Source organism: Dromiciops gliroides, chromosome 4 (assembly GCF_019393635.1).
Source record: "Dromiciops gliroides isolate mDroGli1 chromosome 4, mDroGli1.pri, whole genome shotgun sequence".
Lineage (NCBI taxonomy): Eukaryota > Metazoa > Chordata > Mammalia > Microbiotheria > Microbiotheriidae > Dromiciops > Dromiciops gliroides.
The window spans coordinates 239,556,949-239,701,127 of record NC_057864.1 but is presented as its reverse complement, the minus strand read 5'-3'; the positions used below and the strand labels follow the sequence as shown (position 1 = coordinate 239,701,127).

Sequence of the window (144,179 nt, the reverse complement as noted above, 5' to 3'; positions counted from 1 at the left end):
AGTGCTCACCTGCAATTTCAAGGTCTGTGAATTCTGGAAGAAACCAAAGAGTAATTGAGTTTGATTGAAAAACTAAAATGTTGTTGGAATACTGCTAAGTTTTAAAGTCACTTTTAAATTCATACAGGTATGTGTGTTAAAATTATTGGAAACAAAGCAATTGATGGTCTTAACAAAAACACATACAGTTGTTTCCTCTAAGAGACAGAGGAAAGCACTGGTAAATTATTACACAGAAAAAGACCTTCTAGACTTCTTTTAATTTGCAAACTTGCCAAAAAATACCTTGCTACAAGGAATGGCTTTACTGAGGATTTATAAGGTTGTTTATTATATAGAAGTAATTGCTAAAGATTGATTTTTTACAACAAGATAAAGTTTAAACCTGAGAAGAAAAGAAAAACCAAGCAACATGTGTGTGTGTCCTGGTAAACTTTTTTTTTTCTCATGGTAACTTCATGAAAGTAGAGGTTTGCTATTTAAGATAAAACATTTGGGGACTGTAATTTATGATATTATTTTGAGTTTTGAATTCAGTTATAGTTGTTTGGATGGTTAAGCCAGTAATCCAAGTACCAGAGAAAATGCCACAAATTAATTCCACAAGAGGGAATGTGTTGCATACAAGTGGAGGTATCTGGGAAAAAACCCAAGAGGACGATCTGGGTAGGCTCCTTCTAACTCATTGTGTTCCTGCTGAACAGGAAAAGTTCCCCACCTGGCTCTCCCTGAATCTGGCTAGTACTGCATGACTGGTGGTCACTTGTAACTTTTCTCTGAAATCAAACAGAGCTAAGGATGTTTTATCTTGGCCTTATAATTACGACCCTAATTTTTCTTTTATAGCAGATTTTTATAATCAGAGCAAGTAGTCAGTAGAAGAAATGAACACAGCGCAAGTATGTAAAATTTTACTGTTTTCAGCTTAAATATGTGATCACTTGATATGCCAACCAACTACCATCTTCCTGCTAATGTTTATATGGCATTATGATAAGGTTAAATGAACTGAGTATCGGGTATCTTTTTGGTTTAGAAGAAAGTAAAATTCCTCCCCATTGAAAATACATTCTGATGAGAGGGAGGATGGTTACTATGAAACATAGTTATGCACTTCATGTTTTATCATAAATCTGCCCATTCAGATCTTCGTTATGTACTGCCAAGGGCACCAAGCTATCAACTCCATAGTACAAGGGAATCACAGGGTAGACCTTGCTGCTAGATTAATTGCCAGGTCCATTCACCTGTTCACCTTAGCCCTGGTTCCCTTGCACCCTATTGTGCTCCAAAGGTATCTCCCTTTCCTATAACAAAGAGGAGATTATAAATCTTTAGTGTTAACTACCAACTGCTTAAGCTCATATGTTACCTTGGGCTATTTGGATTCCAGAGTAAGAATCCTACTGTCCCTTCTCATAGTAGAGTTAGAAGAGGAACCTGAGATAATTTTCTTAGGTGCGTCTGGAAAATTGCTGCCCTCACTATTCTTTTTGTTGGGTAACTTGAAAATGTGGTTATGCTTACAAATTTAACATTGGTAATAGAATACATTTCTAATTCCACTGCATTAGGGTTACAAGAATTGGAAGAGTGCTCAAACTCTCTGGCAAATGTGGTCCTGGACCGAGGTGGAGTCTCCTGAAGGTTGAGCTGCCATACAGAGATTACCTGGATGGTTGAAACTCATTCACAACTGTTTGCTTCATCTAGTTTTTCATGGCACTCTTAGATTTATTCTGTATTAGGGTCCCTGTTGTCCCTTGGTCTGCTTGCTAATCATTTGTGTTATGGTCTTTACATTTGTAACTCTAGCTCCTAGATCTCTCTCAGTTCATAGACTCCCATGGACCCCTACTTCACCACCACTCATCAGGAAGCAGTTGCAGAAGAAATGATCTTCGTCCTTTTTCCTGGGGTATATGAAAAGGAGGGGATGATGTGGGAGGTGAAAAAGGGGTTAACAGAGAGGCCTGGGACCCAGGCTCTAATCTGGATATGAGCTTTAAAGGGGATTCAGACCCCAGTTAGTGGATAGCTTGAGACTTGAGTCTTCATTAGTGCAGGTCAGGGCCTGGGTTCTCCTCGCCCATATTGATCAGCACTCATGGCAAGAACATGGAAGGGCAGGTCATAGAGACCTTGACTATAACAATGATACACAGACGGGGCATGGAAATTCTACTGATAATGAGAGTGAGATTTTCCCCATCCTTTAGTTATAAGAGATTTACCATAGTTATAAGTACTTTGATTAAGATAATAATCAAACTGAAAACTTTTAACTGAAAACTTTTGTGATTTATTATATTTAGATATTATTTTGTTACAATTATATAAGGTCAAAAGATAAGTATCTCTTCTGTCTAACTTTCCAATGTCAAGCATTAAGCAATATCACAAGATACGGTAGTCAGCAGTGCTATATTTTAGTAACCACAAGTGACATACTTTTCTCAAGGAGTTCACACTGCTCACCAGTGGCCTGACAATGACCTACCCTATTGTCATCATAATGCTGACATTTATGGTCACTTAGGTAGTTCCTCATATTTCCTAAGAATATGTTTTAATTTTAGAAGCACAACAAATCAAGATTAATACTATGTTGAATAAGTGTAACTTCTGGAAGGGTATATAAACCCATGGATTTTGTGACTCTGGATCTTTCAGGTCCAACACATAGATGACCGGCTTTGTTGAGGTACTAACCCTCTCTTAATAAACCTATTTGCTTCAGCCTGGAAACTTTGTTGTTTGTGTTCTTCCGTTAGACTTAAAAATTTTCCCGACAATTTGGTGACCCCAATGTGATCCTGAAGTAACTCTGTTATTTGGGTTCTTCTTCTCCAACTTGGGACTTTACTTTAAGCTCAAGCAAAGGGCCTTTTTCCCTAAGTCCTTTCTTGAGGGATAGAAAACTGGGCACAGATTCTCACAGGTTCAACCTTCCAGGCTGGTGAGTATCCACAAGCTGCAGATTGTGATATTCATTTTATTATTATTATTTAATACCTTCTGATTCTAAATTAATTTTAAAAATTTTAATAGAAATTTTTAAAAGGCTGTAATTCATTCTCTGAGTCCCCACAATTTCACTTATAAGGGAACTTCTGCTTTTTACACTGTGCACTGGAAAGGAGGAAGTTCTCTGTGAAACCGCACGGCACTTAATTCAGAGTTAGGAAGAAGCTAATGTCTGAGAGAATTAATTACCTCTCAAGGTAGGCTTGGGTGGGAAAGGTAATAAATCTTGTGAATGTGTTTTGACAAGACTGTGTTTGAGAGGTGTGTGTGTGAGACATGCCCTAGGCACAGAGGAAGTGCAGAGTCTTGAGTACGCGGTTCCGATCTCCCGAGAGGGACTCTACTGGAAAAAGGACAAAGCGAAAGATGGTATACCTGAGCCAATAGTCTACCTGGTGATTACTGCATACCACCCAAGGGACTGGTTTGTTCCTGGACGACTACTCAGGGGTCCTTAAGCCAAGCAGAATCTGCAAGGTCCCCTCCAGGGATGTGAGTAGACTGGCATGTGTCTGTATATGTCTGTCTGTCTTCCCTGCCTTTGTGTGCATGTGTGGGGCTAAAATTATTAGGTTTAGGAGAATAGAAAAAGAGTGTTCAGGGGACCTTAGATCTGGATTGGCCTAGGCCAACCATAGTGATCAGGTCCATTAGAAAGGTGTCTAGGAGGGCTTTGGATCTGGGTTAGCCCAGGCTAACCATCATGCACATAACTGAGATCAAGCCAATCCACCAGAGTGTAGGAGGACTAGAATCTGGTTATGTTTGCCTAATTCAAGCCAGATCAGTCTTCTACCTCTGTGTGTACACCATGGTAACTAGGCTGAGTAAAATATCAATTCCTAAAGATTCTCCATTAGATAAATTTTTGGAAAAATGGGACAGAGAAATGATTACAGCCAAAGAAATTAATAGGGAAACTGCTATTAAATATTGTTATGATCGGAGCAAACATTTTAAGAATTTTTGGCCAAAATATGGGACTTTCAATCTCTATGGTTTTTGGTTTTTAGTTTTTTTTGGCGGGGCAATGGCAGTTAAGTGACTTGCCCAGGGTCACACAGCTAGTAAGTGTCAAGTGTCTGAGGCCGGATTTGAACTCCTGAATCCAGGGCCAGTGCTTTATCCACTGCGCCACCTAGCCGCCCCTCAATCTCTATATTTTAGATAAGATAGAAAAAGTCTTAGAAAAACAGGAAAAGTGGGATCAGCTAAAATACCTAGTTCATTGGACATTGTTCTCCACTATGATTTCTGAAGAGAGAAAGCAAAAAGAGAGTGAGCACACTGCACTCTATCCTGTAGTCAGTGCACCATCAGTTCCTCCTTCTTATTTTGACCCTGTAGAAGGAGTTAAGGATAGGATGAGTGAGGAGAAAAAGCATGTTCCAATACCCCAGCATGCCTCAGTCTCTGCTTTTCCCTTGATAGAAAAGCCTCAGTTAAATGCTCAGGGGAATTTGCTGTATATTAGAGAACATCACCCTTTCAGACCTTCTGATTTAGCTATGTGGAGGCAAACTACTCCTCATTTTGATGATGACCCCATAGCAGTTATAGATCAGTTTAATCTATTTTTCATGGGCATAATCCTACCTGGACTGATGTACAAGATATGATGGATGTCCTGTTGTCAGAGGGAGAAAAAAGAGGAATTATAGAAATTACCAATTGTGTTGTGGTAGGTCCAGGAGGAGGGGGAACATGGCCCATGCAAGATCCTGGGTGGGATCCTAATATTTTAGCAGATATGAACCAACTAAGAGATGCTAGAGATAATCTAATTAGAGGAATGGAACTTTTCTCAGAAAGACCAGAGAACTACAATAAGTTCCAAGAGACAGTTCAGGAGAAAGATGAGACTCCTATGAGGTTTTATGATAGGCTATGTAAGGATGCTAGAAGATTTGCTAGACTTGACCCTATAAATCCTAGGAATGCTAGAATGATAAATGCTGCTTTTGTGAATCAGTCTCTTCCAAATATTACTGAGTATTTTCTGAAATACTGTCCTGGATGGCATGAAAAGAATATTGGGGAACTAAAAGCAATTGCTCAATATGTATTTGAGGGAAAAGACAAGAGAGATGAGGGACAAGAAAAAAGAGAAAAATCTAGTCAAAAATCTAAAGCTGTTCTTGCCACCATCCAGCAGGTGCCTATAGGAAAACAGAATAGAAGAAGAATTTGTTGTTTCTATTGTGGAAAGATAGGACATATGCACAAAGATTGCTTTGAAAGGAAAAGGAATTATCAAGAAAGGAAGAAATTTGAAAATGATCAGGGAGTGAGTCAAGAAGTAAGACAAGGAGTAAATCAGGTTATTAAAGGAAACTGGAACCCTGAAAACAATGCTTCAGCATGACAGTATGAGGGGGAGGTAGAGGATGTGGATAATGCAGATTCCACTAAGATCATAGCCCCTGCTTTGACCATTCATGCCTCTCCCTTACCTAAAATTGATTTGTATGTTGAAGGTGTAAAATGTTCTCATTTAATTGATACTCGTGCCTCTATTTCTGTGTTGAAATTTGTTCCCAAAGATAAAGGAACTATTATTAAAAAGATGCCTGTGGTGTGAGTCAAGGGGCATAGCCAACTAGCTCCTCTTCTGTCTCCCCTTGAGTTCTATTTCAGTGATGCATTCTTTTTTGTGGATACCCCAATCTCCTATTAATCTTTTGGGTAGAGATTTATTGTGTAAATTGCAAGTTATTATTCATTGTATGCCAGATAATACATTGACTGTTGATATGCCTGATGAAAATGTGTTAACCCCTGTGTTTATTGATGTATTAAGTGAATGTTATGGTGAGGAATTGTCTGGTTTAATGTTGTCTCAATCTGAAGATGTCTCTACTCCAGACACCTTGCCTGAAAAGGTTTGGGCAAAATCTTCCACTGATGTAGGACTACTGAAATCAGCAGTTCCTATCTCTATTGATACAAAAGGAGGGAAACCACCATCTGTACCACAATATCCACTTTCAAAGGAGACAATTATTGGTATTACTCCCATAATTGACTCCCTTATTAAGCAAGGAATTGTTGTTCCATGTAGGTCAGAAGCAAATACTCCAATTCTTCCAGTGAAGAAGCCAAAGCCTGGTCCTGATGGTAAGCCTATGTCTCGATTTTCAGGATCTTAGAGCAATTAATGCTTATGTTGTTGCTCTTCACCCTGTTGTGCCTAACCCAGCCACTATTGTGACTGTTATTCCCTGTGATGCCACTTGTTTTTCAGTATTTGATTTATGTGCTGCCTTCCATTCGATTCCTATAAGCCCTGAATCCCAATATCTGTTTGCATTTACCTGGGTAAATCAACAATACACATGGACTAGGTTACCACAAGGTTTTATAAACTCTCCAACCATATTCTCTCAGTTTCTGCAGAAAGATTTATCAACTATAATCTTTAAAGGTTCCACTTTGATCCAGTATGTGGATGATTTACTTCTAGTTTCTCCTAATCAAGAAACTTGATACTATGACAGTTGCCATTTGGTTCAAAAACTCTTTCAGCGTGGACATAAGATCTCCAAGTCAAAGGTACAGTGGTGTAAGGAGCAAGTAGAGTATTTGGGGTTTATTTTATCACCAGGAAAAAGAACCATTTCTCCAAAGAGAATACAGGCCCTGCAAAACTTATCAGTCCCCAAGACCAAGAAGCAGGTACATGCTATATTGGGGGCTGCAGGTTATTGCCGTTCATGGATTCCTTCCTTTGGAGAGTTTGTGAAACCCCTCACTGCTCTTACAAAAGTTTCTGTTCCTGAGCCATTGCAATTGGAGGAACAACATCTAGTAGCTTTGAGGGAGCTTGCAAAAGCACTCATGACTGCCCCTGCTCTTGGATTGCTGGACTATTCAAAGCCCTTTACCCTCTATGTGTATGAAAGGAAGGGGGTAGCTTCAGGGGTACTGACCCCAACTTTTGCATTTTCCCAACGCCCAGTAGCCTACTTCTCTGCACAGTTAGACCCAGTTGGCGCAGGTGCTCCACCCTGTTTGAGGGCTGTAGCGGCTGCAGCTTTACTGGTGGAAAAATCTGCAGTTAGTTTTGGGAAATCCATTGGTTGTTCAGTGCTCTCATGAAGTGGAAGCTTTGCTTTTGCATCATCGAACACAGGCTTTCTCAAATCAGAGACTTGCCAGGTATGAAGTAACTTTATTAGGGAATGAAAACATCACTATCAAAAGATGTAACACCTTGAATCCTTCCACCCTGTTACCTGATCTTCCTTTATCAGGGGAACCCTTACATGACTGTGAAACTGTGGTTGAGATGGCAGAAAAACTTCACCAAGATCTCACAGATGTTCCTCTTGAAAATCCTGAGTTAGTCTTATATACTGACGGCTCTTCATTCATGCAGAAAGGACGGAGATTCACTGGGGCTGCTGTGGTTACTCACTATGGATGTTTTGTGGTTAGCTTCACTCTCACCAACTTTGAGTGCGCAAGCAGCTGAACTTATTGCTCTGACAAAAGCCTGTCACTTGGCAAGGGGAAAGAATGCTAAGATCTATTCTGATTCCCGCTATGCTATTGGAATATGTCATACAACAGATATGTTATGGAAGCAAAGAGGTTTCTTAACTTCATCAGGAAAAGAGATTGTCCACTCTGAATTGATCAGAGATTTGCTGGAAGCTATTCAACTACCTAAGACTCTAGCTATGATGACAAGGAAGTGGACATCTGGAAATAACGGTATAATGCTAAACAGATATCTGGAATTTGGGTAAGTGAGGAAGGAAAGCCTTTTCTTCCAAAGAAATGTTATCACCAGACCTATCTATCAGTTCATGCTGGAGGTCATTATGGTGCACAGGCAATCACAGACTCAATTAGGCAAGTATGGGTGGCTCCTGGGATTACATCAGTGGCTTCTCATATTACATTAAGATGTGTTGAATGTTGCATATGGTGGTCGCCCCCTAGCATATATTCCATTTGAATCTTTACAAATTGACTTTATAAATTTACCAAAGGTTGGGCATTTGAAATATTGTCTAGTACTTATTGATAAATTAACAAGGTGGGTGGAAGCTTTTCCTGCTTCCAAAGCTTATGCAGTTTTTGTGGCTAAAATAATTGTAAGGGAAATCGTTCCCAGATATGGCCCTCCTGCTAAAATTGATTCTGATAAAGGTTCTCATTTTATTGACACAGTTCTTTCTAGAGTTTATGCAAATTTGGGAATTGAACCAAAATTTCATAATCCTTACCATCCTCAATCTTCTGGACAGGTAGAGCATATGAATAAGGAAATCAAGCTCTTAATTGGAAAATTATGCCAAGAAACCCATTTGAAATGGCCTGATGTACTTCCTCTAGGTTTGTTTCATTTGAGGAGTAGGCCCAGAAGAGATTGTCATATTTCTCCTTATGAGATGTTGTTTGGACATCCTCCCTTGAAGGCAAGACCATTTGTGCCTGTATATACCTCTATGTTGGGAGGGGATTTATCAATAGCTAACTATATAAGAGAATTACAGAGTAGGCTTAAGGAGTTGCAATCAGTTGGAGCTGTGACTCAGTCTGGTCCTATTGATTTTTCTATACATGATTTTCAACCTGGTGACTATGTGTATATTAAGAATTTTACCCATTCTAGTCGACTTCAACCAGCTTGGGAAGGACCTTTTCAAGTTCTTCTAACTACTCCTACTGCAATCAAGGTTGATCAGAAGGACTCGTGGATTCATTGCTCTCACATTAAGCCTGCTCCTTTCTCCTCCTGAAAATGGCCACAAATTTCACTGATACTGCTACTTTTAAAGATCTTCTTGTCCTGTTAGATCAGGAATCAAGGTATTCTGTATATTTTTCTAAATATCTTTGGACTTATATACTTCTGACTGGATTGATTCTGTTAGTATGGTCCTCCATGTAGAAAGTGTTTTAGTCCTTCATTCTATGGAACTATTAATTATCCTTGTTGTTCTCTTTGTCATTCCCCAGATGCTGAATGAACTTTAGAATTATTTTTGATTAATTTTCTTGTAACTTTAGATTAACTGTAATCAATGTTTCCTTATTAACATAAGTTGTACCCATTTACATTATTATTTTTGTAAATTTTGCACCTCAGTAGGGGAGTGCCCCCTCTGGAATTTTACACCGCCCATAGAGGACTTCCCTCTATGCATTGAATTGTATCCATCTTTTAGATTGTTAATGATCCAAAGGACAAATTTTAGTATTTTTCTTTGGATCAAAGGAGAGATAATGTCAGTGAGATTTCCCCCATCCTTTAGTTATAAGAGATTTACCATAGTTAAAAGTGATTTGATTAAGATAATAATCAATATATTAACTGAAAACTTTTGTGATTTATTATATTTAGATATTATTTTGTTACAATTATGTAAGGTCAAAAGGTTAAGTCTCTCTTCTAACTTTCCAATTATCAAGCATTAAGTAATATCACAAGATACAGTAGTCAGCAATGCTATATTTTAATAACCACGAGTGACATACTTTTCTCAAGGAGTTCATGCTGCTCACCAGTGGCCTGACAATGACCTACCCTCTTGTCATCATAATGCTGACATTTATGATCACTTAGGTAGTTCCTCATATTTCCTAAGAATATATTTTAATTTTAGAAGCACAACTAATCAAGATTAATACTATGTTGTATAAGTGTAACTTTTGGAAGGGTATATAAACCCATGGATTTTGTAACTCTGGGTCTTTCAGGTCCAATGCTTTGTTGAGGGACTAACCCTCTCTCAGTAAACCTATTTGCTTCAGCCTGGAAACTTTGTTGTTTTTGCTCTTCCATTGGACTTAAAAATTTTCCTGACAATAGATGAAAATATTTTGAAACTAAGCATGGGAATCAAAAGGTGACATGCCAGAGAGGGCTGGGTTTGTCCCCAGATTCATCTTGTGATGTGTGGACCCCAGAAGCACACCTCTATGGAGGGGGTGCTCACCTCGGGGGTTGGCTTGGGACCCCAGGAACTTCTGGTTGGGGTGGGCCCTCCCCTGTGCGGGTGGAGATTATTGTAGTGGGACTGATAATCAATTTATCCATGCTATAAATGTGGCTATCTTTTCTTTCCCTATTCTAGAGATACCTTTCTACTTTTCTGGTTCTCTCCCTGTGATCACTCACAGTATTGTGGTAGAGCCTGGGAGGCTGAGTCGCTGAGTCTTGTGGTTCTTTTGGAATGACTCACAATCAATTTGATCTTAATTCTATCCCACATCACTACCATGGCCACAAGAGGCTACTGCCTGTTGGAAGCAGATGATGCCCCTTTTGAACCTAGGGAAGTTTTAAAGGGGCATCAAAGGGAGGAATGATGTGGAAAAATCATTCTTGCAATTGCTTCGTGAAACTGCTTAGTCTTACTCCAGATCTTGAAACCACTTCTCGTGATTCCTGAAATAAGGTTCCCAAAACTACTTAGTCAAGTCTGGTAGGTTTGCAGACCCTGCTCTAAACCCCAGAAAATTGCTTAGCCAAGTACAAACCCACAAATGTAAGCTATGCTAAGAAAACCCTGTCAAAGAGTATAAATTTGTAACACACCCATGATTTGGGACCCAGACTCTTTGAGAGACACTCTCCTCTGGGCCTGCATGTTAATAAACTACTCTTCCTTATTCCTGAGTGCCATTTGAGTTTCTCTACTGAATTTTTCCATAACAATCTGAGGTTGCAAAACAAATAATCTATTTGGGTCTGGTTTTCTTTGAAGGAAAACTTCAAATGCCTCTTTTTATTGAACACTCATCTCTTTTCATTGTTGATTAGGTTCAGGTTTTCAGTGTCAATCACTTTGGATTAAATCTTGAGCTCCTTTGCTTTTCAGAATGCGTTAATCTGTTACCTTGGTTTCTGGTGGGTGCAGAATAGTCTTGTGCTATCAGAATTTCCTTTATATTTAAAGATCTTTCTCCTGGTCACTTGCAAAATTTGATGTTTGTCATTGCGGTTGTTAAATTTAACTACTACATATCTTGGAATTTAAGGCATAGGCTTCGCTTTTGTTTTTTGGAAGTGATCTGTGGATTCTTTCCCACCCTATTCTCTGGTACCCTTAAGAGGTTAAGATGTCTCTTTTTTCCCATTTGCGCAAGTTCCCACTGGCTATGTACCTCCTGTTTTTGAGGGGCTCAGTGATTAGGAGCCCACTTCCATTTAATCATTTTACATTGAATTATATTTTTACAAAGGGATACTTACTTCAATGATAGAGCAAGAACAAACCATACATAACATTTCTTCCAATACCTTGGAAGAAATATTTCCCCAGTCTCTGGAGGAGTAGAGAAGAAGTGGGAAAATTAGGCTCACAGATTAGCACAGTTCCTACATATCATTAGTTCCACCAAGTTCCAGTCCAAAGCTGGCAATGCAGGGTTTTGCTGACCTGGCTGTTCCTGGACTATTACTCCTCATGGCATTTTTGCTGGGCTGGCCTTGATTCCTGGACTCTAAGATTCCTATGGTTCACCCTTTTGGGCTATATTCTTTGACCCTAGGCCAAAAAAAGAATGAGGGAAAAGACCAAAGACTTAATCCCCTTTCTTAGACACATATAGTCATATAAGGGGAAGGGGAGCAGGGAGTCAAGGCAGGGCGAAAAGAAATCTTATCCCTTACCATAAGTTGTGAGTGAATGAGTCATCTTTATCTTCAGATGTGAAAGCCACCAAAGCCATAGCTATTTCTGAGTCCAGGCAGTTTAAAGATTCCTACAGTTCCAGCCATGCAGCCAATGGCTGCTTCCAACCATGTGGTAGATCAGCACAGAATTCCCCATAAGCTCCAGTTTTTCATTCTTCTGAATTCAGTCCCTTGTTTTTCCCACATAAGTGACACCATCTTAAAAGTGGTCTAGGGATATGTCCAATCAAGATACAGAGGCCCAGAGAGGGAAAGTAATTTACCCAAGGTTATACAGGGTGAAAGAGCTGAGATCCTAACCAGGGTCTTTGGACTCCAAATCTAGCACTTTTTTCACTGCACCTGAGAACAGTCTATGATTCTATTTTCTTCTGTCATTCTATAATTCTATCCAAAGATTCTGTCCTATTTGGCTGCTTAGAGAAGGAGCCCGATGGCTTTCTCTTCTCCATAAACAAACACTGCCACACCCCTCACCAGGCAAAGTCCATTTCTTTGCCCTTAAGAGAAAAAAAAACATGATCATAACAGGCCTCAAAAGAAGTTTTACTTTCTTGGTGACTCAAAGTTTCCCAAAAAGAGTGGACGTCATCTCTAGTTTATGGTGTTTCCTTTCTTCTTGTTCCATAACCTTTTGAACCAACTGTCACTCCTTCAAGAGACCTTGCCACCTGGGCACCAACTTTCTGAGACTTGGAGCAAAAGAAAATCACCTGAATTTGTAGCAGGAGAGTTCAAGGTAGGATAATCATAGGTACTTCTAGAAGAGAAAAAATTGAGTGATGCTGAAATGGGTGAATGAGATTGACTGGGAAATTTTGAAGTCAAGGAAGGAACCCCCTTATCACATTAGCTAATACTTGTAAAATATTTAGTACAGTACTTGACACATAGTAGGCTCTTAATAGATGATCATTCCATTGCTCCCTTCCCCCATCTCTCATTAGTCCTTTGTAATCAAGGAATTGTACAAGTTGACTTTGCCAGGGTGATTCTAAACTGTGGAGAGTTGCCTCTTGCTTTGTCTGCATTGGGTTCTGTATCTTTTTCTCTCTTTCATAAAACAAGCCAAGTAGTTTGTCAGAAAGATAGCTTCTCTCTTCTCCTTCCTTTTAACTCTGGAAACCCATTCATCAACTAGAGAGAAAGGCTGACAAGGGAGTAAAGTTACGGGGGATAACAGTCAATAAATACACCACTTGCCGATGGTAGCTTCGGTTATCTATAAACAATCTAAACCAAAAAATAATAAAGTCATTTCTAATTGGCTTTAAAATTCAGTCTCAAATTATTATTTGAGGGAACATCTTAAATGACTGAAAAAGCACTTAAGTACTTACTATGTGCCAAGTGGGTGGGGTAAGGGAGAGATATAGGGGAATGAACACATAATACAAAGTTCAGTTGCAGGGTAGATGGAAAGTTCTGGAAATCAAAGGCTGTAACTATGGCAAAGTCCAGGATAGCTTAGGTTGCATCAGAAGGTCAGATTACAGTGCCAGAGGTTATTTAGTTTGGGCTAATGGTTATAGGAAGTGATATATATGTAAGTATAACATATGATGTGAGATCCTTAGCTGGAGGATGAGGGAGTACCAAGGGAGACTTGAAGTGCATAGCACAGTTCCTGGAACATAGTAGGTACTTCACACTATACTTTTGTTTCTTCTGTCATTCTATAATTCAACTGTCATTCTATAATTCAACTGTGTCTAGCTTCATGACCCCATTTAGGGTTTTCTTGGCAAAGATCCTGGAGTGGTTTACAATTTCCTTCTCCAGTGCATTTCACAGATGAGAAAACTGAGGTAAGCAGGGTTAAGTGACTTGTCCAAGGTCACACAATTAGTAACTGTCTGAGGCCAGATCTCAACTCACAAAAATGAGACTTCCTGACCCCAGGCCTGATACTCTATCCACTGTGCCACCTAGCTGCCCTCATGCAATGCTTTTTGACTGAATAAACACCGATGAGAGGGATAGAAAATCTATCAGGGAAGAGTAACAACAACAAAAGAAGTGCAGCAGTGAGGAAACAGGTGAAATTTTATAACAGATTTGTAGAGAAGCCAATCAGCATTTTTTCATTATTCCCTCCAGCTCTGTTCAGTAGTACATGAGCAGGAGCAAAGGAAGAAGATGGTGAAGCTAATCCAGGGGTGAGATTTGGCAAGATTTCAGAAGGACAAGGGGGAAATGGATTCAAAAAAAGAAGATATTGACAAGTTGAACTGGTTCAACAAGGATTAAGACTCGAAAGGGAGGAGAGTATAGTAAGAGCCTAAGAAAGAGCTGAGAGATGACAAGAATAGAGATTGTGGTGAGGAGAAAGAACAGCATTAGGCAAACATTGGAGGGGGAAATGGAATAATAAAAGACTACAATCAGATAAAGGAGTTTTGGTATTTATGAACATGGAATCAGATTTGTGGGTGATAGGAAGATCAAGGATATATCCATCTTTGGTGTAGCTAAGGTTGAGTGGAGGAGCTGGTCACCAGAGTTTAATAAATGTAGAAACTAGGAAGTTAGGGTATTTGAAGAACAAGTAGGCATGTTAAAGATCCCTAGTATGAGAGCAGGTAGAAAGAAAGATTGTGAGGCAGCTACCAAATTCACTGAAAGAGGAGAAATAATCCAAGAGTCAGTAAATAGGGGTCACAAGGATCTGGATTAGGTAATAATTCAATTCAATTATATAAACATTTATTAAGAACTTGTTATGTACCAGGCCCTCTGCGAAGCACTGGGAATACAAATAAGAAAAAGAAGGATAATATCTGTCCTCAATGAACTTACAGTCTAATGGAAGAAATAGGAAGCCGAAAGAGTGAGGGTGGGGGTAGGGGGAGCCACCAGCAGGAGAGGTGAATCTGGAAGTAGGAATGGAAAGACCAGAGTATTCCAATTCCCCAACCATGACCAGAGTCCAGGAGTATGAGAGAAAGTATAGCCAGTACTAGTGAGGGTGTCTAGGGGACCGATGTTTTCAGGAGGGTGGCTAGGGGACCAATGTTTTCAAGAAGTGAATTCTTAGTATGTGTCAGAAGATGGAACAAATGAGAAAGGAAGAGGCTTAAGATGAAGGGAAATTGTTAATTATGGAGTAAGCATTCCAGAGGACACAGTGGAAGTGGAGGGCAGATCTGGAGTGGGACATGTAGGGGGCACAGGCAATAGGCGTTGAGGTGGTTGGGAATTAGGGAACAAATAAGTGTGGTGAACAGGCAGCTAGGTGGCGCAGTGGATAGAGCACCAGCCCTGGATTCAGGAGGACCTGAGTTCAAATCCAGCCTCAGACACAACACTTACTAGCTGTGTGACCCTGGGCAAGTCACTTAACCCCCATTGCCCAGCAAAAAAAAAAAAAAAAAGTGTGGTGAAGAAAGAGGTTTGTTCATCCGTAGCCAGGGATCCTAATCACTGATATGAGAAGAGTATAGGGGAGGTGTGGGAATATGCTAACCACTGGTGAATAAGGTTGGGAAGGGTATCATTGGATAAGAAGAGGTCCATTGAAGGAGGCAAGTGAATAGATGGATCAAGACTGTGTCATCCCTTGAGGCCATTTTGTTATTGTGTCCAATGAGACAAGATTCAGGATAGGCAGCAATAGGAGGAGTATGGCCAAGGAATCTATAATCCCTGTTGGTGGTGTTGTTGTTGTTTGTCATTGGGAGGTGATGTCATGACTTGCAGTGAATTTGGATAAAGTCACCAGCCTCACTCTCTCCACCAGAGCCATTTGGGTCCAGTAGCAAGATATACATCAGGATGACTGGAGATAGCCCTGGATGTTTGAGTCAATTGGGGTTAAGTGACTTGCCCAGCCAGGGTCACACAGCTAGTCAGTGTCAAGTGTCTAAGGCCAGATTTGAACTCAGGTCCTCCTGACTCCAGGGCCAGTGCTCTATCCACTGTGCCACCCAGTTGCCTCGATATCCCAGTTAGAAGCTAAGAGATGGCAGTAGGAACTTAGTCCTGCACTGGAGTTGGAACTGAAATTGGAGGGGAGAGGAGGTACTGGAAGCCATGTCACTATATCTCCTTAGTCTGGTCACCTTAATCTGGTGTAGCAGAGACCTGGGTCCCTTACCCAGCAGTCATCAGCTGGGTCCAGACCTATACTTGGGAGGAGGAATGTGTCCACATTGTAGGGGCCTGGCCTCCAAGCTTTGTGGCAGCCATAAGCTGGCCTCTCCCTTCCCCATCTTCAACACTAACAAGCCCAACACCATTTGGAAGATGAATAAAGGAGCCCTAATCATAGGATGGATTCCAAAGCCAAACGGACATTTTTTTTTAAATATCTACTATTTTTAGATAATCTTTTCCACTGTTTCTTCCTGTCCATAGAGTTCTTATTGGCTCATATGGAGGACAGAACGGTATGATGTGGTGTCAGGGAAAGAGCAGTAGACTTGAAATCAAAAGACCTGGGTTTGGGTCTGAGCTGTAGCCATGTTTGACCTTTGGTTCTCAGAACCTCAATTTCCTCATCAATAAAACAGGTAAAGCACTTCTTACCACACAGGGTTGTTATAAGGAATGAATTTTGGAAACCTGAAAGCTCTCTACAAATGTTAAGTTTTAAAGCTTTCTCTACATGGATTCTAATATTATCCTTATTGATTGAGGTTGGGGAGCTGGATCTAATCCATTTTTGAGGAGAGTGGACTAAGGGCAGAGAGACCACAATAGAATTGCAGTCATGGATCCCCAGCTGTCAAGCAGTCCTGAGAAAGAACTCTGTCCCATCTGCCAAGAGCATCTGAGGAAGCCAGTGAGCACTGACTGCGGGCACTTCTTCTGCCAAGTTTGCCTTGTCCAACAAGCCAAAAAGGCCTCAGATGGGGATATCCTGAACTGTTCTGTTTGCCGAAAGCCCTGGTCTCCAAGAATTCTAGGAGCAGGCTACTCTTGTGAGGACCACCAAAAATTGGTGGGCTGGTTCTGTGAAGAAAAACAACTCTTTCTGTGTTCTCACTGCCGCACGTCTCCTGAACACCGAACCCACCATGAGATATCCATTGAGAGAGCCATTACCCACTATAAGGTAAGGCTATAAGAGTCGATCATCTGACTCTCTGGGTTAATACCCTCCCCTGTACCATTTTTAGAGCATGAGATATGCTGTAAGTCACTCCTGCTTCTAGGATACTAGTTTCTTCTTTCATCTTCTCTTAATTGGGATATTCTTCCTTGAGTCTAATTTAATTCCTTCATGTTGCTCTGTCCACAAAAGGGGAGAAAATGTTTGCCCTCCTTCCCTTGAGCTCTGGTCCGTTTTCACCCATATGTAAAGAAAGAGCTATGAGATAATAGTAGTTCAAATTTCTATAGTGTGTTTCAACACTCACAAAGAGCCTCAGAAGTTCCCTTCAGTTCCCAATATATGATAGTCATTCATTTATTTATTCAATTAACATTTTCTCAGTACCTACCACGGGCAAGACTCACATTTCTAAAGCACCTTAAGATCTGAAAGATGCTTTCTCCACTTAGAAATACCTGTGAGGGAAGTAGCAAAAAAATATTATTGTGCCCACTTTACAGATGAAGAAACTTAGCCCTGGGGAGGTTATGTGACTCGCCTGTCCTCACACAACTAAGTAGAGACAAGACTGGAGCTTAGGTTTCTAGGACAATAAATTTAGATCTGGAAGTGATCACTAATGCAAGTCTCTCATTTTCAGATGTAGAAAATGAGACATGAAAATATTAAATGTCTTGTCCAAGCACATCACACAAGTAATAAGGAAGAGAACTGGGGTTGGCATAAAGGGCCTCTGATTCACAATCCAGTATTCTTTCCCTCAAACCACACTATTCTCAAGGAGTTTAGGACCCTCCTGGGTCCTAAGACAGACACACAAATAACTATAACACAAGATAGAACTGTTAAATACATAGGAAAGATATATACAGTGCTTTTAAGGATTTAGAAGAGGGAGAGATCGCTTCAGAATGAAGCAATCAGGAAGCCTTCCTAGAAGATAGGGCATTTGAGCCAAGGAGGATGGGTAGGATTTCATTTGCTTTATTGTGTCTTGGTTTCTCATAAAGTCACTAGCTTCCATTTGTTCAATCCTAATTCTTAGGCAATTATTTTCGTCAGAGGGCTTTTGTACCTCTTTTTCCATTTGGCCAATTTGGCTTTTCAAGCTGTTGACTTTTTTCTCATGTATTTCCTGCATCACTCTCATTTCTCTTTCCATTTTTTCCTCTACCTCTCTAACTTTATCTTCAAAGTCCTTTTTGAGGGCCTCTATGGCCTGAGACCAATTCATATTTTTCTTGGAAGCTTTAGATATAGGGGCCCTGATGTTGACATCTTCCTCTGAGGGTGCCCCTTGGTCTTCCTTGTCACTGAAGAAACTTTCTATGGTCCTCACCTTTCTCTGTCTGCTCATCTTGCCTTTCTTTTACTTGACTTTTAACTCCTTAAAGTGGGGCACTGTTTCCAGGCTGCAGTATCCCAAGCTTCAGAAGTGCCAGGTGGTATGATTTAAGGAGGATCAGGTTCTTCACTCACCTGGCCTGTTTCCTGGTCCTAGATGACCCCAGACCAACTCGCTAATCAACCATCTTTGTGGTTGTCAGCTCTGATGAGCCTATGCCCCTCCCCAACCTGGGCCACTGCTACTCAAGCCTGCCTCCTGGTTCCCAGCAGGGGTGAAAAACCCAAGTTCTGCCTCAGCACCAGCATAGACCCCTGTAGTCTCCCCCCTGCCCAGGGCTCAGCCCACTCACCAGACTGTGAGTTTAGTTCCAGATGACACAGGTGCTTCAGCTGATTCGGAGGCTCTGGGGGTCTCCTTCTCTGGTGAGGCCTTCCTGGGACTGGATTGTGTCAGGGTGACTGTGGGGTTGGGCTCCACTCCTGTCTCAGCACAGCAGTTCCCTCCTTCCAACCTTCCAAGCCATTCTTGGTTAGAAGATGATTTCAGCACATTCTTCTATGGGTTTTGCTGCTCCAGGAATTTTCCTATGGCATTATTTCCATGTTTTTTGTAGTGATCATGTCATGAGTTTAAGAGCTCACTGCCTTAGGATGGGTAGGATTTCAACAATAGAGGTTAGGTTGGAGGAGAGGGCATTTCAGTCAGAATATTTGGGGATATATTTGCTGAAGGAAGAATATCGTCCTATCATCCCAGTGAGAGATAACCTGGAAAAAATAGATTAGGGCCAGATCATAAAGGGATCTGAGTTTGGGGCAAAAGTAGTTGAATCAGAAAGTCTAGGTTAAAACACCAACTTTGTCATTTATTATCTGTGTGACCTTGGTCACATCACTCTCTCCCTCCCCTCCAGGGACTCTATTTCCTCTTCTTAAAATGAAAGGGCTAGATTGGATGACCCTCAGGGTCTCTTCCAGATCTAATATTCTATATACAATGAGAATCCCACAAATGAAAAGTTAAGTATTTTCCTCTCCTTGAATGGAGACTGATTGGATGTTAAAGAGGTGACTGTTTGACTTAAAAATAGGGAGGTTAGGATTCAGAAAGTTGACACTGAACCCCATCTTTTGAGTGGATGTACCATTCCCCTAATAATTACAAAAGAAGTGCCTGTCTCCTCAGGAACGGATCCACCGAAAGGTCAGAAAGCACCGGAAGTTCTTAGGGGAACCTTGGCTCCATCCTGAGGAAAAGGAAAAACTCCATACTCTACTGGTAGGTCCCTAAGGCCTTAGCAAGAACCGTCTCTTGTGTACATGAGTTTGCTTCTTAGGACATGAGTCTGAGCACAAATATATTTGTTTGAGCATGAGGGTGTATTTTATTGTGAGGGGGTAGAGGAAATTCGTGCTTGGATTCATGTTTTATGATTTCTATGTGTCTATCTTCCATCAGTCAATAAGCATTTATTAAGCACCTACTATGTGCTGGGCACTGTGCTGTGCAGCCAGAATACAAAGAAAGGCAAAAGACAGTCTCTGCTCTCAGGGGTTCACAATCTAATAAAGAAACACAGAAATGCAATGAAAAAAAAAAAAAGGAGCTAAAAAGCAGCAGGGTGGAGGTGGGGGTGGGGGTGGGGGGAACCTTGTTAAGAGGCAAGTGCAACCAGGTAGGAAATGATGATAGGGGAGAGTAGGATGATGGGAACAGCCAGTGAAAATGCCCAGTACTGGGAGATAGAGTGTGTTGTATGTGGACGAGCAAGGAAGCCAGTGTCACAGAATTGTAGAGGATATGGTGGGGAGTAATCTTTAAGAGATGGGAAAGGTTTGTGGGGGCAGACCTGCCAAGAGTTACACAGCCAGGATGTGTGAGACAATGACTGACCTGTTTCTGAGGCTGGTTCTTCATACACAATGACATGTTGCATTGTCTGATGTTTCTGGAGCATTCTATTCAAATTGTCTCATTTAATTCTCACCACTGTGAGACTGGCAGGGCTGGTGTCCCCATTTTATACCAATGAGAAAGAAGCAAGTCTGAGAACTGAAGTGACAACACGAGGACATTCCCCTGATTCCCAAACCCATTATTTTTGCCAGTGAACAACAAGTGCCTGATGCAACTGTACCAGAGGAATGATGTTGAGGCTGAGGGAGGTTCTTTCCTCTTCCATGGCTTTCTCCGTTACCAGTTCAGAGTCCTGATAGTCACCTTGTCTCTTCTCCTCCAGGGATGAAAGATGAGCTCATTGGCTGGCCTCAAACTCCAGGATTTTCTTTTTCTGCAGAAACAGATAAACTCAGAAAAGCAGAGGCTAAAGACTGAATTGGAGAAACAACAACAAATTAGCTCTCCCCTTCAGCAGTGGCTGGACAGCCTGGATAGCATCTCAGAAGAGGTGACAGAACATCACAACAAAATTTCTGAGGCAGAAACCTATCTGAATGGCCAGATCACTAAATTGGAGGAGGCATCTAAGGAACTGAACATCACCTCTCTAAAGGTCAATAGCTCTCCACTCCCAAATTAGGAACCTCCAAAGCATACTTACTATGTATAGAGGTATAAATAAGCATAGATGTAGTCGTGTGTCTCCTTTTTGTTTCTAAGAGGTATGTGAATCTCCCCAGTTATATAGAGTGAAACTGGAATCCAGAAGTGGATCTGTCACTTGCCCAAGGTCACACAGCTCATCTGTAATGTAAGAGTAGAATGGGACAAGAAGGAAAGAAGAAAATAAGAGAACAGGCATTTATTAAGCACCTGCTGTATGCTAGGCACTGTGCTAAGTACTTTACAAATACTGTCTCTTCTGATCCTCACAACAACCCTGAGAAGTAGTTTATCATTATCCACATTTTACAGTTGAGGAAACTGAGGCAGAGGTTAAATGATTTGCCAAGCGGCACACAGTTAGTTGGTATCTGAGGTAAAATTTGAGCTCAGTTCTTCCTGATTCTAGGCCTAGTGTTCTCTGCACTACGCCATCTAGCTGCCCCTGCTCCTAATAGCCCAGTGAGGAGGCTAACTATGTCTTGTATCCCTCAGTCTGGAGAGGCAATCCCTGAACCAGATAGTGTGGGGATAGAAATGACTATACCCTATGTTCCTAAGGATATAGAGGAAATCCTTGTGTGGTATAGTAGAATGGAAATAATGTCTGGAACTGAATTCCTGTTGTGTTTCTCTTTTTTCTCTTAGAGTGTCAGTGATTTATTGAGCAGGTAAGGAACTACATCTTCTCTATGTTCCCCCTTTTTCCTTTGGACACATACATAATCATTCATTAAACACATACAGAAAAATGCACAAACATACAGATATATGGACAGACGCCCACAGGCATATAATAATATACATACAGACACACCATTCAAACAGAATTTGCATGTGGATCACCAAGACCTCACAAGAGTCAAAGGACATAGGGGCAGCTAGGTGGTGCAGTGGATAGAGCACTGGTCCTGGATTCAGGAGGACCTGAGTTCAAATCTAGCCTCAGACACTTAACAATTACTAGCTGTGTGACCCTAGGCAAGTCACTTAACCCCAATTGCCTCACACACACAAAAAAGGTATTTAAAAAAAAGTCAAAAAACACAAATAGTTTAAAGCAATGACATTTAATGAAATAGCATAGTAAAACAAGTAGCAATACAACATAAACCTGCAGCACATTCTCCCACAAATACATACACAATTAGTGGAAAAAGTGGACATTCACAAGGAACTTGCATAGAGGGGTATGTACTGAACATATTTGACTAAAATGCAAGTATGGGGGGGTGACTCATGACTCTCACCCATTAGGACCCCTCATGTCACTGTTGTCTTCTGGTGATGTCAGTAATCCTCTCCTAACATATCCTCTCTCCCCCAACCCCGCATTTTTCATTCAGGACATACTTTCTTCCAGATGCATAATTTCTGCCAGATATATAGTCTCCACTGGGCATTGCTTCCTGCTGGTCTCGCTTAGTGTTGCTCTGATAGTCCCATGGCTGCCATTGGTTGCTGCCAGGGACAACTCCATTGGGCATGAATGAGTTGGTGGAGTTTCTTTGCTCCTAGCTTCTAATGTCAGTTCGAGACCTTAGCTAAAAGTCTATCTCTTCCTTAAGAGGATGAGTGACCTCTGCCATTGCTTCTTTAATTTTAATTCCTTGGACTTTGCAAGGGATGGGGAGATGTGAAAGCTTGTTCAGAAATGCAAAAGTTCTCACCTACCTAGTCATTAGACAAGGGATGGAGGGTTGGGGGTGGGAATCTTCCCAGAATAAGGGGGAAAAAATTTTCCTGCTATTATTTTCTGAAGCAGTGGTTTGTATTTCTTAGAGACTTGTCTAAAAGAAGCTTTCCTCTCCAGGATTGTCCTTACACCAGGATCCAAAATCTCTGAAACATAGAGTAAGGCTTTACTCAACTCCCTAGTGATCTCAAGCTTAATTCCTTTTTTAAAAACTCCATTTCCTAATCACTGAGGTTTGAATCTCTGTCATAATATAAACTCCAGCTGAACATAACTGCATGTGTTTTTAATCCCAGCTACTGGGAAAATTGAGACTGACAGATCTCTTGAGCTCAGGAGTTCTGAGCTGCAATTGGCTATACTGATCAAGGGTCCACATTCAGTTCGGTATTAATATGGTGAGCCCCTGAGAGAAGTGGAGGGGGTATCAGGTTTCTCAAGGAGGGGCAAAAACAGAGCAGGTCAAATCTCCCATGCTGATCAGTAGTGGGATCAGGCCCATGAATACCACCTTCATTTCTAGTCTGGCAGAGATGGAGAGATCCAGTCTTTCATTTCTTTTTTTTTTGGGGGGGGGTGGAATGAGGGTTAAGGGATTTGCCCAAGGTCACACAGCTAGTAAGTATCAAGTGTCTGAGTCCGGATTTGAACTCAGATCCTCCTGAATCCAGGACCAGTGCTTTATCCACTGTACCACCTAGCTGCCCACAGAGATCCAGTCTTTCAAACAAAAAAGAAAATGCTCTCTACCTTAGAGCTAAAAAGTGTATATGACTCCCTGGTTAATTTTCTGTAGTTAAATTAAGCTAGTCATTATTCATATAAATCTAGACTCTTCTGGTGAACTGCTTAGGGATCTGGGCTTTAGGGTCCCCCCCCAATTTCTCAATTCTAAAATTTTTTCTATACCACAAAAATGAGTAGGAAGGGGGAAAGTATGAAAACAAAACCAAGCTGAGGGGGCAAGATCATCACTTATCCCTAACCTAACTGAATTTTCAGGCTCTAAGCTTCTCCTACATTCATGCACAATTTGCTTCCATGTGCTTCTGCTTCAACAGTGAAGTGTCATAGAACATGCAGTTTATTCTTTATCAGCACACTAAAGAAAAGATGGGGTTTGCTGTTGTTCAGTCATTTTAGTGGTGTCACTCTTTGTGACCCCATTTGGGGTTTTCTTGGCAAAGATACTGGAATGCTTTGCCATTTCCTTCTCCAGCTCATTTTATAGATGAAGCAAATCAGGATTAAGTGACTTGCCCAGGGTCATACAGCTAGTTAGTATCTGAGGCTAGTTTTGAATTCAGGTCTTCCTGACTCCAGGCTCAGCATTCTATCCACTCCACCACTTACCTGCCCCCAAAGGTGGGACAGACATCTGCAAATTATATAACTCAGCACCCAAAAAAAAACCCCAAAACAAGAATTTTCTCCTTTTCTAGGAATGTTCCAGAAAACCTACGATGCCCAGAGACCAACTCTTCTGTGTTAGAGAAGAAAGTAGAAAAGCTCCTTCAGCAGTCCTCCTTGGTACAAGTACCCGGCCCCTCTCTGAACACCCCTACCTCAAACTTGTGTGGCTCTCTTCTCTCTCTTTCACCCACCCCCTCCGCCCAGCTTCCAGGTTGGACTGATTCTTCCTTGGTACCAGCTCCTGGGCCTGCCCCTACTTCCCTCCCTGATTCCTGACCCACTTGGCCTACGGCAGTAAGTTCCTCCTTGGATTCCTTTCTCCTTACCCTGTGATTCCCACTTACAGAAACCAGGATCACGCACATCTTCAGGATGATTTTAACTACTTCTCCTGCTGCTAAGCAAATGATAGTGGCTACCAATTACTCCCTCCCCTGCCCCCAGCTTGGAAATGGGGAAGTCTTGACTGCAGACATTAGTGGGATTTAATGTAGAGAAAAGATCACTAAGTTTGTAGTTGGGAGCCTTAGTTATAAAAAGGGTGATGATCATGGAAACCCTTGATTGATTTAATGGCTCTCCCCCTGATTCCACCAAATGAAATTATGGCCCACATAGCCTTGTTTAATTAGACAGAAACACCTCCCATTGAGTGCAACATGCAGACTTGGCACCTTTCTGGGATGACATAGTAAATTCCTTATTAGTCCCCAGTGGCTGGAGCTCTCTCCTGAAGATTGACGGAGGCCCAGGAAAATAAATGTGTGTAGGAACAGCCCTTCTCACTGTCTGTAACCTGGGAAAGATTCAAGGAAAAATTGCTCCAACTCATCCTTAAGAAACTCTTTTCTAGCACTTTCTCTCCCTTCCACCGAGGAGGGAGAAAGGAATTTCTCTTCTCTACTTGAGTTGGCCTTGGCATCTTGCAGCATAAATACATGACTGACTAGTAACCCGCAAAGACCAACATTTCCAGCCTTGATGATTACCTTGTGAGTTAAAAGCTCTTGATTCGGGCTTCAGATAATCAGAAAGAGTCTCTACCAGCTCATTGTTCTGGGAAGAACATCATTTTTAGTATGAATCCTGCACCTGAAGGACAATCAGAATCCATGTCTGAGCCAACCAGAAATCTGCACCTTGACAACCCCACATGAAAATTGGTATGAGTTGCTAGGACAGTGAAGGTTTGTGATTAATGTGAAATATCTGTTCGGCAATCCCACAAAGGGCCTTTCCCTTCCAGGAATGGTATTATGAGCATAATGAGTTATTTGTTATGGTTCGGTTTGTTTGTTTGTTTGTTGTTTTTGTATTTATGTGTGCCTGTGAGTTCTTTGCATTTCATGTAGCTTCTATAGTAGAGGAAATAAACCACTGATACCTCCTATACTGTACCTTGAATGCCTTTGTGGAGAGGACCTTGTTACTAATGATTGGGGAAGCCTTATACGTGTTTTTTGAAATTTCTCTGGAGTTTTACTCTCTATTTTTTATTTATTTATTTATTTATTTATTTATTTATTTATTTATTTATTTATTTATTTATTCATTCATTCATTCATTCATTCATTCATTCATTCATTCATTTATTTATTTATTTATTTATTTATTTATTTATTTATTTTAGTGAGGCAATTGGGGTTAAGTGACTTGCCCAGGGTCACACAGCTAGTAAGTGTTAAGTGTCTGAAGTCAGATTTGAACTCAGGTAGTCCTGAATCCAGGGCCGGTGCTCTATCCACTGGGCCACCTAGCTGCCCCTACTCTCTATTTCTTATCAATAAATGGACATTTTTACCTTAGCTCACAGAATTGTGAAGATTCAATGAGAAGATATATGTATAAAGCTCTGTAAATGGTAAATTACTATGCAAATATAAGGTATGCTTATTAATTCATTTCAATTCAACAAAAATGTATGAACCTTATACTTAGCAGGAGGCACTGGCCTGAGCAATAATACAAAGACACTGGTCCTGCTCTCAAGGAGTGCCATTATAATTGGGGGAGGGTAGAAGGAGAGATTATACATCCAGGCAAACTACCATGAAAAATTGAGAAGAAAGAAATCACTTTTAAATAAAAAGGTAAATGATGACAGATATGATGACTGTGCTAGGCCTTGTTAGAACAGAGAGAATTCAATGGCCAGAACATAAAATATGCAGAATAGTATGAGATAAGATTAGAAAGATTCTCAGAATGTAAAATTCTTGAGGGCAGGAACTATTTCATTATTTTTTCCTATGTATCCCTAACACCTAACCCAGTGCTGGTACATAGTAGGCACCTAATAAATGCTTATCATTTGATTGATTTATTGAATCAACAAGTACCTACTGAACTCTCTATAACAGCAGTTCCTAAACTTTTTTACTTCAGGACCTCTTTATACTCTTAAAATTATTGAGGACTCCAAAGAGGATCCATATAAACAAAATTTTGTTTATATAGGTTATATCTATCAATATTTACCATAATAGAAATTGAAATATACATTTAAAATATGTGTGAATTTTAAGATAACAATTATTACATATTGACACAGATAACCATATATTTTAAACATTAATGAAAAGAGTGGCATCATTTTGCACATTTTTGCAAATCTTTTCAATGTTTAACTTAATAGAATACAGCTGTATTCCCATATCTCTTTCTGCATTAAATCTGTTGGTGACATATTGTTTTGGTTGAAGTATATGAAGAATACTGGGGAAAAGGAGTATTTTAATAGTCAATTGTTTTTAGTATTATTACTATAACCCTCATTCCAAAGCCCATTGGAAATTGATGGAGATGAATGCCTTGCTCGGTAGGCTGAGGTGGAGTGAGAGCCAAAGAGCTTCTCTGAGGGCTCTTTAAGCTTCAAGTTGCTTCAAGCACTTTTGACCTCCAGCTTTGAGGGAGAGTATGGAAAAGGCCAACCCCACTTCAAGTCACTGAAGAAAAAGACTTTGGGAAGATATGAAAGGAGCTGGACATCTCCATCCATGTCCCTATTCCCAGTTAACTACAGCAGACGCTTTGGGGTGGGAGGAGTTTCTCCTTAAGTGAAATCTAAGACTCTGCCTGCCTTTCTCACATACACACACACACACCCCATGCTACATGGGGGGTGGGGGAGAGCCACAGGCCCTCATAATATGTACAGCCTTCTCTCTACATTATGAAAATGGTTTTTACCTTGCAGACCTCCTGAAAAGGCTTCTGGTACCCCTAGTAGTCTGTGGACTATACTTTAAGAATCAAATTGCTTGCAATGGTCCAAAACAATTTCAAAGAATGTCATGATAGAAAATGTTCTCAACATCCAGAAAAAAGAACTGTGGTTTATGAATGCAGATTGAATAATACTGTTTCTACTTTGGGGCTGTTGTTTTTTTTCCCTGCTTTTTTGAGGGTTTTTTTCCCTTTTGCTCTGACTCTTCTTTCACAATATGACTAATGCAGAAATATGTTTAATGTAATTGCACATATATGACATATATTAGATTGCTTTCTGTCTTGGGGAGGAGGGAGGGAAAGGAGGGCAGTAGAAAAATTTGGAACTAAAAATCCTATGAAAACAAATGTTGAAAACTATCCTTATGGGTAACTGGAAAATAATAAAATACTGAACTATCAAAAAAAAAAAAAAAGAATCAAGTTGCTGCTCCATAACTTTTCCAGCACTGTGCTAGACCCTGGGGTGGTAGGGAGAAGGGTACAAATAAAGTAACACAACGCATAAGACTAGATAGGTTGAACTTTGTAGGACTTTGAACACAAGATGGGAATTTCAATTTGAGACAGCATAGCATAGTGGGAAATGAACTAAGTTGGGAACCAAGGAGTTCTAAGTTTCAACTCTGCCACAAGCTTACTGTGTGACCTTGGACAAGTATTTTTCTTTTCTAGGCTTCAGTTTCCTCACTTTAAAAAATTGATTGGAGTAGATAATCTATCAGGTTTTTTAAAATTCTAATAGTCTATACCCAAGGCTCAAGGTATTTCAGGGCCCACATTCCTAAAACTAGCTCGTGAACCTCCACTGATTCATTTATCTTTTTTTATTTGTTTTGTTTGGGTTTTTTATTTGGTTGGGGATTTTTTTGTTTGGTTGTTTGTTTGTTTGGGGTTTTTTTTTGGAGGGGGGGGTTGTTGGGCAATGAGGGTTAAGTGACTTGCCCAGAGTCACACAGCTAGTAAGTGTCAAGTGTCTGAGGCCGGATTTGAACTCAGGTCCTCCTGAATCCAGGGCCAGTGCTTTATCCACTGTGCCAACTAGCTGCTCTGATTCATTTATCTTTTTTTGTTTCTTTCTTTTTTTTGGTGAGGCAATTGGGGTTAAGTGACTTGCCCAGGGTCATACAGCTAGTAAGTGTTAAGTGTCTAAGACCACATTTGAACTCAGGTCCTCCTGAATCCAGGGCAGGTGCTCTATCCACTTCACCACCTAGCTGCCTCTGATTCATTTATCTTTAAGTCATCTAGCAACCACAATTAGCAAATGAATTTACTGAAAAGGCAAAGTAAGAAAAATAGCTACAAAATATCGCCATAAGTCTGAGGCGCACTCTCCCTCAAATATACAAAGTATTTGGTGGGAAGAGTGGACACAGACTTGAAATTCACAAACAGATAAGCACATATGTAGGAAACATACTTGACTAAGGCAACTCACACCTATGGGGAAAGGGACAAGGGAAAAGTAATTCCCTCTCAAGAGCTAGGTCCTTCCTCTAAAACTGACTCTCTTCTCAACTGCCAGGTATGATTTCATTCTAAATCTATTCTAAACTTGTAAGGCCAGCAGAGGTATGTCTGATCCTTTCTAGAATTCCAGAATTCCAGAAAGATTGACTGAAGAACTTCATGCTTCAAAAGGGAGTAAGGAAATATTAAAAAAATCTTCTATGTGCTTCCTTTACACTGCCCCATCAAAGGTGTGTGCCCTTACATTTCATTGTCTCTGCTACATACCATTGTCTCTTACATACCATAATTTCTTTCTTTTTTTTTTTTTTGGTGAGGTAATTGGGGTTAAGTGACTTGCCCAGGATCACACAGCTAGTAAGTGTTAAGTGTCTGAGGCTGGATTTGAACTCAGGTCCTCCTGAATCCAGGGCCAGTGCTCTATCCACTGTGCCTCTCATACCATAATTTCATTAAGTGGGTTGGGGGGGAATCAGTTCAAGGGTCCTATGATCATACTACTCCCACTACAAAAATAAATTTCTCCATAGTTGTGTTTGGTGTCCCCCTCTTGAATAACCCTTAGCATTTCCCCTTTCTGTACTTTGGTTTCTTCACCTATAAAATAAGGGAGTTGAACTAGATAATCCTTTAGGTCTTTCTAAGTTCTAACATTCTATAAAATAGGGGTTGGCTAACCAAGATTCAAGAGATTTCATGGGTCTATATTACTAAAATCAGAGACCTACCTAAAAGTGTGCCACCTTTGGCACTATTTTAAATTCTCTTTCTAAATAGTTGTAGTCAATATGTATACAGGGGGCAATTAGGTAGCATAGTAGATGGAGCGCTGGCCCTGGAGTCAGGAGGACCTGAGTTGAAATCTGGCCTCAGGCAGTTGACACTTTCTAGCTGTGTGACCCTGGGCAAGTCACTTAACCCTCATTGTCCTGCAAAAAATATATATATATATATATGTATACAGATCTGCTTTTGCTGATGTCAGTCTTGATGAGATCCCGTACAGTGATATGCAAGTTAACTGAGACAAATTTAAATAATTAAATTTATTGACATAAAACAATTTTTTACATTAAAAAATTTTTAATGTGTAATATGTCTTCTTTTGGCTAAAAATCACTTGCTTTCCATTATTTGGCATTGATTTCTAAGATTTTGACACATATTCTAGGTGACACAGAGGATAGTGTGCTGGGCCTGAAGTCAGGAAATCCTAAATTCAAATCCAGCCTCAGATATTTACTAGCTATGTGACCTTGGACAAGTCACTTAACCTTTGTTAGCCTCAGTTTCCTCAACTATAAAATGTGGATAATAATAGTACACACACCTCCCAGAGTTATTATAAGGATCAAATGAGATAATGTTTATAAAGTATTTAGCACAGTACCTGGCACATATTCATCACTATATAAATAATATTGTTATTATTAATTACATTCTTTCATTCTTCATTGTGAAATCACATTTTATCACATTGGGTTTTAAGCATCGTTTTGACAGTCTATTTTTCTGAGACTGGCCTAGATCAAAGTTTCTTAAACTATGGTGTCACGTAACTGAATGTGGGGGGAAGGTTGACAAAAAAAAAATCTGGCAGCAGTAAAAGATTATGTATACCTATTTTATATACTTATATACGCCTGGGGTCACATAAAAATTTCTCCAGCAAAAAGGGATCACAAGTAGAAAAAAATAAGAAGGCCTGGCCTGGCCTATATTTTAGCCTTGGTTTTCAACAAGATTTAAATCAAATGAGCTCCCAAACCATTGCAGCATATTTATCTCCACTTTCAGATAAATTTCTTAACCTTTCATGATGTGTGACATAATTAAGGTCATGTTGCAATATTCTAATCCACTTGGGAATTTCCATAATTCTGGAAGAATTGTATATCTCAGTATGTTAATATATTCTTCAGAGTTGATAAACTCCCTCAGTGGGAGATAAAGACTTCTGGGTCCACTGAAAGTAAAAAGGCCCCACAAAGATTTTGATGAGATTGTTTTACAGTCTGATAAAGATGTTCAGATCTTATAGACTCACCTCGATTTCTGACAGTGGTTTTGGCAAAGCCTTGAGTAAAAAAGTAAGTTTCATCAGCAAAAATGATCTTTTTGCAGTCTTCAATACTCCAGTCTGTATAGTCTTGCCCATGACAAGTGCTTTTTCTTCATAACAGAAGCTGGGGTATCGTTGCTGTTGTTGTTGTGGCTTTATGTTAATTTGGGGGGGCAGGGCAATGAGGGTTAAGTGACCTGCCCAAGGTCACACAGCTAGTAAGTGTCATGTGTCTGAGACTGGATTTGAACTCAGGTCCTCCTGAATCCAGGGCTGGTGCTTTATCCACTGTTCCACCTAGCTATCCCCATGTTAATTTATTTTTGTTGGCCTCCTCATTCTAATTCCAACTTCAAAAATCCATTGTCTCCCTGTAGAGAAATTAATAACCGGTTTGTCTACTTGTAGGTCCCTCCAGAGATCTTTGCTACTTTCTGAGGAATGATTGTACTATTGTACAGAAATGGTTTGTCAGTTTTTAACATTTTTTGGTTTCTACCATACTTCCCTTTTCTTTGTGCTTTGATGCAACTGATTCTGTTTCCTAGTGCAGCTGAATTGTTCTGATTGCTGCTATCTTTTACATCACTCAACCTCTCCTCGGTCTTTTTTATTTATCTGCTTCCCTTTGCTCCACTGGCTTTCTGAGCAATTCTTATGCCATTTCATGTTTATTTTGGTCTGATTATTTTTGGAACAGTGATTGCAATAGCACTTATAGGAGTGACAGAGAAAATGGATATTTTTTTTTTAATCTTGCATTACCATCAAAAATTATTTTTACCAAGACCCTCAGCTTTCTCATTCCAGTTTTTGGTGGTTTTTTGGTTTTTTTTAAGGTCATCACTAAGCTTTTGATAGAAGTGCCCCCAAAGAACCAAATTCTAAACTTCTCCAGCCACATAAAAACATTGCAGAGGGTGCTGATTGTTCCATAATAGGAGAGTTTGGCAATGTGGATAAATCAGATATGGACAAAAAAAAGAAACCTCAGATTTGTTGAGACTGGATAAAGAGGAGTCTACAGAGGTTTTATACATTTTGTTGTATGATTTCACTTTTACAGGTCTCAATTTCAGTTGTATCCAGATATTAAACCTTTTTGTTCAATTCCAATGAGTTTTCTTTTCTTTTTCTTTCTTTTTTTTTAAAACAGGGCAATGAGGGTTAAGTGACTTGCCCAGGGTCACACAGCTAGTAAGTGTCAAGTGTCTAAGGTCACATTTGAAATCAGGTCCTCCTGAATCTAGGGCCTGTGCTTTATCCACTTTACCATCTAGCTGCCGCCCCTCCTCCCCCAGAACAATTTGGAACTATGCCCAAAGAGTTATCAAACTCTGCATACCCTTTGATCAGCAATACCACTGCTAGGTTTATAGCCCAAAGACATCCCCCAAAAGAGAAAAAGGGCTATTTGTACAAAAATATTCATACTAGCTCTTTTTGTGGTGACTAAGAATTGGAAATCAAAGGAATGCCCATCAATTAAGGAATGGCTAAACAAGCTGTAATATTTGATTGTGATGGAATATTATTATACTATGAGAAATAACAAACAAGATGATTTCAGAAAGGCCTGGAAAGACTTATATGAAGAGATGTATAATGAAGTGATTAGAACCAGGAGAACATTGTGCACAATGACAGAATTAATGTTTGATGAATACTGAGAATAGTTAAATAATTCACTATTCTCAGCAATACAATGATCTAAAACAATCTGAAAGGACCAATGATAAAGCATAATATCCACCTCCAAAGAAAGAACTGATAATGATTGAACACAGACTGAAGCATGCTATTTTTTACTTTCTTTCATTTTTATTTTTTATTCAAGTTTTCTTATACAAAATGAATAATATGGTAATGTTTTACATAATTGCATATGTATAACCTATATCTGATTGCTTATCATCTTAAGGAGGGGATGGGGAAGGAGAGATAGAATTTGGAACTCAAAACTTTAAATTAAAATGTTTATTGTTATTTTAAAAACCTTCAGTAGTTCCCTATTGCCCAATGAATAAAATATAAACTCCTAACTCAAATACACATACACACACATACACAGAGCATTCAACTGACAAAGAACTAACAATATGGGAAAACCGGCTCAATCCAGTTTCATCTGATTAAAATCAATCTGAGTCAGCCTACTGTTAGTTTTTTGTTGTTGAGTCATTTAAAAAGCTTCCAATTTTTTGTGACCCCATTTGGGGTTTTCTTGGAAAAGATACTGGAATGGTTTGCCATTTCTTTCTCCAGCTTATTTTACAGATGAAGAAACTGAGGCAAACAGGGTTAATTAAGTGACACCCAGGATCACACAGCTAGGAAGTGTCTAAGGCTGGATTTGAAATTCCTAACTCCAGTCCTAGCACTCTATTCATGTTGCTGCCCTTACTGTCAGTAGAAGTACACACAAAAGAAATGCTATCACAAGATGAAACCACATCAAAATTATTGTTTATCTCAAGTAATTCATTTACCAGTCTATAGTTTAAACAAAATTATTGTTTATCTCAAGTAATTCATTTATCACTCTATAGTTTAAACTTATTTTTATTTTATAACATCAAATTATCCCATTCTATTAATGTATAATAATTTATTAAACTCTTAAATATGTTTCCTTTTTGCTATTACAAATAAAGCAACTCAATTTTTACAAGCATGGGTCCCTTTTTTTCCCATTTTAAAATGATTTTTTGAGATAGAATTGATGTAGGAGGCAAAAAGGGGTTAACAGAAAAACCTAAGATCCAAGCTCTAATTCAGATATTAGCTCCAAAAAGGAGTCAGACTCCAGTTAATGGATAGCTTACAAGTCAGGATGCTAGATTCTCTTACCCACAGAAATCAGTGCCCATAACAGAACAAAGGGAGAGAGGCCATGAAGACCTGAAACTATAACAATAAAGGAAATTACAGGCTATAGAGAAATAAATGAAAAATGAAGACGTTTTTGAAAGTTGCTATGGAAACCAGAAAGAGACATGCGCAGAAAAGGCCAAATTTGTCCCCAGATTCACCTTATTACGTGTAAACCCCCAAAACACACCTCCACAGAAAAAGGTACCCGCCTCAGGGGTTGGCTTAGGACCCCAGGAACTCCAAATTAAGATAGGCCCTCCCCTGTACCTCCCAAAGGTAGAGATTATTATAATGAGACTGATAATCAATTTATCCATACTATAAATATAACTGTCTTTTCTTTCACTATTTGAGAGATACCTTTCCATTTTTCTGGTTCTCTCCCTGTGGTAACCCACAGTATTGCAATAAAACTTGGTAAACTGAGTCATTGAGTCTTGTAATTCTTTTGGGATGACTCACAATCAATTTGACCCTAAATTCCATCCCACATCATTTGGCACCCAACGTGTGAGGACCAGACTCAGACTCTTTTTCTTTTTTTGAGATCTTGTTAAGGTAAGTTTTGGATCTGCCTTTGATTCCTGCACTTGGGTTTTGGCTCACTTGGGAGGCCAGCTCGACAAATGGAGCAGGGGTATTTCTCGTTGATCTGGGATCAAGTGATTTACCCTGAGGGATTTCTCCTTTTTTCTGGTGGGTCAAAAGGTGTGATCAGGGCAGCTAGGTGGCCCAGTAGATAGAGCACCAGCCCTGAATTCAGGAGGACCTGAGTTCAAATCCAGCCTCAGACACTTGGCATTTACTAGCTGTGTGACCTTGGGCAAGTCACTTAACCCTCATTGCCCCGCAAAAAAGAAAAGAAAAGAAAAGAAATAAAGAATTTGGGGCAGCTAGGTGGCACAGTGGATAGAGCACTGGCCCTGGATTCAGGAGGACCTGAGTTCAAATCTGACCTCAGACACTTAACACTTACCAGCTGTGTGACCCTGCACAAGTCACTTAATCCCAATTGCCTCACCAAAAAAAAAAAAAACAAGAAAGAAAGAAAAAGAAAAAAGAAAAAGGTGTGATTAGTTTTATGACTCATTGCATATTGCTCTTCAAAATGTTTGCATCAGCAATCCCAGGAACAATGTGTAGCCAAGGATTGAACAGGGCATTCCCTGAGTTGCCCTGCCAGTTTCTGACCAACCATATGTGTTAACTCAGAGCTTGGCTATAACAAACTCCCTGGCTACTTTTGACAATTCATGTGTAACTCAGCACTAGGACATCTTGGGAATGATGAAATCATGCCCCTATTGAACAGAAAGAGCCAATGTCTCAATGGACCTTTAAAAAGGTTCACCTTGTGGCAAGGAATTGGAAATTGAGGGGATGTCCATCAATTGGGGAATGGCTGAACAAGTTGTAGTATATGAATGTAATGGAATCCTATTGTGCTGTAAGAAATGATGAGCAGGAGGAGTTCAGAGAAACCTGAAAGGACTTGCATGAAATGATGATGAGTGAGATGAGCAGAACCAGAAGAACATTATACATAGTATCATCAACACTATGTGTTGATAAACTGTGATAGACTAGATTCTTCTCACCAATCCAATGGTACAAGAAAGTTCCAAAGGACTCATGATGGAAAATGCTCTCCAAATCCAGGGGGAAAAAAAAAAAGGAAACTGTGGAATTATGGATGCTGATTGGACCATGCTGTTTCTTTTGTTTTTGGTGCTGTTGGTTTTCTGTTTTGAGGTTTTTCCTTTTTTCTCTGATTCTTGTCTTATAACATGAGTAATGTAGAAATATGTTTAATGTTATTATGTATATGTAACCTATATCAGATTACTGCTGTCTTGGGGAGGGGGGAAGAAAAGGGAGGGAGGGAGAAAAATTTGAAATTGGAAATCTTATATAAACAAATGTTGAAAACTATTTCTACATGTAACTGGAAAATGATAAAATACTTTTATTTAAAAAAAAAAAAAAGGTTCACCTTGGCTCTCTCTTCTTTCCACCCTCCATGGAGCATCACATAACTATGGAACTTCCTTGAGGGTGAGGGAGTTCTGGTCTTTCTCCACTCCAACTGCAGGTTAACAGCTCCAACCTAACAGCTAGAGAAGGAAAGATCAGCTTGTCAAGATTGAGCATAGACCTTTGACTCCCTTTTTAGTTTGGGGTTTCTTTTCCTGATCCTAGATGAGTGAAAATCAAAGTTGAGATGAATTTGCCATTAGGCTTGGAGTTTGAAAAGATTCTGACTCCTCAATCTGTGCTGGCTGTACTTCAAAATGAGTCTCCAGCAATTATGTCAGTGGTCTAGGAAAGGACAGATGATGGTCAGTCAACAGATTAACCTAAACCCTGGCCTGACTTGCTAGAAAACAAAGGGCGCAGCATAGAGACAAGATAAAATATACAATGCTAAGTCAGCAATCCCGTCAAATGCTTGGTTTTGATGGCTTTAAGTGTCAACTTTCTCAGGGTATCAACAGTAGTTATTCCTATTACTTCTTTAGTTAAGTATTCTGTCAATGCTTGTTTGAGTTTTGTGTTAAGTATTTCTTTTGTGTGTAAATAATTGGATGAAAAGGTGATTAGGGTTACACACCCACAAGTAGTCTTTAAAAAACACTGAAGGACTCAATAACTGTGAAGAGTAGGGGAAAGTTTGCAGAGATTTGCCCTGTATGAAATGCTTGTATTTCTACCAAAACCTTTTTTCTGTCTTCCAAATGTGAATTATGGAAGATAGGTGGTGCAGTGGATAGGATGTCAGCCCTGGAATCAGGAAGACTCCTTTTACTGAATTCAAATGTAGCTTCAGACACTAGTAGTGTGATCCTGAGCAAGTCACTTAGTACTGGTTCACCTCAGTTTCCTCATCTGTAAAATTATTTGGAGAAGGAAATGGCAAACCACTCCAGCATCTTTGTCAAGAGAATCCCAAATTGGGAAGACTTGGACACAACTGAAAATGACTGAACAACAAGATGAGAATTGTTTCATCTGTTAACAGTTTCTCTTATCTGTTTTCTAAAAGAATACCTCTCCAAACTCCAAGTTGTTAGTGAGAATAAGAAGTGAGACTTCAATTGGGGTGGGAGTGGGGGGAATTGAGAGTGTTAACCTGTAAATTAAGAAAACAATCAATATAGGAGAATATAAGGTCTTTAATTGGGGACAGAGGAACTACAGCTCCTAGTATAGCAAAGCAAGAAGTTAGGAATACCCAAAGATAGGAACAGAAGACAGGGTTTTTATGGGGTAACATAACAAAGGGAACCGAAAGACTGCTCCAAGTCCTATGGAAACTACTTAACTACTTAATGTAAATGAACCTTTAACAAAAGAAACTATAGAACTGCTCCTTAGTTAAGTATAGATGCTACTTAACTCTAAATAGAAACCACTTAATGTAGGTGGATCCTTTTACATAATAACTTAAAGTCCAGAGAGTAAGGTGGGGAATCATTGGAAAGGGATAGTTTTCTTGGGGAAGATCCATAAGTCAATCGAGAGTCTGGAATTGACAAAGATTGGTTAGCCCCAGGCAATTCATTGACCTGGAAAGGGGATCAGTCAGTTCTCAGTAAATGTGTAGATATCAAGAGAGAGAAAAAGAAAAAGGGAGAGAGAGAGAGAAGGTTGAAGAGAGAAGATGATTCTTGCTTGTCAATGTTCAAAAGAATGGAAGAGCATTACACAGAAGAAAAGAAAGGACAATTGTACAATTAGAACTTAAAAAGAGTTGAGAGTCTTCCTGAAGAGAAAGAAGCTAGAAGCTCTTAGGAGAAAGAAGTTTCTTGTCCTCCAAAGGACAAGTGGAGCCACTGAAACTATCAGGTAAAAGATCATCCAGGTAAACATCCAAGGAGGAAGAGAAGAAGAAGTAGTCAATGATTCCCTGCTCAGGGTTACTGAGGCAGCTATTTATCCACACCAGCAAGTATAGAACAGCAGTAAGGAGGTTTGCTGTCTGCCCAAGGAATGTATCCAAGGCATAACAGGGAACCATCCAAGACATCAAATTAGACATTAACTACCCATTTCTAGTGATTTACATGGATACCAATGACACTTCCAGAAGGAACATAAAAAATATTGCCAACAATTAAGAAGTCTTAGACAAGAAACCAAAGACCATGAGGGCATAGGTTGTATGCACTATTTTCCAGTGAAGGCCAGGGATTCAAAAAAGGAAAATTAATCTGTCAGGTGAATAACTGGCTTAGTGGTGCCTAAAATTAGATTTGGATTTCTGTATCATAGTTTAAATAGATAGATAGATAGATAGATAGATAGATAGATAGATAGATAGATAGATAGATAGATTTCTTACCTGAAATAGAATGCATTTGACAATGTCTGATAAGAATGTGCTTTCCAGATGCCTTACAAAGCTAATCAAAAGAATTTTAAACTAAAAGAAATGAGGAAAGGAGAACACTACCTGTGTATGTCTTCCAAGTTATATACCATAGAAAGCAGCCACAAAGCAAAAGAGAAGTAGTTGAAATACTTCAAAATTTACAGAACACAAAATCTTAAAAAGTCAATAATAAAACACACAGTCTCAATTGTCTCTATATAAATACCCAAATCTAGGTAATAAACAAAAGAAATTAGAATTCCTAATGCAAGGAAGCAAATTAAACCCCACAGATACCACTGAGTTTTGGTTGGCTGAAATCCATGACTGGAATATGGCTCTAAATGTGTATACATGATTCAAAAGGAACAGGATAGGAAAAGGGGGGGGAAGATACTCTATATTAAGAAGGTCTAGTCATATGAGGAAATACAGGAGCCAGAGAGGGGAAGATCAATAAAGGGAGAAGCTGAGGGATTATTGTCATTAGAATTAGAAAGAAGGAACATATGGGAAGGTATCACAAATCTGACACAGAAGCATGATTTTGGTGTTAATGTAAGACTTCAATTATCCAAGCATCTGTTGGAGCCCTCTCTTCTCCCTTCCCCTCCTCCCTGTTATCTTTTCCCCTCCCTTCACGTTTTCCTCCATCTCCCAAAAGAGAAGCAGCTAATGATTTCTGGAATTGCCTTAGTAGTAATTTTATCCTTCAAAAGCTGGAGGAACCTGGGAGAATTCTCTTCTGAATCTGACTCTCGCTAAGAGGAGGAACTGGTTATTGTTGTTGTTATTAGTATTTATATAGCAGTTTAAGGTTTGCAAAACACTATGTATGTTATCTCATATCCCATATAGGGTAGAGATGATGGCAGACTTGGGTAGAAGTGAGAACCCCTTCCAAGAGTTTGCAACAAAGAAGAAGAAAAATCCAGGAGTAGTCTGACATGCCCCCCTAGAATTTGAGAAAGCATATTTCAAAGGATTCAGAGGAAAGATAAGTAGGACCTCATGAAGTAAAACACCTTAGAGGTCAGTCTAGAAGATATGGGAGCTGCTTAAGAATGATTCTGAAGACACAAAAAGAAATAGTTCTATTTAAGAAGTGAGTAAAGGAGTATTTTCCTGCAGAGACCTATGTGGATGTACTTGCTAACTAACTGAGATTTTTAAAAACATATACAAAAGATGGAAGCAAGACCAGGTAACAGAGGATGAACATAAATGTAATCCAGTCCTACGAAAAGAGTTTCAAGTATATTAAAGCTCACAATGATTTAGAATAAATTTTCCATTAATTCTTGTTTTTGTTTTCGGTGAGGCAATTGGGGTTAAGTGACTTACCCAGGGTCACACAGTTAGTAAGTGTCAAGTGTCTGAGGCCAGATTTGAACTCAGGTCCTCCTGACTCCAGGGCTGGTGCTCTATCCATTGTACCACCTAGCTGCCCCAAGTTTTCCATTAATTCTAACAACTTCTAGTCTTGTCTTGTCCTTCATAATCTATGCTAGATAAGTGTAAAATTGGGGCAGCATTCTTTTCAAAAAGAGTTTTGGCTTTTTCTTTGTAAGCTGCAGGGTTGGGATTTTTTAAAAGAATTTTTATGCCATATTGATAGAAAGTGGACCAAAGAAGGAAGAGCACCTTTGCATGATGAAGATGGCATCATAACTACCAACAGTATGGAAACAGCATTTTGCTTCTGTTTTTTCTACCGAGGAAAAATTACAATTTTTACAGGAGATGACAAAACAAAACAAAACAAAATAATAAGGAGTAGATACCTGAGCTAAGTAAAGAAATAGCTGCCCTTGGTGAATTCAAGTCTCCTGATCCCAATAAACTTCATTGTCAGGGACTGAAAGAAGGGGCAAATGTGATTTCTGAGTCATTGTCCATGATGTTTGAAAGATCAGGGAAAACAGGAGAGGTGCCACAAAATCAGAGAAGGGCAAATGGTGTCTCAGTTTTCAAAAAAGGAAAGAGAACAGTATCTGAAAACTGTAGGCCAATGAGGTTGACTTCAATTACTTGGACAATTCTAGAGGATCATTAAAGAGATAGTTGTTAAACAACTAGAAAGAGGAACAGTGATTACAAAGAGCTTCTATGTTTTCATTAAGACCAGATCAGGGACTTCCTGGGTGGAGTCAAGATGGAAAGGTAAGAAGGAAAGGCAGTGACTTCTCAGAGCTCTCCCCCAAATCCCTCCAAATCCCTTCAAATAAAGCCAAAAGACAATTTCTGGAGCAGCAGAACCCACAAAAGGACAGGGTGAGATCATTTTCCAGGCAGCTTAGAAGGTCGGCAGGAAAGGTATGTTATACTGGGGTGAGAGTGAACTGCAGATCTGGGCCACACTATGCAGACCCAGCCGCAGACCAGAGAATCAGGTCTCCAGGGCCTTGGAATCAGCTGAGGCAGTGGCTCACAGAGCAGTGAAGAGGTCCAGTGGTTGGCCAGGGGGAGATTGCAGTGGTCTCTGCTGGCACTGAGGCAGAACTCTGTTGTGTTGCCCATGCTCAGAACCAGGATGCAGTCTTGAGTGGTGGCCCAGGTTGGGGAGGGGAACAGGCACACCAGAGTTTCCAACCACAGTGAAACAGAATTCTGGCTGTGTGACCCTGGGCAAGTAACTTAACCCTCACTGCCCCACAAAAAAATAAATAAATAAACAGAATTCTCTTCCTGGGTTAAAGAGCAAGCAGGCCTGGGGTTACTTACAAACCAGAGCACAGGCCAGGGGAGTGTAGAACATGCCTCTCCTTAAATTGTACCACCTGGGGCCCTCTGAAGCTTGGGAGAGTGTGCCCTGGAAGCAGTGCCCCACTTTAAGAAGGCATTAAAAGTCAAGAAATAGATTGGTAAAATGAGCATACAGAAAAAAATGTGGATCATAGAAAGTTTCTTTGGTGACAAGGGAGATCAAAATACACCCACAGAAGAAGATAACAAAGTCAAAGCTCCTACATCTAAAGCTTCCAAGAAAAATATGAATTGGTCTCAGGCCATGGAAGTGCTCAAAAAGGACTTTGAAGATAAGGTAAGAGAGGCAAAGGAAAAAATGGAAAAAGATATGAGAGTGATGCAGGAGGGTCATGAAAAAAAAGTCAGCAGCTTGAAAAGCCAAATAGAAATGGAAATACAAAAGCTCTCTGAAGAAAATAATTGCTTAAGAATAAGGATTGAGTAAATGGAAATTAATTACTTTATGAGAAATCAAGACACAATAAAGTAAAACCAAAAGAATGAAAAAATACAGAGCAATGTGAAATATCTCCTTGGAAAAATAGCTGACCTGGAAAATAGATCCAGGAGAGATGATTTGAAAATGTTTGGATTACCTGAAAGCCATGATCAAAAAAAAAGAGCTTAGACATCATCTTCCAAGAGATTGTCAGGGAAAATTGCCCTGATATTCTAAAAGCAGAAAGTAAAATAGAAATTGAAAGAATTCACTGATCACCTCCTGAAAGAGATCCCAAAATAAAAACTTTCAGGAATGTTATAGCCAAATTCCAGAGCTCCTAGGTCAAGGAGAAAATATTGCAAGCAGCCAGAAAGAAACAATTCAAGGACTGTGGAGCCACAGTCAGGATAACACAAGATCTAGCAGTTTCTACATTAAAGTATTAGAGGGCATGGAAGATGATATTCCAGAGGGCAAAGGAATTGGGATTACAACCAAGAATCACCTACCCAGCAAAACTGAGTATAATCTTCCAGGGGGGAAAATGGGAATTCAATGAAAGAGAGGACTTTCTGGCATTCATGATGAAAAGACCTAAGATAAATAGAAAATTTGACTTTCAAATACAGGACCCTAGAGGAGCATAAAGTAAACAGGAAAAATAAATCAAGAGGGATATTAAAAGGTTAAATTCTGTTTACATTCCTACATGAAAAGATAATACTTGTAACTCATAAGAACTTTCTCATTATTAGGGCAGGTGGATGGAGGGCACAGATGTGAGTTGAATATGAAGGAATGATATCTTAAAGAAAATAAAATTAAGAGGTGAGAGAGGAATACACTGGGAGAAAGGGAAAGGGAGTAAAGTATCTCATATAAAAGAAGCAAGAAAAAGCTTATGGAGTGGAGGGGAAGATGGGGAAGGTACAGGGTAGTGAGTGAGCCTTACTCTCATCAGAATTGGCTCAAAGAGGGAATAACATACACACTCAATTGGGTAGAGTAATCTATCTAATCCTGCAGGAAAGTAGGAGGGGAAGAGATAAAAGGGAGAGGGGTGAAAGAAGGGAGGGGAGATTGGAGGAGGGGGCAGTTAAAAGCAAAACACATTTGAGGAGGGATAGGGTAGAAGAAGATAGAAAATAGAGTAAATATCATGGGGGGAAATAGGATGGAGGGAAACACAATTAGCAATAGTAACTGAAAAAATTTTGAAGCAGAGGCAAGAGCAATGTAAGATGATGATGATGGATGGATGAATTGGATAATGATTGGATGAAGATGAGGACTGGTTGATGAGGATTTATTGATGAACATGAGGATTGATTGGTGAGGAGGATTGATTGATTGAGGAGGAGGAGGATTTATTAATGATAATTGATTGATGATAAAATGTATGGTACTTTGCTGGGCTATTGTAAAGAAAATTTTTTGTCGGGTAAGAGGTACTATATAACTGTTATCTATTAATGTTGTTGGGATAATCAACCTCATGAGTTTATTGTAAGGAAATCTCTCTTTAAAGTACTATCTAAATGTAGTTTGCTATAAAAAAAATATGAGCAGGATGCTATCAGAAAAACCTGGAAAGAGCCACATGAGCTGATGCAAAGTGAAATGTACTGTATACAAAGTAACAGCAATATTGTAAGATGATCTGTTGTAAATGACTTAGTTATTTTCAGCAATACATTGATCCAAGACAACTCTGAAGAACTTATAAAAAATGCAATCCATCTATAGACAAACAACTGATAGTATCTGAATATAGATTGAAGAATAATTTTTTTTTTTTAGTTTCTTTGTCTGAAGGGTTTTTTTGGTCTGTTTTCTTTCACAACCTGGCTAATATGGAAATGTTTTGCATGACTACTCGTATAACTTCTATTGAATTGCTTGAGTTCGTAAGGGGGGGAAGGGAGAGAGGAAGAGAATTTGGAACACAAAGTTTTTTTAAATTGATGTTAAAATTTGTTTTTACATGTAATTTGGGAAAATAAAATTATAAATAAATAAATAACAATATTTTAAAAAATAAAAAATGAAATAGACCAGATCATGGCCAATTAGCCTCCTTTCCTTTTTTGATAGGAGAACCTAGTAAGTGAGGGGAATGCTATTGATATGTTTCTTCTAGATTTTAGCAGGGTTTGTTGTTGTTTTTTTACAAAATACTCTCATATTATTCTTGTAGAGATAATGGAAAGAGAGAAAGAGCTATTAGATTAAATAGAATGCAATTAGATACATTTCAGAACTGGTAGGATGGCTGGAATCAAAGAGTTAATGGCTCAATCTAAATGTCAAGTTCCAGGTATCCAATGGAGTACCCCAGGGATTTGTGCTTGAACTTGTGCTGTAAAATATTTTTTCTCAGTGACTTGGACAAAGGCATAGATGTCATGCTCATCAAATTCATAGATGACACAAAGCTGGGAGGCATAGCTAACACAATGGAAGACAATCAAGATCCAAAAAGATCCTGATAGGCTAGAACACTGAACTGAATCCAACAAGATGAAATTCAGTAGAGATAAATGTCATGTCCTATACTTAGATACAAAAATAAATTTCACAAGAACAAGATGGAAGTGGTATGATTAGACAGCAGTTAATCTGAAAAATATTTGGATTCAAGTTCAATAAGAATCTGCTGCGTGCTGTGGCTGCCAAGAAACCTAATGGAATCTTGGGCTGCATCTATGCCTTCTAGGACTTGGGAGATGATCGATTCACTGTACTCTGCTGTCATCAGACTTCATTTGGAGTATTTTTTTCAGTTCTGGCTGCCATCATTAAAAAGGATATAAACTGAAAAATGGCCAGAGGAGGGCAACCAGGATGGCCTTTAGACCATGTTGTATGAGGATCAGTTGAAGGGAACTAAGGATGTTTAACTTGGAGAAGAGAAAACCCAGGAGGAACATCATGGCTGTCTTCAGTATCTGTCATGTGAAAGAGAGATTAGGCTTGTTCTGTGTGGTCCCAGAGAGAAGAATCGAAAGCAGTGGGTGGACATTACAAAGAGAAGGAGAGGGACAGCTAGGTGGAGCAGTGGATAGAGCACTGGCCCTGGAGTCAGAAGGACCTGAGTTCAAATCCAGCCTCAGATACTTGACACTTACTAGCTGTGTGACCCTGGGCAAGTCACTTAACCCTTATTGTCCCACCAAAAAAAACAAAAGAAAGAAAGAAAGAAAAAGTTCTGGCCTGCAAGCTCAACATGAGTCAACTGTGTGATGTGGCTTCCAAAAAACCTAAAGGAATCTTGGGTTACATTGAGAAGTATGCCTGATGTTGCCAATGTAGAAATGCTGGGAGCCCACCATGGACATGATCACAGCATTTGAGAATTTGTGATAAAGATAGGAAGGAAAGTCAGGAACAACCTGGTGTGTACCCTAAATTTGGAGGAAGCAGATTAAAAAGGGTTCAGGAAAAAAAAAAAAGATAGGCTGCTCTCCTAGACTTAATGATCTGCAGAAACCCATCATCCTGCAAGAGGAAATGAACTCTCTAACTCTTACCTCCTCAGATCATTACCACAGCTGCAAGACTTCATCATACCCACATGCCAACTATCCTCCAGCTTTGTTTTAGTTGTTGTCTTCCCTCGTTAGATTATAAGCTTCTTGAAGGCAGAGATTGTATTATGCCTTTCTTTGTATCCCTAGTGCTTAGCACAGTTCCTGGCACATAATAGAACCATAATAAATGTTTGTTAATTCCTGATTTGTAAAAAGAGGGTGTTACTTTCGCTTTAAGTTTTTGTTGTCCTTACCAGAGGCCATCGTTGTGGTTTTCACGAATTCATTTACCAGGACTTGACCATGCCTAACTGAACTGATTCGAACAAGAAACTACACATCTAAGGATGGAACTATAAACAGTGGTTATTCTAGCAAGGTGTAGTACCTATAAAGGACCTGCCTGAAAGTCTGCCAATTTTATCCCTATTCTCTATAGAAAGCAATAATAATCTTAATGACCCAACTGAAAGCAATAAAACTCAAAAATGATGTAAACACAAAATGATGTAAACTCAAATTAATCTTTCTTTGATCATTGGATGTGTTTTTGGCTTTATTTATGAACTTTGGTATATTTGATGTCCTGGGTATATCCCACAAAGACAACATTTCATAATGGAATAAATACTGTTCTGGGAGACAGAAGACCTGAGTCTGAGTCCTGTCTTCAGCCTTTACTAGCTACATGACCCTAAGCAAGTCACTTTACCCTGTTTAGGGTTCTGTTTGCCTTATCTGTAAATTCGTTAAAATAATATTTGTCATATACCTATATATTATATATTTAGATTATATGTAGGTACTTTTATTATCTACTTCACAGGGGTGTTATCAGGAAAGTGCTTTACAAACCTCAAAATGAAGAAATGTGAGTTGTTTTTTTGTTTTGGTTTTTTGGGGTTTTTATAATGAGGCATTTGGGGTTAAGTGACTTGCCCAGGGTCACACAGCTAGTAAGTGTTAAGTGTCTGAGGTCAGATTTGAACTCAGGTATTCCTGACTCCAGGGCCGGTGCTTTATCCACTGCACCATCTAGCTGCCCCCGTGAGTTGTTTTTTAAAAAATTATCTCATTCTTTTCTTCAGTGAGGATTCATATAGAATGATGTCACTTTCTATTTTTCTTTTATATTTAGTGTTCCACATAGCTTGATACAGTTGGATAATCTTGCATCCACATATTCATTATTATCATTATTAATATTATCATTACACAAAGAAAACCCCCAAGGGAGAAATGATTCACAAAGACCTAGAAAGCTGCCAATTTCTCTATCTCGTCCCCTCTGACTTCACCTCTCTTTAATCAAGCTTGGGACGTACAGCATTCCCATAGATGGCGTCAAAGCCCCAGCCTGAACACAGCTTGCACATTAATTAACAGCTCACTTCTTCTCTGCGGGTTAGAGGAGGAAGAATTGGGATCTTTTTGTTTAGGTCTAGTCTGAAGGAAATAGTGTTATACCTGTATGTCATCTATGTCTCCACCCTCCTCCCACCTCCACCCTTGTGCTTATCCAGTTAGTTTTCAATTCAAGTCAATTCCATCTTCAACACTGGCCTCCTTTTCCATTTCCACCAACATCACCCTCATTGTTTAGTCTTGTTTCCTCCTTTCTAGACTAACAAAATGCAGTCTCTTAACTGATTGCTCTACCTCTATCCTCCACCAGGTCCCTCCCACCCCAATGCAAAGTAATTCAGTGGATTGAGCAATGGGCCTGGAGTCAGAGACACCTCAGTTTGAATCTGACCTCGGACGTTTACTGGGCAAGTCAGTTCAGTTTCTTCATCTGCATAACGGTGATAATAATAGCTTCTACCTTCCAGGGATGTTGGGAGAATATGATGAGAATATTTGTAAAGTAGTTTGCAAATCAAAAAAGCCGTGTAAACGCTAGCTGTTATTATGCTGCTCTGCTCCTAAATTAATTTTCCTTCTGCACGATTTTGATTGTCACTCCTCCACTCAAAAGACTTCAGTGCTTTCCCCTTACCTACTGAACACAGTCCAGATTTCTCGGCTTCATGTTCAAGGCCTTCCACAACCTATTTTGTATATCTCATGTGTACTTAGTTTCATTGTCTCCTCCCGCTAGACTGTGAACTCCTTGAAGGCAGGGGATGTTTTTAGTCTTCTTTTCATCCCCAGTGATTAGTACAGTGCCTGGTACATAGTAGGTGCTTAATAAATGCTTTTTATTTGAATGAATGATTGATTCCAACCTCTCTTCCTAGGTTTTTCTATCATTATTCCCCCTCATGGATGTTATGCTCTAGCAAAACTACACTATGCATCAGTTCCCAGACATGATCCATGTGACATCTGTGTGACTTTTCTAACATTAATTAATATTGGAATTGCCTCTGGACCAACTCCAGCTATTGACATTCTCCTGATTGCAGCTCAGATTTCTCTCTCTTTCATGAAGCTTTTCTTGATTTCCACAATCAGTAACAAAGCTTTCCTCCCCAATCCTGCCAAAACTTCACAAAGCACTCTGCACCTCTCCAATGTGCTTAAGTTAACATTCTCATTTGTATTCTAGTTCTTTGTGTACAGATGATTTCCCTTACTAGACTGAAAGTCCCACGAGGGTAGGGACTAAGCCCTGACTAAATTTGGCATCTCCCTGAGGGATTAGCATAGTGTCTTGTAGAGACAGCAACTCATAAAGGTTTGTGAAAGTATTTTATTGCTTTAATAAAGAAGGCAGTTAAATAAATAACAACGTCAATAAGACTTACTACAAATAAACCATGACTCTGGATAATTATGAACTAATCATAAACAGAAAGAAGGAACTGAGGAGACTGGTTACCTGTGGACTCCAGAGAGGCAACATTAATCAGAATCTATCTTTGCTATCAGTAAAGGTGGATTCTATTATTGGTGGGTCATTTCATCTAAATCCATCTCTAAGAGCCCAGAGAAATCATTGTAGATGGATATGGTTAAAGAAAAGATACCATTTAACTCCCTTATTCCCCTTCTCCAGTATCCCACATCCCTTCTAAATGGGAAGTTCTTTATGTTACAGAACTCAAGCCCCTCTTGCAATCAAGATGATGTTTTATTGTTTGCAGGATTTAAGATTTGACAATAGGTCAAACAAAGCTAATGTATCATTCTATTTCCTATAAACCCATGCAGTAAAATGTTAGCCCATATACTAAGTCCCAGCAACAGTGAAGCAGATTTCTGGGAGTCATAATTGCTCTACACACATCACACATGTAAGCTGTAGCCCCCTTTCCAGAATCCCACAAGGAAACCCATCTCTCAAAGACCTCATTCACCACTTCAACCCAATCCCATTCACACTGCTGATCTTCTAGTCTGAATTTTTCCATCTCCCTTCCTCCTTTCCCCTTGGATAACCTTTAATGTCCAGTGTTAGAAGAACATATTGTATTCATTTGCAATTCATTGGGCTAGAGACCATAGGTCATGAAACACAAATCTTGGCTGTATTCAGAAGCCCACAAATGGCTTCACTATCCTTATCCTACCACTTGGTCATCTTTTGTTCATTCCCCTCTTCTCACTATTTCCCTTCATTGGCATTAGATGGTTATGTGATCCTGGCAGAAGCAAAAGGATGGGTGAGACAAGAGCATTTGGTTTCATGATTCTCAGCTCATTAGTCTTGGGCAAGGCTCTTTTCTCTATGTTCTTCCCAGGATGAGCTGCTATCCAGAATGGCAGATAGTGGGGTCTGGAACATAAGACAGCACCACTGAACTCCTGACTTCCCTTTCCCCATGCATGGGTAGGCTTGGGGGAATCATTTGAGATTCTCTAGGGTGCTTTAGAAGGGAGAATAGCCATGACCTAAACCTCTCTGGGGAGGAGAGGGACAGTGGAAAATCTCTAGGAGTTACTAGTAGATTTGGAAGATAGAGAAAAGGGGTTCAAATTCCTCTTTTGCTTTTCACTGGTGTGTGACCTTGGACACAATCTCCCCTAGTTTCACAGGTGACTAGGATCGAGCTTATATGTGACACACTCTTGACCTACCTCACCCAGAAGAAGGTCTCTTCCCTTTCAAGGGCTCAAGGAGAAACTGGATCCTCTGCCCCAGAGTCCAAAGAAGGGAAAGATCCTCCCAGTGAAAGAGGCAGTGAAGGTATAGATGGGCTCTTGAGTGGTAGCATTGCTAAATGTCACCCAGCCCACTTCATAATCAAGGGAAATGCGGATTTGCTTGGGATTCTCTTCCAGGGACAGCCTGGTAGGGAAGGAGCCCAAGGCTGAAACAAAGCCCCAGGCCAGTCGCACTGCCCATATCCCTTCCTCTGGCCTAAGCCTGAGTTCCCCTTTCCGTCGGACATCTTGGTTCACCACACCCATGGTGCAGCTGCCCCCATGGGCCAGGTCCACAGCTACCACCCATGTGTGTCTCCCTCCCACAAAGCCAGCCTGGGCTAGGACGCAGATGGCTCGGTCAAAACGTTGTGGACTGTCTGGTGAGGTCTGCCATTTATAGGAGAACTGGGCTCGCTGGTGATCTTCTGATAGGAGAAGCTTGGGGTGGGATGTCTGGGGGTCTAAGAAGATATGGGCTGGGAGGAAGAAAAGAATTCATATGATTAACATCAATGTAACAACTATATGGGGGAAAGTATAAAAAATGCATTTGGCATCAATTTCTTGCCATAGCCTAGGCAGAAATCCCTTCCCCCTTATAGCACCCTAAATATACTACCAACTTGCAATACACCCTGTGGGACCAAGATGGCCCCTCCCTTTATTCAAGCAGTCTGCCCTTCTTGGAAAGAAAACTTCATCTGGAAATCAATGGACCTGAAGTCTAGTCTTAACTTTCACACTCACTTGTCCTGTGACATTGCACAGGCTACTTTACCCATGACAGTAGGCATCACAGGACTTAGTCCAACCCTCTTATTTTCCAAAAGAAAATGAATCCCAGGGGCAGCTAGGTGGCGCAGTGGATAGAGCACCGGCCCTGGAGTCAGGAGTACCTGGGTTCAAATCCGGCCTCAGACACTTAACAATTACTAGCTGTGTGACCCTGGGCAAGTCACTTAACCCCAATTGCCTCACTAAAAAAAAAAAGAAAAAGAAAAAGAAAATGAATCCCAGAGTGGCAAAGTGATTTGCCCAAGACACACATATAGTAAGTAGCAGAGCTGGCATCCAAACCCAGGTCTTTCGAATCTAAATCTAGCACTTTTCCATCTGGGAACAGGACTACCATCTCCTCATTTCCCATGCCACTGCACTCATTTTGGACTTGTTTCAGCTTTCTTTTGTGTATCTTCCCTCATTAGATTGTAAACTCTTTATGGGCAAAGTCAGTCTTTTTCATTTGTGTATACCCAGCACTTAGCACAATGTTTGGTACAGAGTAGGGACTTAATAAATGTTTATCAACTATTGATGATTAGTCTTTAGTTCTTTCTGTGAATTAAGGGTATTAGACCAGATAGTCAACAAAGTCCTTTCAAACCAGAGGTGAGATGGAGTCGGCTTATTCAGCTCTGGAGAGTCTACTGTCAGAATTTTCAGTATGAGCATTATCAGGCAGCAAGGTGGTACAGTGGATGGATAGAGTGCTAGGCCTGGAGTCAGGAAAACTCTTCTCTGTAAGTCCAAATCCAGCCTTATACACTTACTAACTGTGTGAACCTTGGCAAGTCACTTAACCCTGTTTGCCTGTAAAATGAGTGGGAGAAGGAAATAGTATCTTTCCCAAGAAAACCCCAAATGGGGTCATGAATTGTCAGAAATAACTGAAATGATTCAACAACAAAAATTTACAATTTGGAGGTGGCAAACACTACAGATCATGGCTTAATTTATTGTCCTATTGATTTTGTAGACTTAAGAAAGTGATAAAGTATGCCATGAATACATACATATATTTATATATGCGTGTGTGTGTGTGTGTATAATTTTTTTTTCTCCAGATAGCCAGCTGTTAAACACTTACTAGCACATTTCCATTTCAAGTCCTGCAATTCCATGATTCATTTACATAGATTCTACTCCTAGTGGACTGATGAGGATATGCTCTGAGCCCCAGTATGTCTTTTCTTACATCTATGATGCCCCCTCCCCTCTTGCCTTCGCAATTAAGGCCAGTTCCATCTTCCAAATTTGACTTAAAGCTCTCCTACAAGAAGCCTTCCCTAAGATATACCCATTCCACTTGGATTCACCATTCGGTTCAACAGTGTTGCTGTTCAGTTGTTTCAGTCACAGCAGATCCTCTGTTATCCCATTTGTAATTTTCTTGGCAAAGATACTGGAATAGTTTGACATTTCCTTCTCCAGCTCATTTTTACAGATAAGGAAACTGAGACAGGGAGTGATTAAGTGACTTGCCCAAGGTCACACAGCTAGCACCTAAGGCTGAATTTGAACTCAGGTCCTCCTGACTCCACGGCTATCACTCTTATCCACTGTGCCACCTAGTTGCCCTTCAACAAACAGTACTTGGAAATTTAGTAAAGAAGCAAACCTAGTCAAAAAAAATAAAAAAGAAGAAAACATAATAATAATAATAGCTAACATTTATATAGGGCTTATTATGTGCCAGGCACTGTACTAAGCACTTTACAATTATTATATCATTTGATCATCACAATAACCATGGGAGATAGGTGCTATTATTACCCCCATTTTATAGAAGAGGAAACTGAGACAAATAGAGGTTAAGTAACTTGCCCAGTGTCACACAGCTAGTTATATAGAGATAGAGAGATGATATAGACATAGATAGATAGATAGATGGATGGATAGATGGATAGATGGAGAGGGAGAGGGACAAAGAGAGGAGAGAGAGAGAGAGAGAGAGAGAGAGAGAGAGAGAGAGAGAGAGAGAGAGAGAGAGAAAATGTCCTCCCACGCAGCCGCACACTCCTCCCCCAGTCCCCCAGGGGACCGCTCTCCCTAGGCAACCGGGGCGCAGCGTGCAGCCCTAAGCCTATTTACTGCTCTTTCAGCAATCATGTTTTCACCTTGTGCTGTCACGGAGCCCATCGTCCCCGCAGCCTGGTCTCCTATTGGCTCGCTAAAAATGCTTCTCTAATCTGCAGGCTGATCTTTTACACTGCTTCCCCGCCCCCCCCCCCATCCCTTTTCCTCCTCCTCATCTGCGCTGACCTTCCTCTTTCCAACAGACCCAGCTGAAAGAGGAATAGAGGAATAGAGAGAGGGAGGGAGGGAGGGGAGAGGGGGAGGGGAGAAAGAGAGAGATGTGTGTTGTATGTGTATGCATGCATGTATGTATATATGTGTTGTGTGTATGCAAGCATGCTGTATATGTGTGTGCATTGTGTCATGTATGTATGTAGATGTCTATATGGGCATATATATATATATATATATAAGACTATTTCAAATATATAGTCTACCCATGAAGGTATGGAAGGGCAAGTGCTATTTTTTTCTCCTTTTGGATATGATCCATACAGAGCTTTTGCACAAGTCTCTCTCCTTGTTTGGGAAAACCGGAATACCCCTAACACACATGTCCACATTTTTCTTGGCCCCAAGAAACTCACCTGGTTCATAATCCAGTTCAAAGAGCAGTTTTTCTGTGACAAGGGGAAAAAAAGCAGATGGGATTTATGTCATATTTAGGTGAGAACTTAGAGTCTATTTCAACCTCATTCTTGATAGATGCTGAGAAGCAGAGAGTGGGGGAAAGAGGCTCATAGAGACCCATTCGGGGGTGTGCTGGAACAAACTCTAACTGATTTGCAAGTGCCAACTGTTAAATTTTCAGTGTGAGCATGTGCACCCCAGAAATCAATGATTGACACAAATAGGACTTGATTTATTTTGTTGATTGTCTAGACTTAAGAAAGTGATGGCAAAAATGTTAATAATGCAGATTAAACTTAAAAGTGCAAATGCATACATTTGTGCCACCCCCAACCTGGCTGTTATATATTTACCAGCACACACACGCTATAGGTTGATAGTAATAGTGTTTGGCATTTATATAGTGCTTTAAGGTTTGCAGAGTGTTTTACATTCATAATCTCATTTGAAGTTTATAAGACCCATGGGTCAATGTCAGAAACTTGGGGCAGATAGGAGGAAATACAGAAGAGATAGGTTAACATTACTGAAGGCAGTATGGTATAATAAAGACAGTCCTGTACTAGAAGTAAAGAAACTTACATCCAGGTCTTGGCTCTGTTATTTATTGGCTGTGCAACCTTGGGAAAATCATTTCCCTTCTTTGGCCTTGAGTTACCCCATCTGTAAAATGAGGCAGTTGGACTAGATGGTGTCTAAGGTCTGTTCTAGGCCTAGCATTCTTGATTTTTGGTTATGAATTTTCAATAGTTGTTATAAATGCTATTGATTTTTCCTATTGAAGATTACTTTTGTTAATCATTTTCATTGTTATTTTGCTACTGATAATGATATGAATCCATTTTTTCTAGGACTTTAAATACTTCCCCCCCCTCATAAATGTCAACTATCATTTTACATTCCTTTCACATCATCCCTGTGAAAGGGAGCAGATATTATCCTCCTTGGGGGAAACTCAGATACAAACTGGAAAAGCAATTTGCCAAAAATCACGTAGCAAATCAACAGGAGAGCAGCAGGAAGCGAATCCAGGTATTGTCTATCAAAATAAGAACTTTACATCACTTAGGATTTGGGACAACCTTTCAAACTCCCCAGGACCTGGACATATGGGAATCATCTTACCCAGAAATATCTTCATTTCCCTCTGCAGTTGAAGGGCCTGTTGAGGGAAGTCCCGGATTCTCTCACCCAGCTCAGGTGACACAGCCTCTGGTTTCCTGCACTTCCTGGTTTCACATCTAGAAACACACACACACACACACACACACACACACACACACACACACACACACGATGATGGGATCCTAGAGATTATCCTACTTGGAGATTCTTTGGGCACTCTGAGCTGATACTAGTTTCTTTTAGCTCTGGAGTCCCAAGTCCCAGTCCAGGGGCACTTCCTCTAGAAGGCTTTCCACAATTGAGCCCAACCTAATGTTCCCTTTGAGACTTTTTTTAAGTTGAGGATATATGTGGGTGTGTATACATATATATGCAATAAATACAGGAATCAGACTTATGATTTCACTGGTATATGATTTTACTCCCAAGTGAATAAAGTCTCTCTACCAAGGCAGGTTAACACCATTTTTGCAACTGAAAGTCTTAGAAAGTTGTCTAGACAGAAGTTAAGTGCCCAGGGAGGTACAGACAGTATATGTTAGAGGCAGAAATTGAACCCAGGTCTTCCTGGCTTCAAGGCCAGATTTCTATAACTCTATTTTAAATAGCACTTTAAGAATTAGAGCATACTTTCCCCACAACAACACTGTGCAAGTATTATTATTCTCATTTTCCATATGAGACAACTGAGCCTCAGAGGAAGGGAAGTGACTTACCTAAGGTGACACAGCTAATGAGGATCAGGGCTAGAACTCAAACCTCCAGGATTCTTTCCTCCACACTCAATTTTCTCTCTTTGTGACTGTGTGGATATTTGTATATGTCGTTTATATTTATACAGGTGTGATCTTACTTCTCTAGGGCATGTATATTCCCTCTTGGACATCACATAGCCCTTTCCTTGTAACCCCCTCATTGTTGTTGTTCAGTCATTTTCAGTTGTGTCTGATTCTTTGTAGCCCCATTTGGGGTTTTCTTAGCAAAGATACTGGACTGGTTTGATGTTTCTTTCTCCAGCTCATTTAATGGATTAAAAAACTGAGATAAACAAGATTAAATGACTTGTCCAGGGTCACACAGCTAGGAAAAGTCTGAGGCCAGATTTGAACTCAAAGGGTCAGGTTTAACACTCTATCTACTGTGCCACCTACCTGCCCCACCCCTCTCATGTTGTTCTCATATTTTATTTCATATGTTAGTTATTGTGTAGGTACTTTATCACATCTGTTAGATTATGAGTGGCTTGAGGGCAAGAACCTTGCCAATGCTCAGCACACAGTAGGCATTTACCCAAAGGTTTATTGGGGGGTTTTTTGGTTAGATGTACTGACTGTTGGGAAAGCGCACTTCACCACCCAGTGCCTCCACATACTCTTAAGTTACAGAACTCTAAGTTATAGAACAGTTCCACTGGTAAACAGTTTCCTCATTGGGAATTCCCTCCACCAATGAAATCACAGGTCTGAATCAGATGATGGTGATAAATTATTAAATTAAAGGTGAGTGTGTGTTTGTGTACATATGTGTAATGCATATGTATAATATATATGTATATACATAATACATTCTGTAATATATATGTATATGTATTTGTGTGAGAGGAAGAAGGATAGAGCAATAAAGAATCACTTACCTGATCAGAGTGCTCCTGATATCCTAAAAGAAAGAGAAATACTGAGCATTCAGTTCCCAGGTTTCCCAACTTTCCTGAAGGTCACTAGAAACTCTTGAGCACCACAGTCATGGGCGACTGCCCTGGGACACAATGATTCATCATTGGAAGAGACTCCAAAAGTCACATCTAATTCAGGGTTTATCTGAAGCATGAATCTCAGCCACAACATTTCAGGCGAGTGCTTAGTGGTTATCCAGCCTCTGATTGGCCATTTCCAAGAGGCCAGGTGCTCACTACATTATGAGACAGTCCATTCTACTTTAGGACAACTACTTATTAGGAAGTTGTTTTTCCTTATGTTGGGCAGAAATCTGTCTCCCTCTAATGATTTTTCCCATTTTTTTCTTTTTATTCTGAATTTAACAAATGAAAATAACATTTCCATATGCAATGTGAAACATCATATATCAAATGTGAATCTCCATCATATTGAGCTTGTTTTTCTTTTTAATATAAAAACTTAAATATGTAACTTTCAAAGCTGTCCTATTTGTGATTCTTTCTGGTCTTTCTTATGTTTCTTTCTCACTAGGGCAGGTGCCAGGGGCAGGGCTAGGGTGGGAAAACAGGAATTGGGGTTTCTGTCCCTAATTTCTCTTTGGATATAAATGTTTAACAACCAGTTCTCCAAAAGAAGAAAAAATGTATATGCAATGCACTAGGAAGTCTCTGAGGCTAGATTTGAACTCAAGTCCTCCCAACTCCAGGACCAGCCCCTTATCCATCGTGCCACTCAGCTATCTAAAATTATGCCCTAATTTGTAGTATTTGTTAATTTTTGAGGTTGTAAAATGCTCACACTGAAAATTTAACAGTTGGCTACTGCATACAACTAACTCTCTCCCTTTCACTTCCTTCTTCCATAGCTTACACCTGTTATTTTTGCCAGGTTTTTCTAGCCCTTGGGGAGACATGAATTGACCTCCATTGCTCCTGCTCCTGCTCCTGCTCCTGTTCCTGCTCCTGTTCCTGCTGCCTACTCATAAATCCAAAACATCTTCACTGCAGAAAGAGGGAGAAAGGTCTTTTTGAGCTCTGAAATCATGAATATCTACAAAGTGAATGAATACTTCACAAGGTAGACCATTTTGTTATTTTCCTCTAATTGTTACCAGACAGCTAGGTGGTGCAGTGGAGAATACTAGGCCTGGAGTCAGGAAGACATCTTCCTGAATTCAAATCTGGCCTTAGACACTTCCTAACTGTGTGACCCTGGGCAAGTCATTTAACCATGTTTGCTCCAGTTTCCTCATCTGTAAAATGAGCTGGAGAAGGAAATGGCAAATCATTCCAGTATCTTTGTCAAGAAAAATCTAGGGGGCAGCTAGGTGGCGCAGTGGATAAAGCACCAGCCCTGGATTCAGGAGTACCTGAGTTCAAATCCGGCCTCAGACACTTGACACTTACTAGCTGTGTGACCCTGGGCAAGTCACTTAACCCCCGTTGCCCCACCAAAAAAAAAAAATCTAAATGGGGCTGTGAAGAGTTGGACACTACTGAACAACAAATTGTTACTCAGTTCTTTATGATACCCAGCTGAAATTCGCCACCCTGAACTCATTGGTCCTAGCTCTGTCCTACAAAATAGAGAAGGAAGAGAGGAAGCACAGGCAGAACAGGGAAGAAGAGGTAATAACTCATATTTGTATAGTTCTTTACAAAGCACTTAGCCCAGTGCCTGGCACTTAATAAATGCATATTGATTGTGAGATAGGTGTATAATAAATGCTTGTTTATTGGTTAATTTATTACTTAGAGATTTCTAGAAAAGGGGATTCCATAGGCTCTCTCAATCATCTGTTCCCATTCACCTCAACAAATAGTATATTGTACCTATCTTACACAAGAGGAAACTGAAGCTCTAGATTAAGTGACTTGCCCTTGGTCACAAAGTAAATGTTGTGGTCTTGAAATGCCAGACACAATGCCCTTTGCAGTGTACCCCAGTGCCTGTCCATAGGGCTTACACAGAAAAAAAAAGTGGGTCTGTATCCACATTGCTCACCTTCAGCAGTTCTCTTGCTGGGCGCTCTAGTTTTTCCTCCAATTCTGATATCAAAGCATTAAAACGGCAGATCTCACTCTGAACAAGGGATTCAAACTCATTCTTCTGCTTCAAAATGTCTCCACCCAACTCTTCCAGCTGGGTCAAAAGTAAACACTGCTGCCTCTCCAAAAACCGGCACATATGCTCAAATTCCAAGATGACCTTCTCTTTCTTGGTGGCCACCTGAGTCTGGGAGAGCAGGGAAAGAGAACAGAGAGATGCTCAAGAAATGGCCCCTTCCTCCTCCTCCTCCTCCTCCTTGTCTTGCTCCTCCTTTTCCCCATTTCTCTCCTTCACTCCCATTTCCTAAATCTGTATCATCGGGGCAGCTAGGTGGTACAGTGGATAGAGCACCGGCTGTGGAGTCAGGAGGACCTGAGTTCAAATCCGGCCTCAGACACTTAACACTTACTAGCTGTGTGACCCTGGGCAAGTCACTTAACCCCAATTGCCTCGCCAAAAAAGAAAAAAAAAATTAAAAAACTAAATCTCTATCATCCCATCTCCCTCAACTTAATGATACTGATATTTCCCTGCACCAGACACACTCAAAAGTCCCAGAGAACCCATTTCCTTTCTCCCTCACCTACTGCAGTATCGTCTAGAGGTAGAAAAAAGACATAAAATGACCTCCTAGGCCCTGTCCAGATTGAGAAAGAATCTCTAGTAGATCACCAGAGGGAAGGAGAGGATGGTACATGAATGATTTACCAATAAGACCTGGATCCTTTGATCTTCCCGGAACTGGATTCCTTGGATGTCTTCTCTCTCATTCTTCAGAGATTCTAGACACCTATGGATTTGTTCCTGAGAAGAAGGGAGAAGGAGTCCTTAGTATGGAAAATCAGAGGGATCCTTTGAGGGTCAAGGGAGTTATCTGTTCAAGTCACTTGCCTTTAGGCAGGCCCCGCCAATTATACTCTACTCTCTCTCTCTCTCTCTCTTCTCTTACTGGGGGCAGCTAGGTGATTCAGTGGCTGAGTTCCAGTCCTGCCTCAGACAGTTGCCAACTATGTGACCCTGGACACAAGTCACTTAATCACTCTCTGCCCCAGTTTCCTCATCTATAAAGTGGAGATAATAATAGCACCTACACTCCCAAGGTTGTTGTGAGAATCAAATGAGACAACATATGGAAAGTGCTTTGCAAACCTTAAAGTGTTATCTAGCTAATTCTATGTTCTTAAGCTCCTTTGATGGACACAACATGACCTATAACTGGGGGTGTTCCCCAAGACTATGTTCTGGACCCTCCCTTCTCTACACTCTTACCCTTGGTGATCTCACCAGCTCATATGAGTTTAATTGTCATCTCTATGACGATAAATCCCCAATCTATATTTCTAGTCCTAGTCTCTCCTCTGAGCTACAGTCCCACATCACTAACTTCTTATAGGATATTATAAACAGAATGTCCCATAAGTGCCACAAACTCAATACACCCAAAACAGAACTCATTATATTTTCCCTAAACTCACTTGTCTTCTGAACTTCCCTATTTCTGTCAAGGGCACCACCATCCTGGCACAAGTTCACATTCTCAGTGTCATCCCTGATTCCTCATTAACACTAACCCACATGTACAATCAGTTGCCAAATCTTGTCATTTCAATCTCCACAACTCTCATGTTTGTCCCTTTCTTTCCACACATACACACAGTCACCACCCTACTTCAGGCTCTTAACTGAATATTATATTTGTTATGTTATGTTATGTTATATTGTATTATATCAAATTATAGAATATTATAATAGATGCCTAATTAGAAGTCCTGCTTTCAGTCTCCTCCCCAATCCAACCTCCACACAGTTGCCCAAGTGACATTCCTAAACTATGTTACTATGTTAAACTATGTTAGATATGTTACTCCCATATTTAATAGATTCCAATTTAATAGACTACCTCGGGCATCAAATAGAAATTTCTCTGACTGACATCTAAAGCCCTTGACAGCATAGTTCTAAACTACTTTTTCCACCAGTCAAACTGGTGTTTTTGCTGTTTCTCTCACATAGCTCTCCTCCATGCCTCAGCACTGGCTATTCTCCATGCCAAGGATGCTCTTCTCTTTGCCTCAATATCATAAAATACCTAGTGTCCTTCAAGGCTCCAATTAAGCACCAATTCCACATGATGCATTCCTGATGTTCCCAGTGGCTAGTGCCCTCTCCTCAAAATGATTTTGTATCTTTTTGTATATAACTATAACTATATATGTGTGTGTGTATTATATATAAAACTTTATATAGTTACATATGAATGATATACAGTCATATATAGTTTTATATATACATACACATATATACATTATATATATATATATATATATATATATATATATATATATATATATATATATATATATATATATATATATATATATGATATCTCACCTAGATTGTAAGTTAATTGAGGACAAATACTTTTTTTGTTTTTGCGTTTGTATTCCCAGGGCCTACCACAGTCATTTAGTCATGTCCAACTTTTCATGACACCAATACTGTCCATGGGGTTTTCTTGGCAAAGATACTGGAATGATTTGCCATTTCCTTCTTCAGTGGATTAAGGCAAACAGAGGTTAAGTGATTTGTCCAGGGTCACACAGATAATAAGTGTCTAATGCTGGATTTGAACTCAGGTCTCCCTGATTTCAGGCCTAGCACTCTATCTACTGAGTCACCTAGGTGCCCCTAGCACATAATAGGTACTTAATAAATGCTTATTGACTGATTGATCATTTATTTAAATATTTCCAGAAAAGGAGATTCCATCAATATTCTCAGTCATCTATTCCCATCCAACTCAATAAGCATTAAGCATCTGGGGAAACAAAGACAAAAATTAAATAGTTCCCAGCCTTAAAGGCCAAGATTCACATTCCACTGGATTCAAAATATGAAATTTCCAAAAATTTTATAGAGGACATTCAGATACTGGGCTTCTTTTCTCAAATCTCACTCCCTCAGACCCCCAAATCACTTGCCCAGTTTTCCTCAGACCCTTGCCACAATCTTCCCTTAGCTGCCCCTCATCAGATGACCATCTCCTCCCTTTTGGGTCCCACACCCCAGGTTCTGTCTGTTCTTTGCATCCTACCCTATTGGGGAGTCTGTCCTAAAGCCCAGCCTCAATCCATCACACTGAAGATTAGGCCTGTTTCCTCTGGCTTGGTCCTGGGTAGAGTATGGTCAACACATTTCCCATTTCTGTTCTCTCTTTAAAGGCAGTGTTTCCAGTCCAATGCAATGCTATATAACAAAAATTTGTTGAATTCCTACCACATGCAAGGCACTGTTGGATACACTGGGGATACAAAAACAAAGACAAAAGGAAAAACAGTCCCTACCTTCAAAGAACACACCTTTTATTAGGATAAAAAAGTATACTTGAATAAAATTAGAAGGGATCACTAACAACTATAGTGACCAGGAAAAGCTTCCCATAGGAGATAGCACATGAAATGAGTCTTGAATGAAGCTAGAGATTCTAAGAGGTGGAGGTAAGGAAAGAGGGAATTTTAGGCATAGGGCACAACCTATACAAAGACACAGAGGTGAGAGATGGAACAGATGGAGTCAAGAGGACCTGAGTTCAAATCTCACCTCAGACACCTACTAGCTATGTGACCCTGGACAAGACACTTAATCCCAGTTGCCTTAAACATCCAGAGCTATCTCCAGTTGTCCTGATATATATCTTGCCACTGAACCCACATGGCTCAGGAGGAGAAAGTGAGGTTGGTGACCTTGCACAGCCCTCCCTCACTTAAATCCAACTCAATGCAAGTTATGACATCACCCTGATGTCATGGTCCTCTTTGAGAATGAAGGATAAAGAACAATATCAACAATAACAAGGAGTATTGCAGAACACTTGCAACAGACTACTATTGAGAGAGGGTTTCGTACATCAATGATATCATAGGTCTTAATCCTTCCCTCTGCCCCACCAAAAAACTTAAAATGTTAGGTATTTTGGGGCAAAGACCATTTCTTGCCAATATCCATAATTAAATACTTAAAGATATGTAGCAGAGGGTTGAATTCATATTTAGCCTTTTAAAACTAAGATCAAATAACTTATACCATTAATGAATCATGCTTCTATCTTAGGGTTTAGTGATAAGGAATTGATAGTATAAACATTTAAAGACATGAAAAGATCTAAAACACACACACACACACACACACACAAAGACCCAAATCCCTCTCCCCTTCCATTCTGTTAATGTTCGTAATATTTACTATGATTGATAGTAATCTTATCATACCTATTCTGATCTTTCCTGAAAAATAAACATCTATTTTCTTTTTCTTTCCACCTTTTTTTATTTGATAGAACATACATCTCTACCTTTGGCTTATTTGTTTTGGTCTCATTAGGACTCACAAGCTTTCCATGTATTTCCCCGGTCTCTCTAGGACTGCCTGATATCCCTTATGGAAATCCAAAGGGAATAGACCCTAATAAAGCAAAAGAGTATAGTAAAAAGAGTACTAGAATGGGAGTCAAGAGAACATAGTCCCTTTCTTGATTCTACCCCCTACCTAGCTCTGTGACCATGAGCAAATCATATTGCCTCTCTGGGCCTCAATTTCGTCCTCTGTAGAATGAGGAGGCTGGACTCTCTAAATCCCTTTCCAGGAAATGGAAGGCTGACTCTCAAAAATCCATGATCAGGAACAGGAAAAATATTGATAATATTTTGAAAATAGATAATTTGGAGAAAAATTCTTTTGTCTTTAAAAGAGAGTCATAGTTAGACATAAGAGGTGATACCATAGGTAAATTAGGAGAGAAAGGAATAGTCTACCTATCAGATCTTTGGAAAGGAAAACAGTTTTTGACCAAACAAGAGATAAAATGCAAAGTGGATGATTTTGATTACATTAAATTAAAAAATTTTTGTATAAACAGAAGCAATGCATCCAAAATTAGAAGGGAGGCAGAAAGCTGGGAAACAATTTTTGAGGCCAGTACTTCTGATAAAAGCTTCATCTCTAAAATATATAGGGAACTAAATCAAATTTATAAGAACCCAAGTCATTCCCCAATTGAGAAATGGTCAAAGGATATGAACAGGCAGTTTTATGATGAAGAAACCAAAGCTATCTATTCCCATATGAAAAAATGCTCTAAATCTCTAATGATTAGAGAGATGCAAATTAAAACAACTCTGAGGTACCACCTGACACCTATCCGATTGGCTAAAATGACAAAAAAGGAAAATAATAAATGTTGGAGAAACTGTGGGAAAATTGGAACACTAATCCATTGTTGGTGGAGCTGTGAACTGATCCAACCATTCTGGAGAGCAATTTGGAATTATGCCCAAAGGGCGATAAAGCTGTGCATACCCTTTGACCCAGCAATACCACTTCTGGGTCTTTTTCCCAAAGAGATCATGGAAGGGGGAAAGGGACCCACATGTACAAAAATATTTATAGCTGCTCTTTACGTAGTGGCAAAGAATTGGAAGTTGAGGGGGTGTCCATCAATTGGGGAATGGTTGGACAAGTTGTGGTATATGAATACAATGGAATACTATTGTGCTGTAAGAAATGATGAGCAGGAGGAGTTCAGAGAAACCTGGAGGGTCTTGCATGGGCTGATGATGAGTGAGATGAGCAGAACTAGAACATTGTACACAGTAACATCAACATTGAGTGTTGATCTACTGTGATGGACTATATTCTTCTCACCAATGCAATGGCACAGAAGAGTTCCAGGGAACTCGTGATGGAAGAGGATCTCCAAATCCAGGAAAAAAAAAAAGAACTGCGGAGTATAGATGCTAAATGAACCATACTATTTCTTTTGTTTTTGATGCTGTTGGTTTTTTTTTCTATTCTGAGGTTTTTCATCATTGCTCTGATTTTTTTCTCTTATAACATGACTAATGCAGAAATAGGATTAATGTTATTATGTGAGTATATATATATATATATATAACCTATATCAGATTACCTGCTGTCTAGGGGAGGGGGGAGGGAGGGAGAAAAATCTGAAATTGTAAGGCTTGTATAAACAAAGGTTGAGAACTATCTTTACATGTAACGGAAAAAAAATTAAATACTTTATTAATTAAAAAAAAAAAGGGGGAGTCATAGTGGGGCAGCTAGGTGGCGCAGTGGATAGAGCACCGGCCCTGGAGTCAGGAGTATCTGAGTTCAAATCCAGCCTCAGACACTTAACACTTACTAGCTGTGTGACCCTGGGAAAGTCACTTAACCCCAATTGCCTCACTAAAAAAAAAAAAAAAGGAGAGAGAGAGTCATAGCAGGGGCAGCTAGGTGGCTCAGTGGATAGAGCACAGGACCTGGAGTCAGGAGGACCTGAGTTCAAATCCGGCCTTGGACACTTGACACTTACTAGCTGTGTGACCCTGAGCAAGTCACTTGACCCCAATTGCCTCACCAAAAAAAAAAGAGAGAGAGTCAAAGCTATAGGATGATGGAATTTTAGAATTAGAAAGGACCCCAGGGGTTTAGTCCAATTCTTCCCTGAGAAGAAATTCTCTTAACATTCCCGGAAAGGATTCTTTTAGTCCCTCAAAATATACAACCTTCCCACCCCCATTAATTAGGAAGTCACATCTGAGCACACACACACACACCAAGAAAAAAATCATTTGCAGTGGTAGAGTAGAAAGAAAAAGCAATGGATTTGAAGGCAGAGTACCTGGGTTCAATTACCAGTGTTTTTAACTTACAGTCTGTGTGACTTTTGGCAAGTCACTTGGGCCTCAATTTCTTCATCTGTAAAATGAGAGGATCTATGATCCTGTGCACATGATGTAATGAAAAAAAGCACTAAACTCAGAATCAAAAGACCTGGGTTGGGGCGGAGGGGTAGGCAGGTAGTGCAGTGGATAAAGCACTGGCCCTGGATTCAGGAGGACCTGAGTTCAAATGTGACCTTAGACACTTACTAGCTGCATGACCCTGGGCAAGTCACTTAACCCTTATTGCCCTGCAAAAACAAAAAACAAAAATCCCAAAAAGACCTGGGTTGGAATCTTGACTCAGCTGTGCTAGCTGTGTGAACTTGAGAGATTCACTCAGTCTGTCTGACCCTCAATTTCTTCATCCTTAAAATAGGGATAATAATCTTCAGCAGTCAGAAAAATCAAATGAGATCCCGGGACCATAGGCTGAGAATTGGAAAGCAGCCTTCGAGAGTATCTAATAGTCCAACTCTCTAATTTTACAGATGAAGAATCAAGGCCAAGAGGTCCAGTTACTTGCCAACCCACACAATAAGTAGCAGGCATGATATGACACCAGAACCCATATGCTTTCCAAATGTCTTCACTAAGACATTTGGGACCCTTCATGCTATGCTGCCTCCACATATAATAATAATAATAATGAATGTAAAATGTTTTGTAACTATTGAGGGTTGTATAAACCTCAAGTACTTATGAGTATTACTCGAAATATTTACTTCACCTCAGACTTAGACACTTACACTTCTATACTCAGCTGTACACTCAGATACATAGATACATTAACATGCGTGCTGAAATATACACCTCCCACTCATTCATGTAAACATTACACATATGATCGCCATGCTTCATGACCACTCCTGGGAGCACAGCATCCAAATTCGGGGAAAGGGGAGAGGAAGGAGGAGAAGGTAGGAAAAGTGGCCCTAGATCATTATAGATAATCCTCTTGTATCCACAGGCACTGGATATTGTCTATCTCTAGTCCCTGGATTATTTACTGGGAGCCCAGCAAAATGGTCCTGGGGAGTTTTGAACATGTTAATACCCCTCCCCCATCTTTCTTACCCTGTAGGGATCCGCTGCATCCTCCAGGAAACGTACAGTGTGAGTCCTGTGCTCCAGGGTTTCCCGGCACTTCACACACAACTGCTTTTCATCATCCTCACAGAAGAAGTAAATTTTTTCCTCATGTTCCTCACAGAGGCCCTCTCCCAGGCCTGGAGGTGCCAACTTTAGCCTCTCGATGTTTTCCACAACACTAGCCAGCTGCCAATTAGGCCGGAGTCCCTCAGGATGGAAGGGATCCTTGCAGAGTGGGCAGGTGGGTTGCTCACCTGGATCAGGAGCAGGGATTTCACAGTAGCGAGTAAGGCAACCCCGACAGAAGTTGTGGCCACAGTCAATGGTAACAGGCTCTCTCAGGATGCTTTGGCAGATGGGGCAATTGACTTCATCTTCCAAAGTGGTTAGGGAAGTAGCTGAGGCCATAGTGCTCTCAATAACCCCTTGGTGTCCTTAGGGCTAGTACTTTGTCTCACCTTTTTCTCTCTGACTTGGTGGGATAGTAACAAAGAGAGGCAAGGAGGGGACAAACACACAAATTCAGAAGTGCCCACAGTCAAAAACACATTCAGACAAACACACATTCAAGTATACATTTATGTGTGGACACTGATATGCACAATCACATTTACACACATAGTCACATATAAGTTTCAGCACAGTCATATATAACCTTATTTACCCCAGAATGTACACACAGTCATACACAGACGTGGCTGCCCGCCTCCTGTCTGGAGCCTCAGGACTCCAGATTTCTTTGTCACCTTCTCCTACCCAAGCCAACACACCATACCAGTCAACTGAGAAGGGGGAGTGATGGAGGAGAAACTTGTAGAGACTCCAGAGATGATCTTAACAGCTCTCTGCTTTGGGTTCCATGATCTGGTCCTCCCCACCAGATCATGTCTGGACAGTCAGTCAATCTGGACAACGATGACTGGAGAGGCTAAGCCCAAGTTCAACTCAGCAAAGGTAATTAGATTATCCACTGCAAAAATAGTGTTGCCTCTTCAGTATGTGGGGCAAGAGGAAAGGAGAGAGGACTGGGTCACACGGGGGTAATGACAAACCTGACCTCTCCCAATCCCAGTCCGCATCAAGAGGGCCAGATGTCTCCAGGGAGATTGGTTATATCAACTGCCTCATGCTGTTGACAGCTGTTTGGGAGGGGTGTGAAGGAGTTCTGATAAGGAAACTGGTCCCTGGTGTTTTCAAGGGATTATTTTTGTTCTGGTTTCCCTATATGCTCTGAGGTCAAGAAAATTAGGATGGGAAATGATGTGGGAAATGGGACCACATAGCACAAAGTGTTTGGAATAGGGGAAAGGAAAGGAAAGGGAGATGATTTAAAGACTCGTTCTTGAGAAGAGAGGAGACAGAGAGATGTTTACTGAAACCTTGGTCTTGGTCTTGAAGTTGGAAGACTTGGACACTTATTAGCTGAGAGACCATAGCCAATGTCTTTAACTTTGCTGAGCCTCAACTTCTTCATATGCAAAATGGGAATGAAAATCACTGTAATTACCTATTTTGCAATAGTAGCATGAGGCTCAAATAAGATAAATCAGGTATTCTTAATCTTTTTTTTTTTGTATCATGGGCCTTTTTGGCAATCTGGTGAAGCCAATAGACCCTTTCTCAGAATGATGTTCTTAAATCGATAAAATTAAATACATAGATTACAAAAGAACCATTAATATTCTAATACAGGTATCGAAATTGAAAAAAAGAAAGATTCACAGTCCCTAGGGTAAGATCCCCGGCTACAAGGTGCCATACAGACATAAATAATGCCCCTAAAATGAGATTTATTTGGGGGGAAATATAAGAGAAAGAAAAAAAAGAGAAGGATTTGCTGGGGAAAAAAATACCATTTTAGGCAACACTTAGATCCACCAGATTTAAGGGAGAATACAACCTGTATACAACACATTAAGGTTTACAGAGTGTTTTCCTCACAACCACCCCCTTTAAGGCAGGTAATATAAGTGTAAGGATAAAGTGTGATACTGTGGCAAGAGGGCTGTTTTGAGTCAAAGTACTTGAGTTCAAATGCTAATTCCACTATTTATTGTTGTTGTTTCCTTCCTTCTCAAAGAGGACCATGACATCACCACCTGGGAGGTGATGTCATGACTTGCACTGAATTGGATTTAAGTGAGGGAGGGCTGTGCAAGGTCACCAACCTCACTCTCTCCTCCAGAACCATCTGGGTCCAGTGGCAAGACATTTATCAGGACGACTGGAGATAGCTCTGGATGTCTTAAGGCAATTGGGGTTAAGTGACAACTAGTAAGTGTCTGAGGTAAGATTTGAACTCAGGTCCTCCTGACTCCAGGGCCAGTGCTCTATCCACTGTACCACCTAGCTGCCCAAACTATGCTATTTACTATCTTTGGTAAGAATGAGCCCCACATAGAGAGGGGCCTGAGTACAGCGAGACCTATCCTTGTGTGGTTGAAAGGGAGGCAGAATAGACAGTTATATCTTATACCCTTCTCCAAGGGAAACTCATTCCTGCAAGGAGGGGAAGCAGGAGCTTGTAGCTGGAGGCCATCACTCTGCTCTCCTCAAAGGAAGGGGATACTGGGCTAAAAGTATATTTGTCTGTTCCCTTCAATATTATTCATCTAAGCAATATGATCGAGTTTGAACTAATTTTTTGTTTTTGTTTTTGTTTTTGTTTTTGGCAGGGCAATTGGGGTTAAGTGACTTGCCCAGGGTCACACAGCTAGTAAGTGTCAAATGTCTGATGCCGGATTTGAACTCAAATCTTCCTGAATCCAGGGCTGGTGCTTTATCCACTGTGCCACCTAGCTGCCCCCTGAACTAACTTTTGATCACTTTGTCCTTTTTGGGTGAAAGGGAACCCCAAGCTTTATACCTAAGGCTTGGCCCCTTTGGTTCATTGGTTCTACAATGAACACATGTAACAAATAGTAAAGAAACCCATTTATCCAAATCATAACAACACAGAAATTCAGAGAAGGTACACATGGGAGGATCAATACAATATAGAGTGTGTAAGCGATATTTAGACAATATAGAGGGAAGGAGTGCTCCCACTGGAAGCAAGATTATTCAGCTCAACCAAGAGAGAGGGTCCTTAACTTCATCCAAGAGGAAACTCTCTGAAGTTTTTATTATAGCAAGCTAAAGATAGAGACATGGTGAAGACTGCCAGCTCCTTTCATGTCTTCCCAGAGTCTTTCCCTTCAGCAACCTGATGTGGGGTTGGCCTCTTTCATCTTCTTTCTTGAAGCCAGAAGTGCCTAAAGTGACTTGAAGTTTGATGAGTACCAAAGAGGGGCTGGCCTTGAATTGAACTCTCTTGACTTATGAACTTCATCCCACCATTCACACGAGGCAGAGAGAGGGTCCTGATGTGGGATAGAATTAGGGTCAAATTGATCGTGAGTCGTCCCAAAAGAATTATAGGACTCAGTGACTCAGTTTCCCAAGTTTTATTGCAATACTGTGAGTAATCACAGGGAGAGAACCAGAAAAGTGGAAAGGTATCTCTCGAATAAGAAAAGGAAAGACAGTTATATTTATAGTATGGATAAATTGGTTATCAGTCTCATTACAATAATCTCCACCTTAGGAAGGTACAGGGGAGGGCTTATTCTAATTTGGAATTCCTGGAGTCCTAAGCCAACCCCTGAGGTGGGTACATTTTTCCATGGAAGTGTGTTTTGGGGGTTTACACGTCATAAGGTGAATCTGGGAACAAATTTGGCCTTTTCTGTGCATGTCTCTTTCTGATTCCCATTCTTAGTTTCAAAACATCTTCATTTATCATTTATTTCTAGTCTAAGTTTCTATAATCTGTCATTTAGTCTAAGGTCTTCATGGCCTCTCTCCCTCTGTCCCCATTATGAGTACTCATTACTGTGGGTAAGAGAACTTAGCATCCAGACTTGTAAGTTATCCATTAACTGGGGTCTGAATCCCTCTTAGAGCTCAAATCTGAATAAGAGCTTGGGCAACTGTGGGTAAGAGAATTTAGCATTCTGACTTGTAAGTTATCCATTAACTGGGGTCTGAATCCCTCTTAGAGCTCAAATCTGAATAAGAGCTTGGGCCTTAGGTTTTTCTGTTAACCCCTTTTTTGCCTCCTACATTAGGTCCCACCATTGGGCTTTGGAACAGGGGTTATATACCTACAGAGAAGAAAGTGGCTTGACTTTTCTAAAGTTTATCTGTAAAATGAAGGGGTTGGACTAAATTACTTCTATTGTTTCTCTCAGCTCTTAATTTAAGACCTAGAATTTATACTTCACAAATGAGGAAGCTGAGGGTCAGAGAAGTAAGGTGACTTGCCATAAGTCCAATGATTATTAAGTGTTGGAGATAGGACTGAAACCAAGGTTGTTTGGGGGTTTTAGTTTGTTTTGGTTTGTTGGTTTGTTTTTTAATTTGAAAATACTAAAACTGGCCTCAGAATATGGTTCACATTCATCCATCCATCTCAGACATCTTGAGTTATCTTGCCATCTGCCCTGCTATACTCATCCTCTCTCTCTGATTTCTAGAAACAGAAATAGAATCAATATTACTATTGTTTCTGGAAAGAACACAAAAATGGGCTATCCTTCAGCTCCACTCATCATTCCTGTGCAACTCCTTTCCTTGGCTACCATTCCCTTATATGTGATATCTCCCCTATTACAATCAATAACTGATGATTTATATACCAACTTTCTTGCCTATATAAAAATGTTATAAGAATAACTTACATATGCTTTGAGATTTATCCTCAATGAGGAATTAGAAGGGAACAGACAAGCAATATTCCAGTGTGGAACCTTCTTCTGGGAGGAGACATCCTGCATTGGCCAACTGCTTGAGTGGGAGTAGCCTTGTTCCACTGACTACACAACAAGTCTATGACGGTCTCATTCTCTCTCTCTCTCTCTCACCATGTAGTAAGCTGGATAGAGGGAAAGGTCACCTCCCCCTTCTCTTAGACTCTGTGGTCTCAAGAAATGGCCTTTGGGTTTGGGTCTTGTTTCATTTGTCCTTTTTAGTTCGAGGTACAGGAAATGGAATCACAGTCCCAGGAGTTTAAGCCAGGGGACTTTGAAGTCCAGGATTTCAAGACAGATATTGCAACCAAACTAGGAGGGAAAGCTTGAGAAGCCAGGGTACAGAGAAGAAAGCCCAGGACTTTATACTTGGAACTTGGTGGGAACAAAGCTAAACTGTGAACATAATCCCTCTTCCCTCCTCAGAGGCTTCAGTCTCTCAGTGGTATAGAGCGGATTATATCCCTTTGAACCAGTCAGTCAATAAACATTTATTAAGCACCATGCTAAATACTGGAGAGACAAAGAAAGGTAAAAAATAGTCCCAATACTCTGAGTTGTTGGCAGGGGAGAACTTTTGAAATAAATACTACTTTGTAATGTAACAATTGGAATGACACCACCTGCTGGAGACTTACTGTAGGAAAGCTCCAACATGAGGAGAGGGCCTCTGAGGGCAGGACCATGCGGCTTTTCTTTGGCATCAGGAAGTGACGTTGGCTGGTGGGAGGAAGAAGGGGGAGGCTGGCGCTCTGACTCGCTCTCTTTCCTGAGGACTCTGGTGGAGAAGTGAGCTAGAAATGTACTCTCCCTTTAATGGATAGATGAATCTAGGCCTTTCTCTCTCTCTTTACCAAATTCTTATTCTCCTTAATAAATGCTTAAAAGTCTAACTCTTGCTAAAGCTTATAATTTATTGGCAACCACTCATTAGATATTTTAGACAGTATAGCTAGAATTTTATCCCTTACAATAAAAGCTAATCTAACTGTTAAATGGACCTGAGGAACTGGACCCCTAAAATTGGGGCAATACAACTGGTAAGGGCTTGAGCCCAATGGCCAAGACAAGAAATCCTTCAACTCCCTAAGGGTACTGGAGAGCCCTGGAGAGGGGCTGAAAATGTAATATACCTGGCATTTAGGCAGTGGAGTCAGAGTTGTCAGTGTTACATTTAAAACTAACAGTCCTCAATAAAGATCATATCCTCTTCTGAGCTCCCATTTCTCTGATCTATTAAGTATCTATTAAGTGCCTACTGTGTGCCAGGTACTGTGATACCTCATCTGATCCTCACCATGACCCTGTGAGATAGGTGCTATATTATCCTCATTTCTTAGTTGAAAAACTGGGGCTGAGTGAGGTTAAGTAACTTGCCCAGGGTCACAACAGTATATGTCTGAGGCAGGATTTGAATTCAGGTCTTTTAGTCTCTGAACCTACTGTGCTATCCAGCTGGATGCAAGCACAAAGGGCTAGTCTAAACCCTTTATTTGGTAAGGAAACCAAGGTCTAGAGAGTTTATGTGATTTGCTCAAGGTAACTCAACTTATAAATGTCAGAGAAAGGATTTGAACCGAGGCCAACCTAACTCCAAGTCTAGCACTCTCTCCAGTGGTTCTCAAAGTAATGTCTGACAATTGCTGATGGTCCCCAAGACCAAAGGAATCCTCAAGGTCAGAATTATTTTCATAATAATATTAAGACATAAAAAATAATACTAAGACATTATTTTCCTATTAAAATAATGTTCCCTTTCCCAACATATCTGTGAATAGGCTGGACTTTCTTCATATATTTCAACCAAAATGATGTATCGTGACAGACTGAGTATAGAAGCAGATATGAGAATCTAGCTATTTTCATTTAAGCCAGACATTAAAGAGATTTGCAAAAATATGCCACTTTATTCATTAATGCATTTTTGCATTGAAAAAATTTTAAATTAAAATATGTTATTTATTAACATGTTTATTATTGTTATTTTTATGGTTTTAAAATAAATAAATTTTTTAAATTATAAACTTTAATTTTTTAAAATATAGTAAATAGCCATAGATATAGCCCATATAAATAAATAAAAACCCTTTTGGGGTCCTTGGCAATTTTTAAAAGTACAAAGGAGTCCTGAGACCAAAATGTTTGAGAACTGCTGACCTAGGTATCATGGTGCCTCTCAACAACTTCCTTTTCACTCTTGATGAAACAGTCGGGTGTTGGTTTCTCAGGAATTAGAGCTCCAGGATGTGTCCTTGACAATGGTGCCCCTCTCCCTCCATATTTCTGTCACCTTTCCCCTTTGGAAATTTTACTAATGATGATTCATGCTCACATGAAGTTTTGTGGTCTCTAGGGTCATTTATTTCATTTGAGTTTCACACCTCCCATGGGAAAGAGGTAGTTAGTAGAAGAATTATCTCATTTTATAGATAAAGGGTTAGATAGGTAAATGGGGCAGAGCCAGGACTGGAATCCAAATCTGACATCCTTCTGTGTGGTTTTAAAATTTAAAAACATAGATGGAAGCCATGACCACTAGCACTCTTCCCAGTGCACCTTGCCATTTTCTATAAAGTATTGCAAAAACTATAGAGATTGGGGAAAGAGATATGGGATGCAGGGGAAAGTTTGGGGAAAGGGAAAATAGGAGATAAAGAAAGGGAGCTTAAGGCAGCAGTTGGGGGAAGAAAGGAGTACATTGGAAGGGGGTGATGATCTCTCCCCATATATTAGCAATTTATAATGAGCTACAGTGAGGCCCTCCCCCATATCGGAAGTAATTCACCACCTTTTGGACTTTGCAGTCCTGGGCACTCCCTGCTTCCTTAGGTTTATGGCCTCTCACCAGTTTATTTAACAAAAAGTCTCTCCTCCCCTTTCCTGTCCTCCCTTCAATCTCCTCGCCTGCCCCACCCCTCAAGCCCCCAACACACACGCCAGCCAGGGTGAGGCATTCCAGAAAACTACATCTCTCATCACCTTCCCCTCCCCATCCCTCAGGAAGACCTTGCAATAAAACCTTAATAAGAGCTTGACTCACTTGGCAAAGGCTTTCAGTTCTGGAACCTGGGGAATGCTGGGTAAATAAAGATTGATTCCCTGGAGTTTGAACTTTCTCAGCTGACTGTTGGAGGCTGGGGGTGGAAGGACAGAGTTAGTTTTCTTTCCAGATTTCTGTAAGATCATAGGACCATAGCTGGAAGGCACCTTAAATATCATCTCTAGACCAAGCCCGTCATTTTGCAGATGAAGAAACAGAGGCTCAGGCCTCATTCTATTCCTTTCCTTCACAGACTTATTGAAAGGTAATTCAACTGAGGAGACGGGGAGTTTGTAGAAAAGGTGGCAGAACCCGAGAGGAGCTCAAACTGGGATAAACGGTGATGCCCTCAACCCCATCCCTGCAGACAGCCCATGAGGGGGTGTACTGCCCCATTTGTACTGGCCTCCCTGAGGACCCAGTGAGTTCCCCCTGTGGACACATCTTCTGCAGATCCTGCTTCACATCACCCTCATCAATGGGTGCCCATCCCTCTAGGCTGTGTCCAATCTGCAAGGAGAAGAGGCAGCTAGAGGTCCTCCAGCCCCGGGGCTTAGCCACTGAGAACCTGAAGATCCTGGGCCAAGTAGGAAAGACTCACTGTGATGAGCATGGTGAGAAAATTTACTTCTTCTGTGAGAATGACGGGGAGTTCCTTTGCGTGTTCTGCCGGGAGGGTTCCAATCACCAGACTCATGCTGTGGTACTCCTGGATGAAGCCACTCGACCCTACAGGGTAGGAAGCTTTCTATTATTCCTGGTTGGGTAGGGGTGTTTTGATAGTCTTAGGTCTACCCTGGAGGCCCTCATCGTCATAGTCAGTGAGGCAGAGCAGATTGGGTACAGGTGACAGGAGAAATCCAGAGGAAAGGGATACTTTTCCCAGACTGAAAGAACTCCCAGTCAGATAAGAGAGACAAGATATAAGAGAGAAAACATGGAAAAACATTCCCCTCTCAAAGAAAACTCCCAGTCAAATAGAGGAACCACAATTGCTAACTTCTGGTTCCTTAGAGGAAGAATTTAGAGATTCTTCTTCAGAATAGAAATTTCCCAGAGGGAAAAGGTGTGAGATGGGGTGGGGGTGGGGGAGGGGGAGGAAGGAAAAGGACTGAGTGATTGGGGGGAAAAGCCCATATACATAAATGAATAAGTTATCTAATTTGATTGAGAGGACATCTCAAGGCCCCAGCTCTTTGACTGATGATTTTATAATACTGCCAGACTGTTCTGAGGATAACTTGAAATGGCTGCACTTATTTCAGGGAGAAGAGTTCATAGATTCATAAAAGTTAAATTTTGAAGGAATCTTAGAGATTAGTCTCTTTCCCATCTTTTTGCAGATGGGAAAACTGACGTTCAGAAAAGGTATCTCACCCAAAGTCACAATATAATAACAGGCAACAGAAGTCATACTTAACCCTAGCTAGGTCTTCTAAGAATGTTCACCATTGGCTTTGAGGAAAGCATCCCACCACATCTATGTCTCAGATATACAAGAATTATCATTAATTCAAGAACCCCTCTATTTACTTTCTTCTACCAGGAACGACTCCGGAGTCGGTTAGAGGCCCTGCGTATAGAAAAAGAAGAAACGGAGGGCATGAAAAGGCGGGAAGACCAAAAGATTCAGGTGCTATTGGTAAGGAAAGATTACCAGCCAACTGTTTCTCTTGAAGGTTGCCCTCACAATCTTCAGGCAGGCCTATTTTCTGGTGGTGTACTGGTCCTGAAATCAAAATAACCTTCATATCCCACTTCTGCCTCATATCAGCTGTAAAACTATGGGCAAATTACTTAATTTATTTAAACTTCTTTTTTCTCATTTGTAAAATGGGAATATCTACTTCATAGGGATGTTCTAGAGCTCAAATAACATGATGTATATTATGGGCTTTGCAAATTTTAAAATCATGATATAAATGCCAGCTATTATTATTATTATAAAAATACTAAGGGGAGGACCCGAAAATTTATTATCTCTATTGCCCTAACTTTCATGCTCATCATCAAAAAAATCACCTGGGGAGCAGCTAGGTGGCACGGTGGATAAATCACCAGCCCTGGATTCAGGAGGACCTGAGTTCAAATCTAGCCTCAGACACTTGACACTTACTAGGTGTGTGACCCTCATTGCCCAACAAAACAACAACAACAACAACTAAAAGCATCACCTGACTTTCCTACAAATTCTCTTTCCCTTTAAAATTGAGGATTTGAGATGGGAGGGGCATTTATGATCATCTTGTCTAACTCTCATTTTACAGAGAAGGAAAGTGATATCCTGAGAAATAGGATTTAGAGACAGGAAGAAACTAGAAGACCATCTGGTCTAAGCTCCTCATTTTATATATGAGGAAATCGAGGCCTAGAGAGGGAAAGTGACTTGTCCAAGACCACAAATCTAATAAGTAGCAGATTTGAGATTCAAACCCAGGTCTCCTGACTTTAAATCCAGTAATCTAACTAAACCAATTGATTTAGATGAGGGGCAAGAGGCCAGGGAAATGTCATCCTAAAAAAGATGGTCTAGTGAAAGGTCTTTGGGATGATATTCAGTGTGACATTTAAAATCTAATGTGTGGTCACCTTTTTTATACCCCCAGTGTGGGAGAAAAACTAGCTAGGGTTTACTTATAAGTTAGAAGCATCAGCACCAGTTTTTGGCATTAAGTACAGAGAGAACACGTGGACTGCAGAAAGTTAAGAAAGAAACCTATCTACCCTAGAGTTCAGCCTGACCTCCTTGCCCTTTCCTTTCTGCCACCATCAAGAGGTTGGGGAATGAAAAGAGACAGAGCCAGGAAGACAGAGCCAGGGAGATAGCCACCCTTCCTACTTCCTGTCTCCCTCCCCCAAAAGGACCATCCTTCAAGCTGATTGGTTGGTAACATTCAAGTCCATTGATTGACATGACTTGAAGGCGGTCCTTGAATTGTGAGGTAACTCCCGGATGCTGACTTGACCTCAGAAAGGCGCCTCATGCTTTCTCAGCAGGGGGCCCTCGTAATAATATTCTCACAGTAGGAAGTCTATTGTAAGTCCCATGGATTTGGAATCAAGGCACCTGGGTTCAGATCCCAGCTTTGATACTTGTTACTTGTTAACCATAGATAGGTTACACAATCTCTCTGAGATTCCTTTTCCTCATCTGTAAAATGAGAGTCATAGTTACGCTTCTTAGCTCTAAGTCTTTGGTCATTTGGGCCTCTGTTCTCTGCTAGCTATATATTAGGGTACTAGTATTCTAATAGGGAACTTTTGCGTGATGTGGTACAGTGGCTAGAAAGCTAACCTTACCATCAGCAAGTTTTTGATTCAAGTCCTGCTTCTGATACATAATAGCTATGTGACAATGGACAAATAACTTTTCTGTACTCCAAGCATCTCTGTGCATTTTTTTTACTCCATGAAGCTAAGTGGTGCTAGGCCTGGAGTCAGGAAGACCTGAGTTCAAATCCAGCCTCAGACTAGTTGTGTGACCCTGGGCAAATCAATTAACCTCTGTCTGTATTAGTTTTCTCGACTGAAAATGGGGATAATAGCACCTTACCTCCCAGGGTTGTTGTGAGGATCAAATAAGATAATAATTTTTAAGTGCTTACCACAGTACCTGGCACATAGTAAGTGCCATATAAATGTTAGCTATAGCCATTAAGATGACATGTAAGTAGTAAATGGAGTTGCTAATTTGCAGTCAGAAGAACTTTCCACAGAACTACTTCCATTCCTTAAGTCATGTCTAAACCCTGTGGGTTGTTCAAAGATAGAAAGGTTTTTTTTAAGATTTGAAGAGACTTTCATATTAAAAGAAATTATCCACTTACAGTAGAATATCAGGTACAAAAGTTTCTGTGGTTGGGAGAAAATCCTTTGGGACAAGAGATCCTGCCAAGAATTCTTCATATGGCAGGATGTAAGTAGCCACCTACTTCATCTATGTTTAAGGACACTTAGCCTACTCTGTCACTGTAACAGCAGAGTCAATTAAATCATACAACAGATAAAATGCTGAGCCCGAAGTCAAGAAGACTTGAGTTCAAATCTGGCCTCAGACATTTACTGGTTGTGTGACCTGGGCAAGTTGCTTAACCTCTGTCTTCCTCCATTTTCTCATTTGTAAAATGGTTAATAGTAGGACCTAGCTCACAGAGTTGTTGTGAGGATCAAATGAGGCACTGTAAGGCATTTAAAACAGTGCCTGGCCCATAGTAGGCTCTTTTTTTTCCCTTTTTTTTTTTTTTTTTTTAGTGAGGCAATTGGGGTTAAGTGACTTGCCTAGGGTCACACAGCTAGTAAGTGTTAAGTGTCTGAGGCCGGATTTGAACTCAGGTACTCCTGAATCCAGGGCCAGTGCTCTATCCACTGCGCCACCTAGCTGCCCCATAGTAGGCTCTTAATAAATGCTTGCTCCCTTTTCATTGTGACAGTTTGTATGTAACTATCTGTGATCTTGGGTAAATCATTTGACTTCAGTTTCCTCAACTGTAAAACAGAGAGAATCATCTCAGTATGCCACACAAAGATGTTATAAGGACATTAAAAGATTATACATATAAAAGTATTAAAAATTCAAAAGGACCATTAAAATTCCAAAGGTTTTGTTATTAATAACCTTTAAATATTTCTAGATGGAAAAGGCTCTCCAAATCCAGAAAGAGAAAAAAAAAAGAACTGTGGAATATGGATGTAGATTGAACCATACTATTTCTTTTGGTTTTGGTGCTGTTGTTTTTCTTTTTTGAGGTTTTTCCTTTTTGCTTTTATCCTTCTCTTATAACATGACTAATGCAGAAATATGTTTAATGTTATTGTACATATATAACCTATATCGGATTGCTTGCTGCCTTGGGGAGGGGGGAGGGAGGGAGAAAAATTTGAAGCTAGAAATCTTATAAAAACAAATGTTGAAAACTATCTCTACATGTAACTGGAAAATAATAAAATACTTTTATAATTAAAGATTTCTAGAGTAGATGAGCAGATGATGCCAAGCCCTGATTATTAACTAGTAAGTCTTTCCTAGGATCTAACTTAAGTATCTCCTACTACTATATAGTATGCATGCTTGGCTGTTGTTCATCCTCCATTTTACAAAGGGGACCAATGGCATTATGGGTGAAGTCTTGACTTGTGCATGAATTGGATTTAAGTGAGGAAAAGTTACACAAAGTCATCAGCCCCACTGTCTCTTTCAGAATCATCAAAATCCAGTGGCAAGACAAAAGTCAAGATGACTGGTGATGGCCTGGGGTTCTGTGGTTGACCTTGGCATCTTCTATGTCTGACCAAGCTCTAAGCACTCCACAGTGCCTGCTTCAGCCACCTTCACGGCCACTGGAACAAATTGTTCTCATCCTCCTATTCCACCAGGGGAAGTCTTCACATGCTTGGGGTAGATACCTCCCTACCTCACCAACAGGTTTGAGGCATGACAATTACCCTCATCCTGGTTTAGCCTTTCTGCTGAGACAGTTTTACCAGGGTGTGGCTGCTGTGCATGTTACAGCTTCTTGGAGCCACAGGTGAGTTAGTGCTTTGGACACTTGGTCTTGGAAAGACCATCAGTCTCATCCACTCCTAAAGATGAACCTTTCTGGGACATAGAGTGTGAGGATCTATGATTCCCCTCCATTCTTTTCCCGACTATATGTTTCCCTCCCCTATTCCCTGTCTTTCTACTGTAGACCCAGATTGAATCCAAGAAGCAGCAGGTAGAAGAGGCATTTGAATTGTTGCAGCAAGTACTTGAGGGGCAACAGCGCCTTCTCCTGGATCAGCTAGGGGAGCTAGAAAAGGAGATCTGGAAGGAGAGAGATCATTACATTGCCAAGGTCTCTGAAGAGATCACCCAGCTTGGTGCACACATAAAGGAGTTAGAGGAGAAGTGCCAACAGCCAGCAAATGAGCTCCTAAAGGTAAGGGATACTTATTCTCTTATCCACATGGATAAGAATGTGGATCAGAGGGGCAGCTAGGTGGCGCAGTGGATAGAGCACTGGGCCTGGATTCAAGAGGACCTGAGTTCAAATCTGACCTCAGACACTTTACACTTACTAGCTGTGTGACCCTAAGCAAGTCACTTAACCCCAAATGCCTCACACACAAAAACAAAAACCAGAATGTGGATCAGTAGGTCTATCAGCACTTTGGACAGAGCCTTACCTAGGTATATAGAATCTTGATGATTTTATTTTTATTTTTTCTATGATTTAAAAAAAATTTTTTTTTAGGTATATAGAATCTTGTACCTTTTCCTAGGAGAAGAAGGAATTGCTGGGAGGAAGGAAATAGTCATAGAATATCAGAAATGGAAGAGAACTCCTAGATCATTTAGTCTAGAGCTTTTGTTTTACAGAGAAGAAAATTGAGGCCTAAATTAAGGTCACACAATGAGTTAGTGGCAGATCCAGAAATTGCCTATGGATAGCGCACTGGGCCAGAGTCTAGAAGATCTGAATTTGAATTCTGCCCAGGCACTTATTAGCTATGTGATTCTGGGGAAGTCATTTTATGTCTCTGTGCCTCAGTTTCTTTGTCTATAAAAAGGAGTTGAACTCAATGGCCTTTCTGGTTCCTTCCAGCTGTGATTCTATGTTCTAATAACTTGTTCCTACATTCAAGGAGGTACCAGATTGATGAAGACATGACACACACCCAAGGAACATGTCTAAAGCACAGAAACCATGAAACAAATGCAAAAGGATAAATAGGCATACACTGAAGAAGGGCGGTATTAAATTAGAGAGAGGCAGTATAATATAGTGAAAAGGACCTGCTCACCAAGAAAAAAAAGGCTGCATGACACACTTTAAAATTTAATCTTCGTTATTAAAATTGTCTCCATCACTTTCTTAAGTCTAGACAATCAACAGAACAATAAATCAAGTTATGATATTTGGGGGGGGGTGAGGCAATTAGAGTTAAGTGACTTGCCCAGGGTCACACAGCTAGTAAGTGTTAAGTGTCTGAGGCTGGATTTGAACTCAGGTCCTCCTGAATCCAAGGCCGGTGCTTTATCCACTTCACTACCTAGCTGCCCTGTCTCCATTTCTTTTGTTATGATTTTTAATGTTTGACAATTTCCAAAGTGTAAATGCTTACACTGAAAATCTAACAATTGGCTCCCAGGGGCTGGTCCAAGCTAGCTCCAGAATACCCTTTACTAGACCAAATGCCAGCTTTCGTCCTATCTCTGCCATTTAATGTGACCTGAAAGTGAATTTTCCCTAATCTGGACTAAATGTCCTCTTTTGTAAAATGAGGAGATTGGATGATATGGCATCTGAGGCCCCTTTCAGTTCCCAGATCCTGTGATTTTATGTTTCTCTGAAGAAAAGGATTTGCAGGTAGATTTGGAAGGCAAAAACAAAGAGTATTTAAGGTGGATGGGAGCTCCCAAGGAGGAGAGACACTGAATACATGCTCTTATTTTTTCTAGGATGTAAAAATGACCCTGAACAGGTAAGTCCTCCTCCCTCAGTCCTACTTCCCTCATATCTAGCACTGAGCCTTGCATGAATACAAACCTACACTAGCATCCACACAGACACAGCATTTTACAGTTTAAAAAGAGGTTTCATCACAACAACCCTATGAGGAAGGTAACACAAGTATTGTTATTCCCATTTTATAAATGAGAAAAATATTTATAGTTAAGTTCAAAGCAGGTATGTGACTGCCTTACAATTGCAGGGAACTCTCTCAGACATTCTTCATGTTGCAGTATGTAGTGTTCAAGCTAAGATTAGGAACTAAATCTTCTGAATTCAAATCAAGCAGGGTCCCAAAACACACCTATTGTCTTCCACACATACACTCCTGCACTGAAACAAGCTCATAAAGTCTCAAGCCCATTAACATGCATATGCTGTCTTACACATTCTTTTCTACACACATACACCCCTACAGTGACAAAGACTGTGGAAAACTGATACACACACACACACACACACACACAGAATCTTCCTAATTAACCAATTAGTTTTATTCCAAAATCTGCTCTTTGGCATTCAAACACATTTCCCCACAGAAACAATGTTATCCATGATGGTTAGGTTTCCAAGACAACCTGAAAAAGTCATATGGTCATGGATTAAGAGTTGAAAGGAATCTTAGAAGACATTGAATCATCTAACTCCTTCATTTTAAAATTAAGGAAACTGAGACACAGAGAGGTAAAGTGACTTGCCTGGAGTCACATAGTAAATCTCTGAATCAGGATTTGAACCCAGGGATTACTGATTCCAAGTCTAGTATCCTATCTATTATACCAATAGTGTCAAACTCAAATAAAAATGGATCCCTGCAGGCCACATATTCATTAAAAAACCTTAAATTAACATTACATTGTATTTTTATTTATTTTATTAAGCAATTATATTTTACTCTAGCTGGGCAGGTATGTGGGCTGAGTTTGACAGTTCTGCACTACACCATATTATTACAAATACAATAATTAATCCACAAGAAAGAGTGGCAGTGAGGATAGAGCCAGCAATGAGTCAGGAAGACTTCATTTCAAATAAGTACTTCTTCTGGAACATACTGTCTGCATGATCCTGGCCAATTCACTTAATCTTTTAGCATACCAAGCTACTGTCACTAATTTGCAGAGCAGATGGTAATCTGCACTGGCAGGGGGTACTTCCACACCAGGCGTTCTCTATGCTATTAAAATCATAAATCTAATCAAGAAAAAATTTTAAGCTACAATAAGATTTCTGTGAACTTCCCCAAGAATAAGCCCCATGTTGTTTCTATGGGGGAAAGTCTTTTGTGGTAGACAAAAAGAAAGGAACTCTGGACCACCAGAATTTATCTCCCTTCCCCCTTTCTTTCCTTCATTGGTAAGTGGGGTGAATGTGACTTGCCCTTTAGCAATGTGAACCATTCATAACAGTGTATAACATATGTTGGTTCATTAGAGCCCCCAGACAACATGTGAAATAAGGAGACTGAGTCACAGAAAATTTGTGTGACATGCTCAAGCTCATCCAGAAGTAAGTAGTGATACCATGGTTTATCTCCATTCTTCATTCTGGTACAACATAGCTACTTTCAATCAACAAACATTTTTTAAGCATCTACTATGTGTCAGGCACTGTGCTAAGTGCTAGGGACACAAAAAGAGGTAAAAGAAAATTCCTGTTTTTAAGAACACACAAATCGTCTTCTACATAAACACCCCTGCCCTAACACAATGCCATAAAACCTCAAACCCATTGACATGCATATGCTGTCTCACATATTCTTTTGTACACATGCATACCCTTGGAATGGCAAACAGTTATAATGCCAAATACCTAAATTGATACACATACACACACACACACACACACACACACACACACACACTCACACTCACAAACACAGTCTTCTTAATTGACCAACCAGATGTATTTCAAATCTAATGGAGGAAGACAATATGCAAATAACTATGTACAAATAAGCTTAAATACAAACTAAATTAGAAATGAGTCCAATTCTTTCATTTTGGATCCTAAAGTACACAGAACTTAGTGACTATATAGTCTCTGAGGATCTGTGGGAAATCCACCTCAGTTTTCCAAGATACCATTTAAAAAGCCTTTCCTGACAATCCACCTTACTGGGAATTATACCAGTCACTCCAATTTCTCTCCAGCTCCCCACTTCTGCAATAGAGTAGGAAGTCTGGCTTTTCCTCCCTCTAGCTCTCCCTTGCTGTGGTTACCAAGCCCTATCCCCATATAAGGCACTCATTAAGATAGGATGGGGGCAGGTGACTAGCAGTTCACATATACAGGAGTCTTATAAATAGGCCTTTTGTAAGTTGGGATGTTTATCTCTATAGACTCTCATCCACATGCATGTTACCTCCCCACACCACCCCTAACCCATCCACATTCTTGAATAGAATACTTTTCAGTATTATTTAGGTCATCAAATAGTACTATATTCTCTCAGCCAATAGGAGGTAATGACAACAGAGGTGGGACAGGCCTAACCACCATCACTTAGACTACCCCATTCCACCCTTGATCCTGGGTAATAACACTGGTCTTAGAATCACAAGTCCTAAATTCAAGTACCTGTTTCATCACTTATTAGCTGTTGTGACCATGGGCAAATCACTTTACCTCTCTGACCTTCAGTTTCCTCATCTATAAAAGGGAGAAAATTATACATTCATAAGACTGTTGTAAGGAAAGTGCATTGCAAACTTAAACATGCTATCATCATCAGTAGGAGTGTCTAATTAGAATCATTCCTGCTTTAACAGTTATCTATTTTCGGGGGCAGCTAGATGGTGCAGTGGATAGAGCACTAGCCCTGGAGTCAGGAGGACCTGAGTTCAAATCCAGCCTCGGACACTTAACACTTACTGGCTGTGTGACCCTGGGCAAGTCACTTAACCCCAATTGCCTCACCCCCCCCCAAAAAAAAACCCAGCTTAAAAAAAAAGTTATCTATTTTCACAGAATCACAGAATTTTAGCATCTAGTCCAATCCATACATGAAAAAAAAAATCTCCACTACAACATGCTCAACAAGTGGTCATTCAATGCAGCCTTGAAGACCTCAATGAAGAGGAAGCTACTCCCTCCCAAGGCAGCCCATTCCAGTTTTGGATAGCTCTAACTGTTTGGGGTTTTTTTTCTTTTTTGAAATTTTTTTCTAATTACATGTAAAGATATTTTTGTACATGTGGGTCCTTTTCTGTTTTTTATGACCTCTTTGAGAGATAGACCTAGTAGTGGTACAGCTGGGTCAAAGGGAATGCATAGTTTTATAGCCTTTTGGGCATGGTTTCAAATTGCTCTCCAGAATGATTGGATCAGTTCACAGCTCTACCAATAGTGCACTAGTGTTCCAGTTTTCCCACAACTTCTCCATCATTTATCATTTTCCTTTTTTATCACATTAGCCAATTGGATAGGTGTGAGGTGGTATCTCGAGTAGTTTTAATTTGCAGTAATGATTGAGAACATTTTTTCATATGGCCGTAGATAGCTTTAATTTGTTCATCTGAAAACTCTTCATATCCTTTGACCATTTCTCAATTGGGGAATGAATTGTATTCTTATATATTTGATTCAGTTCTCTATTTTAGATATGAAGCCTTTATCAGAAATACTGGCTGTAAAAATTGTTTCCCAGCTTTTGGCTTTCTGTCTAATCTTGTTTGCATTGGTATTGTTTGTGCAAAAACTTTTAAATTTAATGTAGTCAAAATGATCCACTCTGCATTTCATAATTTTCTCTATCTCATTTTGGTGATAAATTCTTCCCCTCTCCATAGATCTGACAAGTAATTTTTTTCTAATCTGCCTATTGTATCACCCTTTATGTCATGTACCCATTTTGACTCTACTTTGTTGTATGGTGTAAGATGTTGATCTATGCATAGTTTCTGCCATAACTATTTTCGTTTTCCCAGCAGTTTTTGTCAAATAGCAAGTCTAATTATTAAGTTTTTCCTTAGAGCGAACCTAAATATCTGCTTTTTTTGCAAACCCCCCCCCCCATTGTCCCTACTTCTACCCTTGAGGACCAAGCTAAATTGAATTCTTCTGTGACAGCCCTCCAAACACTTAGAGTTATGTCTTCATAAATCCTTTCTCCTTTAGTCCAAGCACCCCCAGTTCCTTCAAAAGGTCCTATGACATGACCATGAGACTTTTCTAATGGCTCCCCTAAATGCATTCCTGTTTATCAATATCATTTCCAAAATACAGCATCTATAACTAAATACAGTACTACCAGTATGTTCTGACCAAAGCAGAAAAACTGTTCCTTCTTCCTTTAAAATTTTCTTTTAAAAATATTTTTTTCCATTTTACATTCTGAACTGTCTCCCTCCCTCCCCACCCCACACTAGAGAAGGCTCCTTCTTTATTTCTGGATATACATCTCTTAATTCAGCCTAAAACTACATCAACTTTCTTGCTTACTACTTAATGCTATTTATTGAGTTTGAAATACACTAAAAAAAAAAACAAACAGATATTTTTCAGATGAATTGCTGGCTAGCCATGCCTCCCTAATGTTTTACCAAAAAAAAAAAAAAAAACAACAAAAAAAACCCCAAAGCTGACTCTTTGATCCCAGGTGTAGAACTTTCCATCTATCTTTATTAAATCTTCCAATTATCTTTATTAAATTTCACTTTATTATATTCAGATCTTTTTTTAATATTGTCATCAAAACATGCTAATTATCCCTTCTAGCTTTGAGTCATCTAAAAATTTGTAAGTGTACAATTTGTGCCTTTATCCAAGTTCTGATAAAAATGTCCCATCCCTGGGGTACTCCACTGGAGACCTCATACTATTTTGACTTATTGATATGGTGATGGGTCTGTGATCTCACTGAATACTCACTAATGGTGCAGATATACCCTCTAATCCTATACAACTCTTGGAAATGGCATGACAATTTGCCTTGTGGCTCTACACTGACAATCTCTATGACTGCCCAGACCAAAGCTCCCTTCTTGGCTACCACTAGTGGGTATGTGTTTTATCCTCCTAATATGCTCCCTGAGGGCAAGAACTGCTTCATTTTGGGATTTATATTCCCAGTTCCTATAACAGTGCATGGAGTCAAATAGACTTAGTGATAAAAAATTTGATCCTGCTGTAAAATCTCTACATGGGATCCATCCAAGAGTCTCCTTCTAGTTCTCTTGACATTATGTGGATACTAATGGAACACTAGTGGTGTGTTAGTTAACACTTGCTCTTACCATATAGCTGACCTACCTTCTTTTCCAGTCATGCATATCTCTGATGAAAACAATTTTGAACTGGTAATATATTTCAGCCCACTCACACCCACCAAGTGTTTGTAATGAAGTGACTCTCAACTTTAATTCTTCAAAGACTGTAGTATTCCATGACTCACAGTAGTTATTTTTTCAAAGGCATGCCTTTATTACAGAGAGAAGTTTTAGGTCATTAAAGTCATTGCACAATTTCCTATAGGCAATCCAAGCTGCTCTCCTCCTCTTCCTATTCAGTGCTGGGTCCAGGGTCATTGTTCACATGTAGTGTCATTCTAAGATTGACATACTAGTGGATGAGTTGTTCGTCCAGTTTTATAACACAGAGTCTACACAATAGGCATTGTTCATCCACTTGGTTCTTTTAGTGTAGATAGTTATAAAGGACTCTTCTGAACATTTATATAGGAGATGCCTCACTTAAGAGACGTAGTCAGCATATCATATACAAATAGGAACATTGAGAGAAACTCACTATCTAATTTATATTATATTGTACATATACCACGACAGTGACAAAAACCTTTAGTAAGCATATGTATATCCACTTCATGCATCACTTGACAATGATAATAAGACACTATAAATAAAGTTATTTCTTATGTTAATATCTTTCAAGGCGTGCCATATTACAAACACGGAAAATGCTTATATTGGAGAAGTCTTCAAGGTGGCATTGTCCTCAGTAAAGTAAAAATATTTTAATAGTAAGTAAAGTGGGATCTTGTATTTGCAATGCCTTTCAATTATGTGACTGAAAATGTATGGTCTACTCTAGAGTGACAGTATGATATGCTGGAAAGGGTAATAGATCCAAATCTATCAAATTTTAAATCCCAGTTCTGCCACTTACTGCCTGGGTCACCTTTGGCAAGTTACTACTTTCTAGGATTCCGTTTCCTCATCTATAAATGAAAAGGTTAAGCTCAATGAGATCTCTAGGCCCCTTCCAGCTTTAAATCTATGATCCCATAAATTTCATTTCCAAAAGTTTGCTTGTTTCTCATACCTTCATCAAGGTATGATATTCTCATAAAATGCCTGTGTATGATATTCTCATAAAAATTTTGTAGAATTAAGAAAGTAGGTGAGTAGTTATTAATATAATCTAGTTCATCTTTTTGATAATAATCGGGTCTGAAATTTTGGGAATCTTTTTCCAAGCCTCCTCTCTTTCAGACATATTAGGAATTAATTTCCCAACATTCTCAAAACCATGTTGCCTCCAGTGCCTGCCTCTTCAGTCTGTGTATACTTGGTTTAGAACAGCTTCTCTTCATAGCTTTGTTTTCTTTATTGACATTTCTACTTCCTTTTGTAGGCTATGTTGACATCAAACCACTAATGACTACTTTTGGGTCTAGCCATTCAACCAGTTCCAAAACAATCTAATTATTTAGTTCACATTTTCCCATATTTACCACAATATTAATATAAGAGATTATCAAATGCTTTGCTACAATCTAAACTATATCTACAACACTCTCTTGACATAGTAGATTAATATTCCTGTCAAAAAAGGAAATAATGTTAGTCTAGTTTAATCTGGTTTTGGCAAATTCATGCAAACTCTGTGACCAGAAATTCCTTTTCTTGAAGTTCCACAATCATTTTGTCTGAAGTGAAACCTGAAGCCAAGCTTGCTTTATAGCCTATATAGACTCCATTCTCTTTGCTCTTTTGAAAACTGAGACATTTTCCTTTCTCCAATCCTGTGGGGCCTCTCCCATTTTCCACTTTCTATTTTATTTTATTTTTAATAAGTTTTTATTGATATATTTTGTTTTTAAATCATCATAGTTTTCCCCAGCATCCTTCCTCTCCTCCTTCTCAGGAGTGTCATTCCACATAACAAATATTCTTTTTAAACACAAGGAAAAAAAGAAAAAGAAGAGGAAAAAATCAGCAAAAATAATCAGGGGTTGTGTCACTCTGATCTTTCAGTGGACTTAAAAATAATTTATTAGTAAACTGTGTATGCAGGTATGAGAAGGGGACATATATCAGTCCAGAACCTATTTCTCCTGGCCTGGTGAGAAGGATCCGTGATCTCCACCAAAAAATATGTGTTCTTCCGGAAATGATGGCGAAATTCTCAGGTAACAAATAAGGGAACTATAATTTTTCCAGATCCCACCTGCACAAATCTGGGGGAAGGGAGAATTCAGGACTCTCTATTCTTCACCAAGGCCTTTCCCTCTCCGCCTTTAGAACCTGGTTCAAGACTCCATTCTTCCAAAAAGCCTGCCCTAATTAACTCCATTATATGCTAATCGTTCTATTAATTCAATAATCTCCCAACCTTCCAACCCTGCTCACTAAAAGCAAGGGCTAGATTTTCCCTTAATCTTTAGACTAGGGGTTTCCTAAAGAGAAGGACCATTTCTCTTCCATTAAACAGAGAGCTTTTCATCCCTCTTGATTTCCCCACAGTGCCTAGGACAGAAAGACCTCTGTCCACAATAGGCCTGCAGTACAGAGGGGGTACCTGACTGATGCATTAGACTGGATCCAATCTCATCTCTCTATTTCTGCTCTCCCCCAGAAAACTTGCTGCTTCATCTGGAGACCAATACAGGTAGACATATGGAGGTGATGGAGGGGAAGGGAAGAATTGGGTAAAGCTGGTTACTTCAAATTTACTTTCAATTCTTAATTATCTGAACTGGAGTCAACCCCCCCACCCCCACCCAATTTTGTCTTTACCCTCTGGTTGACATACCAACATGATGTAGTAAGCAAAACACTGGACTCAGAATCAGAAATTCTGGTTTTGTCAGAGTATTGGTTCTGCTATTGATGACCTTTGTGACCTTGGGCAAGTCCCTTATTATCATACAATCATAGATCTAGACCTACTGGCCGATCTTCAGAGGCCATCCAGTACAACCTTTCATTTTACAGATGAAGCATCTCAGGCCTTGGGATGTTAAAGAGCTTTGCCCAAGGTCACATAGGTAATGTCAGAAGCAGGATTTGAACCTAGGTCCTCTGACTTCAGAGCAAGTGCTTAACACATGGTAGACACTAAACAAATGCATTTTGATTGACTGACTGACTGAATGATTGATTTCCCCTGTAGTTCTTGGCCTCAGTTTCCTTGAAAACTGTACAATAAAAGAGGGAAGGGGACTGGTGCGCTGTATGATCTCGATCATCTCTTCCAACTATAAGTCCTATAATTCTATGCTGCCATTAACTTGCTGGGGGACCTTACGCAATCAACTTGCCTTCTCTGGGCTTCTGTGAATTCACCTGTAAGATAAGAAAGATAACAATGTCAATTCACATTTACATAGAACTTGAAGTTTGCCAAGTGCTTTCCTCCCAACAACCCTATGATTACCCACCTTATGGATGAAGACACTGAAACTCAGGGAGGTTAAGTGACTTAGCCATGAAAGTGCAAAGAGTCAGAGCCAGGATTTGAACCCAACCTCCTTATTCCTGACTTCTGTGCTCTTTTCTAAGGAGCATTCAGCTCCAGAATTGAATACTTATTGAATTCCTTTGTTGACAGCATCCCCACCTCTGTTGTCAAGTCAAATCATGTCAGGAAGCCTTTAGGAAGTGCCTTCTATGTGCCAGGCACCATGCTGAGGGCTAGGGATACAAGAAAAGGCAAAAATAGTTTCTACTCTCAAGGAGCTCCCAGTCCTTGGAGAGACATCATGCAAATGACTCCACACAAACCAGATATAGACAGGATACAGCGTGAAGACTAAGGAAGTTGGGGAAGATCTTCTCATAGAAGGTGGGACATTGGCTAAAACTAAAGGAAGTCAGAAAAGCCAAAAGATAGAGATGAGAAGGGAGAGAGTGCCGAGCATTAAGGACAGCCAGTGAGACTGGCCCAAGTCAGAAGATGCAAGTGTCCTGTGTGAGGAACAAGCTAAGAGGTGAGGGTTCCAGAGGACAGGGTAGGGTGGAGGGGTGTAAAAAGACTGGAAAGACAGGAATAGACCCAGTTAGGAAGAGCTTTAAAAGCCAAACCTGAATTTTAGAAGGATCAATTTGACAATGAGCAGAGGACTTGGGCAGAGAGACCCACCAGGAGGCTATTGCAGTAGTCCAAGCTTGAGGCAAGATAAGGCCATGCACCAGGTTGATAGCCATGTTGGAGGAGAGAAGAGAGCATATCTGAGAGATGTTGTGATGATAGAATGATCCTGGATCCATCAGGAGCTACAAGAAAATTCCTGGCCTAGATTAAGATCAGGTTTTAATACTCTGCTGCTCTCTCTGTAGGAGGTATCACTCTGGATCCCCAGACTGCTAGCTGGAACCTCATCCTCTCTGAAGACAGAAAGTCGGTGAGATACACCAGACAGAAGCAAAACCTGCCAGAGAATCCCCAGCGTTTTGATGGGCTACCTGCTGTATTGGGTGCTCAAGGTTTCTCTTCAGGAAACCACTCCTGGGAAATTGAAGTGATGCTGGGTGATGGAGGTGGTTGTACCGTAGGTGTGGCCCGAGAAGACATGAAGAGGAAAGGGGAGATGGGCCTGAGCACTGAGGAGGGCATCTGGGCTGTGATTTTCTCCTATCACCAATGCTGGGCCAGCACCTCCCCAGGTACTGATCTACCACTGAGTGAAATTCCCCGAAGGGTTCGGGTGACTCTAGACTACAATGGAGGACATGTGACTCTCTACAATGCTGAAACCCAAACCACAATCTTTGCATTTCCTGCCGCCTTCTCAGGCAAAATCTTTCCTTTCTTTGCTGTTTGGAAAAAGGGCTCCCGACTCATTCTGAAGCCCTGAAAGAGATGCTCTCCCCACTTCTGTTTCCCTGGGCCCCTGTATTCATTCACTGGGCTCTAGGATGGAGCAGACTTCAATTTTCTCCCTTTTCAGCTCATGTCTAGGTAGATCTCTAGATGTACAGAAATTGTTCCAAATGGGTTTCATTTGCAATGCTGAGACCAAATTAACCTTCCAACTTACAAATAATGTCAGTGATGGTAGAACTGAATGAAAGTCTATTGAATATCTATTGGATTCAATTGTTATTCCTAGTGGTACTGGGAAAGGGACACATCCTGAGTCATGTGATGTAGAAGGAGATAGAGAAGTCTTTTCTCCCACTCTGAGCTTCGGTTTCAAAAACTACAAAAGGAAGGGGTTCAGGGCAGCTAGATGGCGCAGTGGTAAAGCACCGGCCCTGGATTCAGGAGTACCTGAGTTCAAATCCAGCCTCAGACACTTGACACTTACTAGCTGTGTGACACTGGGCAAGTCACTTAACCCCCATTGCCCTGCAAGAACAACAAAAAACAACAAAACAAAAAAAAACAAAAAAAAGGAAGGGGTTCAACAAGCTGCTCTCTTAGAACTAGAACTATACCATCTTATATCCATTTTAGACCCTTTCCACAAAGTAAAACATGGCTCTGTCCTCCAGGGACACAGACCAGTACAATCTTTTAGACAATACCTCCAGAACCATAGCTATTTGGCTGGTGTTGCTCCCACCCAGGATTTCCTCTGCAAAATCTACAAATGTGGCTCACATCTAGGTCTCTACATATGGATCTAAAAAAAGGTCAAAATTCCACAGTTCCTATAGGAGCCCTCAAATAACAATGCTTCTACTGGGCTCAAGAAGTCTTTATTCCACCCCACAAAAATAGCAGAAAACACATAAAGCCCTCACAGTAGCCTATAAATAATCACTACAATTCTTCTGCCACTCTAGTGAGTCCTTGTTCTGACCCTAGAGAGGCACCTATCTTTATAATATCCTGAAACCTTGTGTTCCTTTTGTAAGGGAAACAAACCAGGGGTTACTAAAGGGACAACTCCCTTGACCTTCTGATAAGTCCTGCATTACTGTGGAGATATGTAGATATCTGGTTTTATGGTACAATGAGGCTCATTCTTGGAAACAAAACGAACTTGTGATTATTGGACAGGCAACCAACCCTCTTTCCCATCAGACCTGCACTGTTCAAACAAGTAGGAGTAATAACAGGGAGCAAAGTCCTGACCTTCTGCTCTCCTACCTCATAGATTTAGTACCCCGTTGCTCTCCAGCTCTGCAAACACTTTCAATAATATTGTTTTCTCTCCAAAAGGACAATGCTTCCCAGGTTCTCCCCTTAGCCTCACCACCCCGCCCCCTGCATAATGTTCCAGGTGCATTCAACTCTGATGGCCTCTGGTCCCATGGCTCAGCTCTCAGGCTCTTACAGACCCCGAAAATTAAACAAATAAAAAGGTCAACTGTGATTATTACTCTTTCTTAATAGACCCAGCACAAAGAGGTAGATCGTACCCTGAAACGGTTCAAGCCAGCCAATTCATCCCCTCTCAATGAAACCCAGCCTCCACAAGGTGCCAAAGGGCTAGTACATAAATAGGTACAAAGCTCTTGTAGCTCTTCTGGAAACTACTGATTATTTAGCCTCCTTCATTCCTGAGGACATGGGCATAACTAATAGGGTCATAAGATTTAGAATTAGAAGCTTAGAGGTCGTCTAGTCTGATCCCTTCTTTTTTCAGACAAGGAAAGTGAGACCAAAGTTCACCCAGATAGTGAGAGAACCAGGATTTTATCCTAGATCTCCTGATTCTCTGACCCCTTTCTGTAATATAACAGGTACGCTGGAAGTAGATTTTGGCTTTAGAAGGATCCTTATAGATCATTTAGTCCAACCTTTACCCAAATAATAGAATGGAAGATCCTTGAGGGGAAGAAACATTTCATTTTTGTCTCTGTAACCCCAGATACACATAGAAAGTGCTTACTATACCGACTATGTCTATTTTCTTGAACAACATTCCTACAAGTGATCACTCAGCCTCAGCTTGAAGCCCTCCAGAAATAGGAAAGTTGTGATCTAAAGCAGTATATTTTATTTCCAGACAGTTCTTCACTATGAACAGAGATCTATCTGCCTGTAATTTCTGCTCTATCCTGTAGAATGGGCCTACACAGAACCGTTCTAATTCTAATAAATATAACGATAATCATGATGCTGCTGCTGCTGCTGCTACTGGTAACTAGCATTTATATAGCACTCTAAGATTTGCAATTCATTTTACAAATATTATGTCGTTTTATCCTTACAACTACCCTGGGAAGTAGATGCTATCATTACCCCCATTTTAGAGATGAGGAAACTGGGGCTGAGTAAGCTTAAGTGACTTGCTCAGAATCAAATAGACAAGTGTCTAAAGTTGGATTTGAACTCCAGGTTGAGTCCTCTATCCACTGTTCAACCTAGTTGCATTGTTGGTAGACTACTACTATAATTCAGTTAAGTGTAACTATTCAAAAGATCAAGTGTTTCATAGATCTAAAGCTGGAACAAACCTTAGAAACCAGCTAGTGCAACCCCCCTCAATTCAAATGAAGAAAATGAGGCTAAGGGACGTCAAGAATTTTAGCTGTTGACACAGGAATAATAATTAGAGGCAGGATTTGAACCTGGGTCCTCTGACTTCAGAGCCAGTACTCATTCTACTGTACCATGCTCACCCCCTTATTCCTGTTTTATCATTTTCACATGGTAACAACTAAGACTAGCTTCATCTACTCTCCCTGTTCAGCCCTGAGGCTAAAGTTTGGTGCCAGCTTCCTGCCCTACCAATCTTAGAACACAGAAAAATATCCCAGGTATCATTTAATAAAAATAACTGACATTATTATAGAGTGTTTTGAGGTTTACAAAGAGCTTCACATGCATTATTCCAGTTGAACTTTACAACAATACTATGAGTAGAGTACTAAAAATTCCCTATTTTACAGTTGAGGAAACTGAGTCTCAAAGGGAATATTGCATAATTTGTACATAGTCATGCAACTTATAAATGCTAGAGTTGAACCTTCATCTTCCTGACTCCAAGTTCAACACTTATCTATCACAGTATAGTGATTACACCATGCTGCCTTGGGGGTGGCAGGGTGGGGTGGTAGTAATAGTAGTAGTATCAGCAACGGCAGTAGCACCTACATTATTAGGTAAAAATGCTAATATTTCTTTTTCTTTGTTTTTTTAAAATAATATTTTCCCAAGTACATATAAAAACTAGTTTTAACATTCTTTTTTTTAAAATTCTGAGTTCCAAATTCTCTACCCCCAAGACAGTAAGCAATTTGATATAGGCTGTACATGTGCAAACATGTAAAATGTATTTCCACATTAGACCCCCCCCTCAAAAAAAACACACCACAAAAAAAAAAAAGAGAAAAACAGTATGCTTTGATCTGCATTCAGCCTCTATCAGTTCTTTCTCTGGAGGTGGATAAAAATGCTAATACGTCAATACCTTAATAGAGTCGTAATCTTTGCATGGTGCATAGTGCCTGCCTGATATGGCTTAATAAAAAATTTTGATTGATGATCTTATTGCTGTAAGTACTTCCTCCAACAGTGCAAATCATAACACTTCCACATCTCATCTGGTGTGTCTCTCGTCCATATGCTCTCACATATTCTCCACAAGGTCGGGTCTACTCTTTCTCCAGTTTCCCCTGCTGGTGCCTGGTATCCATAGACACTTTAATATAATCTGCTGCTGTTAACCAAACCTTTCTGGCAACCTGAATCTTGCCTCAAACACAAAGAGGCCAGGGGTTAAATGGGGGTAGATAGAAATGTAAATTAAGGCAAAATGTCAAACTTCTGCCTAAATGTTAAGAATTTTTCTTACTGGGGTCTTGGAGTAATTATGATAACTTTCAGTCTAAAATAAGCTCCCTAAAGCTGCAGAGGGAGAATGAACATGGGTATTAGGGACTGTTATATTGCCCCTAGGCCTAAAACAAGCTAATTCTTGCAACAGGATATTACAAAGATAAAATATAGACTTTGTTTAATTTTTAAAGCCCTTCACAACCTGGCCCCAACCTGTCTTTCTAGGCTCATCATATGTTACTCCCCACTCCTGCAAACTTCAATCCAGCCAAACTTGCATTCTCTCTGCTCCTTACAGCACTGGGCAGCCAGGTGGTACAGTGGATAGGGCAATGACCCTGAAGTTGGGAGGACCTGAGTTCAAATTCAACCTCAGACACTTATTAACTGTCACTTAACCCTAAATGGCTTAAACATCTGGGGTCATCTCCAGTACCTATCTTGCTTCTGGACCCAGATGGCTCTGGAGGTTGACAAATACAATTCACCCCAATGTTATGGTCTTCTTTGATATCGAAGGACAAAAAACACCACCACCCAGCACTCCATCTCTTTCGTCCAGGATTTTCATTGGCCACCCCCATGGTAGTGCCCTCCCTGCCTAATTACCTTGTATTTAACTACTTTGCATTTCTTTATATTTATTATCTTTATAATTACTCCATATATACTTCAATGTATACCTCATCTACCCTGATAGAAGGCACCCCTAGAGAAGAGGAAGTATTCTTTCTTTTGTCTTTGTATCCCCAGAACCTAATATAGGGTCTGTCATTTAGACTTAATAGCTTAAGTAGAGCTTGTTGCTTCACTGGTTGTGTGACCTTAGCATAATAATTCCTGCCCTACTTATTTCATTATGTTGAGGGAAAACTGTTTTCATGCAGCTGCTGCCTCAGTTAGTTTTGCTTAACTCTTTTTCTGAGTTTTAAGAGAAGATTCTCTGAAGGGTATACATAGAGAAGTGACTGAACAAACATCAATAAACAAGCAAATAAAACAGCTCTGTAAACCATAAAGTACTATGTAAATATTCATTGTTATTACTACAGAAAAGTCGTGATCTCTCTTTGGTGAAGGAACATTCACATGAATGAAATCCCAGATCATTTAAACTATAAAAGTTTGAGTGATAAAACTTTAGAGGTCAAGTCCAATGTCCTCATTTTACAGTTCAGGAAACTGAGAAAGTGAAATGACTTACCTAAGGTCACATTGTGAGAAAGTAGGAGACTTATGACTATAACTAAGATCTCCTAGGCAACCAGGTGGATGAAGTGCTGGGCCTGGAGTCACGAAGACCCAAGTTCAAATGTGACCTCAGACATTTAGCTGGTTGTAGAACTCTGGATAAGTCATTTAACTTGTTTGCCTCAACTGTGAAGTGAGGGTAACAGCACCAACCTCCTAGGGTTATTGTGAGGATCAAATGAAATAATGCTTGTAAAGCACTTAGCACAGAGCCAGGCACACACTAGGTACTTAATAAATGCTTGTTCCCTTCCTTCCTGACTACCAGTCCAATCCAATGCTTCTTCAAGATAATGCTTTCATCATAGGAGAGGGCCTCTCAGGTCAAGGGCCAATGAGATGGCCCTTCGGTTTGTCCCAGCATACTCAGTTCACACATTATTATGCATGCTATGAAATATCTATGTGTATTATACATATATGTGTATGTATATAAATACACACGTATGTTTACAACACCCCACAGATGGGGTGTGGCAGTTAGCATTATACCCATTTCAAAAATGATAAAACTGAGAAACAGCACTTGGAAAAAAGTCTCCTAACTCCTACTCCAGCCATTTTCCCACTATTCTGGAGTATTCTAGGCAGGTATTTTCTAAGAGGATTTTAGCCATTTGATTAGATACATGTTGGAGGCTGGATTCATAATTCAACTCAATTCAATTCAAATTCCTCTACTGGGAGTGGAACAGATGAGTCTGAAGATCTCTTCAGAGAATATTAGGATCTTCCACTGACTATACTCCCTCCATTCATGAGGCCAGAGATTCATGGAAGTGGCTAAAGTTACTTCTTACTTTGTAGACAGTGGAGAAATCATAGCTAGCATTCATAAATATTATCTCATTTTATCCTCACAACAACCTTGGGAAGTAGGTGTTATTATTATTCTCACTTTACAGATAAAGAAACTGAGACAGGAAGAGGTTAATAAGCGTAGAAGGTAGGATCTAAACTCAGATCTTCCTGACTCCAGGTCCAATGCTCTACCCACTGTGCCACCTACCTGCCTCTAAGCAACCTCTACAGTCAGATTCTTATGGCTAAAATCAGTCCAAAGATAAGACAAGTCTAATAGCCTGAGAAACTAACCAGACTAATTTCCCTCTGTGCTAAACCATAGTGTGGAGACCTTATGGGAGGGAGATTTGGAAATCTTTGGCCCACAAAGTGGAGAGGCATTCTATTTCAGGGGGGTAACTATACATCTACTGCTTCTCCTTGCTCTCAGAAAAATCATAGGATTTCAGATTTAGAACCAGGAGGAACCTAAGAACTCTTCCTGGTTCTACATCTTCATCTTACAGAGAAGAGTAAGCCCAGAAAGGTTATATTAGTGCCTGGCATATAGTTAAGTGCTTTGGAAATAGCTGTTAGTTGATTAACTCTGTAGGGTTGGTTTTTGTATCCCTTTCATATACTTTGTTATAGTCGTTCTGTAAACATTTTCTGGCTCTGTTTTATTTGAATCAGTTCATATAAGTCTTTCCATACTTCTCTGAATTCTTCATATTTGTTGTTTTGTATGGTATAGTAATATTCTATTACATTTATGAATGAGTGCATGTATGTATGCAAAAGCATTGATTAAGTACCCAGTAAGTGCCAGGAAGGCAGTTTGATGGCACAGTGGATACAGCACCAGGACTGGAGTCAGAAAGACGAGTTCAAATCCAGCCTTAGACACTTACTAGCTGTGTGACCCTGGGTAACTCACTTAACCTTGTTTGCCTCAGTTGCCTCATCTATAAAATGAGCTAGAGAAGGAAATGACAAACCACCCCAAGATCCTTGCCAAGAAAACTCCAAATGGGGTCATGAAAAGTCAGGCATGACTGAAACAACTGACCAAGTAACTGCCAGACGCACTAGACAAAAAACAAAGCAGTACCTCCTCTGAAGTAAATTAACATTCTAATAAGGTAGGCAGTCTTAACGTGGAGTCTGTGAATTTATTTTGTTGATGGTGTTGCTTTTAACATGTTAATAGCTATTAACCAATATAATTGGTTTTCCTTTGCTCTGTATTTCACCATATTCATTTAAAAACACTATTCTGAGAAAGGTTTTATCAGACTGCCAAAGAGGTCCAGGACACAGAAAATCTCAAGAACCCATGTAATAGCAGGGAAGAAACCTACAGAGAGAGTGTTAGCCAAGGAAAGGAATTTGGGTGATTGCTATTATTGCCACCAAATTTATGGTCCAGGAGAGGGGGGCCAAACGTTAAAAAGACCTCACCAGAACAATCAGGAACTTATTCCAGGTTTAGTGACGGATCCACCAGCATTGCATTGAATCAAAGTGCTCTGAATGTGGAGGAGGGTTTGGGTGAAAGATACTAAATTCAGTTTGGGACAGGCTGAGTTTAAGAGATCTACTAGACATCCAGGTCAAGATGTCTGAAAGGCAGTTGAAGACGTGAGACTGGAGGTCAGTAGAGGTGAGGAAAGAATAGGTATATTTGAGAATCATCAGCACAGAGATGATAATTAAATCCATGTAGCTGATGCAATCACCAAGTGAAATAATATAGAGGGAGAAAAGAGTACAGTACAGAGCGCTGTGGGACACACTCAGTGGACATAACCTGGATAAGAATCCAGCAAAGGAGAATGAGGAGCAGTCAGAAATGTAGAACCAGGAGATAATGCTGTCCTAAAAATTTAGGGAGGGTTTTCTGGGGCAGAGCCAAGATAGCAGAAGAAAGGCAGTAAATTCTCAGAACTCACAACACAATCACTCCCCAAACCTCCAAATAATGCCGCAGGACAATTCCTGGAGCAGCAGAACCCACAAAAGAACATCTGAGATCATTTTCCAGCCAACGATGGCTTAGAACATCAGCAGGAGGGGGCTGCTGTGCCGGGCAGGAGTGGAGTCCAACCCTGAGGTCATGCTGGCACAGATCCAGTCCCAGGCAGGCCAAGTCAGAGAAAGAGACCCCCAGAGCCTCTGAATCAGCTGTAGCACCAGTGTCATCTGGAACTAAGCTCACGGTCTGGTGAGAGGGCTGAGCCCTTGGCAGGGAGGAGATTACAGGGGTCTCTGCTGGTGCTAAGGCAGAACTTGGGTATTTCACCCCTGCTGGGAACCAGGAAGTAGACTTGAGTGGTGGTGGCCCAGGTCGGGGAGGGGCACAGGCTCTTTGGAGCTAACAACCACAGCACACAAAGTGTTGCTACCTGGTTAATTAGCAAGTTAGCCTTGGGTTATCTACAGACCAGAGAACAGGCCAGGTTAGTGAAGAAGCTGCCCCTCCTTAAATTGTACCACATTAGACCCCCTGAAGTTTGGCATAGTACACCCTGGAAGCAGTGTCCCACTTTAAGAAGGTGTTAAAAGTCAAGTAAAAGACTGTAAAGATGAGCAGACTGAGAAAGATGAGGACCATAGAAAGTTTCTTTAGTGACAAGGAAGATCGAGGTACATCCTCAGAAGACAATAGCAACATCAGGGCTCCTACATCCAAAGCTTCCAAGAAAAGTATGAATTGATCACAGATCACAGAAGCACACAAAAATGACTTTGAAGATAATGTGAGAGGTAGAGGAAAAAAATGAAAAGGGAAATGAGAGTGATGCAGGAAAGTCATAAGAAAAAAGTCAACAGAATGAAAAGCCAAATTGGCCAAATAGAAAAAGAAGTACAAAAAGCTCTCTGAAGAAAATCATTACTTAAAAATTAGAATTGAGCAAATAGAAGCAAATGACTTTATGAGAAATCAAAACACAATAAAGCAAATCCAAATGAATAAAAAAATTAGAGGGCAATGTGAAATATCTCTTTGGAAAAATAGCTGACCTGGAAAATAGATCCAGAAGAGATTATTGGACTACCTGAAAACTATGATCAAGTACTCTGGAGCCTCAGTCAGAACAGCACAAGATCTAGCAGCTTCTACATTAAAAAGGATCAGAGGGCATGGAATATGATATTCCAGAGGACAAAGGAATTGAGATTATAATTCAACTATCCAGCAAAACTGAGTATAATCTTTCAGGGGGGGGAAAGGGATTTCAAGGAAAAAGAGGATTTTCAAGTATTTGTGATGAAAAGATCTGAACTGTAATAGAAAATTTGACTTTCAAATACAAGACCCTAGAAAATCATAAAAAAGTAAACAGGAAAAAGAAGTTAAAAGGTTAAACTGCTTATATTCCTACATGGGAAGATGATACATCTAACTCATAAGAAATTTCTGAGTATTAGGGCAGATGATAAAAATAAATTTAGACAGAGGGCACAGGTGGGAATTGATTATGAAGGGATGATATCTATAAAGCATTTATTTTTTATCTTTTTTTGTGTGGGGTGGTCAGAGTTGGGTGACAGTCCTGGGGTTGAGCAATGGTTGAATATCTTGTGTCTGGGGCTGGATTTGGGCTCAGGTTCTCCTGGGTCCAGGGTGGGTGCTTTGTCCACTGTGTCACCTAGCTGCCCCATGATGACATCTTTAGGGTGAAATTGAGGGGTGAGAGGATTGCACAGGGAAGAGGGAAGGGGAGAGGTAGAATGGAATGAAATCCCACATGAAAGAAACAGGAAAGGGCTTATGAGCCTAACACTCATCAGAATTGGCTCAAAGACCTCAATCTCATTAGAATTGGCTCAAGGAGGGAATAATGTACACACTCAATTGGGTGGAGTAATCTCTCTAACCCTGCAGGAAAATAGGAGGGGAAGGGGATAAAGAGAGAGGGGCAAAAGAAGGAAGGGCAGAGTGGAGGAGGGGACAGACAGAAGCAAATCCCTTTCAAAGAGGGATAGGATGAAAGAAGATGGATAATAGAATAAGTATCATGGGGAAGGGAATAGGATGGAAAGGAAACAGTTAACAATAGTAATCATAAAAAAGAGAAAAGGGGGAAAAATTGTACAAAAAATATCTATAGCAACTCTTGGTGGAGGCTAAGAATTGAGAATCAAGGGAATGTCCATCAATTGAGGAATGATGAAAAAAGCTGTGCTATATGATTGTAGTGGAATGGTCTTGTGCTACAGGAAATGACAAACAGGATGATCCCCGAAAAACCTGGAAAGACTAATAAACATCGATGTATAGTGAAGTGAGCAGAGCTGGGAGGACATTGTGCATAGTGACAGCAGTATTGTTCAATGAGCAATTGTGAATGACTTAACTACTCTCAGCAGTGCAATGATTCAAGACAATCCCAAGGAACTAATGAGGAAGCTTACTATGCACCCCTATAGAAAGAACTGATAAAAAGAACATTTGTGGATTGTACATATATAACCTGGTTGCAATCTTGTGGAGGGGGAAGGAAAGGGAGGGAGAAAAATTTGGAACTCTAAATCTTATGAAAATGAATGTTTAGGGCGGCTAGGTGGCACAGTGGATAGAGCACCGGCCCTGGATTCAGGAGGACCTGAGTTGAAATCCGACCTCAGACACTTAACACTTACTAGCTGTGTGACCCTGGGCAAGTCACTTAACCCCAATTGCCTCACACACACACACACACACAAATGAATGTTGAAAACTACCCTTGCATGTAACTGGAAGAATTGGCTCAAAGACCTTAATCTCATCAGAGTTGGCTCAACTAGGGAATAACACATTCAACTGGGTGGAGTAATCTATCTAAACCTGCAGGAAAGTAGGAGGAAAAGGGGATAAGGAGGGAGGGGTGAAAGAAGGGAAGACAGAAGCAAAACACTTTTGAGGAGGGATAGGGTGAAAGAAGATATCTCTTTGTGGAGGCTAAGAATTGGAAATCAAAGGAATGCCCATCAATTGGGGAATGACTAAACAAGCTGTAGTATATGATTGTAATGAAATATTATTGTGCTATAAGAAATTACAAGCAGGATGATTTCAGAGAAACCTGGAAAGACTTATATGAACTGATGTATAGTGAAGTGAGCAGAACCAAGAGAACATTGTGCAGTGACAGCATTAGTGTTCTATGAGCAATTGTGAATGACTTAACTACTCTCAGCAATACAACAATCCAAGACAATCCCAAAGCAGTAATGATGAAGCATACTATCCACCTCCAGAGAAAGAACTGATATTGATTGAATACAGACTGAAGCATGCTATTTTGTGCTTTTTTTTTTACTTGAGTCTTTTTATATAAAATTACTGATATAGTAATGTTTTACACAATTGCACATGTATAACCTATATCTGATTGCTTACCACCTCAGGGAGGGGGGAGGGTAGGAAGGGAGGGAATGAGAGAAGGATAGAATTTGGAACTCAAAACTTTAAATAAATAAATAAATGGAAGTATCCTATTTAAAAAAAACTTAGGGAGAAAAGAATGTCAAGAAGAGAATGATCAAAAGTATCAAAAACTGTAGAGCGGTCAAGAAACATGAGGATTGAGAAAAAGCCATTGGGTCTGACAATCAGATCACTGGTAACTTGGAAGAGAACAGTTTCAGTTGAATGAGGTGAGAAGCTGAATTGGTAATGGGTTGAGAAGTGAGTTGAGGAGTGAGAGAAGAGGAAGTGAAAGCGTCTATTCATAGGCCTTTTCAAGGAGTTTAGCTACAAAGGGCAGAAAGAATATTAGGATGATAGTGGGGATGGAGAGATCAAGTGAGGGTTTTTTGAGGATGTTCATATTTGCAGGCAGTGGGGAACGTGCCAGTAAACAGAAAAACTGAAAATAAGTGAGAATGATGATAACAGAGGGAGCAATCCATTGGAAGAGACAGGATATAAAGGGATCACTTTTGCAGGTATAGGGCTTTGCCACAACAAGGAGTAGGGCCACCTTTCCATGTAAGATGGGGTAGAGGAAATAGTGGCAGAAGGCATCTGAGTGATATAGAACGAGGAGGTGGGGAGAAGAGAGAGCTCTTGGTGAATGGCCTCAATATTCAAAAGATTTGAAACAGTACATACTTCTAAGTATTTGTACATCAATTTGTTTATAAATTATTTATATACATTACTGTAATAATAACTAACATATATAATGCCTTCTATGTGCTAAGCACTTTAAAAATATCTCTTTTGATCTTCACAGCAATCTTGGAAGGTTGGCACTATTATTGTTCCCATTTTACACATGAGGAAACTGAAGCAAACAAAGGTTAAGTGACTTGCCCAGGGTCACAGATCTAGTAAGTGTCTGGGGCAGGATATAAACTCAGGTCTTCCTAACTCCAGGCCCACACTCTATCCACTCTGCCACCTAGATGCTCTAATAATAATTATGTACACAATAAGACAAAAATTTTTAAAGGCTAAATATGAAATGATACTTGATCCTAGAGGTAGCAGAACCACTTAAGTTTATTGAATAGAGGGATGACATGGTCAAACTCAAACTTTAGGAAAAATCACTTTGGTAGCTATATGGAAGATGACAAGAGAGGGAAGACCAGGCAGGGAGAAAAATTAGAAAACTATCGCAACAATCTAGTCAAGAGAGGATGATGGGGGAATGTTCATGAGTGGAGAGAAGCGAACAGATGTGAGAGATGTTAGAAAGAATAAAGATGTGGCAATTATTTAGATATGTAAGGTAAGGGAAGGTGGGGTACTGATGATCCTGGAGTTCTGGGGACAAAGCCAAGAGGAGTTCTGGGGGCGGAACCAAGATGGCAGAGGAAAGACATTAAATGCACAGAGCTCCTGACACAATTACCCCCCAAACAGCAATAAAACAAGCCCTGGAGTGGCAAAACCCACAAAAAGAAGGCTGAGATTATTTTTCAGACTAAAGGGGGCTGTACTGGTCTGTAAGAAGAGTCCAACCCTGCCATCATGCCACCAGACCCCAAACACACTGTGCCAGAGAAACTTACCCCTAGCCTCCAAATCAGCTGCGGCACCAGCATCTTCTGGAACTAAGCTTACCGTTGGGTGAGAGGGCTGAACAGCTGGCCCGGGGGGTGGAAAATACAGTGATGTCTGCAGGATCTGAGGAGGAATTTGGCTATCCCACCCCAGCAGGGAACCAGGAAGCAATCTTGTGCAATGGGAGGCCCAGGTGGGGAAACGGCACAGGCTCATCAATACTAAGAACCACCTCAGCACTCTGCTAGCTGGTTAACCAGCAAGTTGGCTTGAGGTTACCTTCAGACCAGAGAATAGGCCAGATGAGAGAAAAACCTGCCCTCCCTCAAACCAAAACACCTGAGACCCTCTAAAGCTTGGGACAGTGTAGCTTGAAAGTGTAGGGCCCTACTGTAAGAGGGAGTTAAAAGTCAAGTGAAAAACAGCAAGATAAGCAAGCAAAGAAAGTTGAGAACAATAGACAAAGAAGATCAAGGTGCACCCTCAGAAAAGGATAACAACCTCAGGGCCCCTACATCCAAAGCTTCCAAGAAAAATATGAATTGGTTTTGGGCCACAGAAGCACTCAAAAGGGACTTTGAAGAGATAGAAGGAAAATTTAGAGAGGTGGAGGAAAGAATAGAAAGAGAAATGAGAGCAATGCAGGAGAGCTATGAGAAAAAAAGTCAACAGCTTGAAAAGCCAAATGGAAAAGGAGATTTTAAAAAAGCTCTCTGATGAAAGTTATTGCCTAAGAACTAGGATTGAATAAATGGAAGCTAGTGACTATGAGAAATAAAGACACAGTAAAGCAAATCCAAATGAATAAAAAAATAGAGGGCAATATGAAATATCTTCTTGGAAAAACAACTGACCTGGAAAATAGATCCAGAAGAGATAATTTGAAAATCACTGGACTACCTGAAAACCATGACCATAAGAGTTTAGACAGCATCTTCCAAGAGATCGTAAGAGAAAATTGTCCTGATATTCTAGAAGCAGAAGGCAAAATAGAAATTGAAAGAATCCACCAATCACCTCCTGAAAGAGATCCCAAAAGGAAAACCTCCAAGAATGTTACAGCCAAATTCCAGAGTTCCCAGATAAAGGAGAAAATAACAAGCAGCTAAAAAAAGGAATTCAAATACTATGGAGCTACAATAAGGATAAAACAAGATCTAGCAGCATCTACATTAAAGGACCAGAGGGCATGGAATATGATATTCCAGAGGGCAAAGGAACTGGGACTACAGTCAAGAATCATGTACCCAGCAAAACTAAGTATAATCTTTCAGAGGGAAAAAATGAGACTTCAATGAAAAAGAGGACTTTTGATGAAAAGACCTGAACTGAATAGAAAATTTTATTTTCAAATACAAGACCCTGGAGAAGCATAAAAAGGTAAACAGGAAAAAGACTTCATGAGGGATATTAAAAGATTAAACTATTTACATTTCTACATGGGAAGAAAATACTTCAAACTCATAAGAACTTTCTCAGTAAGGAATTCACAGAGGACATAGGCCTGAACTGAATATGAAGGGATGATATCTGTAAAGCATTTGTTTTGTTCTTTGTGGGACAAACAGGGTGGGGTGTCTTATGTCTGGGGCCAGATTTGGGTTCGGGGCCTCCTGGGTCCAGAGCTGGTGCTTTGTCCACTGTGCCACCTAGCTAACCCATGATGACATCTTTAAAACAGGGTGGAGCGGTAGGAGGAATAGACTAGGGGCGGGGGAAGTGGAAAGGTGGAATGGGGAGAGGTAGTTCACTTGAAGGAAACAAGAAAAAAGCTTATGGAGGGAAGGGGAAGAGGGGGAAGGAGTGGAGGAGTGAGTGAACTTTACTATCATCAGAATTGGCTCAAAGAGGGAATAACATATATACTCAAGTGGGTATAGTAATACATTTTTGCTCTGAGGGAAAGTGGGAGGGGAGGGAAATTGGGGGGGGGAGAAGAGGGGAAGGAAGGGCGGGCAGATTAGAGGAGAGAGCAGTAAAAAGCAAAACACTTTTGAGGAAGGTGAAGATGTTCTGCATAACTGCACAAGTATGACATATTGAATTGCTTGATTTCATAGGGAGAGTTGAAGAGGGAGGTAGAAAGAAAAATTTAGAACACAGAATTAGCTCAAAGACCTTAATCTCATCAGAGTGGGCTCAAGGCAGGAATAACATTCACACCCAATTGGAAGGAGTAATCTATTTAACCCTACAGGAAAGTATGAGGGGAAGAAGATAAGGAAGGGTGAAAAAAAGGGAGCACAGAGTAGGGGAGGGGAGAGTCAGAAGTAAAACACTTTTGAGGAGGAATAGGTTAAAAGAAGATAGAAAATAGAGTAACTATCATGGGAAGGGAATAGGATGGAGGGAAATGGTTATGATGATTGACCATAATGGCAAAATGTATGCTTCATACTTTGCTGGGCTATTGTGAAGAAAATTCTTTGTCAAGTTTAAGGTACTATATAAAAGTTAGGATGAACAGGATGCTATCAGAAAACCCTGGAAAGAAAGACCTACATGAACTGAAGCAGAGTGAAATGTACTGTATACAAAATAACAGCAATAGTGTAAGATGATCTGCTGGGAAGCATCTGGTAATTTTCAGCAAGGCAATGATCCAATATAACCCTGAAAGACTTATGAAAATTGCAACCATCTACAGAGAAAGAACTGATGGTATCTGAAAATAGATTGAAATACGTTTTTTAAAAAAATTTTTTTCTTTGGCAATTCCTTAATTTGAAGTTTTGTTTTTTAACTGTTTTCTCTCACAACCTAGCTAATGTGGGGATATTTTCCATGGCTACTAATGTATAACATATTGAATTGCTTGAGTTCTTGGTGGTGGGAGGTGGGAAGGGAGGAAGAGAAGTTGGAACACAAAGTTTAAAAAAATAATTGATGTCGAAGATGATCCTGAGGTTGTAAAATAGCTCAGCATCACAACCAATCAATGCCTGCTCATCCTGAAAATCACTGTCCCACCCAAAACAGAAAAGGGAAGATTATGTCACTGCCCTGGGACCCCTCCAAAAGGCATGCAGACACAAGGTGAGCAGGGAGAGGCTATGGAGGGTCAGGAAAGTTGGAGGGGAAGGATTTACTCAATGGCACCTATGCTGCTGTTGTTTTGGGTGGCCAGATATGGTTAGGTTATAACTGTGGCTCAGACACGAGGTCAGGACTCTACACACGTTGGCAAGTCACCAAAGGGAGAAGGAAGGAAGGGGGGGCTGGGGAGAAAAACTCTATGGTTATCATGCAGAGGGTTGGACAGATAGATCTTTCTCCCCACCCTATAAGTGGTTGATCACATGCTCCTTGCCCTGGACTAGAGGCCCCTTGTAATAAGGTCACCCAAAGAGGTCTGGTCCCCACTTTGGAAACCACTGTTCCATTACATCTTCCTAGAATTTGCTTCCCATTCTTCTTTTTAGTTCCTGCCTCTTTCCATGGAACCTTCCCTGACTGTTCCAGACCTCAGTAATCCCTCCTCCTTCCTATGAACTCTCTTATCTCATTTACTCCACAATTGACCTTTCTTCTCTTTTATGTTTTATTGATTGTTCTCTTTTAGAAGCAACTGGTCTGTAGTGGAAAGAATGCTGGTCTTGGAGTAGGTACATCTATATTCAAAACTTCAATAAGCTACTTTGTCAGTATCAGCTTTGCTGAGCCAGTCATTTGTCACCTCTTTTTAGACTCAACTTCTTATAAAATGGGTATGATGATAATACCAATACTTCCTATTCTGTGGGGTTGTTTAGAGTCAAGTTGTAAACTTTAAATCTTTTTTTAAAGAGCTATTTCCATATATGTGTTCTATCTTCCCAGCTAGACCATGAATTCTCTGCAAGGCTTTTATATTGGGGGGGGGGGGGCAATGAGGATTAAGTGACTTGCCCAAGGTCACACAGCTAGTAAGTGTCAAGTGTCTGAGGTCATATTTGAACTCAGGTCCGAACTCAGGGCCAGTGCTTCATCCACTACACCACCTAGCTGCCCCCAAGGCTATTATCTTATACAAGACACCATGTCCTGTAACACTGTACCTGAACTGGTACCAAATACATGCCCAGAAGATGATGTCTGCTCAACAAAAGCTTGTTGATTATCTAATGTATGATGATACTTCATCAAGTTGTTTTCCTCAATAAAAATGAATCCCTTAGAAAGATAAGACTTTGAAAACCATTCAACAAAAGAAAAACAAGTGAAACTTGCCTGTAAAAGCTTTAGATTTTTGGCTGCCTTTTACTAATTAACTAATTTAATTAACTAATTTACTAATTAACATCTGAATTTATCTTACTTCATCTTTAGAGACTCCAAATGGCTCAGAACCAGTAAAGGTTTCTACTTATCTTGCAGGCAGAGAAGTAGGTGGTATAGAATCTCTTGATCATTCATTTTAACAGCTTATCCCTGGTAAATGTGACATTAGGTCTTCCCCAGCTTAAGGGTCTTGGAGTCAGAAGACCCAGATTCTTAACACTGATACTTCTCAGATGGATAATGCTGGGTAATTTACTTCACCAATATGAACTTCAATTTCTTCATCTGTAAAATGGGCATAAATATTACTTGTATCTTAATGTGAGTCATTATTACCAACATTTTTATTCATTCTCCTCTCACTCCATGAAGGTTACAACCCAGGGGCCACTGAAAGAGAAAGCTTAAACCAGCCAGAAAGAGAGACAGAAAGGAAGCTGTACTCAGACTAATATAAAAACTCTTCCCAGATGAATATAAAGGTGACACCATCTGCACACTGAAGGTTAGAAGAATAAAAATAAAGATGTTATAGGGAAGTCAGTGGAGTTGAGGAAGATTAACAGATTTCTCTTTTTTTTTTTCTTGATCTTAACTGGTTTCTTGATTGATTGGTTTTATTGAATTGAAATCTTGATTGATTTCTTCCTGATCTGTCTCTTCGTTATATTGTAGCCAGTTTTTAGAAATCATAGATCATATGCACTTAAATCTATACATAGAGAAGGAAAAATCAAAAATCTAAAGGAAATGTGGTATGTTCTTCCATTTGTCACTGTCCATGTGGCTCTACCTGCCATAAGTATGCAATTCGACAAGCATTTATTAAATGCCTACTTGATACAGAGAACCTCTAAGCTAGGGACACAAACACAAACACTCAAGGCCCTTCTCTTACATTCCCCTGGGGGATAAGCCTAGCACCCAAGTAAGTAACTATAAATACAAAGTGTTTTCAAGAGAGAAAAATTACCAGGAGGATGAGAAAAAAAATGAGTGCCGAGTGGCACCTGACCTTGCTCTGAAAGAGACTAGGGATTTTGTGAGGCAGAGGTGAAACAGGAGAACCATCCATGAAAAAGCACAGAGACAGCAAATGGAATGTCACATTGGAGGAATGACGAGCAGGCCAGTCTGACTATAATGAAGAGAAAATGAAGGAAAGTAATATGAAAGATGGTAGAAGAGTGACTTGTATCACCACACGCTGAGAAATTGTTCAGTTGTTTCAGTTGTGTCCAACTCTTTATGGCCCCATTTAGGGTTTTCTTGACAAAGGTACTGGATTGGTTTGCTGTTTCCTTCTCCAGCTCATTTTACAGATGAGGAAACTGAGGCAAAATGGGTTAAGTGACTTGCCCAGGGTCATACAGCTAGGAAGTGTCTGAGACCAAATTTGACATCACAAAGATCAGTCTTCCTGACTCCAGGCCTGGTACTCTATCCACTGCCCCATTCACTAGAGGTCCCATGGTGAAAGAGGAGACAATGAATATTATATATTATTGTATAGTATTGTATAACATGCCAAAGTAAATGCAAACTTATCTCAAGTGCTACATGGCACTCCTCTGTTGGTTCTTAAAAGATCAACAAAAAAGCTGATGACATACATGTGTGTGCACACATGGGCATGCACATTCTATGTCAGGAAAATCACACATACCATTACAGAAGGCCTCAAGAAAATTATTGATTACAAAAACTGTATTTTGGAGTCAACACAACTGCTCAAAATAATGTAGTTTCCTTTGGCATCGAATACCTGAAAGACTGCTTAGACAAGGGAAAGGGAAATATCTTTGGGAGAAAAAGTATAGCAGGGCTCAATAACCCTAAGAAATCATATGACTACTTGTGCTCTGCTTATAGCACTTGCTAACTTCAGCAGGCTTCATTAGATGGAGTGGAGAGAAAATGCACAGAAAAAGGTATCAAGACAACAGAAATGCTGGGGAAGATGAGAGGAGGAAGACAAAGAAAGGTACACTCTCAAAATATATCAATGGATGGTTTCTAGACCTGCTTTTAAATTCTCATCTGGCTGAAACCATCTAAGAATAATGGCTTGGGGCAGCTAGGTGGTGCAGTAGATAAAGCACCAGCCCTGGATTCAGGAGGACCTGAGTTGACACTTACTAGCTGTGTGACCCTGGACAAGTCACTTAACTCCAACTGTCTCACCAAAAAAAAAAGTGGCTTAAAGTCAAGGGTGTGCTTAACAATCAGCTGGAAGTAGGAGAATGTACAGGACACACTTTTAAGTTTAACCTTCAGTATTAACATTAGATCACTAATAAATCAAGTTCTGATTTGTAGCATTTGCCGATTTCTGAAGTATAAATGCTCACACTGAATAATGCACACTGCAGGTTAAAAGCAACAATTGAAATAAAAGATGATCTAACAATAGTCCATGGTGGAGAATTTAGATTTAGGAAATCTTTGTAGAACTTACCAATACTGAAACAACTCCACTGAGCTCTTCCTTGCTTACAAATGATCCAAGAAAATATGCCTATTCAGTGACCAAGAAGGAAGGAAGGGAGGGAGGGAGGGAGGGAGGGAGGGAGGGAGGGAGGGAGGGAGGGAGGGAGGGAGGAAGTAAGGAGAGGGAAGGTAGGGGGAAAAAAAAGGAAGGAGAGGAGAGGGAGGGAGGGAAAAGAAGAGAGGAAGGGAGGGAGAAATGGATGGAAGGGGTACAGGGAGGTAAAATGGAAGGGAGGAAAGGAGGGAGGGAGGGAAAGGAACAGTGGTGGTGCCATTATGGTCTAGTACTTTGGAGTGTTCCTCTCCTTACACCATTTTGTATCTTTACCTTCAAGGAGAGGCATTGTAGTACAATGCAAGAATCACTGCTTAAGGGATTGTACTCCTTTCTCAGTCTCTAAGCCAGCCTGAGAGCCTATTTTTTCTTCAGAGCCTCCCCAAGCTCTAAAGTCCATCAGTGGAAGGAAGTAGATGCCTGGAAGGAAAAGACAAACAGCATGGCCAGAAGCAGAAATCTTTTTTAGGGAAATAACAAATATTGAGTCCTGCAATGTGCAAGACATTGATGTAAGAGCTATGGGGACTACAAAAGATGAAGCAAGACAGCCTCTGCCCTCTGCCTTACAATCCAATGGGAAGAGGAGAAGGATCATAAGATCAGATTTAGAGCTGGAAGGGACTTAAAGTCCATCAAGTCCTACTTCCTCTCTTTAAAGATGAGGAAAATGAGGCACAGAGAAATTAAGAAGTGACTTGCCCAGGATCACACAACTAGTAGGTTGTTGGGGTTTGTTTGTTTTTTTAAGTGAGGCAATTGGGGTTAAGTGACTTGCCCAGGGTCATACAGCTAGTAAGTGTCAAGTGTCTGTGGAGGATTTGAACTCAGGTACTCCTGACTCCAGGGCCAGTGCTCTATCCACTGCACCACCTAGCTGCCCCTACAACAAGTAGGGTTTTGAAGCAAAGTTTGAACCCAGGTCTTCCTGACTTTGAGTCTAGTATCCTATCCACCACAAGACATAGATACAAACAACTATGATACAAGGCACAGAGTAATAAAGACAAAAGAGAGATCCAGACAAAAAGCCCTAAGAAATCAAAGGAAGGGTGGACTATTTTTAGCTGGTTGGGGTTGGAGGGGGAAAACACTGTCTAGAAAAGTTCCTTGGAGATGGCGTCTGAGCTGAAGGTGGCATTCCAGGCACCAGTGAGAGAATGTTAAGATGCATAGGAGGTGATGACAGGAAGAGATCAGGAAACTGATAGCAGTCTACTTTATCTAGAATGCAAAATACATGAAGGGTAATAGTAATTAGTCTAGCCAAAAAATAGAATGGAGGTAAGAACCAAAGGATCTTGAATGCTAGGCTGGGGCCTGAGTATTCTTTCTCCTAGGTAATGTGGAGCCACTGAAGATTTTCTAGAAAGGGAATAATATGGTCAGATTAGGAACATTATTTTGGTAAATAATGACAAGGGAAGGCCCTGAGTGCCCTAGTCTAACCTGTCTCAAATTGACTTTATAAAGGTGCCCTGCTCTAACCTTATGTCTCAAGCTGGCTTCATGAAAACCATTCTTCTCTACCCTAACCCCACTTCACTATCAGAACACTGCAGCACACATAAACAAACATTTATCAAGAATCCCCTAAGTACATTAGTGCCTTCTCCTCAAGGAAATCTCTTTAGGAATCCATCTCTTCTTCTTCCAAACCAGGAATTGAGGGCTGGGTATCTGTTATTCAACTACACAGTGCTATAATATAGCCGCTGATCTTTTTTTCTTTTATATCCTGATACTTTACTAAAGCAGCATGTGATCCTTCATTTAGCTATTTGAAGTATCCTCTTCATTTTTTTTTAAATCACTTCACCTTCACGCTCAGAGAAGTTCCTTGTTGGTCTCTGAACCCAATGCAAACTCCTTAGCCCAACAAATTAAATATTGAGCTTCTATGTGCCAGGCACTGTGCTAAACATTGAGAATTTAAAAAAGAAAAAACGAAACAGTCCCTGTCCTCAAAGATCACATGTTCCATTGGGGGAACCAACATGTACAGTTTCCAACGTGTCGATGCTCATGCGGCAAAAGAAAATTCAAGAATGGTCTGACCCGCCCCTGCCTAGACTGATCGTGCATCTCATACTACACTACATATATATCTCATCATAACACTACACATGGTGATACAAACTCCGACACTGAATCTGGCAAATCCAGCTTATTATTCTGCCCCGCGAGCCCAAGCTAAGCCCAGCTATCCCCGACCATTGCCAAGCCTCTTAATCTTTGTCTTGCCACTGGACCCCGGTGACTCTTGAGAACGTGAGGCTGACGACATCACGTAAGCTCCGTCTCACTAAAATCCAACTCATGCGCAAGTAAAGACATCACCCTCCTGATGTCATTGGTCCTTTTCAAGACGCGAAAATAACGTACATAAAAAACTACATAGAAAGTAAATATACGGTCATGGGGGGAGGAGCCAGTCATGGTGAGAAGGCGCGTGTCATAGTGGGACAAGCCGGTTATGGAGGGATGCGGCCGGTCATGGGCGGGGATGCGGCGTAACTGGGAGAAGCGGCCGGTCACGGGGAAAAGGGGCCGCCACGGGGAGAAGCGGCCGAGAAGTGGCCGCCACGGGGAGAAGGGGCCGTCACGGGGGGGACGCGGCCGGTCACGGGGAGAAGGGGCCGTCACGGGGGGACGCGGCCGGTCACGGGGAGAAGGGGCCGTCACGGGGGGACGCGGCCGGTCACGGGGAGAAGGGGCCGCCACGGGGAGAAGCGGCCGAGAAGTGGCCGCCACGGGGAGAAGGGGCCGTCACGGGGGGGACGCGGCCGGTCACGGGGAGAAGGGGCCGTCACGGGGAGAAGGGGCCGTCACGGGGGGACGCGGCCGGTCACGGGGAAAAGGGGCCGTCACGGGGAAAAGGGGCCGTCACGGGGGGACGCGGCCGGTCACGGGGGGGGGGGGGACGCGGCCGGTCACGGGGAGAAGGGGCCGTCACGGGGGGACGCGGCCGGTCACGGGGAGAAGGGGCCGCCACGGGGAGAAGCGGCCGCCACGGGGAGAAGCGGCCGCCACGGGGAGAAGCGGCCGCCACAGAGGGAAGTGGCCGGTCACGGGGAGAAGGGGCCGTCACGGGGAGAAGGGGCCGTCACGGGGGGACGCGGCCGGTCACGGGGAGAAGGGGCCGTCACGGGGAGAAGGGGCCGTCACGGGGAGAAGGGGCCGTCACGGGGAGAAGGGGCCGTCACGGGGGGACGCGGCCGGTCACGGGGAGAAGGGGCCGCCACGGGAGAAGCGGCCGCCACGGGGAGAAACGGCCGCCACGGGGAGAAGCGGCCGCCACGGGGAGAAGCGGCCGCCACGGGGAGAAGCGGCCGCCACGGGGAGAAACGGTCGCCACAGAGGGAAGCGGCCGGTCACGGGGAGAAGGGGCCGTCACGGGGAGAAGGGGCCGTCACGGGGGGACGCGGCCGGTCACGGGGAGAAGGGGCCGTCACGGGGAGAAGGGGGCACCACGGGGAGAAGCGGCCGCCACGGGGAGAAACGGTCGCCACAGAGGGAAGCGGCCGGTCACGGGGAGAAGGGGCCGTCACGGGGGGGACGCAGCCGGTCACGGGGAGAAGGGGCCGTCACGGGGGGGACGCGGCCGGTCACGGGTAGAAGGGGCCGCCACGGGGGACGCGGCCGCCACGGGGAGAAGCGGTCGCCACAGAGGGAAGCGGCCGGTCACGGGGAGAAGAGGCCGTCACGGGGAGAAGGGGCCGTCACGGGGGACGCGGCCAGTCACGGGGGGACGCGGCCGGTCACGGGGAGAAGGGGCCGCCACGGGGGACGCGGCCGCCACGGGGGACGCGGCCGCCACGGGGGACGCGGCCGCCACAGAGGGAAGCGGCCGGTCACGGGGAGAAGAAGCCGTCACGGGGAGAAGGGGCCGTCACGGGGGACGCGGCCAGTCACGGGGGGGACGCGGCCGGTCACGGGGGGACGCGGCCGGTCACGGGGGGACGCGGCCGTCACTGGGGGGACGCGGCCGGTCACGGGGAGAAGGGGCCGTCACGGGGGGGACGCGGCCGGTCATGGTTAGAAGGGGCCGTCACTGGGGGGACGCGGCCGGTCACGGGGAGAAGCGGCCGTCACGGGGAGGAGGGGCCGTCGCGGGGAGGAGGGGCCATCTTGGGGGACGGAGCGGTTGTCACGGGGGACAGGGCGGTGGTGGTGAGGATCAGCCGGTCATAGGGAGGAGGGGCGAACTACTTCCTAGGGTAGGGGCATTTAAGAAAGGTTCCCGTAGAAGGTATCATCTACTTCAACAGAATTTCGACGGAAACAAGGCACCTGTGCATCAGTATTCTTGGCATTAGGAGACAGGGCAAAGGTGGGGTAATAGGATAATGAGTTTTGTGTGAGGAACAACAAGAAGGCACAACGTATATCATAAGCACTGGAAAGGAAGGTTGGGGCTAGGTGGTGAAGGTCTTTGAGAACAAAGGCATTTAAAGTTGATAATAAATGTGCTAAGGAGCCATTGGGAGTTTATTTGGGGTAGAGTAAGGGCACTGGAGGTCTTTTCGCGGACCATTCCCTCACTCCCAATTCATTAGCCTTACTTTCTCATTACTGACTTTTTGCTTCTATTCCTTGTCTATTCCTCATCTGTCCCACAACGTTCACTTCATCCCCAGTGTCTATGCCTGGTGTCGCCAAACGACACAGAAAAAGATAGCGGTCATGTTCATTTCCGTTAACGTATCACCTAGTCATAATCTCTATCCCAGACTCTCCTTACCACCCCGAGAATCCAAGAATTCACTTCCCTCTCGTTCCCCACCCAATAAGGCAAGTTATCACCCGGACTCCTGGTACAGCAGGAAAACAGGAGTAGCGACTTAGTACGTCACTTTTGGAAAGGTTGCCAACCCTTATCCCGGGTCTTTTTTTATAGTTCCGTGGTCCTTGAACGCCTGTTTTCCCCTTTTCCTCAAGTCAATTTCCTCAAATCTCCAGGTCTGGTGATTTAAATCCCTTCCCGTGAAAGTTTTCCCCCTCATTTTTTCCTTCCCAAAAGAGGAATGATGCCCTATGTTACCTGATAAGGGATAGGGCCATTTGGTAATTAAATTGTTTCAGTGGACGCAAGGATTTCCATTTCTCCAAGTGTTACCTCCCCTAGTTAACTTTAAACTTCTTCCGGCAGTAATAAGCAAATATGTTAGTGAGCCAGGAAGAATAAGGGGCTGGTGTGTTGGAGGCTCCCCCTCTGGGATTGGTTCTGCCCGAGTCGCCTTCTCCAATGAGAAGCCTACGTCGTTGCGAGGCGGAAATTACGTATCAGGTTAGGTTGAAGAGTTATAACCTGTGAAAACCCTGGTAGGTATGAGCTAGAAAATCAGAGTAGACCTTTGCAGAGGGGGGAAAAAATCTTCTGGGGACCAAGCATTTCAGCCGTTAAGGCCCTCCTTCCTCCCAGAATGCAAAAGTAATTCCCGTATTTTCTCATTACCGAGAAGCCAATAAATCACGGGACATTTTAGACCTTCAACTACAGACGGCGTAGTCCTATCGCTACGATGTAGGGATAACTAAGAATGGGAAAGGAGACGTAGTTTGCCTAAGACCACAAGAAAGCAAAGAAAAAAATTTGCGGGGAATGTAAGTTAGCCAGAGCCAACATGAATCCAGCCCTTGCATTTTGCATCTGAGGAATCCAGTCTAAAAGGAAATCCTTTGTTCAAGGCCACGCGGCAAGTTAGCTCCAAATGTGGCACCCCCTCTAGTGGGAATTTGGGCAGTGGGGAAAAAGTGATAACAGGATCAGAGCTAGAAGGGTCCTTAGGGATCCTTAAGAATTTTCCACTGAGGCCCAAAGTCAAAAGGTGGAATTTGAACCTGGGTCTTCCTGACCCAACATCCTATCTGCTATAATCAGTGGTTCTTAAACCTTTTGGTCTCAGGACCCAGATACACTTCATAAACGTTATTGAGCCCCCACCCCCACCCATCCCCAAGAGCTTTTGTTTATGTGGGTTATATCTATTGGTATTTACCCTCCAAAAGACCCCCTAAAGGAGATCCCTAGAGGCCCCCAGGCCACTGTATTTTGAGAACCACTGAATTACACCACTGTGCATGTTGCAAAATAACAGTACATATTCCAAAGCCCGACTGAAATTACGTTTTCATTACCCAGTTGATTCCACAAATATTTATTCACCACTAATAATGCAGGGTATCTAGCGCTGTGGGATATGCGAAACATGGCCCTTGCCCTCCAAAGCTTACAGTCTAGTTGGGAAAAGGGGGGAAATATCCACACAGGAAACAATTAGCAATACAAGGTACTATCGCAAAGTGCCACCACATGGTACATACAAGAAATCACATCAGGACAAAGGAAATGACAAAGTCACTGTGGGCAAGAACAACTGAAAAAGACCTCAGAAGAGGTGGGACTTGAGGTGGGCTCTCAAGGACTTTGATAGGCAAAGGAAGGGGAAAGGGCATTCCAGGCCTGGGGGACTACTGAATATATAAGTAAGCAGGAACCCTGGTGTGTCAGGAGGGTGCAGAGACAATGATTAGAGTAATTTGGCAGGAGCAGAATTTGTTTTGGATTGTTAGGGCATGATATTGGGTTGAATAAGCAGAAGATCGTGGAAGATCATGAATGATAGGTTAAGGAACCAGGTATCCCCTAGGAGGTAGGTCGCCATTTTATTCCCTTCTCTTGCTAGAGAGCTGGAGATCTAATTGTGGACCTCTGAGGCACCTTGGTATCTTTCCCTTCTTCTTTAGGGAGAAAGGAGGGATGTGGACTGAAATTGAAATTGCATGAGAGGAAACAAGTGACAAAAAGTTAAGGCCTTATTTGAAGCTCAGAGTCAGGATTGGAAAAGCACCAGAGACCAGGGGAATGTCTATATACAAGCAAGAACAAAGCACCTACTAGAGTTCACTGGCCTTTGAGGTGAGATGGGGTGCTAGACCCAGTCAGAGGACTAAGAGACCCTGGGCTCAGTCACATACTCAAAAGAACAGATTCACATGGGTGATTTATTGATCTTGATAATTTTCCCGAAGTCGAATGGTTCTATGTACACATCGGGACACCAGGACTTGAAGTCAGTACCTTGACAGCCAATGGGAACCTCATCTGCAAAGCCCTGGGCCAATACAATATGAACTTAGGTCAGGACCTCCCTCAAGGACTTCACATAATCAATACGTACTAAGAGAAATCGATCTCCACTGGCACCTGGGATCATAGAGTCCCATCCCTTCTTCAGACAGCTTTGAGTCCCTCAGTCTAAAGAAACCCTAGAAGAGTTCCATTTTATTCTATACATCATATTTTCACTTATATTTTGAAGAAATTGTCTCTTTACTACATGGAGAAAGGCCGACTGGGAGAAGTGGGGTTTACAATGGAAGGATAAGAAGCAGCTAGCCAGATGAGGGCAAGTGGTTATTATGGGAAAGGGGAGAAAGCATACAACAGGAGACTAGATAAAGGGACTTTGTAAGACTCTTGGGTTTTATCATCAATATTACCTTGAACTCCAGTGGTGCTGGGAGTGACTTTGGGGGAAGAGAAATCGAACAAGCAGAATTCATAGCTGAAGGTAAAGGTGATCACCTCATAGAGAAGGGAGACCATAAGAAACACGATAATTAGGACAGTTCAAATTGTAGAACTAGCCCTGGTGCAATAAGTCTACATGGGGGCCACAAATACTAAGGACTTAAGGATTGGCAGTAGGCACAGAGACCCTCCTCTCTCTCCTGATATCTTGGCCAGGAGGACACCCTCTCCCTTCAATGAAGCATTTCATTCCCAGGGCAGTCTGCCCCAGTGAAAGAGAATCAGAGCACTGAAGGAAGTGAGGGGCCAGAGAGAGGATCTGTATGTTTCTCCCCTTTAGGGTTTCAGAACAAGGCTTGTTCCTGGCCAATTCAGCCAAAAGAAGGGAACCAGACGCCTTGTAAAGGATGTTGAGAACGTGTAAATAAGTTCCTGTGATTCTGCATTAGTGAAGGTCACCGTACCCCCATCATAATCCAGAGCAATCCCTATTCTTTTGGGGCGCTGGGCAAGGAACAACTCTGCTTCAGGGTTGGTGTTAACCCATACACCAGCAGAGGACAGACGCAGAGCCCACACCCCATCCTCAGGGCTTAGGCGGAGTTCCCCCTTCTTCCTCACAGTGTCTCTGGCAATACCCACCAGACAGGACTCCTGAACAACATCATCCTCTTCCAGATCATCTTCATCTTCATCTCCACCTGATTCATCATCCTCATCTGTCTCCCAGTCCTCCTCTCCTTCCCCATATCCATTTTCTTCTTCTTCTTCTTCCTCCTCTCCTTCTTCTTCTTCCTCCCCTTCCTCTTCCCCCCATCCTTCCCTCTCCACTACCACTTCCCAATAGACTTTGCCCCAGGTAAAGCCCTTACTACCCAGAACGGCAGGTTCAGGATCAAACTGCTGGGGGTGTTGGTATAGACTCTGATACATGTTGGTAAAGGACACACATTTCCAGTCCTCAGACAATATAAGGTATCCACTGGCTGTCTGGGGGTCCAAAGTGACGTTCACTGTGGAGACAAGGGGGAAAAGTAGTAGGGAGGGGAAGAAAATAAGGGGAAAGGGAGTCTGGGGGTACTAGTCCCACAGGATTCAAGGCCATCCTAACAAGAACCCAGCAACAGAGTCAGGGACAGAGATGGCATTTGGCATCTGGCCTTGGGCCAAATTGTTTTCCAGACATAATGATGCCATGAGGATTATATGAAAGTCAGAAATGGGGGAACAATTAGGAAAGGGAAGGAACAGGAGACAAAGATCTGTGAGGAAAGAAGGGAACCGGAATAATTAAGTGCCAATAAAAGGGTGCTGGGGTGGGGAAGGGCACGGGGTTGGAGATCAGGGTAAGAGGAGAGCCAATTATGGTCTTTATGTTTCTTAGGCATCAGGATATAGGAGGTGGGATTCGTTAATCCCCATTTCAGACTTTTTCAAAGGGAAGGATTTAGTTTAACATGAACAATGGCTTAAATCTGTGTAATCGATTCTGTGTAATAATTCATATGGTCTTTTACATATATAATGTCACTTGATTTTATATATATATGTATAGATATGTGTGTATTTATATTCATATGTATTTATATAAATGTAATTATATTTATGGAAAATATACATAAATATAATTATATATTTATATAACACATATTTTATATATTCTATATTTATGTTTATATATTTATGGACATGTTGAGGGAAGAACCTTTTGTCACAGAGATTACTCAGACTGGTTGTGGGAGCTTTGTGTAAGAAGTTTCCTTATTGGGGACACCCTGGACACTTACCTGTCTTATATTCCAGAACCCTCAGCAGCTTCCCTGATGGAGAAGAAAGAGACAATAATGAGACTCTGACCCAGGAACTTGAGAGCAAGGGAGGAATGGGGGTGGGGGGGTGGAGGGAGAGGTTCTGCCACAGAGTAATAGAGCATTTAAAACAGCATAGCCCAAGGACCACCAAAGGAAAGGCAAAGAAGGACAAGAAGACATCCCGAGTTTGACAACAAGGCCAGAGGAACTATGATGAGAATCAGAAATGAGTTAAATATTTGAGGGAGTGCCCCCCACCCCCCACCTTTATTTACCTTGGAATTCCCTCAGGCCTTTCCGTAAGGAATGAAGCTTATCAGAGAATTCTCCAGTCCTTTTTCTAACAGCTGGGGCAATGGGTTTCCCACTCCAGAACTTCTTCCGAGGAAACCTAAGAAGAGAATGAACATGAAACAAGTCATCCCGCCCCCCAATGGTGGAAATGTTCCTGAGGGTTGGAGCATATCCCTCACATCAGAAGCAGTTGGGAAAGGCCTTGTGATTAAATGGTTTCATAAAGGGCAAGGCCAAATTTCTACTTTGTGTGGCTCAGGGTCCAAGAAGATAGCTGTCAAGGGGTTCTCAGTGCTAGAAAACTCTTCTCTGTTCCCACTTCTTCAAGAACAAAGCCACAGAGACATGGGACACCAGAGTAATGGCCTCCCTTGCACCATACACACTCTCATTGTGGCATTTCAAAGGCTCGTGGTTAGATAAGTGGCAAATGAAAATGAGTCAAAGATATAAGAAGGGCATGGAAGGATGATGTATATTGTGAAAAATAATGTTCTTTTACCTGATCAGGAAGTCTCTGGTGTCCTAAAAAGGAAGGAGACACACAATGAGAGTTAATTCACTGATAAAGGAGAGAGATTACCTGTAGTTAAAGGAGCAGCCATTGAAAAACAGGAAATAGGGATAATTGATTGGGAGATTGCTCTAATCAGTCAGCATTCATTACTGTCAGAGTAGAAGAGTTATGAAATGATCACTGACAATAATGTTGGATAGCAAGATTTAGAATATTCTTGGCTAGGAATTGTCAAATTGCAAACTTCATGACAAAGTTGGCTTTGGATTTGACTTTGAGTAGTTGGTTATAGCCAAAAAGTGATTTCCCATTCTAGAATACCTCCTTCACTTGGAGTTTCCCAGCTATCTCATCAATTCACCAGCTTTCTTGTTCCATTCTCTCTCAGCCATCAGTAAATGTTGTTGTTGTTCAGTCATTTTCAGTCACGTTTGACTCTTTGTGACCTCATTTGGGGTTTTCTTGGCAAAGATACTGGAACAGTTTGCCATTTCCTTCTCCAGATCATTTTACCGATGATGAAACTGAGGCAAACATGGTTAAGTGACTTGCCCAGGGTGACACAGCTATCCAGTGTCTGAGGTCAAATTTGAACTCAGGTCTTCCTGACTTCAAGCCCAGTGCTGGTGCTCTATCCACGTCACCACCTAGTTGCCCCCATCAGTAAAATAATCCTTGCTAAAGGTGTTAGCTGATAAAATGAATTAATAAGATCCCTTCCATGAGATTCCATGGAAGACATTCTATGAATCTCTGAATTAAGTAAGGTATAGTCATAACCTGGCTGCCATTTTAACTTCAGCTCATATCCTTCTACTCTATGGTCTGAAGCCTGGAAAGCAGCTAGCCCCACCCTCTATGGTCTGGGAAGAGAGGGGAACACAATGAATTAGTTTCTCTCTCAATCTTTTCTTCTCCTGACTTCTCCCTTTCCCCTTTTCTCAAATCCCTAGCCCTCTATTTTATTTCTCTGTCTCTCTTCTCATCTGTCTTCCTTCTCTCTAGAAATGGGAGAAAGGGCTCACAAAAGCACCCCAACTCTTCTCAATGACTACTGAGTCAATTTCTTTTGCCTGATATCCAGGGCCCTCAACAATTTGGTGCCATCCTACCTTTCTAGCTTTATCTCATAGCCTCAGCATGTTCTAGATTTCAACCAAAGTGATCTATTCAATCCCTTGAATGGCCCATGCATTCCTCCATTTCCTAAATTTTGCTTATGCTTGGAACTTCTTATACTGCCTCTCCCTCTTAGCTTCTTGAATTCCTGCTTCCTCTTTAAAGGAATATCACCTCCTCCAAAACAAACAAGCAAACAAAGAAATATCACCTCCTCCTCCATGAAGCCTTTATGAACCCATTCTCTCAGTTCTCTGAAGCCTGCCCTGCCCTAAAAAGCGAAAAGAATGGCCCAAAGATGCGGGAGACTTTACTGCTATGGAATGCTGGGGGGAAGATGATACTGACATTTCTACATCTTTTGCTTTTTTTATTTTGAGATTAATAGTTTATTGGTTTTCTAAAATACTATGCTTTTCAAAGACTCTAAAACTGAGATTTTGATTTTTTTGGCAAATCTTTCACTTGTGGATGAATAATTATGATGGTAAGTTTTAATGAAAGACATGTACATACATCTACTCCAAGCAAACTGTTTAAACTCATGGGAACTGTTCCGTGAATACACAGCCTATGATCTCCTAAAACAAAGAGCATAGTTAAGCAATGCCTACAATATTTTAGTTACACAAAAGAAAACCTTTTCCCCCTCTCCCCTGCAAGGTGTGCAGCTTCCAAACACAGAAACATGTCAACTTACCTGGTAATGACTGACAAAGGGTTGAAGGTAGACTTGTTGGCTATGGGTAAGACCTAGTTTTCCACTGATCACAAATGAACAATTTTGGTATGATGATACAAACAAGTGTACTCTGTAACTATTAACAGGATGGAGCAAGTTTTTACAGTAGTGGCTAACTATCACAGCCACTAATTCACTGTCATTCATATATATACGTACCTTGGAGGCAGGTAAAGCAGATATTACTCACCCATTTTACAAATGGGGGAAACTGAGGTCCAAAAAGCTTACAGATATTTTCCAAAGGTTATGACCTTCTTTTTGCCAAAAGTAGAGATCAGGCAGAACAAGTTATGGCCCAAAGACTTGTCAATGATAACAATAATGCCACCTTGTAGCTTACATTTGTATATAATGACATTTATATTCTTTATCTCATTTGCTCCTTACTACAACAACCCTATTGTCCTCATTTTATATATGAGGAGACCAAGGCCCAGAAAAATGGAAGAGTAAGGACTTGAACCTAGAACTCTTGACTACTGGTCAAGCACTATTTCCATTACAACAGCTGATCTCTCAGGGAACTGGTGTAATTACTTTTCTCTAAGGAGCCTCTCACCTGCATGAGCTCTGCTGCTGGTTGCTGAGCCTTTTCCTCCAGTTCTGAGATTACACTCCCAAGCCTGGTGAGCTCTCCAGAGGCCCTAAGACTGTATTTCTCTCTCCCCTCGATGATCTCTCGCTCTAGTCCCTCAAGTCGTTCCAGCAGGTGCTGCTCTCGTTCTCTCAGGAACTGATGCCCCTGGGCAAACTCTGAGGCAATGCTCTGCCTCTCCATCTGGAGTTTGGTCTACAATGGAAGAAGGTACATACAAACTGGATGAAGGTACATACAAAGACAATGAGAATGCTTTCGTAGGGATCAGAGAATCATAGATTTAGAGCTAGAAGAGATCTTTTATGGTCATCAAGCCCAACCTCCCAATTTTACAGATGAGGAAACTGAGGCCCAAACAAGTTATGTAACTTGTTATCAGTGTCAGATACAGGATTTGAACCCAGATCTTCCTAACTCAAAGTCTAGCATTCCAGGCACTATAGCACACTGCCTCACCAAGCATTCCTCAGGTCTTAAAGAAGAGCTCAGAGCGTTTCATGAGATTCTTTGTGCTTAGCTTGGTATTTTACTGCTTCTGTCCTCACAATGGTTTAAGCCTTATTCACTTCCTTTCTCCTCATCCCAACTCTACAGAGGCAGTAGTGGAATAAGGACTAACTCTGACATGAGAAGATAACAGGTTCAAATCCCAACTCTACTACTTACTATCTGTATGACCTTGGATTTTATTCAACTTCAACAAACCTCAGTTTCTTATCTATTAAATGAGGGGATTAGATTAGATGATCTTTAAAAAGTCTCTAAATTCTATGAATCACAAAACATCAGAAGTGAAAGGGGCCTTATGTAATCTTAGGTAATATTATGCCATTAGACAGATGAGAAAACCGAAATACAGAATCTGCTTAAAATCAAATAATACAGTTTTGTTTTGTTTTTAAATTTTTGGTGGGGCAATGAGGATTAAGTGACTTGCCCAGGGTCACACAGCTAGTAAGTGTCAAGTGTCTGAAACCAGATTTGAACTCAGGTCCCCCTGAATCCAGGGCTGGTGCTGTATCCACTGTGTCACCTAGCTGTCCCAAATAATACAGTTTATTAGTAGAAGAGCCAAGCCTTGAACTTAGGTTGCCTAACTCCTAGAGCCAATGTTCTTTCCATTTAAATTTAAGTTCACCACTCTAGCGAAACCACTTCAACTTAGATGATTACCTCATAGCCACTGCACACTGGCTCTCACTAAGGAGGCCTTCCTTAAAATCAGTCCAACCTCCTTTCTAAGCAGTCTGTCTTGATTCACTCCTCTCAGGTTTGGTCACTCTCTACTTTGCATTCTTTCCTTCATCACTTATGGGCTATATGACTGAATTCTCATACCTGGAACTCTTTTCCTTCTTCTTTCCCATCTCCTAGCTTCAGTCTGGTTTCCTTCAGGTCTAAAGTCCCACCTTTTGCAAGAAGCCTGCCTGAATCCCCCTTACTATTAGTACCTTCCCTCTGTTGATTATCTTCAATTTAGCCCATCAGCATCTTATTTGTACATAATCGTCTTTACATTGTCTCTTCCACTGGCCTGTGAGCTCTTTAAGAGCAGAGATTGTCTTTTGTCTTTCACTGTATCCTCAATACTTAGCACAATGCTTGGCACATAGTAGGCACTTAATAAATGCAAGTTGATAGACTGAACTCACTAACCAAATTCATCTTTTCCTTCATTTTACTCTGAAATGTTTATTTTATATTTATTATAAATATTTATTATCATATGGATATCAATCTGACATGTTTATTATATCCTCTCAGCAGAAACCCAGTGAGTGTACCTAGATGTCTGGCCAGAAGACTTCACTTACCAGCAGGTGCTGAATCTCAGTTTCCCCCTTCATTTGAAAGCTCTGAACCCTCTCTCTGTCTCTCCGCAGGGTTCCCAGATGACTCAGGATTTTCTCCTGCAGAAAAAAATATGCAGATAAAGGACAGTTAGAATCTAATTTAAGTCCTTGGACAGGGCTAGACTGGACTATCAAATCATTCTCACTACAGACTGTCTGGATGATTTATGGCAGGGGCCCCCGAGTCTAATCTGCTAAAATTCTCAGGGGGAGATACATTTTCTCATCACTCTCTAGGAGGAGGTATGTGACCCTCCTTCTGGCTAGAAGTTAACTAGGCTAGTGACTACCAAGTCTTACCCGGTGGGGCTGGGCAGCCTTCTCAATGAGGATGGCCGTGTGGTACTTGTGCTCCCTGGACTCCCGGCACATCACACAAAGGAACCGTCCATCATCCTCACAGTAATAGTGTAGCTTCTCCTTGTGCCGTTCACACTGCATCATTGTCATCGGCTCAGATCTCTTCTCCTTAGCTTCTCTCCCCTTTTCCACATTGAGCCTCTCGATATTCTGCACGAGGCTGGCCAGCTGCCAAACTGGACGAATATTATCCTTCTTAAATGTCTTCTTACAGAGTGGGCACGATGGGCGGCCTCCCGGGGGTGCTCGGATATCGATGACACAACCTCGGCAGAAGACGTGGCCACAGTCGATGGTCACTGGATCCCTCAGGTAGTCAAGGCAGATAGAGCATGTCACCTCCTCTTCCAAGGTTCTCAAGGGGGCAGAGGCAGCCATGATGCCTGTTCCACAGGAATGATCTCTGCTCAATAGGTGAGCTGCTTTTTCCTGTAGACCAGAGACAAAAACCTACAGGGAGAAAAAGCAGATGCACAATGAACAGGGAAAAGCTAAACAAATGGTCATACAAGAATGTAATGGAATATTATATGGCATAAGAAATTACAAATAAGAGAAATTCTGAAAAATATGATTAGACTTGTATAAACCAATGAAGGATGAAATAAGTAGAACCAAGAAAACAATAAACAAGATGACCACAGTATAAATTTTTTTAAATGACAAAACAATACCAAACATTGTGTAATTATAACGACCAAACTTGGCCCATGAAGAGATGAGGAAATGTACCTTTCATTGGAGAGGTGAGGGACCATGGGCATGGAATGTTATATAAGCTATCAAAAAGTTTTGTTCACCTGGGGTTTTTTCTTCCTTTGTTACAAGGGAAAGCTCACTGGGTAGGAAAAGGAGAGGTATGTTTGGAAATGATTGCGATGTAAATTTGGCGGGAGGGGTGTAAAATTAAAAGTGTTATATTTGAAAATTAAGATGAACTGAGAGACAAAGTTCCAAGCATGATCCATTTGTTAGTTAGGTTAGCAGTAACCAATAAATTGGGTAAATGACCTCCCTCAGTGACCAAAGGCCAAGAGACAGGGCTTACTAGTCTTCACATAGTTTTGGGAAGTAAAAGACAACAAAGAACAGGGAGCATCACAGATGGAAAACAGTATGATTGGCTAGACATTTGGGGCTAATGACAACCCCTCTTTCCATTCTATCAGGAAAGGTTGATTTGATAGAGTCTATCTGCTCAGTAGTTGAACAGAGATAACAGACTTCTTGGCTCACACCTTCATTCTATAAGGCTTGTTATTAGGATAACAGATCTCCTTTAATTAAACATTAGGATGCAAGGTTTGTTAGTAAAATAACAGATCTGCCTTAAGGATACCTAGAGATCATATATATTTCCTGGAATTATATTAGCCTAATTAATGACATAGAGATACCAGCAGATGGCCTGGGATTCCACCAGAACAGCTTAAGAGTCTAGAAGATAACCAGTTTCTTCTAATCAAAGTGACTTAAAGGTAAACTGAACTTTTAAAACTTAACTCAGAATTGAAGGCTAAACTTTTAGGATATCCAAACTTAAGAGACAAAAAGACTTGGTATAGGATAGTTATACTAAATACAGAACAGGATTAATTATTGAATAAAATCAATTTTCAATTTTATAAACATCATCAATAATTTTTAAAATTAATAAAACAATTTAAAAGACTGCATAAGTGGGGAGGGCAGCTAGATGGCGCAGTGGATAAAGCACTGGCCCTGGATTCAGGAGGACCTGAGTTCAAATCCAGCCTCAGACACTTGACATTTACTAGCTGTGTGACCCTGGGCAAGTCACTTAACCCCCACTGCTCCACCCAAAAAAAAAAAAAAAAAGACTGCATATGGGGCAGCTAGGTGGTGCAGTGGATAGAACACTGGCCCTGGAGTCAGGGGGACCTGAATTCAAATTCAGCCTCAAACACTACTAGCTGTGTAACTACTAGCTGTGTGGGCAAGTAATTAACCCTAAGTTCCCTCCCCCCAAATTTTTTTTTTAAACTGCACAGGAGTGACAGGTATCAGTCACACTCAAAGGCACTACTTCAAACAGTCAAAAAGCAAAATCAATAGACATATATTGAGTGACTAATACATGCTCAGCATTGTATTCACTTAAGGGTAAACTATAGGTAAGATGTAGAACAGTACATTGTACATACTAGGCATTGTGGTCATTGTATAAATGTTTCTCCTAGTTCTGTTCACTTCATTATGCATCAATTCAGAGAGGTCTTCCAAGTTTCTTCTGAAATTATTCATTTCATAATTTCACACTGCCTAATATTCCATTACATTCATATATCAAAATTTGTTTAGTCTGCTCAATAGGCAAGCACCCCACTAGTATTCAGCATTTTGTTACAATGAAAGGAGATGCTATAAATATATTTATATTTATGGAGATAGATCCTTTTCCTCCTCCTGGTCTCTTTGGAGTATATGCCTAGTAGTGGTATTGCTGGGTCAAAGTTTAATGACTTTGGAGACACAATTCCAAATTGTTTTATAGAATAGTTGGGTCATTTCACAGTTCTACCAAAAAATGTATAAGTATGTCTGCTTTCCCACTAACCCCTCCAACATTTGTCATTTTAATCTTTTTTTCTTTTCCCTCATCTTTGCTAATCTAATGGGTATGAAATAGAACCTTAGAGATGAATTAATTTGTATTTCACGAATGACTGCAAATTATTATAGTATCATCTAAGTTAATTATAATTATTATTGCAAATCTTTATAATGATTTGGAACATATTTTCAGCTTGGATTTCTTTCTCTGAAAACTGCCTGTTTTTTATCCTTTGACAATTTATCTACTGGGGAATGGCTCTTAAGCCTTATAGATTTGAATTAGTCCATTATATAGATGGTTATCACAAAAGTCTTGCTTTAATAGCTTAAAATCATTCATAAGTTGCATCTGAGACCTTTCTCAGAAGCACTTGCTAAAAAGATTCCCCCTTCCCCCCACCACCCTCCCTCCCCCTACTTGTTTCTCTTCTAATTTTCATTGCATTGGTTTTATTTGTGCAAAAACTGTTTAATTTTATATAGTCAGAATTGTCCACTTTATGTTGTCAGATAATGATCATTTTCCAATACAATGAACTGAATCTTCCTGCATAACAACAAAAACCAAGTGAGCCTAAAAACATAGGCAAAATTCCATACCCACAGGCTCTACCAACAACAATATTATTAATGTGTCTCCAACACTGAATTCTCCATTATTATGGATAGGAAGTAAAATGTCAAAGATATTTTAACTTGCATTCTCTTATTACTGGTGATTTGGAGGATTTTTTTCATATAGTTGTTGACCATTTTTATTTCTTCTGAAAACTGTTCATATCTTTATCTATTAGGGAATGGAACTTAGTCTTTCAATTCCCTATATACCTAGGCTATCAGACTTTGTGCTGAGTCATTTTTCATTCATTTTTTTTTTCATTCATCCCCCTTGGGGTTTTCTTGGCAAGGATACTGAAATGGTTTGCCATATCCTTCTCTCCAGCTCATTTTACAAATGAGGAAATTGAAGCAATCAGGGTTAAGTGACTTACCCAGGCACACACTGCTAGTGTGTGTCTTGAGGCTGAATTTGAAATACACATTTACTGCTCTAAATCCCTATTGATTAGAGAAATGCAAATCAAAACAACTCTGAGGTACTACCTCACACCTATCAGATTGACTAATATGACAAAAAAGGAAAAAAATAAATGTTGGAGAAGCTGGGGAAAAATTGGAACACTAATGCATTGTTGGTGGAGCTGTGAACTGATCCATCCATTCTGGAAGGCAATTTAGAACTATTCCCAAAGGGCTTTGACCCAGTAATACCACTACTAGGTCTGTATCCCAAAAAGATCATAAAAAAAGGAAAAAAGGACCCTGTGTGTGACCCTGGATAAATCACTTAACCTCTTACTGCTCTAGGCAACTACCTAAGACTATAATTTGCAGAGAAGATGACAATCTGCAGAGGTAGAGGAAGCATCCCAGCAATGGGAAGTTCATTGTATCCACAGAATCACAGGTCTGGCCCCTATCCCTAGTCTGTCAAACACACACAGAGAAAATTCATTCAAAATAACTGCAAAATGCATGAAATGCCTGGTTATTTACCTACCAAGTTACCTAATGATTAAGAAATCAGTAAGAAACTTGAGTAAATTACTACTTCCACACTAATACTATCCCTCGACACACACACAAGCCCACAACAGCAAAAGGAAAGGGGGCTGCCAGCAAAGCAAGCACCAGCCCAGACAAACTTGCAAACAGCCTTCCCACTTCACCAGAGACCACCCAGAGAAAGGTACAGCTTTCAAGACTTTCAAACTTTCCAGCAATTATCAAAACTATTTGCTACTGGCTAAAAAATAGAGAGGAAGATCAGTGGAATAGGTTAGGCACACAAAACACAGCAATAAATGAATATAGCAATCTCCTGTTTGGTAAACCCAAAGCCTCCAGGATAAGAACTCACTATTTGACAAAAACTGCTGGGAAAACTAGAAAATAGTATGGCAGAAACTAGGCATAGACCAACATCTTACACCATACACCAAAGTAAAGTCAAAATGGGTACAAGATCTAGACATAAAGGGTGATACCATAGGCAAATTAGAAAAGGAAGGAATAGTTTACTTGTCAGAACTGCGGGGAAGAATTTATGACCAAAGATAAAATAGAGAACATTATAAAATGCAGGGTGGATCATTTTGACTACATTAAATTAAAAAGGTTTTCACAAACAATACCAATGCAAACAAGATTAGAAGGAAAGCAGAAAGCTGGGAAACAATTTTTACAGTTTTTTTTAATAAAGGCCTCATATTTTAAAAATATAGAAAACTCAATCAAATTTATAAGAATACAAGTCATTCCTCAATTGAGAAATGGTCAAAAAATACGAACAGTTTTAAAATAATGAAATTTAAACTATCTATAGCCATTTGAAAAAAATGTTCTCAATCACTACTAATTAAAGAAATGCAAATTAAAACTACTTTGATGGGCAGCTAGGTGGCTCAGTGGATAAAGCACTGGCCTTGGATTCAGGAGGACCTGAGTTCAAATCCAGCCTCAGACACTTGATACTAGCTGTGTGACCTTGGGCAAGTCACTTAACCCTCATTGCCTTGCCCCCCCCCCCAAAATAAATAAATTATTTCAGCGAATCCTGCAAAATAGGAATTGATGCAGAGTGGTATAAGTAGAACCAGAAGAACCATAGAGAAAAACAAATTTGAGAGACTTAAAAATTCCAGTTAAAGTAATGATGACCATGTCTCCAAAGCATCTATGATGAAGCAAGTTACATGCCTCCTGTCAGAGATACAAAATGAGACATGTGTTGGGGGTTGGGGGGGAATGTTCTTTCTCTGGAGGTAGGTAGCATTTTTCATTCTAAGTCCTTTGGGATTGTCTTGGATCACTATATTGCTATTAACAAGTTACCTTTCAGAAAATATCTTCTCATGTCACATTTTTTTTTTCATTCTTGCAATGGCTCTCTTTAGGAATAGATATTCCTTTCATATCTCTCCAAAATTCTGAGCCATCAGAAGTGGGCACACTCTTTGCAGTTCATTCTAACTTTCATACTGCCCTTTTGTCACTATCATTCAGCAACTTTTCTTCCTTTGAGACTTATTCATCTCATTGCATCCATGTCATGAATCCAAATCCTTGTCATTCATCTACTAGCCTCCAAGATGTCCTCCCTTTACTCTCAAGGACTTCAGTAACTAGTGTTTTTCTCCATACTGCCTTCTTCATCCCTGGGGCACTCAGTATTCATGTCTAAGTCCTCTTGAATACCCTGGCCTCCCAGTTCATCTTCTTCCTCAATTCACCATCACTCCACCTCTGCTACCTTTATAAAAATGGTCTTTAAATGCCAGGTAAGAAGTTTGTTTTTGGGGCAGCTAGGTGGCGCAGTGGATAGAGCACCAGCCCTGGAGTCAGGAGGACTTGAGTTCAAATCCGGCCTCAGACACTTAACACTTACTAGCTATGTGACCCGGGGCAAGTCACTTAACCTCAATTGCCTCACTAAAAAAAAATTAAAATAAAAAAATAAAAAATAAAGCCCTGTACAATCTGACTCCAGCCTACCTTTATGTACTTCTTTCCTGTTATTTCCCAGCACATACACTATGTTCCAGCCAAATTATCCTCCTAAATTGTTCCCCAAACTCAAGATGCTATCTTCTCTTTATCTTTGCACAGGCTATCCTTAGTGCATTCTCTCCTTACCTCAACTTCTTAGAATTCCTAGAATTCTTCAAGAATCAGCTTAGGCTACATTTTGGGGGGAATTCTTTCCTGATCCCATTAGGGGTTAGTGTTCTCTCCCTATCAAAAGGGTTTTGTATTTAACTTTTCTCTATACATATTATATCCCAGAGATAGAATGTAATTTCCTGGAGATCAGGACTAGTTTTATTTCTGTCTGACTCCCATGGGTTTACCTAGCACAAAGCCTTGTATACAGTAGGCACTTAACAAATATTAATCGAATCCAATTTCTCCCCTCACCTAAAAGACAAAAGATCTAGAATCTAAGATCTGGCTAAATGGATTGAGCTAGAGCAGATCAATTCCCCTCTTGGCTTCAATTTTCCTCATCTATAAAATAAGATCTATAAAATTAAGTCCGATCATCTCTACAATCCCTTCTAACTCTGACGGCATCCATTTTGTGATTTTTAACTCTCCCTAGGCCTTCACTCAGAAATCCCCAGTGGAGAGAAAATGCTTAGTCATTACTGGGTATGCTTCTTGTATCCTCAACATCTCATTCTTCCCAACCTGGTTAATGATCACAAATCCAAGAGAAATCAAAAAGCAGTTTCTAACCAACAGGAAAAGTCAAAGGCAAGGCAGTAGAGCAAAAAGCATCCTGAATTTGGAAGTCAAGAGGCCTGGTCTTAAATCCTGCCTCTGATACTTAGCCATTCCTCACCTATAATTTGGGGATAATAATACTTATACTATATCCCTCATGGGGCATTTGTGAAGAAAATGCTCATAGGCCTTAAAGTACTGTAAAATGATTTATTAAAATTAGGACAATGGATAAAATGCTGGACCTGGAGTCAAATCTATTCTCACTTATTAGCTGTATGAACCTGTATAAGTCAGTTCACCACTTTTTGCCTTCGGGTTCCTCATTTGTTAAAAGGTGGTAATAATACCACCTATCTATCTCTCAGGGATATGAGGATATGAGGATAAAATAAAATATGAGGATAAAAAAATCTCTATATAAATGCCTATTGTTATTATGATTATTCATATCTTATGAATTGGAAATTTATTATATATAAATATCAATCCTGAAGGAAGAACTCCTGGATATCTATCATCTCACCAGATTCTATAGTGTTTTTAGCTAAAGTGTTCCTTAACTGGGAATCCCAAAATTTGTATTTTTGTCCAACCTCTATACTTACTTGCTGCACAGCATAGGGCAAGGTATTAAAGCTTTATGGGGTTCATATTTTTCCATGTGTAAAACAGAAAGAAAAAACCCTATCCTATATACTTTGTAGGCTTGTAATCAGGATAAAATTAGTTAACAGATTGAGAAGCATTATCAAGTGTCAATATAAATAATAGTAACAACTCACATTTCCATAGCACTCTGAAGCCTTTCTCTCCCTGCAAAAGCCTAGCTAGTTACACATTATAAATATTAATTCCCATTTTACTGATGAACAAATTGATGCTCAGAAATGTTAAATAATTTGCCCATTATCACACAGCTAGAGTGATCAGTTATAGTGTAAAAAGTCAAAATCCAGATCTCTTACACTACAGCATATCTTCACTATTAGCAGAAGGGTGCTGCTGGAACCAGCTAGAGCACTGAAATCAGTGAGTGGGTGGAAACAAATCTCTGGTGGTCTAATTAACATGAGAAATCACGCAAAATAAATAAATTAATTAAACTCTTCCTCCTTCTTCGGGGGCTTCTTTTCACTTTCCAGATTATGGAATCTGATTCGATTTTTATTAAATTTCATTTGCTCAAATTCACAAATGGAGTAAATAAACTAAATAATTGTTACTCAAAATATGAATTACAGAGGCAAAATGCATTTCGACCACTCTCTCCCAGCACAGAAAGGAGCTAATCAGAATCACCATTTGTAGACTGCTCTCTACTGCCCTCTGTCTTCCCTTCTCTCCTTTCCTCCTTTCTCTCCTCCCTTCCCCCACTGCTGAGCTTAGCCACCTCCTACCTAATCACTTTTGTCTGCCTGGTGCAGTGGAGAGAATGCTGGATTTGGAGCTAAAAAACAGGATTCTACCTGTTTAGGTTTCCTCGTTTACAAAATGAGGTTAAATTAAATTAGTTGTGATCTTACAAATTCTATGGCTCCTCCCTCAAATTGCACCCTTTATCTCTATTCTAGCAGAAGGCACCAAAGGTTTTTTTCTGATTAGACAGCCTCTGCTCAACTTCCCCTGGCCTTGAGAATAAGCCCGGACACTGTTGCAATTAGATCAGCAAATTCTAGTTTAACCTGGTTATCACCCAAATTAATTTTCTCTTTTCCAAAAACAACTTCTTTCCATTCTATTTTTCTTTTCTTTATATGGGGTTTAGTCACACGAAAAATCAAATTCAGATAAAGTGTTTTGTGATGAAAGGGCCTTAAGCTGGGTAGCGGATGATTTAGGTATTCATTCGGAATCTATCACTCCCATTCTGTAAGATCAACAGACATAATAGCCTCTTTGGGCTTCAATTTCTATATCTATAAAATGAGAATAGCATCCATCTTGTTCAACTCAAAGGATTTTTGTAAGAATCAAATGACAACATGGATGGAGGGAAATGCTATAAAATCAAAAGGCACTTTACAAATTCAAAGGATTAATAATAATGAGGATGAGGAAAAGGGGATGGGGGGGGGGAAGGTGGAAGGACAAAGGAGTGGCGAATTCAACTCCCTTTCTGAAGCGCATGAATTCTGGCCCATGGCATTGCGTCATCGTCATCGAGGCATACAGTATATGGAATGAAAAAAAAAAAAAAATTTCATCTGCGTCAGAAGACCTGAGCTCAAGGCCCAAATTAGGGACAACCTCAATGTGTGACTGTGGACAAGTCACTTTTCACCTCTAAGTGCCTCAACTTCCTCCTCTTTAGATCTGCATAAGATTGTAACATCCCTTAAAGTAGTGTTCTATAAACCTTAAAATGCCTTATAAATCAGATGTAGTAGTACAGTATCATAATCAGGACCATCCCTTTACCATCCCTTTGATTCCCTTAAATCCCAAAGAGAATAATTTATACACCCTCTAGGAGGGGGATGGGAAAAAAAGCATAGTGAATATTCATGGATGATAACTGACATGAAGGAAGACGTCACAGTTATTCATGTAATAAAAGATTTCATATTCAATATCATTTTATCATTACAAAGTCCTCATTTTTTGTTTTTCAGTACAACCCTGTGAGGGCAGGAGGCAGATATTATCCCCATTTTGCTTGAAGCACAATGGGGGAAAAAAATTTGACCAGGTTGACCAAACGCATTATGCGACACAGCTCTTTTCCATTACAACACATCTACCTCCTAGAGCTGCGCCATTAAAGGTCCGCAGTCCTGTTGGTTCTTTATGGTTGACCAAACCAGATCATTTTGAAAAAAAAAATATTGCACTTTACAACATGGATGATGCATGCAATCAGACCTTCCCACAATCGCCATGCTCTGATGCTTCTAAGATACAGATTGAAAAAGCAAGGAGCTGGGCAACAAGAGCTATCTTAGATAGATTAGATTAGATTAGATTAGATTAGATTAGATTAGATTAGATTAGATTAGATTAGATTGGATTAGATTAGATAAGATAAGATAAGATAAAATAGATAGATGATCGATTGATCACCACCTGGAAAAGGAAAGGTTAAATGAACAGGGAGATTGCGCTGGAAAAAAACCAAAGACGCCAGAGCTCTAACCATCATCAGAAATCCATACTTAATACAATAATGCCCATCCTCTCACCTCCCCCCCCCAACCCCCGCATGGATGCCTGCATTTGACCCCTCCGGATCCCGGGATTGGGGTGGGGGGAGGTGAGGGTCCGGGAGATGGGGGAAGACGGACAAATAATTATTGAAGCTTTAACCTTTATGGCCTCTACTCACCAACCTGAAGCTCTAAACCGCAACCAGGAGCGTAGGAGGGAAGGGGGAGAGGAAGCGACTGTATGGTCGCCCAATTCTCCCCAGCTGTGGCTCCTATCTTCCAGGAACAGACAGCTCAAAAGAGAGTCCCCACCCACAGGACTCTGCAATACAGCCAGCACAGAGCGCAGATTTTTTTTTTTTAACAAAGCCAGTCCCGCGATTGGCTGTGTCTAAATAATAATGTCCAATCACATTTTCCAATTCTTTGAAGTCACCGGTTACTGGGTAGGGAACCAAGGACAGCCTTGGCAGGAAAAGAAAACTGAAATTGTCTCCAGTGGGTATTGGAGTGGGAGAAGGTTGCTGTTCGCCCAAGGCCAGTTTTTGAGGCTGAAAGGACTTCCCATTTTTTGTGACCCTTTGGACAGCCCTTCAGGGCTTGGAAAAAGCCATCCATCCGAAGGACAACAAAAAGAATTTGACTCACACTTCAGCACCCCAGAGCTGGCTTTCAATTCCTCCTTTAGCCGGCAATAAAAGAGAGGAAGGAATGGCCAAGCCCCTGCGCTCTGCTGGACAGACATGTAAACCCAGATGAACTACATAGAAGGGCCACAAGTCCATAACAGCTTGTGTTAATGATAATTTGCCTTAATATAACACCTGCAAAATGTTTTCCTCCAAACTGTTTGATAATAATAGCTAACATTTATAAAGTACCTACTATGTACCAGGCCCCATGCAGAGCACTTTAATAATAGTAGCCATAGCACCTATTATGTCCCAGGAGTTTTACAAATATCATTTCACTTGATCCTCACAACAACCCTGTGTTAACCTGAAAATTAATGAAACAATCAATACAATAAAATTAAGGTCATTAATCAGGGAGACATGGGTTTAGGATTAGTCAGAAGAAGTTTCTCAGGTGAGAAGCAAAACCAAAGGTAACCAGATAACAGGACAGACATATCAAAGAATTAAGGGACTATTAAAGTTTAGCTTGACTAACAATGAGGATGGGCACACCTAAGAAGGGGACATAAAATTCTATAGCAGGAAAGTCAATTAGGCATGGCTACTACCTGAGCTAGGAGACAGATAACTCCAGAGGTCAGGACCATCATTCCAAAAGAAAAAATCCCCCTGACTCTCAAGAATCTTTCCCTACCCAACCCTGCAAAAGGAACTTTACATTGGTCAGGTGGTCACCCCATCTATCCTCTCTAAAAGTTTTGGCCTTTCTGCTGTTCTGGGAGGGAAGATGTTTCCAAGCCATTTCCTCCCCTTGAGCTTAGTCTTCAACTTCCCTCTTGTCACTTTCTCTATCACCACATAAAAGAGTGTTTTCATTCTAATTGGACTGTGTTCAAGAGTGTAATTCTTTACAGAGGAATACTTAAGGACCACCACCAACCTACTTTTCCCAGTGACAAGGGTAGAGGAGTTATAACTTAGGATGCCACCATATCGAGAAATACCCAAAGATGGGAACTGAGGACAGGGTTTATATGGAGTAATAGAATGGAGAGAGAACAGATTGCTTCTGGGGTTGATTACCTTATAGTTTTTACATAAAGTCTGAGAGTACTGAGATTACCCTTGTGAGGGTTAAGTATCTCATAAATAAGGTAAACTGTTTTACATAAACAAGCAAAAGTACAAAAAGAAAACTTGGAATTCTTTTATGAGAAAATAATTATTATAATGGATTTCTACAGGGACCAGAGCTCAGTTTCAGTCTTTTCTCCCAACCCCCAACCCCAGCCCCCAACTGAAAGTTCAGGTCTTATCTGGGACAAGCCAAGGGGAACAAAAGAAACATACAGAAGAGGCAGGGCAGCTAGGTGGTGAAGTGGATAAAGGACCGCCCTGATTCAGGAGGACCTGAGTTCAAATCCAGGCCTTAGACACTTGACACTTACTAGCTGTGTGACCCTGGGCAAGTCACTTAACATCTCATTGCCCAGCAAAAAAATAAATAAATAAATAATGGAGATAGACTCTTTTGTCTAGCTCAGTGAATAACCACACCTAGATACTGGACTTTGCCCTTCAGCTAGGGTCTTTTGCATGCTCTTCTCTGATGTTATATGTAGAATTCATTTTAATTTAGACCACCTCTAATATGTCAATCAATGGAACTGACTGATGCTAACCAATTAGCTTTTGAACAACCTGCCTCTATCAAAAGAGGATAAAACCCTGGCCATGCCAGGGCCTCTCTCTCTTGCCTTGCTCTCTTAGCTCTGGACACTCTCTTGGTGGGTGCTTTTCCTCTTAGGACAATGTAGGTCTGAGGGCCTGAGTCCATGAGAAGTTAGGGAGATACATGGTCAATACTTTAACGATATATATCAGGTTATTAATAAATGCTTACTACCAAAACTGTATAACAGCAATTAATTTATAACACAGTTCTAGCAATAATTTTTTAAAACACACTTGGAGGAGGAGAGAGTTTTAGGAGATCTACAAAATAAATCAGAAGCTAGAATTGACAAAGTCCTAGTCAGCCCCAAGCAATTCACTGGTTTGGGAATGAGATTAGATGAAGTCAATCAGTTCTCAATCAATTAAGATTTATGGCCTTATTTTTTTCTGGTAAGTAAGGTACAATCAGGAATCTGCCACCAGGGCTGATAAAGACAAACACTTGAGTTCTTCATTCCATTCCCAATCTGACAGTTCAAAACTCAAGCATAAACAGTAAGAACAAAGGCAAGGAGAGTCTCTGTTGATAAACTGTCATGAGCTCGAATTGCTTCAGAGGGCCCCACTCCTGGCCACCACAGTGGATTGTTGGTATGTCCTCATATAGGGTCCTCTGGTTACGTTAATATGAATACATGATCACCTGGATGTGATGGAGGTACCTTTATTATCCAAGGGGAGTTTTATGAAACCCCTGGATTAATAGGATTAAAATGTACTTCAACTGAACTACCAAACCTGAACTCAGATAGCTAGCAGATAAAGACACTACCTAGTGACTTCTTTTCCCTCAGGATAGTAAATCCCTATCTTATGGTAACATCTGAGCTTCCTTAACCTTGCCAAAACCTTTTTTGGAATCCTGTAGTCTTATCATGATGCTTTCATATTTCCTCCATATTTGTTATAACTGAAATTGTTAAACTACTTTTTGTTTCTGGTTTGATTTCTGTATCATACTATTGAAACTGACAATGCCCTGTAATCAGTGGACTAAAACCATATATACCCTCAGAAATGGGGGTCCTCTGAGCTCCTCTCTTAGAAGGGAAATCTCCTCATGATCATGTGTTTTGTTAACTTTCTTCTTGGAACAATAAAATATTAAATTGATATTTTTCTGTCGTCTCCTGAAACTGTTTTCGTAGGACAAGTATGGTTTTTTCTGTATGTCCCTGATTTGTAGGAGAAATTTAAACATTATTTCTCTGATCTGTTTGTAGAGAACAGGCAGATAGATATATCATGTTCTCTGAACAGGTTCATTGTAGGAATATTTAAGATGTAATTTCTCTGATCTGCTTATTAATTGTGTAGAGAGATTAAATATTATTCCTCTGGGTCTGTTTGTAGGAGACAGGCAGATACAAAAGCTATATTTTTAATATCGACATTACCTAGATAACTTGGGACTCAAGCAAATTAGGGTATCCCTATTTCTACAGTTCCCAGGTATTTTGTCCTTATTTTGTTTTCATTTTATTATTTATTTATTTATTTTTTGTTTTTGTGGGGCAATGAGAGTTAAGTGACTTGCCAGGGTCACACAGCTAGGAGATGTTCAAGTGTCTGAGGCAAGATTTGAACTCGGGTCCTCCTGAATCCAGTGCCAGTGCTTTATCCACTGTACCACCCAGCTGCCCCTCCCTTATTTTACTGAGGGAAAAATTGAGGCCTAGAGATATGAAGTGATTTCCTCAGGATCATACATTCATTAATCAAAATGGAAATTTGAAGCCAGATCTCTAGAAGAAAGGACCTCAAAGGGCTTTGTTAGTCACATAAGGGCGAAAGTTTGCAAATGAGAAACTGAGGGAACTCAAAAGCCCTGATATTTTGGTGGGAGGATAGCCTCTACAGTATAGGTTGATTAGATGTAGTCTAGTCTGCCTACCAGATTTTAATCAAGAATCCTAAGGAATGCTTACCCTAACATAGAGGAAGGTCTGTGATGGAGGTAGTCTAGCCTTGATCCCCAGGAAATTTAGTTCAAAAATAGAACTAACCCTGAAGGCATTGTTTAATTGGGTGTGACCCTGCTCTGTATTAAGAAGAGCTTGGTACTTGCAAAAGTCTTCTACAGATGAAAAGCCTGTTCTAGCCAACGTTCAGAAAAGAACATGTTGTCCACTCCAAGGATAAAAAAAGGTGGAAAGGTTTGGGGATTTTATGTCTCCTCCCTCTGCCAAGAAAACAAACAAAAAAAGTTTTGAAGGGAAAGAGTGAGCCCATTCTTCTCATTAGCACTTCATTTAAGTAGTCCAGCTGAACCCAAAAGCTGGAAGTAGAAAGAACCTTTACAACTACATACACCAAGGATCAGTGCCTAGCAGTGGCCAGCAATAACCCCAAGTCCAGTGCAGTAACATTTAGCAAAGACAGAGCATCTAGCCAAAAAATATACATTCACAGAGATCATATGCTCAAGTAAGAGAGAGCAGGCTCAGGGCAGTGGAACAATAACATCAGAAGTCAATCGAGCACTGCAGTGTTTGAGGTGTGAATTGCCCCTCCCCTTATTTATCATAGCTATGTGTGTCCTCTATATGTGTGTCCCTTCATCTGTGACAAGCCACTCTTATTCCCTAACATATACCCTTTTCACACGTGCCCAGGACCAAATTGGTTCCCTCTGTTTGTGCTTTTTCGTAAGATGTCCTTCATCATACATAGAGGACTTTGAGGAATAATATAATTTGAGAATGCTCTGTGTGATGATACAGATATTTTTGGCAAATGTGGAGTATTTACTAAAAATATGAAGAAAACAAAACCAAACAAAAAACAAAATTTAGTTACCTGAATTAAAGTATTCTAAAAGCTCTGTGAAATCTTTGGAGAGTATTTTCAAACTGATTGCTAGCCTTCACTGAAGATAAAGAGATAATGCATTGTACAAAACCCCATAGTCAAAGAAAAAATATCTAAAGCCAGATTGTCTTTACTGAATCTAAAGAATAAAATATTCAAGGTCTATCAATTTGGGAATGCCTAAACAAATAATAATAGATGAACTTAGTGCCATTAAAAAAATCACAAAAGCATTGGAAGAGATACAAACAGATGCAAAGCAAGTAAACAAATCAGAAAAACAATATGCACTAATGACCAAACCAGTGTAAATGAAAAGAAAAACAACAAAAAACCTGAAAACTAGCTAACTATCATAACCAAAAGATCACAAGAGAAAAGATGAGAAAATGCACCTCCTCTCTCTCTTATAGAAGTCAGAAAATGATGGCTGTGAAATATTACATATACTCTAAGACTTAATCATTGGATTACAGACCTAGAGCTGTGAAAAGATAAAAAGTATTATTACCTCTAGTTTCTGCTATATGGATTTCTATTGTATATATTTGTTCTACAATGTAATTGATTTTATTCTGTATTGATTTGCATAATTGAGTCTGTATCTGCCTAAAGCCACTTTCCCATATCCTTGAGTTGAGTTCAGGAATTTAACTTTTCCTCTGAGCTAGTTTAAAGTTAGTTTAAAAGAAGAGTTTAACAACTCTTTCACAGCTGTATTCCATTGACATTTTCTGAATATGTTGTTAGAAGCCCCACAAGAAAACTTCTTACCGTGTCTTCTTAGTCCTTGCTTATCTTTATGTATTTAGGGGAGTTTTTCATCTCTTCCAATGAGATAGCAAGTCTATGAGTTGTGATTCCCCTAGCAAAGACTACAAGATGAAGATGGGTCCCAGAAAAGAATTAACATTGTCTTAAATTTTTAGAGAGGGGCTTGATTTAGCCTCACCTGAATGTCAGCCCACCTTTTTTTTTTTTAGTATAGTCAACCATAATGTTCTTGCCCCAACATTATAACCTATACCTACAAAGACCCCTTCTTTGTCATCTGTCAATAAAAAGGATCCTCTCCCTCTCTTGAGGTTGCAGGCCTTGCTAATGTCACCAAACTGACCCTATATGTTTCTCTGTTAATGATTTGATATTGTTGGGAGTTCTGTACCACAGTCTACCTTTATTAAATTTTCTCAAGACAGCTGGAAGAGACCTCAGGGGTTATCTAATACAACCCAGTCATTTTACAGATAAGAAAACTGAGACCCAGAAGGTTAAGTGACTTACCTGGTCAGCTAGATGGCACAGTAGATAGAGCACTGAACCTGGAATCAAGATCTGAGTTAAAGTTCAGCCTCAGACTCTTACTAGCTGTGTGACTCTGGGCATGTAACTTAACCTGTCTCAGTTTCCTCACCTACCTCCCAGGTTTGCTGTGAGGATCAAATGAGATTTTTTTTAAAGAGCTTTGCAGACTTTAGAATACTATGTAAATGTTAACTATTAGTGCTCAGGGTCACAGAGTCAGTAAATAGCAGAAGCAGCATATGAACCCAGGGTCTCTTTCCACACTACTGATATGAGCCTGGGATCAATCTGAAGAGGTTTTTCCAGTGAGAAACAAAATCAAAGATGCAGCAGACCTAGAACAGCATGAGAATGCTTTTCCTGTGAAAAAACAAAACCACTTGATAAGGCTGTGGTGGGCCCAAGACAATTTGAGGATGCTCTTCCAGTGGAAAACAAATCAACTTGATAAAAGGACAGATATATCAAGGCTACTAAAGAAATCGGGCCATAAAGGTTAATAGCAGAAAGCCAAATGTTAATCAGGTGTGCTTCCAGGCCATAACCCAGAATTCTGGAATGTAATCTCAGCTGTTTCAAGTATCCCCACCCAAAGGCTGTAATTTTGTGGTTTTAAGTCTTCCCCCACAACTATCCTCTATAAAGGCATTGCCTTCCCTCTGGCTCATTGAGGAAAATGTCTTAAACCTTCTCCTCCCCAATGGCTGTCTTGGACTTTCCTCCCCCTACATTCCCTTGTGCCAAATAAAAACTTTATTATCTGATTGGAACGTGTGTGAGAGTTAATTCTTTAATAGAGAGATATCCAGAACTAGTTCCCCCCATAACACTACCACCTGTGATGTGTTGGTTAGTTTTGCTGAGCTGTTTCCCCCCCTTTTTTATTCTTTGTTACAAGTGTCAACCTGAAAATTTATCAAAGCAATCAACATAACAGAATTGAGATCTTTAATGGAGCAGAGGTGTTATAACTCATGCTACTGCCATAGCAAGCTAGGAGTACACAAAGGGTGGGGCTGAAAACAAGAGTTTATACGGGGTACAAACAACAACAACAAAAGCATGTGAAAAAGCTGCCTTTGGAGATGATTACCCTTTGTTCACCTGTTAAGTTCTTACATAAACTGAGAGTTGAGATTCTTTGGGATATCTACAAAGTAACAAGAGGCTGGATTTGACAAAGTTTGATCAGCCCCAGGTGATTCATTTGTCTTAGTAAGCAAAACTAAAAGAAGTCAGAAGTTTTCTTATACAAGGGAAGAAGGGATAAAAATTGGAACTCAAAACTATAAATAAAATGTTTATTTTTTTTTAAATAAAAAATAAGTTTAAAAAAATGTAAATGCCAGTTCTAAGATAATTGTGTTTATCATTTCCTTCTCTTGGTCAAGAGTAATATCTTGAGGTTTACAAAGAGGGGCAATTTTATACATATCTACTAACTTTTTCTAAATTATAAAAGTATTTTATTATTTTCCAGTTACATTTGTTTTTATAAGATTTATAGTTTCAAGTTTTTCTCCCTCCCTCCCCTCTCTCCCCCCCCCAAGATAGCAAGTAATCTGATATAGGTTATATATGTACAATAACATTAAACATATTTCTGCATTAGTCATGTTATAAGAGAAGAATCAGAACAAAAAAGGAAAAACCTCAAAAAGAAAAACAACAGCACAAAAAACAAAAGAAATAGTATGGTTCAATCTGCATCCATATTCCACAGTTTTGGGGTTTTTTTTCTTCTGGATTTGGAGAGCATTTTCCATCATGAGTCCTTTGGAACTATCTTGGACCATTGTATTGCTGAGAAGAATCAAGTCTATCACAGTTGATCAACACATAATGTTGCATATCTACCAACTTTTAAAAAAATTTTTGCTAATGGGAATAAATAATACAGAAAGACTAGCAACTAGTACATTCAGTAGCTGCTACTGGGATGTAGGTTGCAAAAAGTTTTAAATTCATGTAAGTTGGGGTAAGGAACACAGGATTCTCGGCTCACATTAGGTGTGTCTTGGAAATGTGGTCTGCCCTACTGTCACGTGGTTCTTTTTCTGGGTCAGATGGAGTTTTGTATTGTTATGGGGTACCCTAGGCCCATAACAGTATCACTAGTAATGGGCTTGGCTGTCCACTGGGTATTGGAGACTTCTTCAGATGTGATTCAGCTCTCAATACCTTTCAGTTTTTTAGCTGAGGGGTGCATCAGCAGGACTAAGTAGGACCTTTCCCCCTAGGCTGTAGGGAATCCAGCTCATGGTAGGCTGACTTAAGATTGAATCTCTAAGGGGCAGCTAGATGGCGCAGTGGATAGAGCACCGGCCCTGGATTCAGGAGTACCTGAGTTCAAATCCGACCTCAGACACTTGACACTTACTAGCTGTGTGACCCTGGGCAAGTCACTTAACCCCAATTGCCTTACAAAAAAAAAAAAAAAGATTGAATCTCTAGAAAATAACTGAGAGACAAGATAGTTAAGGTGATGAAGATTTGGGGTGAGTGTCCTCTGCAGTAGGACAGAAGGGAGACCTTGGTGATGATGGGGTCATTAGAGGGGAAAAAGAAGGGGCATAGAACACCTTCATGATGATTTCAAAGGGTAAAAGAATATTTACCAAAAGGAGTTAGTTTAACCTTCAGATGTCCTAAAAACTTAACTTGATAACAAGATAATTTATGACTTTTTAAAATAGTTTGTCATTGGTGCATAAAGCAGTGATGGAGGTTACTCTCATTAGTCATCTTGATTTAAAAGCAGCTAGGTGGCACAGTGGATAAAGCACTGGCCCAGGATTCAGGAAGACCTGAGTTCAAATGCAACCTCAGACACTTGACACTTACTAGCTGTGTGACCCTGAGCAAGTCACTTAACTACCGTTGCCCCACAAAACCAGAATTTAGTCATAAGAGTAATCATACCTTTTAAGAAGGAAAAAATAAAGATAGAAGATACCTCATGAAGGTTAGCTCTGATAGAGTCACACTTGGTTTGAAAATGCAGTTTGCACAAGTGATCACCAGAATAATACACTATGACCA

The 144,179-nt window shown here is 40.6% G+C and overlaps 4 protein-coding genes across 8 annotated transcripts; 2 read left to right on the top strand and 2 right to left on the bottom strand.

Annotated features, from left to right (window-relative positions):
- The first annotated feature begins 16,391 nt into the window (after positions 1-16,391).
- TRIM40 (tripartite motif containing 40) lies at positions 16,392-24,244 on the top strand. The gene is made up of 6 exons (XM_044003360.1): positions 16,392-16,736; positions 19,270-19,362; positions 20,381-20,596; positions 21,295-21,317; positions 23,785-23,966; positions 24,102-24,244. Exons 1-6 carry the CDS (start codon positions 16,392-16,394, stop codon positions 24,242-24,244), a joined length of 1,002 nt encoding a protein of 333 aa, XP_043859295.1.
- A 22,942-nt stretch (positions 24,245-47,186) lies between these two features.
- On the bottom strand, positions 47,187-74,288 carry LOC122754246 (tripartite motif-containing protein 10-like). Of its 2 annotated transcripts, XM_044002494.1 has the most exons (10): positions 73,975-74,288; positions 73,155-73,282; positions 72,554-72,647; positions 64,709-65,191; positions 57,621-57,716; positions 56,868-57,098; positions 54,821-54,843; positions 53,188-53,303; positions 52,020-52,052; positions 47,187-49,052 (listed from the first exon to the last, which is right to left on the bottom strand). In XM_044002494.1, exons 4-10 carry the CDS (start codon positions 65,129-65,131, stop codon positions 48,535-48,537), a joined length of 1,440 nt encoding a protein of 479 aa, XP_043858429.1. In that variant the 5' UTR covers positions 65,132-65,191; positions 72,554-72,647; positions 73,155-73,282; positions 73,975-74,288; the 3' UTR covers positions 47,187-48,534. The 2 variants fall into 2 exon arrangements, with proteins under 2 accessions (XP_043858429.1, XP_043858428.1); XM_044002493.1 differs by lacking the exons at positions 72,554-72,647; positions 73,155-73,282; positions 73,975-74,288 and having other exon boundaries at positions 64,709-66,335.
- TRIM15 (tripartite motif containing 15) lies at positions 72,564-90,526 on the top strand. Its single transcript, XM_044002503.1, has 7 exons — positions 72,564-73,289; positions 74,100-74,195; positions 78,241-78,471; positions 79,995-80,017; positions 87,303-87,418; positions 87,865-87,897; positions 89,568-90,526. Exons 1-7 carry the CDS (start codon positions 72,897-72,899, stop codon positions 90,083-90,085), a joined length of 1,410 nt encoding a protein of 469 aa, XP_043858438.1. The 5' UTR covers positions 72,564-72,896; the 3' UTR covers positions 90,086-90,526.
- LOC122754245 (tripartite motif-containing protein 26-like) lies at positions 85,447-134,982 on the bottom strand. 4 transcript variants are annotated; one of them, XM_044002491.1, is made up of 9 exons: positions 134,826-134,982; positions 124,577-125,086; positions 124,238-124,333; positions 122,385-122,615; positions 119,947-119,969; positions 119,426-119,541; positions 119,127-119,159; positions 117,982-118,352; positions 85,447-88,574 (listed from the first exon to the last, which is right to left on the bottom strand). In XM_044002491.1, the coding sequence occupies exons 2-9, from the start codon at positions 125,012-125,014 to the stop codon at positions 88,533-88,535; spliced, it is 1,350 nt and encodes a 449-aa protein (XP_043858426.1). In that variant the 5' UTR covers positions 125,015-125,086; positions 134,826-134,982; the 3' UTR covers positions 85,447-88,532. The 4 variants fall into 4 exon arrangements, with proteins under 4 accessions (XP_043858426.1, XP_043858427.1, XP_043858423.1 ...); XM_044002492.1 differs by having other exon boundaries at positions 118,215-118,352; XM_044002488.1 differs by lacking the exon at positions 85,447-88,574 and having other exon boundaries at positions 115,948-118,352.
- Between the last annotated feature and the right edge of the window lie 9,197 nt (positions 134,983-144,179).

Coding starts and splice junctions, on each gene's coding strand:
- TRIM40 (XM_044003360.1), top strand. CDS start 16,392: ATGGATCCCCAGCTGTCAAGCAGTCCTGAGAAAGAACTCTGTCCCATC. Junction 16,737..19,269: donor GAGCCATTACCCACTATAAG/GTAAGGCTATAA, acceptor CTGTCTCCTCAG/GAACGGATCCACCGAAAGGT. Junction 21,318..23,784: donor GTCAGTGATTTATTGAGCAG/GTAAGGAACTAC, acceptor CTCCTTTTCTAG/GAATGTTCCAGAAAACCTAC.
- LOC122754245 (XM_044002488.1), bottom strand. CDS start 125,014: ATGGCTGCCTCTGCCCCCTTGAGAACCTTGGAAGAGGAGGTGACATGC. Junction 122,616..124,237: donor CTGAGATTCAGCACCTGCTG/GTAAGTGAAGTC, acceptor CTTCCATTGTAG/ACCAAACTCCAGATGGAGAG. Junction 119,160..119,425: donor AGGCCTGAGGGAATTCCAAG/GTAAATAAAGGT, acceptor CTTCTCCATCAG/GGAAGCTGCTGAGGGTTCTG.
- TRIM15 (XM_044002503.1), top strand. CDS start 72,897: ATGCCCTCAACCCCATCCCTGCAGACAGCCCATGAGGGGGTGTACTGC. Junction 74,196..78,240: donor AAAAGATTCAGGTGCTATTG/GTAAGGAAAGAT, acceptor TTTCTACTGTAG/ACCCAGATTGAATCCAAGAA. Junction 87,898..89,567: donor TCATCTGGAGACCAATACAG/GTAGACATATGG, acceptor CTCTCTCTGTAG/GAGGTATCACTCTGGATCCC.
- LOC122754246 (XM_044002494.1), bottom strand. CDS start 65,131: ATGGCCTCAGCTACTTCCCTAACCACTTTGGAAGATGAAGTCAATTGC. Junction 53,304..54,820: donor ATCAGGAGCACTCTGATCAG/GTAAGTGATTCT, acceptor GTGTGTTTCTAG/ATGTGAAACCAGGAAGTGCA. Junction 52,053..53,187: donor GGAAATGAAGATATTTCTGG/GTAAGATGATTC, acceptor CCCTTGTCACAG/AAAAACTGCTCTTTGAACTG.